The sequence below is a fragment of the Zingiber officinale genome, chromosome 8B (genome assembly GCF_018446385.1).
Source record: "Zingiber officinale cultivar Zhangliang chromosome 8B, Zo_v1.1, whole genome shotgun sequence".
Classification (NCBI taxonomy): domain Eukaryota; kingdom Viridiplantae; phylum Streptophyta; class Magnoliopsida; order Zingiberales; family Zingiberaceae; genus Zingiber; species Zingiber officinale.
This window is the reverse complement of record NC_056001.1, coordinates 85193562-85337740: the sequence shown is the minus strand read 5'-3', so window position 1 is coordinate 85337740 and position 144179 is coordinate 85193562. Positions and strand designations below refer to the sequence as shown.

The 144179-nt window shown below is 37.1% G+C and overlaps 2 protein-coding genes, 1 long non-coding RNA gene and 1 pseudogene across 6 annotated transcripts in view; 3 read left to right on the top strand and 1 right to left on the bottom strand.

Moving 5' to 3' along the window:
- Nucleotides 1-1898: 1898 nt before the first annotated feature.
- On the bottom strand, nucleotides 1899-3063 carry LOC122015722. Its single transcript, XR_006120950.1, has 2 exons — nucleotides 2942-3063; nucleotides 1899-1977 (listed from the first exon to the last, which is right to left on the bottom strand). It is a non-coding gene; the product is annotated as an uncharacterized LOC122015722 (long non-coding RNA).
- Nucleotides 3064-37125: 34062 nt separating this feature from the next.
- Nucleotides 37126-106907, top strand: LOC122014271 (CSC1-like protein At4g02900). Its single transcript, XM_042570460.1, has 14 exons — nucleotides 37126-37369; nucleotides 37480-37566; nucleotides 37699-37961; nucleotides 53272-53608; nucleotides 58370-58519; nucleotides 85813-85948; nucleotides 92386-92487; nucleotides 102894-103013; nucleotides 103104-103184; nucleotides 103552-103892; nucleotides 104152-104397; nucleotides 105185-105509; nucleotides 105785-106015; nucleotides 106125-106907. The coding sequence occupies exons 4-14, from the start codon at nucleotides 53295-53297 to the stop codon at nucleotides 106356-106358; spliced, it is 2280 nt and encodes a 759-aa protein (XP_042426394.1). The 5' UTR covers nucleotides 37126-37369; nucleotides 37480-37566; nucleotides 37699-37961; nucleotides 53272-53294; the 3' UTR covers nucleotides 106359-106907.
- A 937-nt stretch (nucleotides 106908-107844) lies between these two features.
- LOC122015515 lies at nucleotides 107845-114438 on the top strand (annotated as a pseudogene).
- A 19488-nt stretch (nucleotides 114439-133926) lies between these two features.
- LOC122016887 (DUF21 domain-containing protein At4g14240-like) overlaps nucleotides 133927-144179 on the top strand; it is a 10283-nt gene continuing 30 nt past the window's right edge. Inside the window, exons 1-13 of one of the 4 annotated variants that reach the window (XM_042574313.1) lie at nucleotides 133927-134420; nucleotides 138460-138536; nucleotides 139399-139482; nucleotides 139561-139674; nucleotides 140647-140733; nucleotides 140864-140935; nucleotides 141380-141447; nucleotides 142672-142759; nucleotides 142859-142932; nucleotides 142999-143377; nucleotides 143602-143648; nucleotides 143730-143822; nucleotides 143985-144179. The exon at nucleotides 143985-144179 is cut by the window's right edge and continues 30 nt beyond it. In XM_042574313.1, the coding sequence (XP_042430247.1) occupies nucleotides 134114-134420; nucleotides 138460-138536; nucleotides 139399-139482; nucleotides 139561-139674; nucleotides 140647-140733; nucleotides 140864-140935; nucleotides 141380-141447; nucleotides 142672-142759; nucleotides 142859-142932; nucleotides 142999-143377; nucleotides 143602-143648; nucleotides 143730-143822; nucleotides 143985-143994 (1500 nt within the window). In that variant the 5' untranslated portion in view covers nucleotides 133927-134113 and the 3' untranslated portion in view covers nucleotides 143995-144179. The remainder of the gene's footprint in view (nucleotides 134421-138459; nucleotides 138537-139398; nucleotides 139483-139560; nucleotides 139675-140646; nucleotides 140734-140863; nucleotides 140936-141379; nucleotides 141448-142671; nucleotides 142760-142858; nucleotides 142933-142998; nucleotides 143378-143601; nucleotides 143649-143729; nucleotides 143823-143984) is intronic. The other 3 variants (XM_042574311.1, XM_042574310.1, XM_042574314.1) reach the window with 3 other exon arrangements.

Genomic DNA, 144179 nt, shown 5'->3' with positions numbered 1-144179 from the left:
TATATATTCTCTGCTATATTCTAACTCTGTTTTGCAGGAGAACATTTCTAACAGTTTCTGTGCAGGGTCAGAATTGACCGGGATCGGTCGACCGAACCCCCAAAGCGGCAGATCAGATTTGCAGCGAATGGATCGAGCTCGACCAGGAGATCGGTCGACCGAACAGGGTTTTCGGTTGACCGAACCAGGGATAAGTTTTGACTAGATCGAAGCGGAGCGAGCGGATCAGGCGGGTCGGATAGAAGGAGATTGCTTGATCAGTCGACCGAACGTGGGGATCGGTCGACCGATCCGCCTTGGGTCAAAGTTGATCCTGAACTTTGAGGATCTGGATCAGATCCATAAAGGCTATAAAAGGGGCCTCGGGCTGCAGCTTCAAACACAACGAAAACAGAACTCAAGCAATCTTCTAAAAGCTGTGCACTACTCCGAAGCTCCTCGACACTCCGACAGACAACGAGTAGCTTCTTCATCTTTTAAATTGTCGGTATAAATTCATTATTTAGCACTTGTATTTCAAAATTGTAAAAGACTTACGAATTGATAGTGATTGCCCACCGAAAGCGATCTACGATCGCGGGCCTTGGAGTAGGAGTCGTCCTAGGCTCCGAACCAAGTAAATCTTAGTCTTCTTATGTGTATTTGTTTATTTATTTCCACTGCGTTACTTGAATTTTCGAATACGAAACACGTGAAAGTCACGAGCGCTATTCACCCCCCTCCCTCTAGCGCTTCTCGATCCAACAACCCTGACCACCCACGAGACTCATTCATGATCACATATTGTTGTGCTAGTCAGGACTAGTTATATGTCTTACTATATGGCGGTTAAGTATTTGTTCGTGCAGATTTGGATATACTATATGTACTCCCGGTCTATTAGTTATACCTGATTGAGCAGGTTAATGCAAAAAGTGATGTATAGCTCAAGTTGATAATACGTTTCTATTTTTGTGCATGGTGTCATTGGTGTGCATTCCATCATGTTTTAATTCAACCAAGTATAAATTTTCTCTCTTCTATGACAAATGATGTGATCTAGATTTTGCTTATTAGTTATTTATGGGTTTGATCTTACTCTTTTCAGCATAATTCTAGAAAACTTAGATTATATGTTGTTGGTTGTTTATGGTTACTGGAAAATTTGGTAAAATTGTTATTGTTTGTTCCTTCGTTAGTAACACTATGGATTGGTAAGTCAGTTCTGTAGGTGTCATGACCTAAATGGCTCCCAACCCCGACCAGTGAGGTGAAATTCACTTGTCATCAAGACAATTCCATCGACATCTTTTGTGCCATAAGTCGATCTGTGTGACAGTACATCATAGGCTGCATTCACATGATACAACCCAAAGCTAAGTACCAATTATTAAGTATGTAGAAGCAAGTATAATGAAAATGATTTAACAGGAACCAATAAATAAAGGTACTCGTCAATAAATTTGAGTAAAAAAATACAAGCAAGCCATAAACACTCACCAAGAAGCGAATAAATCTATGAAAAAGTCAACAACATAACCTTTTTGAGAGCAATGTAATGCAATCTAATGATCCAGTTTGACACTCCTAAGGTTGCAATGTTGCCTTAGGTAAATCTAGAGCAACAGAACCTTTCTGAAAGTAATGTAATACAATTTGATGGTCTAGTTTGACACTCCTAAGGTTGTAAAGTTGCCCTAGGTAAATCTAGAGGCAGGACAATAAAATATGGCAATTAAGGAAATAGATGGTAGGAGTACAATAGTATCCCATGAGGCCATGATGATAGCAGGAAGATAAAATGTATAAAATGATAATAAAGAAATATGGAATGATGGCTTTAAGCTAATAGCATCATGAAACATTCGTATAGCAAGTTTGCTATCTTTATAGCAAAGTTGAGTGTGTTGCCTTTTTTAGTTTTCTCTTGCTCGGCAAGGGAGAGGTATTTCACGTTACTCATCGAAGGTATGACTGCCCTTCTCGACAACCTACAAACTAATGATCAACAAGTGTAAGTGTGACATAAGCACTCGAGACCATCTGTGGACTAACAAGAGAAAATAAATAGCATTTATTGTGTTTAATTTCAGTTAGCATACATGTTGGGTATGAATTGATAGTGATAATAACAACGATAACAACAAAAGCAAGTTATATCATGATGATGAGTTTAAGCAAGCTAAATATGCAGCATGTGATAGTAGCATATCATTAAGCAATTAGTTTGTCTAATTTTAACAAGTAGTGAATAGGAAATGAACTATATCAAGTATGATGCTTTCAATCAAAGGTAATAATAACATAAGTGTTTAAAGGTTAACAAAACAACTCATGTGGATAAGAATAAATAAGGTTAAAAGATGCTTCATCAATGAGAGTTCTTAACTGAGGCTCACTAGCATCTCCATAGTACCCAGAGGTAAACACCGCCTATCCCAATGCCAATGGAATGATCTACCCTTTGAGTCGCCATTTAGTGGCTAGCTTCAATAACAAAGTTAGGAAGATAACTCCACTTGGTGGATATAATACCTTAGTAGACACTATAATAGCTACCAATATCAAGGATAAAACTCTTAAGTTCTATTGTTGATTTCAAGATATATAACAGTTGTTCAAAGTAAAACATAGGTTCATAATATCTTGAAATTTCATATTTTAAAGTTTAGCCACACACACACCCTTAACCAATTCCCTCATAACACAAATACCGCCACTAACGGAAATTTATATGAAAATTGAGTTTAAAAGGGGTAAAATCCTTCTCCGTTTCTACACACCCAAGATCAAGGAAGAAAGCCATTCACTTATCTACACACTACAAGATTGTAAAATTACCAAGTCTTTCTTTCTCCTTTAAAAGCTTTAAACACTAATAAGCTTTAACAACTTAGCAATTAAGCAACTCATTCTCTAGGACAGCTCAACAATAATTCTAATTTGATGGAGAAAACCTTACACGATAGAGATCGTGATCCTATTTAATGAAGACCAGAAGTAAAACCGACTTGATCCTTGATAAGTACTCCTTTGATGATCCATGATTCGCTTTACGTACTCCTTAAGAAGCAATATCCTCCCAACATCGATATAGTGGTGGTTGAACAAAGATGATGGGATCGTGGCCACGTGCACAGTTTCTCCATGTGACACTTTATCAATTACACTAACATTTAGAGAGTGGAAAGCTAATTGGGTGGGCTTAGATCTATGGGGGTCTTATAGAGTGGGAGGGAGATAAGAAAGACAACAAAAAAAGTGTGGTTGTTAGCTTCAAATTGGCAAAAGGAGGCGGTGGAGGTCAATGGTCGATCCTTAAAGGGGGGCGATGGAGGTTAGTGATCGATTCATAACGGTTGATGGTGAGGGGTAGCGAGGTGGCAAGGAGGGAGATAATGACTCCCTATCAGCAGGCCCGGTTGAAGGCATAGGCTAATAAGACCTATGCCTAGGGTCTCCATATAATTGGGGCCCATTAATATTATATTTTTAAAAATATATTTAATAATTACAATTTAATTTTAATAAGAACAAACGTTTTATTTCAAAAAATGTTGCTTCGGCGTTTCGATTTCCATGCAGGCGTGCACCGCTACCGCTTCGATTTTTTACTGTGCACAAAAGCTGCCGCTTCGTTTTGACGTTTTTCATTTTCCATGCACAGTAATACGATGTACAGATAGTGCATTACTGTACAGCCAATGATGAAAGCTGCCGTTTCGTTTTCCATTTTCTATGTACAGTAATATACTGTATAGCCACCTATTCCAGCCACCTATTCCAACGAAAAATAAAATTTCAATTAATTATATAAAATAATTCCTCTAGAATTCTATATAAAACCACTATAGTCTACAGAATTAGATTTACTCATATTTTCATCCTCTAAGTCTCATTCATCCTGCTCATATTTTCATCCTCTAAGTTTCATCCACTGTAATTTGTATTTTTTGTTCCTCATCATCTCGACGGTGATTCTTTTAATCTCATAACACTGAATACGACAAAACGTCTTTCGCATTCCTTAATTGTCAGGTAATATTTTTTTAATTTTTTTTTCATTCTTGAAATGTTCTTTATTTATTATTCTGTATAAATAATAAATTATTGATGAAATGGACTGAAATATGATTGAAAAAATAGATTATTAGCAGTTGTATGAAAAAAAATTTCTCATTTTTCCTCTCTCGCAAAGAAATTACTACCATCGTAAACTTGATTTATGCACTTATCTCACTTATTATATATTTGTTAAGTATAGTTTATTATAAAATATAAACTGCTTAAATTAACAGATTCAAATCAAATTTAATATTTTATATTTTATATTTTTTATTATATTTGTGCAGGTAATACTCAGTAATCAATTTGAAATATCAACAAATTAAAACTACACGGCGTAAATCAAGTTTTATTGTTCATTTAATTCTAAGTAATTTTATTTTAATAAAATAATAGAGACTTATATTTTGATTATTTTCTTTTCTAATATTATTTTAATATAAATATGTGAAAAAATATGAGTCTGGATATATGAAACGTATGAAAAAAAAGAAAAATAGAAGAATTAATTCAATCTCAAAAAGGCGCACTCGATAGATTTATTATTAATAATCAAAATCAAAACTCATAAAATAATATAATTGAAAATTTAAATGAAAAACTAATTGAATTTTCACCGAAAGATAAAATACTATAGGACAAAAAGAAATCTATCAAGAACTTTCTAATGATTACAAAACAAATTCATCAAATATTAATATTAATGAAGAAAATAATTATAATTTAGAAGAAGTAAAAGACAACTTAATAAATCATGAAATATTTTTTTTAATAATATTGATGAAACTATTATTCAAAATATATATGACCCAGCACAATGGAAAAATATAAATACAAATTTAATAGATTTATTAGTTGAAAAGGGTCCAATTAGAGAAATCAATATTTCTTTTCCAAATAATGAAAATTTTAGACATTTTTCTATGATTCATTACATTCGAAAATTACCAAATGGAAAAAAACATGATAGAAAATGGTTAATATATTCAAAAGAATTAGATAAAGTATTTTGTTTTTGTTGTAAATTATTTAGTCAAAAATTAATTACAATTCAATTAGCAAACGAAGGGTGTCGTGATTGGAAAAATCTTAGTGTCAAGCTTAAAAGTCATGAAACAAGCAGTGAATATATTATAAATATGAATATTTGGTTTGATATTGAAATGAGATTGCTTAAAAATAAAACCATTGATCAAAATTTACAGGAAAAAATAAATAAGGAAAAAGAATATTGGAAGAATGTATTAATAAGAATTATTACTATAGTTAAAAATCTTGCAAAAAATAATTTGGCATTCCGTGGCACAAATGATAGCAGAATTTGTTATCAAGATAACAATGGAAATTTTTTAGGTTTAATTGAAATGATAGCAGAATTTGATCATATAATACAAGAACACCTTAAACGTATTCAAAATGGTAAAATTCATAATCATTATCTTGGTCATAATATACAAAATGAGTTAATAAATATATTAGGAAAAGAAGTAAATAATATTATAATTAAAAAAATAAAAGAAGAAAAATACTTTTCAGTTATACTTGATTGTACTCCGATGTAAGTCATCAAGAACAAATGTCTCTTATATTAAGATGTGTAGATATTTCAACAAGTCCAATCAAAATAGAAGAATATTTTATAGAATTTTTAAAAGTAGATGATACATCAGGAAAAGGTCTTTTTGATACACTTATTAATATACTAAAGAAAATTGAACTGGATGTGAATGACATAAGAGGACAAGGATATGATAATGGAGCTAATATGAAAGGTAAACAACAAGGTGTGCAAAAGAGATTGTTAGATATAAATTCTAGGGCTTTTTATACACCATGTGGTTGTCATAGTCTTAATTTAGTACTATGTGATATGACTAATTCTTGTCCTAGTGCTATAACATTTTTTGGTATGGTACAACATATTTACTCATTATTTTCTTCTTCTACAAAAAGATGGAAAATTTTACAAGACTTTCTAATTTAACTCTTAAACCATTATCACAAACACGTTGGGAAAGTCATCTTGAAAGCGTTAAAGCAATAAAATATCAAGCTCCATAGATAAAAGAAGCTTTATATAAAGTTGCATAAATTAGTGATGATCCTAAAACAAAAAGTGAAGCAAATTCTTTAGCAACATATGAGTTTGAAAATTTTGAATTTTTATTAGGTATGATTATTTGGTATGATATATTATTTGCAGTTAACACTGTTAGTAAATTTTTACAATATAAAGATATGAACATTGCTATTGCATTAGATCAGTTAAAAGGTCTTGTTTCTTTTTTTAATGATTATAGAGAAAATGGATTTATATCTGTTGTGATTTCTGCTAAAGAGATTGCAAATGAAATGAATATAGAACCAAAATTTCGTGATGTGTAATTAGAAGAAATAAACGATTTGATGAGAATAAAATTAATGAAGTGAAGTTTTCACATGAAGAATCTTTTAAAATTAATTACTTTAATTATATTATTGACCATGTCATTTCTTCACTGGTAGATTTGAATAATTTAAAATATATGAAGATAATTTTAATTTTTTATATGATGTAGAAAAGTTAAAATTGCTTGATGATGAGTTTTTAAAAATAAAATGTTTAAATCTTGAAAACTTTTTAACATATGACATGTTATCCGATATTGATGGTTTAGATTTATTTTTAGAATTAAAAGTTTTAAGAGAAATAATAAATCCATAATTAAAAACCGCACTTGAGGTATTGAACCTTATAAAAAAATTAAATTCTTTTTCTAATGCATGGATAGCTTATAGAATATTATTAACTATACTTGTTAGTGTAGCTTCAGCAGAAAGAAGTTTTTCAAAATTAAAATTAATGAAGTCTTATTTACGTTCAATAATGTCTCAAGAAAGATTAAATAATCTAGCAATTTTATCAATTGAAAAAAAAAATATTATCAGAACTCGAATATAAAAATTTAATTAATAATTTTGCATCTCAAAAAGTTAGAAAACTAAATTTTACATAAAAAATTATTTTAAGTTAATATTTTATTTTTAAAAAAAAATAAATCCACCATTATCAGTCCCAAGTCCGAATGAAAAAGGGTGAGAGAAAATTTTTTTAAAAAACATATTAAAGGTCTAAATATATTTTTTTTTTACCTAGGGCTTCATAGAACCTTGAGACGGTCCTGCCAATCAGATGAGAAAGCTGATGGTTACAACTTTGATTTTGCTAGACGTTTGTTTTGGGGGATGGCGGTGGAGATGTGGCTTGCATGCAGGAAGTTAGAAGTAATGAAGAAGGGGAGAAGAAAAATTTTAATTTGTTGTATTGCAAAACCCTTAAAATTAAGGAAATTGAAATTTGTTCCCTCTTTTAATTATAGTTATGATGGTAGGGTTGTTAGACAGAGCGGTTGGAAGAGGATTAACGCCCTGTTACTTGCTCTCCTTTGACTATTGGTACTAATAAATTAAACAAATTTCTAGTTGAATCTATGCCCTCCTCTTTCATTCAATGTAGGGTTTTATAAATTTCCACAATGTTGCTTTCAATCTCCAAAATGTTTAGACCCGCAATCACGACACCACCCTAGCAATTTGCAGCTCTTTTGAGCCTATTGGGCCTGTATTATCATGATAGAGGAAGTAAATGGCAAAAAGTTTTGGGTTGCTGCAGCCAAGATGTGGTTTATGCATTAAGTTCATTGGAGCATTTAACAACATTGATTACAAATACTCCTGAAATAAAGGTGCTAGATAATGCTCATTGGGATTATTGATGCATATTATTTTCTCTCTTTCGTAAGGTAGCACATTTCTAGCAGATTCAGTGCATTCATCGGCCAGTTGTTGGGTTCCATAACTTTTCATAGAGCTGCCTTTAGTCGCCCAAATATTAGGATCCTTATCAATTTGACCATCCTTTCAATCTACAACTCCTTTGTGCCTTTTAGGGACATACTATCTGTAGGAAATGAGGAGAATGGGGGCGTGGGAACATGCCCACGTTCCCCACTACTTTTAAATAGAAAAGTTCATTTTGCCCCTAGGTCATCAGGTATGCAAAATATTAGAGTGCAACACAGAGAGAGGAAGGAGAATATCTGAGGCGGTGGTATTTGGTTCGTGGAATTGTAGAGAGCTTTCCGAATTTGTGATCGCTCTTCCGATAACGAGTTTCGTCATTGTCGATTGCGGATCTGCGGGAAATCGCTGTAAGTTTTTACCGCTTTAATTAATTCGTCTTTTATGTATTTAGAATAATCCACATTGGTATCAGAGTAAAATTATTTATAAATGCTTAGAGATGAATTATGAAATCTCTGTTTAAAAATTTTCTGTATCGCTTCATCTTTTCTCGTCGCTATTTTGCACGACTAATGTATCGTAGCATACACGCTATGCCAAATTTGTAAAATCAAGATCGCTGGATTTGCCGATGACGGCAGACTGTGGCCATCGATGGAGTCTTGGTTGGCCGGCTATATGTTGGTAGCTAGGACGGGCAGAACTACCGTCGGCAATCTCGTCAAGCCTAAAGATGACTAGTTTATGGTAGCGAAAAGGATCGACTGCCACCGGCAGAAGGCTGGCATGACCGGTGACCGTGTTCATCGCGGCGTGTGCGGTTTGCGCGGTGTGTACGGTGTGATTGAAGAAGGTGGCGTGGCAGCGTGTGCGGCGTGCGCAATGTGCACGACGTGCGGACGTGGGTGCGGCGGAGAAAACGGAGGCATGATGTTCGTTTTTTTTTTTAATAGGATAAGTGCTATTTAAAAAAACGAAAACGGAATTTGTTTATTTAGAACAGAACATAGAATCGGTTTCATGCATATATTTTAAAGCTTACGTGTTTAAAAAAAAAAGTAAATTATTTATATATATTAATATAAAATTATGATTATTGGTATAATTTTAATTAATTAAGTGGGTTTAGACTGATTAATCTAATTAGACTCAATTTAGATTAAATCATTAGTTGGTTTAATCAAAATAATTTGATTCAAACCTGAATCAATTTGGGTTGATTAATTGGACTTGGATCAAATATGATCAAATGATTAGATTTGTTCTAATGGGTCAGATTTGATCAAAATGATTTGATTTATTCTAATCAGCCAAACTTAAACCAATGGACATTGGTATGATCAAACGAACCTGAATTTAATCAATAAATCCGAAATTGGTAGAAATGGACTTAGATCAAACAGTAGCAGAACATACAAAAATCCCTGTCCAATTAGATTAGTTCTAATTGAGGACAATGGACCAAGCTTAGGATCTGGATTCCTAATCAACCGATCCAATGGGTCTAACCAATTATATCAGTTCTAATTGTCGACTTGAACTCCTGAAAATCGAAAAGATTTATTTTTCTTGATTTATTATGTTGGTACTATGCCTATATAAATTGAAATAAACCAGTTTTGTACTGGTTAGTCGGTTTTGTACTGACTTATTTTAATTCCAATTTTCAGATGGCTAGTCGTGATTTACGACAACATGAGCTTTGGGAGGAGATCAAGGAGCTTGATTTCGACCCGGTTCAGGGACTCGGATGACTTATTGGTAGGCTTGATCGGTTGTTCTGGAAACTCGAGCGAGAAGAGTTTCCAGTCCAAGACATACACAGAAGATGGGCTCTAGTCTATTCACTGCCGAAAAATTTTAGGCAGATAACATTCCAAATTTGGGATGATTATGATGGGCACATCTCGTATTCAGAGATGTGCAGACAGTTACTTCATCTCTATTGGGATCCTGAAGATCCAGAGGAGGATCCAAATGAATCTGAGGAGGATTCTGAAGATTCTAAAGAGGATTCAGAAGATCATGAAGAGGATTCAGAAGACCCTGAAGATCCAAAGGAGGATCCAGATGAATCTGAAGAGGATCTGGGAGAGTGTGTGTGGGATCCAATTGAGGATCCTATAGAGAATCTTGAAGCTGTCCTGCCTGAAATTATCCTAAATGAGTACAGGCTGAAAGGGATAATATTGGCCACTGCACTAGTATCTATCCTAGTGAGAGTGGTAGTAGTTTATCTAGTTACTAGAGTTCTGTTATTGCTATTGTCATTATGTATGAACAATATTTAGTCCATTTTCATTCATGTCAGTTAATTATATGTTAACATTATGCAGCGTAATTTTATGATATGTTCATTTATTTATGTTGTTTACTTGACATGATGCATGATTAGTTCATGATGTATTAAATGATTAGTTCATTTAATTAAAGAAATCATGATATATTAAACGATTAGTTCATTTAATTAAATAATTCATGATATTAAAAATGATTAGTTAATTTGTTGGGATGTATGTAATAGAATTGATTAATATTAATTTGATTGGTCATACGAATGATGAGTGAAAATATAATTGTCACTTGATTTTGTAAAACAACTCAAAGTAATATTGAGTCAATCATAAATTACATGCATATGATTTACACTAAATAATAAATAATGTGTTTATTTATAATAGATTATGGCAACCAAAAACATAATAGCTGAACTCAACAAAGGTGAAAAACTTAATGGGGATAACTATAAGATCTGACACCTCAGGATACAATATGTACTTGAGGAACAAGAAGTTCTAGAGACTGTAAATCAGGTTATGGAAGAACCTGTAGATGGTCCTACTGCACAACACAGACGAGATCTTGATACCTTATCGATCTTGATGCCTATAATGCATGGAAGAAAAAGGACTCCACTGCAAAGGGCATATTGATTAGTTCAATTGTAGATGACCTAGCTTTTGAGTATGAGTCATATCTTACGGCTCATGCAGTCTGGGTAGCCCTTAAAGAAAGATACAGTGGAGTAAGTCTGAGCAAGCTTCGACAGCTGACAATCAAGTTTGACAGCTACAAAAAGCGTCCGAATGTATCAATGGTTCAACACCTCAGGGAGATGTCGAACATGATTCGAGAGTTGAAAACTGCTAGTCATGAGTTGACTGATGAACAACAGGTGCAAGCAGTTATTCGTTCACTTCTAGATTCTTGGGAGACCATGAAGCAGACCTTAACTCACAGTGAGAGTATTAATACTTTCACAGACGTCTCACGCCATGTAGAATTGGAGGCGGAGAGAGTTGAATCCGCAAGGATTTCTGGACAAGCCTATGTGGCTGTAGCTTCTGCTGGATCATCTAGATCCAAGAAAAAGAAATGGTTCAAGAAAGGGAAGGGAAAGAAGAAAGAAGCTGCTACTGTGGGACAGGGCCCAATCAAGAAAATAATAAAGAAGACTGGAAAGAAACCTAAAAACAAGTTGACTTATTTTAACTGCGGCAAGAAGGGTCACTTCGCTCGGGAGTTCACTGAGCCAAAAAAAGTAAATCCAAGTGTGTCTTCTTTTCAAGAGCATTTTATTGCTAGCTCAGTGTTGTTAGCTGATTCTTATCCTTTGTGGATTATAGATTCGGGAGTAACCAACCATGTAGCTCGAGAGCGAGTTACATTTGTTGAGTACCGTCGGGTACCAGCTGGCAACAAGTGGATCTATGTGGGAAACAATGCAAGAGTTGAAGTCAAAGGAGTCGACACTTGCAAACTCAACCTCCGTGGTGGTAGAGTTTTGTTTCTACATGATGTCCTGTATGCTCCTGAAATTCAAGGAAATCTTGTTTCCGTTATGTGTCTTCTTGATTTAGGGTATTGTATTAATTTTTACAGTCGGTCTGTTGAACTTAAGATTGACTCAGTGTCAATCAGACATGATTTTTTAACAAATGATTTTATGGTTCTTGATGTAGAACCAGATGTCAATTATGCTATTGATGGTTGTTTTTCAAACATTGCTCTAACTAGTGATGCAGATATAACTGATGAGGTTTGACATGCTAGATTAGGACACATAGGACAAGAACGTATGAATCGGTTGGCTAGAGAGGGTCTATTAGGCACTCGGGCTAAGATTTAATTGTCTATATGTAAGCATTGTCTTGCTAGAAAAGCAACTAGAAAATCATTTGGTAAGGCTATTAGATCTAAATCAACATTGTAGTTAATTCATTCGGATATTTGTGGTCCAATGAATGTGAAGGCTAGACATGGAGCTTCCTATTTCATTACATTTATTGATGATTTCTCTAAGTCCGGTCATGTGTATTTGATTTCTCACAAATCTGAAGCATTAGATTGCTTCATTCATTATATGAATGAAGTTAAGAATCAAACGGAATGTAAAGTTAAGACTTTACACACTGACCATGGAGGGGAGTATTTGTCTGATATGTTCAAGACAATATGTAATGATAGAGGAATTATTAGACAGCTGACAATCTCTGGAACTCCACAGTAAAATGGGGTAGCTGAAAGAAAAAATAGGACTCTTCTTGAAATGGTTAGGTCTATGATGGCACAAGCTAATTTGCCAATCTACTATTGGGAGATGCATTATTAACTGCAACCTATATACTTAACAAAGTGTCTTCAAAGTCAGTTCTATCTACCCCATATGAACGTTGGACAGGCAGAAAACCATATTTAAGTAATCTGAGGTCCTGGGGGTCAGCTGCTTATGTTCATGATAGTTCTCATAAGTATGGAAAACTGGGACCTACGGGTAATAAATGTATTTTATAAGATATCATAAGACCTCCAAAGGTTATGTTTTCATATGTGAGCAAATAGATGGAACCATCTTCTAAATAGACTCGAGAGATACGATTTTTCTCGAAACAGAGTTCTCAATCAGAGGTGATGTTGATAAAAATGTTCTCTATTTGAGGAGGATGAGATATTATCAACAAGAGAGGTGTCAAAAGGAACACCTGAGTCTAATCAACCAAGTGGGAGTGATATGTCGAGTCATGAGTTGACTTCTCAACAGCACAACTTACGGAGAAGTGTTCGTAAGATCAAACCTAAGAAGAGGTTTGATATTGAGAATGAGACATTGGTTACACTTCCAATTGACGACAACGAACCTCAATCCATTGAGGAAGCATTGGGATGTAGAGTTAGAGAAAAATGGAAAACTACAATGGTTGAAGAGATGAAGTCCATGATTCATAATCATGTTTGAGACTTAGTCGATCTTCCTCCGGGCCGAAGGGCTATTGGGAATAAGTGGATTCTCAAAATAAAGAGGAAAGCTGATGGATCGATTAACAAATACAAAGCTCATTTAGTTGTAAAAGGATATACCCAAATGGAGGGTATTGACTTTGAAGAGACATTTTCTCCCGTAGTGAAATTTGTGTCAATACAAGTTATTTTGGCCTTTGTGGCACATTATGACTTGGAATTACATCAAATGGATGTAAAAATTGCTTTCCTTAATGGTGATCTTGACGAAGAAATCTATATGGTTCAACCAGAAGGTTTCATTGCTGAAGGCCAAGAGCAGAAAGTATGTAGACTTAGAAAGTCTATATATGGGCTAAAGCAAGTGTCAAGACAATGGAACATAAGATTTAACGAAGTCATTTTATCTTATGATTTCGAGATGATCAATGAGGATCATTGTGTTTTCCTGAAAAGGGAAAAAGGAGAGTATGTCATTTTATCATTATATGTTGATGATATGCGGATAGCTGGAAATGACATAGGATATGTGAATGAAGTCAAGAAGTGGCTGTCATCACAATTTGATACAACAGATATGGAGAAGTTGAATACATCTTAGGAGTTAAGATCATAAGAGATCGTCCTAAAAGTCTTTTGGGTCTGTCACAAGAGTCTTATAAAAATAAGATGTTACATCATTTCAGCATGTCTAATTGAAACATAGAACATACACCTATTGTGAAAGGTATTGTTTTGAGCAAGAGTATGTGTCCTAAAACTCGAGGTAGAATGGTGGCGCCATCTCCTGGAACAGCAAGAAACAAGCTTGTGTAACTTTGTCGACTATGGAAGCTGAATATGTGGCATGTTCAACTGCTGTGCAAGAAGCGGTCTGGTTGAGAAAGTTCCTGAAGCATCTGAAAATTACTGAAGATAGTGGGAGTCCAGTAACTGTCTACTGTGACAGTCAAGCTGCAATAGTTTTTTCTAAGGATCCCAAATATCATAACAAAGACAAGCATATAGAAATCAAATATAATTTTGTGAAGGATATTATGGCTGAAAGAAAAGTAATTCTTGAGTATGCCCCTACACGTGTTATGCTTGCAGATCCTTTTACTAAGTCAATGACTAAAGAGTCATTTAAAGAACATGTAAAGTCTTTGGGACTTCGTAAATGTAACAATATTGAAATAACAATCAGACTCTGTGTTATGATTGTGTCATTTGCCATAATTTATTCAGTATATATGTTTTATTTGTTACATTCATATAAGATCTCGGTGAGTATGTTTGCAGGTGGAGATTGGTCCACTCACATGGACAATCATCTCTGTTTGTTAAGTACAAATAGAGGTAAAACTCTTACTTATGGAACAACTTATGTAGCTGAAATTAGAGATAGATCCATAAGTTGAGGTCGCTTTGATAATTGTGTCAAGATGAGATCATTTATGTGTTAATAATGATCGAAGTAAATGAACCCACCATTTACTGAATCTTTTGAAAGCTAGATTAGAATTCATATGTTGAATTCAGGATTAGACATTAGGTATGTCTAGATCAAAATTTGTACGATGTTAAATTTGAAGACAACATGCACTCTTTTTAATAAAGAGAATAATATCGTAGCATGTGATTCATACCACATGTGCTATTGTGACAATAAAAGTAGTAGGAGAATGAATCTCTGTTTCTCTACTATGTGAGGCATTTGAGATTATATGTTAATCTCAGTTTTTGTCTTAGTGACTATTTAGCTGTTTACTTGAAATTTTAATCAGTGTCTGCTACTTTAGAGTGCATCCTATGGCTATGTATGATTCGGTTTATGGAGCATAACTAGGAAAGTGACTGATTAAAATAAATAGATTCTAGCTAAAGAGAAAGATTAAATATATTTACATCTTTTAATGTTATTCACTGGTCGACCCATTTCTGTTATGTATAGAAATGAATGTGAATATTAGATATGGAACATGCTCTCGACATAATGGTCATTATAAGGGATTAGAGATGTTCATATTGATGTAAATAAAAATTATTTAATCTGGGTAAATAGCAAGACATGGATATCTCCAAGATAATGGTTGTGTGTTACTAGAAGATTGGATGGATCCTGGATAAAGACTATGTGCCACCAGAAAAGAGGCTATTGTTGGGACAATTTCCCTTGGTCAAGTTTGACCAGTTTGACTAAACTTGAGTTGAGTCAAGCTTTTGAGTTTTGATGTTTGACAATATATGGAGATTGCTAGGGCAATCGTCTGATTCTAGAGATGGTCAAAGGGTTGACTAGGTAGATGAGAATACAAGTCAAGTAGGTCAAGGTTGACAGGAGACTTGACTGGGAAAGTCCTAACTGGAGATTAGGCATATGGAAGTCCTAACTGAAGGTTAGGCGTACGGAAGTCCTAACTAGAATTTAGGCAGTGGAGAAAGTCCTGGTGAGGAGCCAGGCAGTTGGAAAGTCCAAGTGTGATCTTGGCAAAGGAGAAAGTCCTGGTGAGGAGCCAGGCAGTTGGAAAGTCCAAGTGTGATCTTGGCAAGTGAGAAAGTCCTGGTGAGGAGCCAGGTAATTGGAAAGTCCAAGTGTGATCTTGGCATAGGTTGTAAGTCCAAGCATGTGGTCTTGGCAAAGTAAGTCTTAGTGTGACTTGGCAAGGAGAACTCGATAACTAGGATGAGGCCGAAGGAAGCTCTTGAAGGCAAGGCGTGAAGGATGGGGAGATATCCGAGGGACGCAAGGTTGATGGAGGAGGCTAGAAGGCTAGTTCAAGGTTAGTCAAGTGTGGTGGTATAATCTGACAACTAGGATAAGGCCGAAGGAAGCTCCTGAAGGCAAGGCGTGAAGGATGAGAGATATCCGAGGGACGCAAGGCTAATGAAGGAGGCTAGAAGGCTAGTTCGAGATTGGTCGGGTGTGGCCAAATACTAGGCACGGAGACCCAACAGGTCACGGTGGACCGGGAGTTGGGTTGGAAGCTTTGGACTTGAGTTTGAGTCAAGTCCAGGCTGGTCAATCGATCGGACGATCGATTAAACCAGGGTCCAATCGATCAGTCGATTGATTGGTGTGTGCTGCGATTGTGGGAAGGCCCAATCGATCGGTCAATCGATTGGGATGTGAAATCGCGAGCACAGAAGCTTTCCCAATCGATCGAGCAATCGATTGGGAGCTGCCCAATCGATTGGTCGATCGATTGGGCAAGGGAGTTCTCGCGCGATCACGAGAACACAGAACGCTTCTGAATCGATCCGATCCATCGATCGATTCAAATGTTCCCAATTGATCGGTCGATCGATTGGGATTCGACCGTTGGGCAGGATACAGGTGATGGACGGCTGAGATGGAGCAGTGATGATGTGGCAATCGATTGGAGATGAATTGGATCGATTGGGAGCACTGTTTAAAGTCCGGGCGGAGCGTTTTCTCCATAAATTTTTGCGATCTGTTTTCTGCAATTTTCAGCGATTCTTCACGAGCTTTCTCCTATCTACTCACGCCAATTCTTGAAGGCACTTGGGGAGTTTCTCCAAGGTTCAAGAGGCGACGACAAGCACAAGTAAGTAAGAAGAAGGGTGTATCACATTGTATTTTTGTTTCTTCTTCTTGTGTTCGTGTTTGTGCTTGTGTGTGAGTACTGTACGAGGCTTCTCCGCCTCCGACTGCAACCGAGAAGGAGGTTTTCATTAGTGGAGTGAGCGTGTCGTGTGGATCCTTAGATTAGTCACCTCTTATTGAGGTGGATACCAAGTAAATCTGTAGTGTTAGCGTTGTGTGTGTCTTGTGTTTATTTCCGCTGCACATTATCAAGATGAAGCAACCGACAAGCACGATGAAATGCTATTCACCCCCCCCCCCTCTAGCGGACATCACGGTCCCTACAGCTATGTGTCATGAAAAGTATGTCTCTAATTTATTTGAGCAGCTAAGTAAAGTATAACAATTTTATTAACATTGATTGCTCAAAGAGCGGCTAGGTAAAGGTGTAACAATCTTCTTAGCAATTATCGCTCAGTGTGCTTGCTGTCGCACGAACCATTTTCTCTAAGTATGGATTAGATGCTCTTATATGGTCTTTGTGACTATACTCTCAAATAGTCTATGTGACTTATATGGTTTATGTGACCAAACTCTCTAATAGTCTATGTGACTTATTAAATCTTTGTGACTTACCTGAATGAATTAGTCTCAGTGACTTACCTTAGACGAGTGGGAGATCTAGGAAATTGGGAGAATGGGGACGTGGGAACATGCCCACGTTCCCCACTACTTTTAAATGGAAAAGTCCATTTTGCCCCTAGGTCATTTCCCTTTATAAATAATACGTCCAAGGATCATCAAGTATGCGAAATATTAGAGTGCAACACAGAGAGAGGAAGGAGAATATTTGAGGTGGTGAGATTTGGTTCGTGGAATTGTAGAGAGCTTTCCGAACCTGTGATCGTTCTTCCGACAGCAAGTTTCGCCATTGTCGATTGCGGATCTGCGGGAGATCGCTGTAAATTTTTACCGCTTTAATTAATTCATCTTTTATGCATTTAGAATAACCTACACTATCACCACATAGAAATTAATTGGTAAAAGTTATGCTTCTTGAGTTGTAGTGAAGGTGTAATTTATGGATCATGGACAATTGGAGCATTTAACAAGGGTTACAAATATTCTTGAACTAGACACTCATGTCAAAGAGGATTGTGAAGTGATTCATACTTACTCTTTTAGTAAGCTATCGATCCTAATGTCATAAGCATCTTTAAATGTTTCTTATCTTGGTATGAGACATGGACACAAGCATGAGATCTTTACTCTAGCAACCTCTCGTGCTTACGAGACGATTGCGAATTTCTTTAGTTGTGCCAATATAACAAAGAGATGATTTCACGTATTTAATATCAACTTTAATGACTTGCTTTAGGTGTCCCCCACTGTGCCATGTGGGAGAACATTGATGCATAGTTGCTCTATTTTAGTAAGTTATTGGTCCTAATCTTTTGAGCATCTTTCAATGTTTCTCTTCTTTCTAGGAAACATTGACACAAGCATGAGATCTTTACACTAGAAATATCTCTTGTGCTCATGAGATGGTTGGGAATCTCTTTTAGTTATGCTAATCTAATATGCTAATCTAACAAAGATATGAGTTCAAGTATTTGTTATTGATTTTAGTAACTTAGGAAGTGCTTGGTTGGAGGGAATGGAAGTGAGGAATGGAAATATGATTGAAAGTTAGTGTTTAGTTTGGAGTATTGATGATGGATCCCACGGATTCAAACCCCTAAATATGGGATTGAGCCATTACCAAGTAAAATGAGGGGAATGAAAATGGTGGGTCCCATGGATTCAAAATTCCCCATTCCCATTCTTTACTTCAATGAATCTCATTTCTATTCTCATTCCTTTCCGTAAACCAAGCGGCCCCTTATGGTGTCCACATTGTGCCATTGTGCCAATCAAGTGCCTGCTTGATTTATGCGAGATCACATTGACAAACTATTTACTATTATCTTTCTTCGCGTAGTATATCTTGAACTTGAGCTAGAGAAGATTTAGGGTCTTGGAGGCATACCCATTCTCCCCTTATCAAATACTAGTCCAATGGTTTAGACCCTCATGGCTTGCTTGACCCAACATGATTTGAGTCATGCCTGAATACAAATGGGTTGGATCATACCCAACACTAGGAGTGGGTCTGCAGACTCGCGCCAACGCAATCTTGAATTGCACTCATGCGATCAGGCTTAGCACGGGCTTAGGTAATGCAAGGCTTGGCCAAACTCCAATCACAAGCTCAAGCAAAACTAGGTGCAAATCCCTACCTAAATGGGTTGTATCTGACACAACACAAATTGGCCTTGACCGATTTCGACACAACTTCTCATGGGTCTTGCCATGCCGGCCCAAACATGATTAGTTGACACCTTTGAGCCTATGGCTTTTCACTTTGGTTTATTGGTCTAACCAAAGTTAGGAGGGTGGCATAGAGGTTATGAAAACTATCAATGGAGATATGCACGGTAGACCTAAGTGCATCTAATATGAAGTATACATGCTATAATTTACATGGAATTCTACATGATCATCACTTATATACCACTCTTATGGCTTAGGTTAAACGTCTCTGGATCCTTTGGCAGTAAGAGTGGTATATCACAAAAAGTATGGTTCTGAGATGATAGTTTTACGTTCAAATGATAATTCTTGGGAGTTCGTTCCTTTTGCTCTTAGCATACTCACAATTAGTTAAATGGGTGATGCTGTGAAGATATTTTCTGAAGATGGATTGGTTGAAGATTTGGTTGGTAGCCATGAACATCTTCAAGTTTATGTTTTTTTTAATATCGACATTTTTTCTCTTGTTGTTAAGCTTTCTTTAGTTCAATTCTTCCTAACTTTAATATCAATGTTCCGAAGATCACTTTATTTGTTTGTTATCAAGAATGTTTTCCTTCATGACACGCTAACCAAGGAGCTTGTGGAATTTTTTTTGCATAAAGGAAGTTAAAAAAAAAATTAGTCTCCGGGTCCCTGGTGCCGCGGCAGGATATCCAGGTTATCTCCCAGGCACCCGCGGTTCGAACCTCAGCTATGGCGTATTTACAGGAATTTTTCCTCCAAATGGGGGGTGCAATCAAAGGATGCTGGGCTTCTGGGCTGGCCGCCGCGTGCGCTTCCCGATTTACCCAGGTGGCCGGTGGGAAACTTCCGTGGGACTGGGCTGATCACCCCAGAAATAGTCAATGAGGCAAACTGAGATTATCATTTTTTTTTTTGGAATTTTTTTGCATAAAGGAAGTCTATGTGTAAACTAAAAAGGTACTTGCATGGGCTAAAGTAATTTCCTTGAGCATGGTTAAATAGCGTAGTGCTCTTGACTTTGGTTTGATTATAATACGTCAGATCATTTAGGGTGCGTTCGGTAGGGATGATAGAATTAGGATTGGGTTCATTATAATAGTATTGGGGGTAGGATTAATAATCACTCCTCATGCCTAGGTATTGTGAATCCTGTAGGAACTTTCGAGTCGCAAAAACTGCTTTTTGCATTGTGGAAAACCTCGAAGTTCTTGACACGAATCCGTGCGAAGATAAAAATTTACATATACATAGTTTTCTCCTAGATCTACATGATAGAAGTTATACCTTTGTAGCGATGCCCTTCGCTTATCCCGCTCGTCCAAACGGTAGCCGGATCTCGTAGAGTGTCAAGCGTAAACTCCTCTATACGTATCCACATGGACAAGAGATGGAGAAAAACCACTTAGAGTGTGCTAGCACTCTTGGATGGTCACGACAATGGAGGAGAGGGAGAGAGGAGTAGAGAGGAAGAAGAAGAGAGAATTAAAGTTAGCACACACTTGCACTTATTCCCCTTTTAAGTGGTCGACCACTCATGGAATACCAAGAGTCATGGCTCTTGGTCTTTCTCATGAGGTGGCACACACTTGATGTAGCCTTGATGATGTAGAACATCATCATTGGCCGGCCCCATGCCAAGTCACAAATGATGTGGCATTTGGTCAAGTCAAACTTGACCCTTCATCTTCCCTCTCAAGTCAAGTCAAACTTGACCTCTTATCTTCCATGGTTGATCAAATCTAACATTTGATTCAAGTCAATTTAATTTAATGAATCTCTATTCATTGAATTAAATTGACTCAATGAATCCAAGTCTAAATTAGACTCATTTGATACATGAATCAAATTGAGTCCAACTCAATTAGTTTAATTTGGATTACTCTTAATCCAATTTGGTTCATCACATGAACCTAATCCTCTTGGTTCATTATATGAACCTAATCTCCATCTAATTGTCCTTTGTGTGTGACTCTATAGGTTCTTGTAACGTTGGTAATACTCCTAAACCCATTTAGAAACATAAGTAATGAGCGGTATCTAACAACACATCATTACTACCCAAGTTACAAGAATGTTGTGATTCAACATCACCTTTGTGACTACTAATTGTGACTCTCACAATATGTGACAATGTCCTTCTATCTTTGACATCTAGATTAATCAATTGAGACATAGACCGTGTCATCCTCTAATCAATCTATATCTTGAACTCCAAGTAGACTCACTCTAAACAAATGAGCTTAATATCTCATATTGACTCATTTGGGCATGATCATGTACTTAGTGGTCTCACTCTATCAAGAATCATGATGTCACTCCCGTCATATAGGGATAGATCTCATCTACATCACTCACATCCCTCCGCATAATTTTTTACATATCCAGTAATCGCCTTTATAGTCTACCCAGTTACGGGTGACGTTTGACGAAGCCAAAGTATGCAACTCCTTATGTAGGAAATCATGGTGACTTCAGGTCCAAGGACTGATAGTCATACTAATAGTCACATGAGAAAGTATATGACACTCATATAACGATCCATGATACTTTCTCATGGAGGGTCATTCAGTATACATTCTCTAATGCATACCCATGTGCCAACTTGATATCTCTATATCCATGACTTGTGAGATCAAGTCATCGAGTTGACCTACATGCTAGTTTCATCGCTTTAACATTGTCCCTGAATGTTAATACTTGACTAGAAATGATTAAGAGTAGTGTTATCTATATCATCTTACTATCAATTCAACCAATCAATTGATATATATAAGAACCTTCTATTCAAGGACGCTATTATACTTAGTTATTTGGCACCAATACAAGTAAGTATAATAACCATAAGGAAATGCCTTTATAAGTATATAGGAATATGATACATCGAGTCCATACAACAATCATCATATGATTGTCTCTAGGGCTTTAACTAACAATCTCTCACTAGCACTAGTGCCAATCAGTGTAGGCTCTAAGGCCTAATGACCTAGTGTGACGATCATGCTTTCTCTGTGTTAAAGCCTTGGTCAAGAGATCAGCGACGTTAGCCTCTGTGGGTACTCTACAAATCTTCACATCTCCTCTATCGAGGATCTCTCGAATGAGATAGAAGCGCCGTAGTATGTGTTTGGTCCGCTGGTGTGAGCGAAGTTCCTTAGCCTGTGCAATTGCTCCATTGTTGTCACAATAGAGCCCTATAGGATCCGCTATGCTAGGAACCAGCCCAAGCTCAGTAATGAACTTGCGGATCCAAACTACCTCCTTTGCTGCATCTGATGCAGCAATATACTCGGCCTCTGTTGTAGAATCAGCAACTGTGTCCTGCTTCGAACTCTTCCAGCTCACAGCACCACCATTCAAGCAAAACACGAACCCAGATTGCGATCTATAATCATCCTAGTCAGTTTGGAAGCTGGCATCATTGTAACCCTTTACAACAAGCTCACCATCGGCTCCAAATATCAAGAAATATTCTTTAGATCTTCTCAAGTACTTAAGAATATTCTTGACTGCTATCCAGTGATGCTCACCTGGATCTGACTGGTACCTGCTCGTCATGCTCAAAGCATACGAAACATCAGGACTAGTACATAACATGACGTACATGATAGATCCTATGGCTGAAGCATAAGGGATCTTATCCATGCGGTCTCTCTCCTCTATCGAAGAGGGACTTTGAGTCTTCGAAAGACTCACACCATGTGACATCGATAGAAATCCTTTCTTGGAATTCTGCATGGCAAACCGTAGTAATATCGTGTCAATATATATACTTTAACTTAGGCCAAGCAATCTCTTAGATCTATCTCTATAGATCTTTATGCCTAGAATACAGGCGGCTTCACATAAGTCCTTCATTGAGAAACAATTCCCCAGTCAAGTCTTTACAGACTGCAGCAAAGGGATGTCATTTCCAATGAGTAGTATGTCATCCACATACAATACAAGGAAGACAACTGTTTCCCAACAACCTTCTTGTAGAAACAGGGTTCATCTTCATTCTTGATGAAACCAAACTGTTTGATCGCATCATTGAATCAAAGATTCTAGCTCCGAGAAGCTTGCTTTAGTCCATAAATGGACCTATGCAGCTTGCATACTCTGCCAGAATGCAATGGATCTACAAAACCCTCAGGTTGTGTCATGTACACATCCTCGAGCAAGTTTCCATTCAGAAACGCGGTTTTGACATCCATCTACCAGATCTCATAATCGTGGTATGCTGCAATAGCAAGCAAGATTTGAATGGACTTAAACATCGCTACAGGAGAAAACGTTTCATCATAGTCAATACCATGAATTTGTTTGAAACCTTTAGCCACCAAGCGACCCTTATAGGTAATAAGTCCATCCATGCCAGTCTTTCTCCTAAAGACCCACTTACACCCAATGGGTTTGACGCCTTCAGGTGGATCAACCAAAGTCTATACTTGGTTGGTGTACATGGATTCCATCTCGGATCTCATGGCCTCTAGCCATTTCTCAGAATCTGGTCTCATCACAACTTCCTGATAGGAGGTAGGCTCATTCTCAACGAGCATAACGTCATCATGGTCAGACAAGAGAAATGAGTATTTCTCAGGCTGATGACGTACCCTATCAGACCTGCGAAGAGGTAGGTCTACTTGAATTGGTTGTTGTTCCTCAACTCCTTGTGGAACAATCTCATCATCCACAACATTTGGTGGTTCCAGTTCAACTTCCATCAAGGCTTCAGTGTTATGGTCCATATCTTGAACTTCTTCAAGATCGAACGTACTCCCACTAGTTTTTCTAGAAACAAAGTCCTTTTCTAGAAATACCTCAGTCTTAGCCACAAACACTTTGTGCTGACTGGGAATGTAGAAGTAATATCCCTTCGTTTCCTTGGGATATCCAATAAAATAGCACTTATCGGATTTGGGTCCCAGTTTGTCCGAGACTTGACGTCAAACGTAAGTCTCACAACCCCAAATCCTCATAAAAGACATCTGGGTATCTTTCCTAGTCCATATCTTATATGGTGTCTTTATCACAGCTTTGGATGGAACACGGTTAAGTGTGAAGGCTGTTGTGTCTAGAGCATATCCCCAAAAAGATATAGGAAGATCTGTGTGACTCATCATAGACCGTACCATATCTAATAGGGTACGATACCTCCTTTCGAATACACCATTCCACTGTGGTGTTCCAGGAGGAGTGAGTTGGGATAGAATTCCACACTCAGCTAGATAGTCACGAAACTCATGGCTAAGATATTCACCACCTCGATCTGATCGAAGTATCTTAATATTCTTGCCTAGCTGGTTTTGTACTTCATTCTTGAATTCTTTGAACTTTTCAAAGGATTGTGACTTATGTGTCATCAGATACACATAACCATATCTACTGAAATCATCAGTAAATGTAATGAAGTACCTATAACCACCTCTGACAACGACATTGAAAGGGTCACATACATCACTATGTATAAGTCCTAACAAGTCAGTTGCTCTTTCTCTGTGTCCACTAAAGGGAGTCTTGGTCATCTTGCCCAGTAGGTATGACTCGCATGTCTCATATGATTCGAAATCAAATGAGTCCAGCAAACCATCTTTATGGAGCTGGGATAAGCGATTCTCATTTATATGACCTAAGCGACAATGCCAGAGATAGGTTTGGTTCATATCATTTGACTTGAACTTTTTGGTAATTATATTATAGATGAGGTTCTCTAAGTCTAGAATATAGAGTCCATTCATCAGAGGTGCACTACAATAGAACATATCTTTTAAATAAACGGAACAATATTTGTTCTTTATTATAAAAGGAAAACCTTTCTTGTCTAAACAAGAAACTGAAATGATGTTCTTTGTGAGAGCAGACACATAACAACATTCATCTAATTCCAGTACAAGCCCAGAGGGCAGAGATAGAAAGTAAGTTCCTACAACAACAATAGCAACCCGTGCTCCATTGCCTACTCGTAGGTCCACCTCGCCCTTCGTCAATGCCCTGCTATTTATTAACACCCGCACATTAGTACAAATGTGAGAAACACATCCGGTATCCAATACCCATGATGCAGAAATAGATAGATTGACTTCTATAACATATATACCTGAAGTAGAAGTCTCACTTCTCTTCTTCTTAAGATCTTCCAGGTATCCTTTGCAATTCCTCTTCCAGTGCCCGGTCTGACCGCAGTGGAAGCAGGTAGCATCCTTGGCAACCCCTTCTTTAGGTTTCATTATCTTGCCTTTACCCTTGGCTTGGGACTTTCCCTTACCTTTATGCCTGCCCTTGCTTTTATACTTTTGCACCATCAAAATGGAGTTGGGTTTTACCTTCTTAAGGTTGAGCTCAGCAGTTCTCAACATACTTAGCAGCTCAGGCAGTGGCTTGTCAATTTCAGTCATGTTGTAATTCATGACAAATTGACTGTAGTTCTCTGGCAAGGATTGCAAGATCAAGTCAGTGGCCAGTTCTTGGCCAAGTGGGAATCTCAACCTCTGTAGGATTTCTATGTACCCAATCATCTTGAGCACATATGGACCTACGAGAGTCCCATCTTGCATCTTGCACTGAAACAGTGCCTTGGAGATCTCGAATCTCTCGTGCCTCGCTTGTCCTTGATATAGTTAACGAAGATGTTCAACCATATCATAAGCAGGCATCAACTCGTGTTGCTTCTGAAGCTCAGAGTTCATGGTCGCGAGCATGAGGCATGACACATCTAATGCATCATCTTGATGCTTCTTATAAGCATCTCGGCCGGCTTACGTGGTAGTTGCAGGAGGTGCCTCCGGAATGGACTGCTCTAGGACGTACAGTTTTCTTTCTTTTGTGAGAACAATTCTCAGATTCTTGTACCAGTTCAGGAAATTAGCTCCATTGAGTTTGTCCTTGTCAAGGACAGAACGCAAGGAGAAAGTGTTCGTGTTTGTCGACATGGCAATCTACAACAGAAATAATGTAGAAAGTAAATATCATATTCCATTTATCATTTAATTATGCCTTTAACTAAATGATGCTCCCACTGAATTATAGGACTTTTGTAGAATCAAGTCATGGATGTGGTCAAACCACACTACTAGATTCATACCAATTAGCTATAATTCTCGCGGGACAAGATCCACATCATACTACGCCTTGAGTTAGCTTTGGTTAAATCGCCCAAGACTTGGTATAATCGGTAGATAACTCATTATCAATTACATCTCTATGCAACTCTTGTTTATAGGATCAAGATCCTCATTTATACTAAAACTTGAGTTAGCTTTGGCTAAATCGCCCAAGACTTAGTATAATTGGTAGATAACTCATTATCAATTACATCTCTATGCAACTCTTGTTTATATGATCAAGATCCTCATTTATACTAAAACTTGAGTTAGCTTTGGCTAAATCGCCCAAGATTTAGTATAAATGTGATTTGTATCCTATCTTCCAACCATTGGAAAATGCCTATAGTTATTCCCGATCCAATTGAGTTAACTAGTTATACTCAATCTAATTGAGTTTGTACTCACCCAAGCTTTGATAGGCGGGACCAAGATTGTCCCTCCGCACCCTACCAAGATAAAATGTGTTGCTCTGCTTTGGCAGATTCAACAACAACAAATGATTGAGGTAGTGATGGGTATCAAAACATGGTAGACATTTCGAGTTGACTTGATTAAAATCTAATCTAATCATTAATGTGTATCATATACGCATCAAGGCACTAATTACCCTACAATAGCATGTATCACATACACACAAAGAATATAACAATATTCAAAGATAATGTGACATGATTATGGCCCTACTACGATCCTCTCTAGCCAAAGAGAAGATCGAATGGTCAACCTAGGGATAGCACCTTCTCTAAGGTCTTCATTTGACCACCTTGTGTTGTCGGCTTCCTTCTTGTAACTCCATCTTCAATTGTACATTACAAAAGTGAAAATCGAGTTACATTCGAATCTAAAACTATTTTATAACAGGAATATTAAAAGAAGGAGGGCACGACACATAGGTCGTATAACAAAATACAACACTCACAACCAAATGACGGCTCGCAGACCGTATTATGAATTACAACACATAATTTCCAATTATATTGGGTCTTTTGGGCCATAACCATGAACACATCACACACATAATCAAAATATGCATTTTTTCATAAATTTTCATAAATTTACTACTATTCTAACAACCCTTTATGAGCCGCAACTTCGCGGTGGTCTAGTTTGTTGATTTTTCGGCCGAGGTCAAGTAACAACTCCCCTTGCGGGGTTAGGGGCAGCACCCCAACTCACAAAATTAATTTTGTGAGTGTTACATAGACCTTACAACACCTAAAATCATTTAGATCACCGATTTGGCTAAGACCAACTTGTTTGCGGAAAATTTTCTCTTAGTGGCCGAAGCCTCCAAGTGACTATACACTTGTTGTTTTGCCCCCAAGAGAAATATACTCATAAAGATGTTAAAATTTAGTAAATTTATAGAAATTTACAAATTTGCAAATTTTATATAAAAATGCAAATAAAACTAGTATATGCTTCGCACGTGGCTCTGATACCACTGTTGGAACTTTCGAGCTGCAAAAATCACTTTTTACGTTGTGAAAAATCTCGAAGTTCTTGCCACGAATCCGTGTGAAGATAAAAATTTACATATACATAGTTTTCTCCTAGATCTACACTAGATCTACATGATAGAAGTTATACCTTTGTAGCGATGCCCTTCGGTTATCCCGCTCATCCAAACGGTAGCCGGATCTCGTAGAGTGTCAAGCGTACACTCCTCTACACGTATCCACACAGACAAGAGATGGAGAAAAACCACTTAGAGTGTGCTAGCACTCTTGGATGGTCACGACAATGGAGGAGAGGGAGAGAGGAGTAGAGAGGAAGAAGAAGAGAGAATTAAAGTTAGCACACACTTACACTTATTCCCCTTTTAAGTGGTCGGCCACTCATGGAATACCAAGAGTCATGGCTCTTGGTCTTTCTCATGAGGTGGCACACACTTGATGTAGCCTTGATGATATAGAACATCATCATTGGCCGACCCCATGCCAAGTCACAAATGATGTGACATTTAGTCAAGTTAAACTTGACCCTTCATCTTCTCTCTCAAGTCAAGTCAAACTTGACCTCTTATCTCCCATGGTTGATCAAATCTAACATTTGATTCAAGTCAATTTAATTTAATGAATCTCTATTCATTGAATTAAATTGACTCAATGAATCCAAGTCTAAATTAGACTCATTTGATACATGAATCAAATTGAGTCCAACTCAATTAGTTTAATTTGGATTACTCTTAATCCAATTTGGTTCATCACATGAACCTAATCCTCTTGGTTTATCATATGAACCTAATCTCCATCTAATTGTCCTTTGTGTGTGACTCTATAGGTTCTTGTAACGTTGGCAATACTCCTAAACCCATTTAGAAACATAAGTAATGAGCGGTATCTAACAAGACATCATTACTACCCAAGTTACAAGAATATTGTGATTCAACATCACCTTTGTGACTATTAATTGTGACTCTCACAATATGTGACAATGTCCTTCTATCCTTGACATCTAGATTGATCAATTGAGACATAGACCGTGTCATCCTCTAATCAATCTATATCTTGAACTCCAAGTAGACTCACTCTAAACAAATGAGCTTAATATCTCATATTGACTCATTTGGGCATGACCATGTACTTAGTGGTCTCACTCTATCAAGAATCATGATGTCACTCCCGTCATATAGGGATAGATCTCATCTACATCACTTACATCCCTCCGCATAATTTGTTACATATCCAGTAATCGCCTTTATAATCCATCCAGTTAGGGGTGACGTTTGACAAAGCCAAAGTATGCAACTTCTTATGTAGGGAACTATGGTGACTTCAGGTCCAAGGACTGATAGTCATACTAATAGTCACATGAGAAAGTATATGACACTCATATAACGATCATGATACTTTCTCATGGCGGGTCATTCAGAATACATTCTCCAATGCATACTTATGTGTCAATTTGATATCTCTACATCCATGACTTGTGAGATCAAGTCATCGAGTTGACCTACATGCTAGTCTCATCGCATTAACATTGTCCTGAATGTTAATACTTGATTAGGAATGATTAAGAGTAGTGTTCTCTATATCATCTCACTATCAATTCAACCAATCGATTGATATAGATAAGAACCTTCTACTCAAGGACGCTATTATACTTAGTTATTTGACACCAATACAAGTAAGTATAATAACCATAAGGAAATGCCTTTATAAGTATATAGGAATATGATACATCGAGTCCATATAACAATCATCATATGATTGACTTTAGGGCTCTAACTAACAAATCCTACCCCTAATCAACTCTACCAAACGACATATTAATAATTTTTTAAAAATATAATCCTAATATTATCACTCCTATCAAACTGAACCTTAGTGTTCATTTTACCTCCTAATCAGGGCACATGCTCTCATTATCGATGTAGATGACTATATTACCGTGTTGGCATTGTAGGAATCATAAGAGGCTGAAAGCAGACCTTTATTAACACTTCTAAAACAAAGATTTGGCAATTTGAAGTAACCTTTTTGGACACAGGGATTGTTCCCTTTGGGGAGATATATCACAGGAAGTATATACTTAACATTCTTGAAAAAGTCAGTAGGGGCTAGACCTATTAACACTCCCATGGAGCGTAGTAATGTCAAGCTGATACTCGGACAGGAAGAGTTATTATTGACCTGGGGAGCCATGGGAAATTAGTTAGAAATTTGAATTATTTTATTGTTATTAGACCTGATGCAATTAGTCAATTTCTCAAGGCTCTATGTCATAATTCTTGCGAGATGATTCTAAAAAATGTGTGGACCCTCAAGAATACTGGAAAAGGTCTCTGATATCAAAATCATGGCTATTTATAAAGTTAAGGGTGCACAGATGCAATCCAAGCAGACTCTTCTCTAGGTAGATGTTGATATTTTGATGGGCAACCTGATATTATGAAGAACTAAAAGCAAATTAAAATGAAAGCAAACTACTTGGCCAAGTCAAGTTCAAAACATAGTTCAGCCACATACCACATGAGAGAATGTTTGGCTCAAACAGTTATGATTGAGTTAAATGATGCTCTTACTAAGTTGAGGAAACTATATTGTAACGATGAACATTAATTAGGAAAACAGTGTAAACTAATAAGATTAACATTCATTTAATTTGTTTTTTCTAATGATTATTAAGAAAATTTCTAGCTAATTCACGTGAGGTTCTCAAATGGAATATTTTTGTAATAAGCTGAGATTTTATGATATTTTTTAATCAACTCGTGGGAAGTTCTAGGGACCATATTGCAACCAATCGGGTTTCTATTTGTAAATATCATAGGGATATATATGTAAAATGATATAATTTAAAATAGAAGGAACTATCTAAGGAAATTAACCCCAATCATTCTTTACAAAGCAACTGTATCACAAGTCATTTTATTAAAATTGAATCCCCACGGGATGGTGCGGTGGTTAGAGCATGAGGTGTTGCCACATGAGGTCTTATGGTCGAAATTTGACGTGTTCGAGCATGTCTTCCCCCATGCTCGGCCACCTGCACTAATGGCTTGTAGCCACCCGTGATTTACCTTCTCTTGACCTAGGGGCGGATTGGCGAGAGTGCTGGGGCAAGCAAATCGTCTTTTTTTGCCACATTTTGTTAAAATTTTGAACGGTGAAATCTATTGATTCGGGACTTTATCATTATTCATAACCCCAGGATCAAATGAGTTTTATTTAATTAAAGGTAAGATTATTAGATTGAGGTTTGCATCATTAAAATCATTTTGATGAAATTTTGAATTGTATTAAATCTGGGCTTATAATTGGATATATAGATTTCAACGACCAAAACAGATTTATTATCTTACAAGTGTTTCATCAAGGGGTTAAACTGGTCTTTGAACTGCTAGTAATATTAAATAGAAGTATCAACATTCCTGGTAACCAACCCATTGTTCATTCTTAAATTGTTTAATATATTCTGAACATTGTTAACCCTTTGCCCAAGCATGTCTCATGTTCCTTATCCTATTGCAGTTATCTGTTCGCAACTGTTTCATCAGAGGATGATCAGTTGTACGGTATGCCCAACTCCCTCCCGATGGGGTGGACATCGACATTCTACATGACGCAACAAGGAGAGAGGCCCGGGGAGGTTGATTTCTGGAATATGATCGATGTTGTTTCCAGTCCACTCCTGTGGCTGGCCTTTGCTTATGCAGATTTTTGCATACGTTGGCTTTTGTAAATGTTGATTAGTCGATGCCTCGTACATTATGTGCTGAGCTTTCTGAAATGTTCCTTTTTGTTTTTAGTTTCTCTTTGCTATACTGGAATGTGCTTTGCTATTGAGCCGCATGGTATATTATTTGGGTTCTCTGGTTGAAATTCGTTGGCAAATATGTAGCTTGGAAAAAATATTACTATCTGTTTATGCAGGCATATTACTGAAATCTATGTTGTGGGAAATAGAACATTTTATGCCAATACTTTGCTTGGTCTTGGGTTTAACTTAATTATTCATCATCACAAGTCTTTTTTTTCCCTGATAATCTGTCACTGGAGTGGAGGCCCTTAAACCCTCTAAACGGTTTTAAATCCAAGACCTTGGCAACATTTTCTAAGACCCTTACCAGTTGAGCTAGATGACATCTTCCATCACAAGTCATGCTACTTTCAAGTGTCCGGGATCAGTCTAGTTTTAACTTATTATTGGCTGTGATTTTTGCGAAACGCTTGATGTTATGCCTGTCTATCCTAAGTTCATCTTGAAATTTGCCAGACTGAGATTCAGTTCATATAGTGTAGCTATCATTCCTCTTATCTGCAAAAATTTTTTCATCTAAGTGACATCAAATTATCTTGAAATTGGTCAGATTGAGATAAGCTGTGCTTATGAAGAACCTGTACGTCTGCAAGTTAAGAACCCCATTTTTAGCTTGTAGTTGTCTAATGATCAAACCTGAATTTAGCTCTTGTATTTTGAGAATTGCCCACTAAGAGCTGGATCGACCATTTCCACAATCTTCTCTGGGTTGGCAAGTCTTGGAAGAGCCTGCAATAGTCATCAACTAAGAATGTGTAGAAGTCTTGATGATGCATATGCTTGCTCACCAGCAGATTAGTTTAGCAGTTATAACAAATGGATGGAGATGAGAGAATTAATCAGGTGGATATTCTGAGTAGTATAAGGACACTCAAGTGCAAGCATAACCGATAGTTCCTAAAAATCTAATGAGAATCTGCCCATTTATTTAGAAAGAAGAGGACAAATGGTTTGATAATTTTACCATTTGAATGAGGACTGGAGTAATCAAAAGGGGTTGAATACTTGTTTGCCTTTATCAATAATTAGGAGCATCAAAGTCGCATAGGAAATAAAATAAAGTAAAAAACATAAGTTGGAGTGATATTAATAAGAATTTAACGTGTCCCCATCTTAAAACATTTGCGGGCAAACTTCTTCTCAAAGCAACTTCTTTTTAAAGTCATTTTTTTCCCTTTGAAAAACTCATGTGCAATAGGCAAATGATTGTTAAGATGTATACTAAAAACCTAATTTTTTGTATAAATATTTATAAGAATCACATTGGTCAAATAACTACATTTATGCTAAGTATAGTTATCCATTTAATTTATATTGTAGATAACATGGTATGAGGGGACACACAGAAGATCATGTTATCAGTTCCTTATAAATTATAAATAGTAGCTCACAACCAAGATGAAATGAGACAAACCATTGGAGTGGTTGTAGTGTAATCTGGTATTAGTTCATCTTGACTATAAAATTACACTAGTACACTATGAGTGTATTGAGCAGGACCATTTGAGGTAGTTTATTTTTATACTGACTACATAAAAGAACAAAACCTCTGTTATTATGGAAGTGTGTACTCTTAATCATGATATAATAACAAGCACGTATACTTAATATTTATTTCTTTAATTTATCAAAGGGTGCGATTCAGTTCGTTAAATCAATAGGCCCGATAAGTTGGGAAATGATATTATTTATATGGTGTGTTGTTGATTATAGAATGAAACTATGTCCTAGTAATCTAGGTTGATGATGTCCCCTTGAGGAGCTCATAAAGATTGTCATGTAAACCCTGCAAGTGGACTTAGTTGGACATGACAATAAGGTTGAGTGGTACTACTCTTGGAGCTAGATATTAATTAAGTGAGTTGTCAGTAACTCATTTAATTAGTGGGTATTCGATTCAATATCTTAAACACAGGGAGACTAACACACTCATGATAAGAAGGAGCCCATATTATAATATGGGATTGGTGCGGTAGTGCAATAATAACTCTTTAGTGGTATGAGTTATTATTGATGAACTTGAGTTGGGTGTTCGGGGCGAACATGAGAAGCTCAAGCTCATCGGGAGACCAAAACTAATTCCTTCTCTCGGTCCCTGTTGTAGCCTCTTATTTATAAAACCTTATATCCACTTAAAGCCAAGCTTCTTACCCATCTTGTTGTGGTCGACCAAGCTAAGCTTGGAGCCCAAGCTAGGGCCAGGCAAGCCCTTCATGGAGCCCAAGTAGGGGCCGGCCAAGCCATTCTTAGTGACCAAGCATGTGACTGACCAAAGTAAAATAAAAGAAAATTTTGTAAACAAAATTTTGTTAAATCTTTCCTTATTTATAGTAATCTACAATAGTTAAAAGAGAGATTTTATTTTGTTAAAATCTTTCCTTTTTTGTAGTTATCTACCATGGTTAAAAAAAGATTTTAATTTTGTTAAAAACTTCCCTTTTATAGCCATCCTCATGGTTTTGAAAGAGAGTTTTAAAATTTTAAAATATTTCCTTTTATAACTATCTACAAAGGATTAAAGAGAGATTTTAATTTTGTTAAAATCTTTCCTTATTTGTAGTTATCTATAATGTTTAAAAGAGAGATTTTAATTTTTGATAAACTTTCTTTTTTGTAACCATGATTTAAAAAGAGAAGTTTTAATTAATCTTTCCTTTTTGTAGTTGTCTACATGTTTTAAAAGCGAGAGATTAATTTTAAAACTTTCCTTTATTGCCATGAACAATAGGAAATTTAGAAAAGAGAGATTTTAATTGTTGTTAAAATTTCCTTTTTTAAAAGGGAGGCATCAAATAAGGAAGTTTTAATTAGATTTATAACTTTCCTTTTTTACCTTGACCAAGGATTATAAAAGAGAAGGAGAGGGGTGCTTCATGAGAGAACACAACCCTATTATCTCCTCTCTTTTCTTTGGTGTGGCCGGCCCTTCCTCCCTCCCTCTTCTTTAGGCAGGCGACACACCTTCCTTCTTCTCTTCTTGTCTTCTTTCTAAGGTAGGCATCCATATTCCTTGGTGGCCGAAACTTGAAGGAAAAAGGAGAAGACTCTACATAGGTGGTCGGTTACTATAAGGAGAAGAAGAAGGAGAAGAAAGGAAGAAAGTTTCCTATTTTGGCATCCCTTGGTGGCTCAAGAGTCTTGGATGAAAAAAAGGAGCTTGGGTGGATTTCATCTTGGTAGATCGTCGTCCACACGACGTCCAAGAGAAGGAGAGGAATACAACAGAAGATCAAGAGGTTTATAAGCTACAAAGAAAGGTATAACTAGTTATTTGTTTCCGTATCATAACTAGTTCATGTTCTTTGTATAGATCTTGAAAAAACAAACACAAGAGGCTATCGATTTTAAGTTATCGTTTTTGTTATCGATTTTATTTTTTGATTTCATGTTTCGATAATGTGCTTTTATTGAGGTCTCTATAGTTAAACCCAGTTTACTGTAATAAGTTAAATATCCGATTTCTTTGTGAGGCTTTGTCTAGGAAGTGGTGAATAATCTCATACCCAAGAAGGTCTAGTGCCTCGTCATGTTTAACCTGGAAGCCGATCTTTGAAATAGATATTTGATTAACTTCTGTAATATGGTTTAACTTAGGAAGATCATATCGGTTAAACTTGGAGTAAAAATATTAAGTATCGCTTCCAATCCAAGTTTAACTTCTTAAGGACAATTTAGATTAATAATGTTAAGTATCGTTTGCAATCCAAATTTAACTTCAGTAGAGCACATGGGTAACTAGGATAGTTCTATGCTTGTACAAATTTTTGTACAGGGGAACTAGGACGATATTCCGAGTAGCAACCAACAATGACAACATTTATTAGCTCCACCTTCCTCATTTCCATCTCCTCCTTATGCCAAATGGAGTAGGATTTAAAGCACATCTAGAATGTTGAATCAAATGCACATCTTTTTAAAGAAGTTCTAAATTGTCTTTTGCAAACTAGAAAGCAATATTTCCTGAGAATTGGATGTAGAACTATGCCTGGCATCCTACAATTTTTAGGAAGGGATGTCAAACTTTCCTTCTTTAAAGAGACTTTAATAAATAGTAATAGTCCAACTTCAGCTCTAGCATTCTGAATTCGATCTCTGAGAATAGCTCTTGAGACCAAAAGAGATTGTTTTTGCATTTGAAGGCTAGCTACCTCTGTCCTGAAGTCCCTCTCCCCTTGCTTCCCTTTGAATGCCATGGCTGCAATGGTCCCTGAGCTATTTCCTTTCATTTTGGTGTAGAAAGAATAAGGACAAGATCATCAGAATGTATGCTTGAACATGCTGGTGAAGTAGGGTGACTAGGAAGCAAATCCAAGGTATGCATGGGTGGCTTCTTAGTGTTCATGTGCGATCCATAGTCAAAGACTCATTCTACCAATCGATGGGACAAATTGAGTATCCAAATCCGTAAGTACCTAATTTATAGGCGAGCCCTTGAGTCACCGTGATTACGGTCATCTCTAAATTCTTACCACTAATTAAGACTTCATGACATAATTCACCTACTAGTGAGGGAGTACCAATTTGCATTCCTCAACACATTGAGCTATCTATGGAAACATTGAACTGTTGTTGCTGGAAAAACCAAGAAGACATGGCTCTGAACAAAGTTGGATTTTGAACATAGTTTCCACTGTAAAATGAGACATGCTTGTCAATAGTAAAGAGGGATGCCGGTCCAAATGGAAGAGGGGGCCTTCCACAAAGTAAACCCCTCTTGCCTTGTTCACTCTGCTAGTTGATGCATCGCAGCATATAGTTTTGAACAGAGCTTGTATTCCAACTGGGCTTCAAGTTCTGCAATTTGCGGATGACACTGTTGTCCACACTAGCCAGCAAAGAGAATGTTTGCAACCTGAAGATTATTACAGCAGCTTTCTCAGTTTTCAGCGGGCTGAAAATCTACTATCAAAGTTTCATCCTTTTCCTATGTAAGCAATGATATTGACAAAGGACAACCTTTGGCTCAGACATTTGGGTTGCTCTTAGGAAGCTCTGCCTATTAAGTATCTCGGTTCCCAATTAGGTTTGAGAAAGCAAAGGAATTCTGGGACACAACCTTAATAACAAGGATGCAGAGCAAGCTTGCTCCATAACAGAAAGCTCTCTTGTTTTTTTATCTAGCCATGGTTTATGTGCTTCCATCATCCAACCAGGCCAATTTCCTGAGATTTATCTGTTGGTATGGAACTCTTTTAACCCAAAGAAAGTGATGATCCTAACTTGGTCGATCTTGATGAACAAGTTAAAGACACCCTGAAATTGTTGCTCGTCTCTTTTTTCAGCTGCGCCACAGCAGAATCGAGTTGGAACATCAAGAGCTTCTCCTATTCCTTCTTCATATGCTTGATATTTCTCTCAAGTTGAAGAATTTTTAAGCTGAGATCTTATTTCTTTTGATTGCAAAAAAATTATTCTTAAAATTCCAAAATCAAAATTCATGATTCCTAAAATCTATTAGTTAATTTGATGGTTAGATTCAATCCAGATTAGGAAACCTCTTTGCTCATTCTATACATTGGACAATATTATTAACCATAATGAAAAAGATTGCTTTTGCTCTTTCATCCGAGTATCCGACCTTTCATATCCGCCACCCTCAGATGGACGGTTACGATCCCATGCGGTGAAAACAATTTCCGCGGAATTGGAGAGGATCGCAATGATACTGGCCATTTTGGATCGTCTTCAACACTTGCACTAGACACAGACAAAATCATCCGTCATATTCCATACACGTGTTCCATATGGTCAAGCTAGAAAGCTTGCATGTGAAGATTTACAACTTAATTTGCGTAGGACTAAACATCTCCTTCGACTAAACATCTCAACGAAATAAAAGGCGGGAAGAGAGAGGAGAGAGACGAAGCCTCGAATTTGAAGGAGAAAACCTCGTGGTGGTGGCGAAGGGAAACGCCTCCGCCACCGCAAATGGCGGATGATGACACCGAGGTATTCATTAATTTTCCCCCTATTTTTATCCATATAAAAAAATCAAGGATCTTCTCCTTCCAAAAAAGAGAGAGAGAAAAGAGCCATGAATTGAATGTATTCGCCACGTCGATTATCCAGACCAACCCTATTTGAGCAACGAGTTTGATGATCAAATTATATGGTACTCGCCACACATCTCTTCCTTTTGTTTAAAGGTTGAATCTAGAATACGATATTTGAAGATTTCCAACATTTTTGGTTTACATTTTATATCTGTTAATTTTTTTTCAGGGAAAGAGTGTGTGCGCGCCAACGCCCTCGCAAACAAGGAAAAGGGCAAGCAATCTTTAAGGCGCTCGTTCTTTCATTGTTTGCAAGGTTGGATCTTGATTCCGATTCTTGACATTCTTCCATTTTTTCCGTTAATGGAAATTTCGTATCTAGTTCCTTCATTCTTGCATTCCAGTAGAATTCTGATTAAATTATTTTTAAATTCATCAATGTGAAAAGGAAACCATGCAATCCCTGTTTGAGTAACAGGCAGGCTTGTTTGAGGTAGTCCTTTCACCTCCTTATATTGAGTTGAGTGGTTACATTTCGGCTCAAACCATTTGATGAATTTCTATTGGATTCTGAGCTGATCTTCCATGTCTTAATTGGTTCCAACAAACACGGAGTAATTTTGATGTTCAGTCCGAAAAGGAGCGTTCAAATCTTGAGAAGAAAAGGGCGATAAATCCTGTTCTAAGTGAGAGAGCTAGTGTTTCTTTGAGGTAATACTCTACATCTTTTCTCCTTAGATTTGAAGTTAATAAAACATCTTGGTACAAATTATTGACAGAGTTTGTGAATTTTAGTTTCATTATTTTACTAGTACTTCATATGTTTGAAAACAAAAATATTATTTGAATAGGATTTACACAAACCAAAATCCAAAGTGATAAAATTCAACCACAATTAGTTACATTGCATTTGAGACATCCTTGAAAAACGTGAGACCAAAGGAATGTAGAAGTAATGGAAAAGATATTTTGGATTAAATATCCTAGATAGGCCCTGTCTCTCCCATGCTTGATTTCTTTTTTCTTTTCAATTTCTAAATCTTTTGGAAAAAACAAACTAAAAATATAAAATATTTGCAAATCAAACAAAACATGACCAAATGTCTATCCTAAACTAGCCAAGTGGACAAAGTATGCCAGCATTCTTAGAAATCTTGTGCAAGGGCACGTTAGAGAGAAGGATAGGGATAGAAGCAATGGCGGAGCCAGCCCGGGTGATCTACTCAGGCTATGGGCCACGAGCGTTGACATCGACGTTGTCACGCTGGGCTAGCCTCCTCCTCCTCTTTCTTTGTTCCCTTTCTTCTACAGTAAATTTGAGTTTTTTCCTTTCTCACTGTCGTTGGGCCTCGGGCTACAACCCGGGTGGGCCTGTACATGGCACCACCATTGTATAGAAGGATTGAGAAAGGTGGTTGGAAGGAAGATGACAGGGATAAATTCACTGTTTACTAAATTCATATTTTCTTTCTTCATAAGTAAATAACTTTTTGAGGTTTTATTCCATTCCTAATTTCTTTCTTTCCTACATGATGTATCTTGCATAAGATTCAATGAATTGATGAACTATACATTGTACATCATATCAAAATCCAAAAGAATTGTGTTTTTCTTTATTTTTTTTTAAATGTTAATACTTTCTTACGTACTTTTAATATTATTAGAATGTTTTCTTAACTTTTTAAATTCTATTATTTTCTCTCCTAAAATATTAATATTATTAAGTATTTTTCCAAATTTGTAAATTCTTTATATTGATACGTAATCCTTATTTCCTTCATATTTTGATAAGAAAAATTGATAGAATTTATTGCGTAACTTTATAATATTATGATTTTGGATATGACAAAAATTTGGAAAGGATTCAAAACATATTCTAATTCTAGTATATTTGACCAAAAAATAAATTTTTGTGTGACAAAATAGTTTTTAATAATAATGCAAGGTTTGGTAATACAAATAATTACTTAATTTAAATGAAATGATAAAATATGATTAACAACATAACTATATACAAAATTAAATAAAAAATAAAAGATGAAAACTTATACAAATATTTTTTTTAAAAAATATTGCACTATAATATGTTATGTTAGTCATTATATTATATGATATTTACAGTAGGTCTCCATTATAGCCCTTTAAGTTGGCTTAGAGATATCATGAAAATCAACTTGTGATACTAGAACCTCTAAAGCATTTGGTTAGTAAATTTCTAGCTAATTATTAGAGTTGACAAATGACATCATATTCTTGGATTGCATCTTTTTGACAAAGCGACGATTAATTTCTAAGTATTTAGTTCTCTCGCAAACTATGAATTAGAGGTTATATGCGTGACAATTTAGTTATCACATCATTGTTTCATAGGTTCTATGAGAGTATATATCAACTCGATCAATAGCTGGTTAAATAAATATATCCTAATTGATTGGTTGACTACTTGTTCTAAAAGCTTGAGATGGTAGGATAAGTGATAACCAATTATCTTTAACATGGTATCACAACCATTGATGGTGGTAACACCTGCTCATTAACAAATCCCTCTTCCTCTCACTTGTTTTTTGTGTAACACAGTCATGATGTTGTATCTTATCATGCGGTAGACTTTTCTCTACATTCCGTTCTAAGGAAACCAAACCTTGTGATCCTTAGCAAGGTGAGCACAAGTGATTTTTTTTTTTGAACATCGTTTGCATTGACTAGTTGCCTGCATCATCACGTCATTGTTCACAACATCTCATGTGCCTAGGTCTGTAAATGAACTAATCACGAGCAAACTTGGTGTTTTCCTTGGTAAGAGCTTCTTTGTGTTCATTTAACATGCACAAAATCAATTAAATGAACAAGCTTGAATAACTTTTAAACTAGATGAACAAGCTTGAACTGCCCATAAATAATGTCCATGAATAAAGCTTGTGAACCATGTTTATCAAAAGTCTTATTAAACTTATAAATAAATAAAGAAGCTCTTGAAACAAACAAGCTTGGAGCTCAATAACCAACAAAACAAAAAAAAAGTTTAAAAATGTAAAAATTTCAAGAATCAAACATGCTTGAATCAAGTGTTTGATAGAATCTAAACAAACCAAACTCAAGTCAAACTCTAATCAATTTGAAGCTCAAAAAGAGAGAAAAAATGAACCAAGAATGAACAGTTGTACCAGTAGCTTGGTTAATTTTAGGCTAGATTTTAATTGGCTTTGTTACCTTATTAAATAATTTTGAACAACACAAAGTTTGGTTTGACTTGATTTGTTTATAGGTCTATATGTGCTTTCTCTATGCAGTGGACCATGTGTATGAGTTCAGTGCCCACATCTCTCCCAACTGCAAATTTGTGTGTCAATTATGTTGTGTTGATATCAACTCCATTGCTTGGCACTGATGTGTTGTTGTCTGTAACATTTTCTGCAGCAGTTCATTCATCAAGCCCACTCACCTTTAGGTCAACACCAGTGCCCAATCTACCTTAGGCCTCAATCCTGAAGCCAGCAACCCCCCATTTTTGGACCAGCAGCAAAGCCCAAATCAGAACTTATTTGACCTAGCCATTCATTATCCGACATAAAAACAGTAATCTCTTTGTTTGATCTGACGCTTTCATGTCACTGTCAGCAGCTCATTTTTATTTTCAGAATGTCAGATTCTTGAATAGGTGGACAACAAAGTTGTAAGATTCACTCTAGTTGCCAGGTAGGCCTAGATGCTCACATTGTAGAAGATTTGGATATGTTTTGGCATGTTGTGTCCCTAACACCACTTAGTTCTACTATATTAATATTCTAGAGGAGTACTCGAACCTCCTGATTCCAGACTTTTGTCAATGTTTTACCCAGCTTGGCACCTTATTTGCTCATGGAGGTAGATAAATTGAGTGTTTATTCTGTATTTTTAGGCCATCCCCTAGATTCAATATCTATCATAACATTTTTGGGTCCACTTTCTTTTTATGCTAATGTTACAATAGCTAATGAGTCTCACTCAACAATTAAATGCACTAGAGATGTTTCCATCTCACCTATGCTATATTTGTTTTGTGTGTTTTATAACTAGACTTTCCACTTTTGTCAATAAATTTACTAAATCATTGAGTTCTATCACCTTTGGTTCTACTTTGTTTCTATTCAAGATTCATGGACAAACAAAGTAATTAGTGTGGGGAAAGAGTATCATAGGTTTTACCAATTGGAAGTGTTTCCATTCTTTTTGGCTCTACTGGCCACCCTTCATCCCTTTAGATATATAGTCGTCTCAGTCTACATACATTTTAAAATTTGAGGCAAATGGTTCCTAGGCTATATAATTTTCAATCTCTTGAAAATCAATTATGTACCATAAGCAAAGAGTATCATAAGTAAATATACCAGGTCCTCCTTCCCTAGCAGTGTTCATAGGTGTGCTTCTGTACCATCTACTTCAGTTCATTCAAATTGTTTACAGTCCAAGCTGTTTTAATTATGCCTTTTGATTCAGATACTTTATTACCTTTATTGATGGCTAACTAGAATAACATGATCTTTTCTAATAATAAAAAGAATATTTTAAAATATTTTCTATTTTCTCTTTTGATGCTGAAATTAAAACCATTTTGACATCTCTTCTACATAGTGATAACTCTAGATAATGTTTATCTCACACTTTTTAATTATTTTTTATTGAGTCTTAGTGTTTTTCACTAGTTCACTTTGCCTACATACACTTTATTAAAATAATATAAAAGAATTAAAGTATCAACATCTTGTTGGGACTACTTGGACTTTACTTCTACATATGCATGTTCTGCATTCTTTTTGGGGTGATACCATCTCACTGTATGTAATTATACGTGATCTCCACTCTCTAGTGTTAAATTTCCTTTACTCATTGCTACTAGTGCTCTTTGGATGCACTTGCTTTGTTCTCTTAGTATCTCCTAGCCACTATAAATTATTTTTTATAGGCCATTAAGTGCATTTGTCTCAAATATTATCGTCTCCAAACATATTGTATCTTTAACTCTATTGATATAATCCTTTTCGATGCAACTCATTGCTTTCCTTTGTCACCATCTCACCTGTATCCCAGTAGGAAGTTTTCCCTGTATCTATGTATCTACAGTAGCATTATCTTGAACCCTACATGTGGACCTCCCCCACCATTTGTAATTGTTGACCTACAACTTGAGGTACCTCCATCATGGGTGTACAATTGACAACCATATCTGAAAGACACGCCAACAACTTTTGGAGACTCTCTCTCTTTCCTGTCATTAGCTGTTGTCCTAGATCCCGGTTCTAATTTGAACTTTTCTATTTGCTTCTTACATAGGTACTCATAAATATTTAACTTCACATTCATTTTCACATTTTATATCCTATGCAGCTATGCCACCACAATACTATGGCTTCATGTCTTCAACCTTAAAAATTCATCCTAAGTCTTTGAGGCACTTTGGGATCCAACGTGGCAGCACATTATAATCGATGAGATAAATTCTCTTCACTCTAATGACACTTGGGATTATATTTTTCTGTTAAGTTTTTAAATGTTCTTTGGATGATACTAATGATTGCGTTAAAGTTTGTCGATATTGATACATTTCCCAAGTGGTTAAGTTTACTTCAATTCATCTCTTCCTTTCTCGGGTTGTTATTCCCCTTTATCATCTTGGTAATAAAAAAAAAGATAAACCTAGTTAGCTTCATTGACTAGCCCTGGGTGACCAGCTCGGCCCCACAGAATGTTTCCACCAACCACCAGGGTAAATCGGGAAGCAGGCGTGGCGAGCAGTCAAGAAGCCCAGCATCCATTGGTTGCACGCCTCATTTGGAGAAAAAATTCCTGCAAATATGCCATAGCTGGGAATCAAACCGTGGGTGCTGGTGACAACCTGGATGTCCTACCGTGGCACCATAACCTTGGCGAGATTAGCTTGGTAATCAAGAATCTCTTTATGGTGATCTCTTTAGGGTTTGATCCTGAAGGGGAGATTACTCTGGTGCTTAAGTTGAAGAAGTCATTGTATGCATTGAAACTATCTTGAAGAGTTTAGTTTGGGAAGTTTAGCTTAACTCCGCATTACAACAAGAACATTAAGTATTATAGATCACTCACTTTTCTACGTCGTTTCATAGTCAGGAAGACTTATTCTTCTTTTTGTTTATATGGATGACATTATCATCACTTACAATTGCTCTATCACAATTGTAAATTGAAAGATTATTTTCATCAGCATTTCCAGACTAAAAACTTGGATAACCTCAAATACTTCCTAGGTATAAAGGTTGCTTTCTTTGAAGAAGGTATTTATATCTTATAGCACATGTATGTATTAAATATACTCGAGGAGGAGGTTAGCATTATAATGACTAAATCAAACATATGGATCAATGTCAAATTAATACCAAAACGAGGGAGTCATTGATTGATAAAAAAAATACAAATTAGACTGATAGGAAACTGAACTATCTCACAATCACTAGACTGTCTTTTGTTGTTAGTGTGGTAAATAGTTTCTAGAGAATCCATGCCATGGCCATTGGGCATTAACCTTAAAAATTCTATGATATTCCCAAAATGCTCCAAGGAAAGGTATTTTGTTCTATGATGGAGGTTATTTTCAGATTGTAGTTATTTTGAAGCAGATTGGTAGATTCTCTTACTACCAGACAATCTGCATCCAAATAGTGAATATTGTATTTTTGGTAGGCAATATGGTTTATTGGAAGAGCAAGAAATAGACCTTGTAGCTAGATGAAGGGCAGAGACAAATGTAGAGCCATATCCTTATCAACATGTGAACTCATTTAGGTTAAACAATTGATGACTGAGCTAGGGTACACACCTCTAGAACTGATGAAGGTTTATTGTAACAATCAAATTGCTTTGTACATAGCTTTGAAAATGTTTTATGATGGGAAAATCAAATGGAGGTTAATTTTTAGTTTATCAGGGAGAACAATCTAAAGAAATCATCACCTCCTTTGTCAATTCTAATGGCCAACATATTAATACACACATATCTAAGGATTTATATATAAAGTACCTAATTATCAATAATACATAGCTTGAGAGCTGCCTAGGGTATTTGGTAGGAATGATTCTTCTCATAACAAAATTCATATGCAACTAAAGTAACAGTCTCATAATCCAACTTTGCACTTGATCTAACTACACTTATCTTCTTCTTGCTCTTCCAAGAAATAAATTTCCTCTCATAAGTACTTTAGTAGTCTGAGTTGATCTTCATTAAGTGTGACTGTGTGAGAGCTTGTTAATGTACTCTACAATTTGAAGTACCACATTATTAATTGAAGAGATACTTTCTGAAGCAATCTTCAAGTTTCATAGGCTCCTTAAGTCTGCCTCTAAACGATCACAACATAGAGCTTTAAGACTAATGGATCTTGCTCATTGCTTATGATATGCTCTGTCCTCTAAGAGGAAGGTTGACTTTTAATATTTAGATCCATTATGGGTACCGACTGACTTAACTCCCATTATACTAGTTTCCTAAAGTGCATATTTTTCTTGAGATATATAAATGTTTCCTCTTAGTGAACCACTTTCATGCCAAAAAATACCTAGAATGTAAACTTTGCAGTAATTACCCGTTATAATGATATCATCCACATACACAATATAGAGAATGCATTTCTTAAATAGAGAGGTAAGATAAAATAGTGAGTGGTTTGACACACTTTTGATCATATAAATTCAAGGCGCGCTGAATTGAATTTACCAAACTATGCTTTAGGAGCTTGCTTCAAACCATATAGGGAAATTCTTTTGTATGGATATCTGACACTACCTTTTGGGTTGTTCTATGCATATTTCTTTCATGAAGCCACTGTGTAGAAAAACATTCTTGATATTAAAATAATAAATGGCCATTGAAATATGTTGCCAAAGTGAGGAACAATGGATTAAAGCAATCTTAAAAGATGAGAAGGTATAAAGGGAATTAACTTCATAAACTTGAGTGGATCCCTTGGCTACCAATCAAGCCTTCATTGATCCATGATGCCAATAACTGATGTCTTAATTGTAATATCATTTTCAAGCTATTCTGGACTAAAAAATAGAGGTATACATACCCATGTGACATCAGAATGTAAATCATTTTCTTTCTCAACCATAGTCTATCTTCAGCCTAGGAATAAAAGTACCTCCAAAACAACCTTAGGAATAAAGCGCGAAGTTCATGAAGAAAGAAAGAAAGAAAAACAGCTAGGTCAATGCAACAAAAAATAGAAAAGGAGAAATGAGATGAGATGCACAAACCACTAGTACTTTTTTGGGAGTTCAACAGGAAGATAAGATCTAGATTAGGTAGGATCTAGAACAAGAGGTGGTGCTAGGTGAATAGTAGAATCTCGTTGTTGTTTATTGGTCCTCAATTAATAGGTCTGCTACTCCCAATTTTTGTTCTTCTAATTCTTCTATTTAATTAATTAGGTATCTGACCTACTAAATACCCACATAAACTCCAAAGATTAAGATATGTACTTACCCATTTGATTAAATGGATACTTGTCATACACTCATACCCACCGATAACGATTTATAGATATCTATATAAATGGGTACATGACATATTTAATTTTTAAACTTTTAATATTATAACAAAATTAGCAAGATTTTATCATTGTGGTTAAATTATTTTACTATTGGTAAATTATCACATTAGTGTATTACCACAATTTTAATATTTATTATATATTTTATTTGAGAGTAGTTGCATATGCCTAAATTTGTTTAAATATCCACCATGGTTTGAAATTACCAAGCGAAACAATCAAAATATATCATTTTGATAAATTAGCTAAACTCAATACTACTTAGCATCAGGACAATGTCTCCTTTGTCACTGTTTTATTCACATGGATGAGTATCATTTTATGTCAACACTTAATACCCCTTGACATGTTAAAATTAAGATAATGTTGTTATTTTTTATTTTGTCTCCATATAAGGTAAGGTAAAAATCATAGCATTCTAGATGGGAAGTAAATATTAGAAAATTATCTAGTTCATTTTCTTCTTCATCTCTTTCCTCCTTCCATCTTTAATTTCCCATAAACACCGTACATCGAAATGTGTGCATGATACTAAAATAGTATCGTTCTAGTCAATGATGGAAACATCAGCACGACTCGAGATTTCAAACCTTGATATCCACATACACATTTTCAGTGCTTTACACATCGATATGCAAATTCAATCCGTTATGATAAATAGGTGCCCGACATTTATTTTAGATACCTGATCAAATGGATACACATTTCCATCTCTAATGGAGACTTTAGTGTTGATGACCTTATATGATAAATTAACAAAATGAACAAAAGTGTAACAATTGGAAGCACTTCAATCACATGTTAAGGAGTCTAAAGGAAAAAAAGGATTTGACCTAAAGAAGATTACATTTATAGATATAAACATGTGTTGTATTTGAAGATAGAAGATAGTGATAATGATACCATATTACAACCAAGAATAACCAAGCAAGACATGCTTAACTCTTCCAAGTGAAATTATCTTGATTATGGTTGATAAAAGATGGAAAATACAAGTGCATTCAAAATTATAGTAAATTAACCCTAACTATAGTGAATATTTGAAGACATTGTTGATAAGATAAGATAACATATGGTAAGAACAACATCATACTCAAGTGAAACTCCTTATAAATGAAAATCTTATGAGTAAGCCCAATCATGTGGTGATTCTTCCTTTCAGCTACACTATTTTGTTGGGTGAACGAAAACCAGATGATTAATAAAAATGCATTGCCTAGAGATAAAGCATTGAGAGTGGCAAAAAAACATATTAGTATAAAAGCAAGAAAAAATTATTTCATAACATCTTAATACAGCAACAACCAAACCTTATCCCATTAGGTGGGATTGAATATTTCATAACATCTTAATAAATAAACTAAATTAGTTTCCTATCTGTTAAAACTTTCGAGCCGCAAAAACCGCTTTTTGCGTTGCGGAAATCCCGAAGTTCTTAGCCATTGGATCCGTGCGAAGATAAAATTTTTCATGTACTTAGTTTTTCTACTCTAGATCTACTCTAGATCTACATGTCAAGGGATATACCTTTGAAGCGAAGCCCTTCGCAAATCCCGCTCGTCCAAAGTTCTTCGGATCTCAAGTGTGTTCAAGCGGACACACGTCTAGAAGTATCCACACGAACAAGAGATGGAGAGAATAAACTAAGAGTGTGCTAGCACCCTTAGAAGTCACGGCAAGGATGAGAGGGAGAGGGAGGAAGAGAGGAGGAGGAAGATCACTTGAGTGAGCACACCAAAAATAAATATTATTCACACACTTGTAACTCCTCTCCTCTTTAAGTGGCCGGCCACTCATGGAAGACCAAGAGTCATGGCTCTTGGTTTTCCTCATGAGGTGGCACACACTTGAGCTAGCTTTGATGATGTGGAACACCATCATTGGCCGGCCCCATGCCATGTCATAAATGAGGTGGCAAATGGTCAAGTCAAACTTGACCCTTCATCTTTCCTCTCAAGTCAAGTCAAACTTGACCTCTTATCTCCCATGGTTAAACAAATCTAACCTTTGATTCAAGTCAATTTTGATTTAATGAATCTCTATTTATTGAATTAAATTGACTCAATGAATCATAATCTAAATTAGACTCATTGGACACATGAATCAAATTGAGTCCAACTTAATTAGTTTAATTTGTATTACTCTTAATCCAATTTGGTTCATCACATGAACCTAATCCTCTAGGTTCATCAAATGAACCTAATCTCCATCTAATTGCCCTTTGTGTGTGACCCTATAGGTTTTTGTAACGTTGACAATGTTCCTAAACCCATTTAGAAACATAAGTAATGAGCGATATCTAGCAACACATCATTACTACCCAAGTTACAAGAATGTTGAGATCCAACATCACCTTGTGACTACTAATTGTGACTCTCACAATATATGACAATGTCCTTATATTCTTGACATCTAGATTGATCAATTGAGGCATATCATCCTCTAATCAATCTATATCTTGAACTCCAAGTAGACTCACTCTAATCAAATGAGCTCAATATCTCATATTGACTCACTTGGGCATGACCATGCACTTAGTGGTCTCACTCTATCAAGAATCATGATGTCTCTCCCGTCATATAGGAGGTATAGATCCCATCTACATCACTCACATTCCTCCGCATAATTTGTTACATACCCAGTAATCGCCTTTATAGTCCACCCAATTACGGGTGATGTTTGACGAAGCCAAAATATGCAACTCCTTATGTAGGGAACTATGGTGACTTCAGGTCCAAGGACTAATAGTTATACTAATAGTCACATGAGAAAGTATATGCCACTCATATAACGATCCATGATACTTTCTCATGGCGGGTCATTCAATATACATTCTCCAATGCATACCCATGTGTCAACTTGATATCTCTATATCCATGACTTGTGAGATCAAGTCATCGAGTTGACCTACATGCTAGTCTTAGCGCATTAACATTGTCCCTGAATGTTAATACTTGACTAGGAATGATTAAAAGTAGTGTTCTCTATATCATCTCACTAGCGATTCAACCAATCGATTGATATAGATAAGAACCTTCTACTCAAGGACGATATTATACTTAGTTATTTGACACCAATACAAGTAAGTATAATAACTATAAATAAATGCCTTTATAAACATATAGGAATATGATACATCAAGTCCATACAACAATCATCACATGATTGGTTTTAGGGCTCTAACTAACACTATCTTAGTATAAAAGCAAGAAAAAAAGAGTAATTTTTAGAATATTTTTTAATTAATAAAATCCCAAGTCACTCTTAATAGTCATTAATAGAAGTAATAAATTATTTAGAACATACTTGACTAGAATTCAAAATCATGGTTTGTAGTCTCATATCGTGTCGAGCAAAACCGTTGTAGCATATTGTTCCTGTAGATTACCAAAAATCAATCTTTGCATTGAAACAATATCTCCTATGTCATCGTGTTAATCATGTCAAAGAGTATCATATCATGTCAACATTGGATACACCTTGACATACTAAAATTGAGATAATATTTGTTACTTTTTAAATTTATCTCCATACAATATAGTGTTCTAATTTTTGGGCTAGGCGGCCACCTAGGCATTAGGCAACCGCCAACCGCACTAAAAAGGTGTTGGGTGCCCAGCCTAGGCGGCCTAGTTGCCTGGCGGCCTATGCGTCGCTAGGCGGCTTCGGCGCTGCTTCGCTTTTGCGTGAACCACTGAAATTTCCTTATTTTTTTTGTTTAAAACACTAAATCCTATCATTAAGTTAATTAATCTATTTCTCATCGCTGGTTCAAATACCTCTCACCTCTGGAAGCTTTTGCCCGATCGATAAGAATTTTTTTGTTAATTTATTTTATGCAATTCATTTTTTTGGCCTCCCATGATGCTTTCGATGTCGCGAGATGTGTCAGCTCCAGCGTCATGGGATGCGTCCGATGCTAGCGTCGCGGGATGCTTTCAACGGTGTCGAAGGTGTCCCGCGATGCCAGCGACATCGCCGATGTTTTTTCAATTTATTTAATTTAAACAATTTTTCACTTAAATGAGATAGTTCGAATAGACTTTTATAAATCCTAATTAAATTATCTCAGTAAAATATATAAAAATATACTTAAAATTATTTTTTTTATAAAAGTAAAAAAATTCTAATAAATTTTATTAATTCATATAAAGTAGGTTTATATTCATATTTTTATATTTAAAATTAAAACAATTCTAATAAATATTATTAATACATATAAATCATATTTATATTCTAATAATTTTATACTTAAAATTTAAAAATTCTAATAAATTTTATTAATCCATATAAATTAAGTTTATATTCATAATTTTATATTTAAAATATAAAAAATTCTAATAAATACTATTAATTAATTTATATTATGATAATTTTATATTTAAAATTTTAAAAATTCTAATAAATATTATTAATTCATATAAATCATATTTATATTCATAATTTTATATGTAAAATTATTTTTTAAATATATTTTATTAATTCATATAAATTAGATTTATATTATGATAATTTTGTTTTACTGATTTATATTGTTTTATTTATTGATTTCAGTAGTCTTAAATCTTAATCATGTAAAATACAACAATTCCATCAACTTGAAAGGATATTGCTTAAAGTTATGCAACATGTTCAGATCTTAAAAATCCAAATATTATATATATAATTATATATATATAATCTTATAATTTTTTGTTAGACTTGTTAATGATTCTAAAGTTTCTAAATTTATTCTTAAGTCACTTTTCATGTTATCACAATTGATTATTTTCATGTTAAATAATTTTCAATATAATGTATTGAACGACTTAAAAATTATTTAATATAATATTGAAAATGAAAAAAAAACCTTATCAATAGAGTGTAAGTATTCTAGTTTCTTATATGAGAACATATACAAAATTGTACAAACTATAGGGGTATTAAATTAATAAGTCATACTATGAAACTTTGTAAAAGAGTAATAGAAAAAAGATTAAGGAAGGAGACCCGGTGACTGAAAATCAATTTGGGTTTATGCTTGGAAGGTCGACAATATAAGCTATATATCTTCTTAGACAACTAATTGAAAAATATCGAAAACAAAAACAAGATCTACACATGGTATTCATTAACTTAGAAAAGTTTATAATAGAGTTTTAAGAGAAATTATATGGAGAATTATAGAAAAGAGATGTGTTAATGTAACATATATTGAACTAATTAAGGATATGTATGAGGATGTAACGATCATAGTAAAAGATTCAGGCGGAGTAACTGAAACTTTCCAATAAAGAGAGGGTTACATCAAGGATCATCTTTAAGTCCCTAATTATAAACGAATTCATTGCACACATTCAAGACACAGTACCGTAGTGCATGTTGTTTGCAGATGATATTGTTTTGGTAGATGAAACACGTAAAGGTGTAAATGTTAAACTAAAATCTTGGCGGGAAATACAGGGAAATATTCTTGTCTTAGTAGAATAAAGACAGAATATATGAAATCTAAGTTTAGCAATATTAGACGTAATAAGACAATTGTTAAGATATGAGATGATAAGTTGCCTGAACTGAGAGCTTTAAATATTCAAGATTATTTTTTAAAAATGATGGAGGGATTGAGAGAGATGTCTTACTTGGAATACAAGCAGGATGGTTGAAATGGAGGAGAGTGCCGAGTGTTATGTGATCGTAAAATACCTCTAAAATTTGAAGGAAAGTTCTATAAAATTGCAGTTAGACCTACTATGTTATATGAAGTTGAATGTTAGGATACGACTCGAGCACATGTGAGAGTTGCAGAAATGAGGGTGTAATGATGTATGTATGGACATACGAGGATAGACCGGATAATAAATAAGAGCATTAGAGAGATGAGAGTTACATCTATTGAGGGAAAACTTCGTGACACACGTTTAAAATGGTACGGATATCTACTTAGACGACCTAAATACTCTAGTTAGGGATATGAAACTATGACAAACACAGACATGAAACAAGGAAGAGGAAGATAAAAACAACTTGGTTAGTAATAATAAAACAAGATAAAATTTATTTAAGTATAGATGATGATATAGTAGGGGATAAAGCCCAACGACGTAAAAGGATCCGTATAGCTGACCTCACCTAGCGGAATAAGGTTTTGTCGTTGTTGTAGAAGATGACATACAATCGATGAGATAACATGTAGTGAGAATAACATTATCCCAATCTCCCCAAAAAGAAAAGGGAGCATACATGTGTAGAAGTAATGCTCGTGAAGTCTCTATCCTCGGGGCTACAATGCAGTGGTTAGGTCCTCCAAGCGATTAATCAGATATCTAAAGTTTGAATCCTAGTTGCGGTGCACTATATGGATTTTCATCTAGTGGGACTACAAATCTAAGAACGTTGGCCGTTCTGCGAGCGTTTCTCGATTTAACCTGGCTGGTGGGAAACTTTTGTGGGGCCGATCCAGTCACCTCTATAATTAGTCTTCTTGAAGAGTTGGATACGTGGAATATAAAAAAAAATGTCCGAGAAATCTCAATATGATGTTGGATTTATTTTTGGTATAAATATATGTGGACTAATAAAAAATAACCATGACTCATTGGAAATGACTAAAGGGTGAGATAAGTATTTCCTAGAATTATCATAGCGTAGAGCATTGATAGAATGTAAAATTGGTTTCTAATTTTAGTATAAAAGGAAAAAAAGAAAATAGTTTAGAATATTATTTAATTAGAAGACACCAAATCATTCAAATATGTTGACAGGTGGACTAATAAAAAAATCATGACTCATTGGAAATGACTGAAAAGGGTGAAATAAGTATTTCCTAGAATTATTATGTTGAGTGTTGATAGAATGTCAAATTGGTTTTTTGATTTTAGTATAAAAGGAAAAAAAGGAGAATAGTTTAGAATATTATTTGATCAGAAAACACTAAATCATTCAAATATATCTTTAATGAAAATAACAAAATATCTAAAACCAAAATAGAACTAACGCTACTTGGATCTGAAATAATGTGAATGAACTAAAGATATAGAAGTACATTTATGAACACTCCTAGGCAAAGATGACCTAGTATATTTACTCAACTGACATGATTCATTCTCAAGAGATTGAAGATTAGATGACTAGGCTTTTACTTTTTATAGTTTTAGGTTTAATAATTTTGTGCTTAACTTGACATTGCATTTTTTTAAATGTTGTATAATGTTGTTTAAGTTTTTCTACACGAATAAGTTCAATATTTTTTAGATCTTGTTATAAATGCCAAGTCTAGTAAGTAAAATTTGGGTGAGAATTTATGAATGTAGTAATTTCTTCATTTCTAAATTGAATGGCAGTTTGCCTCCTCTGATTTCTAGTTATGCTTTAATAGCCTAGGGAGTATCTGTGTTGTCGAGAAGAGTATATATGTTGGTAGTGCTGAAGACTTTATCTCTTTTACATGACAATTATTTGTTTTCTTTCTCCTGCATTTCCAGGGATCACTTGATTCTGTTAAAACATGGCGTCTCTTCAGGATATTGGAATGTCTGCTGCTGTGAACATTATAACAGCTCTTATATTTTTGATGGTTTTTGCTATGCTTCGGCTTCAACCATTCAATGATAGAGTGTATTTTCCGAAGTGGTACTTGAAGGGAATAAGAAGCAGCCCAACCCATTCAGGGAACATTATGAGAAAGTTTGTCAACTTGGACTGCAGAACATATTTGAGATTTTTGAATTGGATGCCTGCTGCATTAAGAATGCCAGAACCTGAATTAATCGACCATGCAGGCCTTGATTCTTCTGTATATGTCCGGATATATCTTCTTGGGTGAGTCCAAAAGTCACATTGTTTCAATTATCTCTTGCTGAAATGATAACTGCAAAATAATCCATAAGTGATAGCTATATTTTTAACTTTTAAAGTGTCAGTTAGCTTTCCAGGTTGTGATCCATTATCAGTTTACCCTCCATCACAAGAAATATGTTAATATTCACAACCACATTTACTAAATCACACCATGACAAATTTATTAAGTAAAATCCAGACAGCTTAAAAACATCCACAACTAAGTTCTTAGACATTGAGAGAAGCATTAGTATTGAACAAACTATAACTTCAATTACATAAGCAATAGGACAAGGTAAAGGTGAAACGACCCTAACTCTCACTTTACTTAAATTATACTCGATTTTTTTTATAATTTATATGGCTGCAACCTATACTTATAAAATCAATATTTAAAAACTATTTTACTAATATTTTTGAAATAAAATCTCAACTGTATTAAAACCTAAATTTGTTAGTCACACAAACATTAGTCTAAACAAACTATCTAAAACCATTCAAAATCAAATCTTTAAATAAAAATTCAACATTTTAACTTTCAAGAATATTCAACTCTCTCAATTTAAAAATCCTCAAATAACAATTCATTTAACATAGTTTTGTGGAAATGCAAGGTCCTCGGGAGTGTACTATCATGCTTGGTCTAATCAAGAGTTAGAGCCTCCTGCCTCTATTGTAACCATTCAACCCTAGTGAGTCTAATGACTTAGCATATTCCAACCCTAATAGCAAATACATAAATATACAATCACATGCATTTAAAAATACTTTTAATAAATACATTTAACTTTTAAATCATTTGCATTTACATTCACATAAATATTTAAAATATTTTAAGCATCATATACTTTTTTCTCATCATTAATCCTAGACATTTTAGGTGAAGTTTGATAATTGAAAGTGACTCCTCTATCCTCTATTCGATTGATCGATCTATAAACCATGGTACCAAGCGACGGAGTTCAGAGACCCCCCTTCGTCGCATTCCTTTGGCCTATATATGAGAATTTGATACTAGGCTTTCTCTAGGGCCTTTTCCCGTAACCAAGCTCCCTCTGGGACCTTTTCCCTCGCGGTATTCCCATTAATCATTTTGTAAGGTCATTTGAGTTCAGCGATCACTTCATTGCATCCCTTGGGCTATATATGATAATCCAATACTGGCCCCTCTGGGGCCTTTTCCCATAATTGGACTCTCTTTGGGGCATTTTCCCTCTCGATATTCCCATTAATCATTTTTTTATAAGTTCACCGCTCAATTTCGACGGATTCCTCACACATCCCCTTTGTCACAGTCAATCACATTCCTCAAAAATATTTTTCCTTTCCTTTCTAAAAAGAAATAACCTTTTTCATCATTTACATAAAATAAGCATGCATTGGTACATTTCATACCGTTAACACATGACTTTGAAACTTTTAAAACTTTTCATATAACCTTTCAAACACTTATTATGGTTACTCGGGACATCACCATGACTTCTAACCTTTCCTCACGACATAACTTTACTTAGTCACTTCGCAACTTACTCGTTTTAGACTCTTACTGACTCAAACTTTAATAACTTTTTCCCTGACTTGAACTAAGACACAACCAGACCTTTACTAACATCCTAAGAATGATTCAGACACTAGGAATCCAGTCCCAAGCTGTTGCAACCCACTTGGATCGAAAAAGTCCTTGGCCGAGCCCTAGTGTCCATGGCTCCTCTTAGTCCTGAACTCCTCTAATGGCAGCAACGTCCCATGCAATCATAAACTTCATCAAACAATCAAGAAAACTCAAGAATCTTTCAAGAAAACTCAAGAACTTCAAGAAACATAATCTTTATTCAACAAAAACGTGATTCCACATATTTTCATGCATAAACACGATAAACATACATACTATGATTTGAATGGTGCAAAAAGAAGGGTTTAAAATGTGCCTTTCGGTTTAAAATGCTCGAAATTCGAATACTGGCGCGATGAGACGAAGAGGATGAACAGGGATCGACTTGGCTTTACTTTCTCCTCTCAAAGCATATGATTTTTCCCTTTGAAATCTGCAGCAAGGATCATGACGGTTGCCTCCCTTTAAGAACCCTAGATTCTCTTTTCTATTTTTTTTCCAAAAATATCGTCATCTAAGTTAGGGTTTAAGTCTTTTATGTTTAATGCAAGTCTAGACCCACTAACCCATGTAAACTTAAGTTAATTAGGCCCATTTTTAATATGATATATGTTTAATATATATAAATTTCGAAATTATGGGTAATTAAAAAGTTAAAGTCCTCTATTTTATCAAAATTCGGCTTCTCAAACTCAAAAACTCGTGGTTTGTAAATATATATAAAATCTATAAATTTTAGAAAGTTTCAACCTTAATCATATTCTCGGTCCTAAAAAAGAAATATTTTAAAAATATATATTTTTATCTTAATCATCCCTGATCTTCTTTCCTCGGCCAAGCATCAAATATTTGCGTGAAAATCCTCGACTTTGAAATCATGCAGAATTACACAATTAATCATATAATCATTTTCAAATATCATCATTTATTAAAATCATTTAATTAAATCAATTTAGCATATTTAATATTTTTTATGCATGTGGTTTACGGGGACTTTTAAATTTTGGGGTGTTACAAAAGGATTCTCATTATTTGCAATTCTCAGTGCGTACCATCACTAAATCATGTTATACTTCGGAACTACTTATCCTAATTACTTACATAAAAGGCACACAGAATGATATCAACATATAAGACTATCATGTTAAACAACACATGTAATTTGAATGTACTCCACATGCATAACAACTAATATGATGTATGAACAAAGGAAAACTACCAAAAACAGTAAAATTAAGGCAAGCAAAAGAGTCAACAGGGTATTGGGGTTCTCCATAAGAATCAGTAGGTATAACTCAACTCCTATCCTCACTCAAGCTACCTTAAGCCAATATAATCCCTCAACTCAACAACCAAGATACAGCCATAAGACTAGCAACTCTTGGTGACTCATTGGCAACATAGAACCATCATCTTCTTATTTCCATAACTCACACACCAATCATTACCCAAATCTTCCTTTTTAAGCTCGCACAACTCAGATCTCGGCTTCACCTCTTAGTGCATACCATCCTTCCCTAACATACCCATTTCATCATGCCTCAATGCAATAGCTTGTAAACACTGCAAGAATCCTCAAATAAGGATTATAACAACATTGGCAAAGATTTGTCCACTCCACCCGTATAGATTTTGCCCACAAATTATCCTACTATGTTCTCGTGCATAAACTCCTTACTCCCTTCAACAAATTCCTTTAACTGTTTCACTCATTCCAAAGGGAAGGGAAGATGAACCTACTGATACAAGATGCAATTAGTTGGAATAACATCCAATAGACTACAATAGGTGGAAGAGCTCTTCGATTAGCTAGTGATGCTGGAAAAGAATGACAACAACAAAATTAACAGGTTGAAGCTACAATTGATGCGAACATAGCTACTCCCATTTGAATGGTTTTGGTATTGCTTTTAGATCTTCAAATGGAGAGTTGTTATCTTTTGATCTTGCATGATCTCCACATGTTTGAGAGCATCCAAAGACGAGCACCTCACATGACAAGGAAGGATAAAATAAAGGTGAGGTTGGATCTCCTAGTTTCTATTAGGAGTAGGAGGGCTCTGTGATAGCTTCCATATGTAGTGGAGGCGCAAGCATCGGATGAGACATGCTCACTTAGGTGGAGGTAGCAAGCAATTATGTACAAAGGGTATTGGTAGCCGGTTGCATGGATGGAATCTTGAATGGAGATTGCTTTCTTTTTCTGCTACTCATATGCATAAGGGAAGGTCCATGGGAGAGAAGATTGATCTAGAATAGGCAAAGCCTTCAAAAAAAATGTAGATCTGCTACATTAACGACCCTCCTAGTGCCGGCTCCACGGATATGGAGGGAGGTACATGCAGGTACACAGGCGTCAGACTTCTGAGAATCGACCATGACCATTACGCCAGAGATGCCATGCACCCACCGTCTGTGCTACGCCCTGGGGGCATAGGCAAGGCCCATGTATGATGTTCAAGATGGATAAATACCATAGACTAGGAGGGAAGTCTATTGGTCCAGTGAATTCACACATCTGGGTTGTGTTAAACTTGTGTCGCAGAGAGAGAGAGAGAGAAGAAGATAAAGGATGGAGAGATAAGGGAGTGACTATCAGCCTTCCCCCATAGGGGAATATCTCTTTGGAAAATTCTAACTTTAGAAAGGGCTATGATATCATCTAGAATTTGAAAAAAAAAGAAGAAATGTTTACTTTTTTAATGAGGTAATTGTTACATGGCTATTCGCAGGCTCATGGTCAAATTAAATCTAGAACTAATGTGACAACTTAGAGCAATAGCCCTATTAATCTAATGCCTCTATTAGATACTAAATTGAGCGAGAGGAGATTTTATATTATTTAATAAGAGACACCTATTACCTGCTATATTACCTTTTACATATAAGCCTCAACATGGTACTCTACAGCCATAATACTAGATGTGAAATTAATCCTAAAACACATATAACTAATATCTCTAGTCACATAAAACTCTAACAATATGTTGCTTTCTAGTGCATTTTAATTTAGGATTTTATGTTGCTCTAGGTATTATGTTAAAGTTAGAATTCTTTTTCTTATTTAACTACAACATATCCTCTTTTATGGCTTCTCACCAATATTTATCTATAGTTTTATTCTTCTGCAGGTTGAAAATATTTGCGCCTATAACTGTTCTTGCTTTTGGTATCTTGGTTCCTGTCAATTGGACTGGTGGAACACTAGAGAAGAACAAAGACTTGACATTTAGTGACTTAGATAAACTCTCTATATCAAATATTGAACTTGGTTCACAAAGGTTCTTCCTCTCTTTCCCTTTTTTACTTAGTAGAGATCTAACTACTAATAAATAAATAATTGGCTCTAGAACAAGGACTAAATGTTGCAGCATATTCCAAGTATTTGTAAGAGTTGTTATTCTAGCCTACCTAAAAAATGACTCATAACTCACATAATACATAAATTCCATGCTTTTTTTGGTCATTTGGTAATTAATATATGCCACATTTGCCTCTTGTAACATTAAGGTCAAATAATTATTTCAAGGCTCTTACATAGTTGAGTGGGAAGACACTCAATAGAAACACCAATAATAAGCTTGCAACATGCTAATTGCCGATAAGTCAACTAGTACTATTTATTCTTATATATTAATAATCCTTTAAAATTCTGTAACTATGTTTGCTCCTATAATGCTAATACTGCCTATATATCCCAATAAATATATTAGTTTCAAACTTATGCCACCTTCATTTGAATGTAAGTTAGTAATTAACTAAGCTTTTGGATATATCAAAGCTTACAATTGCTAAAACTTTTCTTATTTTTATGGAGCTAAATCAAATGTTATGTTGTACTTTAAAATTTATTAACTTGAAGTTAATTCTAACAATTAACTAAACAATAATTACTCAATATTTTATATAGTAAAGGAACAATTTAGAAATTGCCAATGCTGGTCTCAAGTCTGGATGAAAAAAGGTTGCTAGCCAAAGTTAGGTGAATGTTCTATGAAAAGATCCATCAAATTATTATGCTAATGTTAAGTCCTTCCCAAGAAAGAATGGATTGTAGGGTCTGATTGCAATGTCTCGACAAGGACTGCTATATTATAGGTTGGATAAAAATAAATATTATAGGAATACCGATAGTCTTAGTTTTGGAACATAAAACATATGAACGGTCACTAGTAAAGAAGGAGATAGTAGATATGATGGTTAAGAGAATGATTAATATTTTGTGTTTATAAGAGACAAAATGGGTAGAAGGTAAAGATGATAGAGAGCTCACATTATAAGCCATGGTGCATAGTAAAGAGTAAAATAAGAAATTGAGATAGTTATTGTTGTAAATAGTTCGTTTAAGGATGAAATAATAAGAGTAGTGATTGATAATTTATATGGTCTTTACTGGTCTTTCATGTGGTCCATCAAACATCCATCGATCTCTTGGGCGACAATATGTCTACTGAAAGATGAAGGCGACTATGGGCTTTGGGATCTACATGCTTGGAACAATGCATTATCGTGTCGAACGCTATGGAACATCGAAAGTAAGATAGACTCATTATGGGTAAGATGGGTGCAACACCACTACGGTGCAGATTTTTGGCAATGGTGCAGTAAGGCATTAGATTCTCCATTGATTAAGAGGTTATCACATATGAGAGACGATCTATTGTAAAGATTGGGGAGTCTAGGTGATGTGAACATGAAGTTAATTGATTGGTTTGTAAAAGCACTAAAAATAGGATGAAACTCAGAACTAAACTATATATCTTATTATCTAATGAAATACAGGAACATATATTTATAGTTATATGTTTACAAGAGATAAAGATAAGCTAGAGATAAAATAGGAGATGAAATAGGAAGATAAGCTAAAGATATAATAGGAGATAAAATAAGAAGATAGGATAAGATATTCTACACTCCCTACAAGCTGGATGGTATATGTTATACATCCCAAGTTTGTCTATTAACCGGTCAAACATAGACTTAAAGAGAGCCTTTGTAAGAATGTCTGCAGCCTGCTATGTGGTAGGTACGCAGGAGACTTTGATAATGCCTTCATCAATCTTCTCCTTAATGAAATGTCGGTCAATCTCAACATGCTTCGTTCTATTATGATGAACGGGGTTGTGTGAAATTGAGACCACAGTTTTGTTATCGCACCAAATAATTATGGAACTTTGCTTCGGTATATGTAGTTCTTCAAGGAATTATTTCAGCCAAAGGGCTTCACATATACCAAGAGCAGTGGAATGAAGCTCAGATTTGGCACTACTTCTTGCTATAACAGACTGCTTCCTACTTCGCCAAGTGACTAGATTTTCGAACACAAAAGGATAATAACTCGAAGAGGATCTCCAATCATTCAGACACCTTGCCCAATTAGCATCAATAAGTACTTCAATATTTCTTGTGACATTTTTTCTAAACATCAACCCTTTGCTATGAGTTCCCTTTAGATACTTCAAAATTCTGTTTGCAGCATTCAAGTAACATTGATATGGTGAGTGCATAAATTGGCTAATACAACTCACTGGAAATGCGATGTCAGGTCTGGTGTGCACAAGATAAATCAATCTGCCAACAAGTCATTGAAACATGCCTTGGTCTACTTGTAAATCTTTTGGGTGAGTCTCAAGTTTTACATTTGGATCCATGGGAGTATTAACAGGTTTACATCCCATTAACCCGGTGTCTCTTAGCAAGCCGAGAATATATTTTCGTTGTGAGACAAATATTCTTTGCTTTGAGCAACTTCCATTCCAAGGAAAAATCGAAGTTTCCCAAGATCCTTCATTTCAAATGTTGTTGCAAGATGTTTCTTGATCCTTTCTATCTCTTCAAGGTTATTATCGATGATTATAATGTCGTGTAAATAAACAATCAGTATGGCAATCTTTCCCTTTATTCTATGGTGCAATAGAGTATGGTCGGTGTGAACTTGCTTGTAATCAAGTTGCTGAACCTTCTTAGCAAACATGTCACACCAAGCCTTAGGAGATTGCTTTAGACCGTAGAGAGCCTTCTTTAGAGGACAAACCGAGGCTTCTTTATTCTTGTTGAACCCAAGTGGCAGATCCATGTACACCTCTTTTGCTATATCACCGTTAAGAAAGGCATTGACATCTAGTTGGTAAGTGGCCAATCTAAGTTTGCTGCAAGAGATAGCAACACAATAGTGTTGATATTTTCCATAGGAGTAAGTCTCTTGGTGGTCAATTTCGTAGGTTTGAGTATACCTCGTGGCCACTATCTTTCAATCGAACCATCATTTTCGCACTTAATTCTGAAGACCCACCTACAGCTAGCCAGGTTCTTTCCTACTAGTCGATTGACTATGTCCCATGTATATTTGTTTTCTAAGGCTTTGATCTCTTCATAGACCGTTGTACACCAATGTTTGTATTTAAGAGCCTTGTCAATATTAGCTTGTACTGTTGTTTTTGAGAGATTTGTTACCAAAGCATGCATATGTCTAGATAGATGAGAGTATCCTAAAAAAAATCTAAGATAGGATATTGAGTACACAAACAAGTACCTTTACGAAGTGCGATTGGCATATCCAATCGTGGCAGCTTAGTATCATCAGGATCAAAACTTGAGCCAACGAGTGAGGCGCTAGAGATATCAGATCAGACTTGACTTCTACGCACTTTCTTCTGCTCTAAGTCATTGGCGAAAATTCAATGGGTCTGGAAAGTTTGGATATTGGAGTGATACAGGGAGATATTTGAGGTGATTGTAGATTCTTCTGACTTGAAATTTTTGGATCTGCAAAAGGAGGGTAATTTTGAATTTATAGGTCTTGTGGAAGTAAGATAAGCGCCTGATTTTGAATTTCTGGGTCTTATGGAAGTAAGATAGGTTCTTGATTTTAAATTTGTGGGTCTTGTGGAAGTAAGATAGGTTCTTGATTTTGTAGAGTTAAGATCTCCCCCGAGCTCGATTAGGAGGTGGATTTGTTTTCCAAAAATATTCCCAATTATTTAGAGAAATATGCGGTAGGGCCAAATTTTTAATCAGAGACTCCCCTTGGGTAGAAGGCTTCGAATTAAAGGATTGATGTTCAAAAAAGTTGACGTTTCTAGAGATAAAATATTTTCTCTTTGAAGGAGAATAACATCTATAATCCTTTTTGGTGGAAGAGTACCTAACAAAAACACACTTGTGATTTCTAGGATCTAACTTAGATCTCAGATGATTATGAATATGAACGAAAACCAAACATCCTGTTTAAAGTAAGACCTAAAATCTCGTGTCATAGGAACCCCACGAATTAGGCCTTTATATAGAGAAGAAGATATACACCAAAAGACACAAATACCCTTTTACTTATTCTAACACTCCCCCTCAAGCTTGAGAATATAGATCATATATACCAAGCTTGTTACATATGTAGTCAATCCGGGGACCTCTAAGTGATTTAGTGAATATATCTGCTAGTTGATCATTTGAGTTGACAAAACTAGTAGATATTTCTCCAGATATGACTTTCTCTCTGACAAAGTGACAGTCAACTTCAATATGCTTTGTTCTCTCATGGAAGACTGGATTTGAGGCAATATGCATAGCGGCTTGGTTGTCACATATGAGTGACATTTGTGTAACCTCTCCAAACCTTAGTTCCTGAAGCAACTGTTTTAACCATATAAGTTCTTGACTAGCAATAGCCATAGCTCGATATTCTGCCTCTGCACTGGATCTTGCCACAACATTTTGTTTTTTGCTTTTCCAAGAAATAAGGTTACCTCCGACAAATATACAAAATCCAGAAGTGGATCTTCTATCAGAGGGAGATCCTGCCCAATCTGCATTAGAATACCCTACGACTTGAGTATGTCCTTTGTCTTCATATAAAAGACCCTTTCCTGGTGCACCCCTGATATATCGAACAATGCGAGTCACTGCATCCCAATGTTCTTTGCATGGAGAGCTAAGAAACTGACTTACTACACTCACTGCAAATGAGATATCCGGACGAGTGACAGTAAGGTAGCTTAGTTTCCCTACCAATCGCTTGTACCGTTCAGGATCTGAAAGAGGCTCTCCCTGATTTGGTAGGAGCTTGACATTAGGATCCATGGGATTGTCGACTTTCTTTGAGTTTAACATTCCTGTTTCTTCCAGAATATCCATTGCATACTTCCTTTGGGATATAATGATCCCATCTTTAGACTGTGCCACTTCTATCCCTAGAAAATATTTGAGTTTGCCGAGATCTTTTGTCTGGAAATGTTTGAAAAGATGTTGTTTTACTTGTGAAATTCCAAGATGATCATCACCTGTGATGACAATATCATCAACATAAACCACTACATAGATGCAACCAGTAGATGAGTGGCGATAAAAAACAAAATGATCAATCTCGCTTTGAGTCATGCCAAACTGTTGAATTATGGTACTAAATCTACTGAACCATGCTCTGGGTGACTGCTTGAGACCATATAAAGATTTCCGCAAGCGACATACAAGACCAGAAGACTCCCCCTGAGCAACAAAACATGGAGGTTGCTCCATATAGACTTCCTCGAGCAGGTCACCATGTAAGAATGCATTTTTGATGTCCAACTATGAAGGGGCCAATGGCGAATTGCAGCAATAGACAGAAAAAGACGCACAGAAGACATCTTGGCAATAGGAGAAAAGGTGTCGCCATAATCCAATCCAAATACCTGAGTATAACCTTTAGCGACAAGACGAGCCTTAAGCCGATCAACCGTGCCGTCTACACCAACTTTCACCGTAAACACCCATCGACAACCAACCACTGACTTCCCAGGAGGTAGAGGAACGAGGTCCCAAGTCCCACTGCTCTGTAGGGCACTCATTTCATCAAGCATAGCCTGTTTCCATCCTGGATGGGCAAAGGCATCACCTGCAGTCTTTGGAACAGAAACAGACGACAGGGAAGACAAACAATAATAATAGGATGGGGAAAGACGATGATAGCTTAAAGAAACATAGTGAGGAGAAGGATTACGAGTGGAACACATACCCTTTCGAAGTGCAATAGGAACATCAGAGTCAGGAGATGGGACCGGAGGAAACGACGAAGGACTTGGCTCCAAAGATGTGCCCACAGCAGTGTCAGTGTTGGTCGGCGGCAAAGCAGAACGAGGACGACGCTGATAAACCTGCAAAGGAGGAGACGAGGCTGGAGGTGATAGAGGCGCCTCCGGAGGATAAAAGATAGTCACTGGTGCAGGTGGAGAGGGAGAAACCTCGGCCTGTGAAGCGGAAGGACCAAAAAAAGAAACCGACTCAAAGAATGTGACATCAGCAGAGATGAAGTACCGACGAAGAGTAGGGGAATAACACTTGTACCCTTTCTGAGACCGTGGGTACCCAAGGAAGACACACTTATGAGACCGAGGAGAGAGTTTGTCAATGCCGGGATCAAGAGCATGAGCAAAACAAATAGAACCAAAGACCCGAGGTGGTAGAGGATGAAGGGACTGATGTGGATAAAGTACCTGATGAGGTATTTTACCCTGGAGAGTGGATGAAGGCATGCGATTGATGAGATAACACGCAGTAAGTACGACATCACCCCAAAACTGATGAGGGACATGAGAATGGAGAAGAAGAGTTCGAGTGGTCTCAAGGAGATGACGATTCTTGCGTTCTGCAACCCCATTCTGTTGAGGGGTATGAGGGCAAGACGTGCGATGCAACACACCATGAGATGTCAAGAAGGTACGAAACTGAGTAGACAAATACTCGCGTGCATTATCACTTTGTAAAGTTCGAAGGGAAGTACCAAATTGAGTTTTTATTTCAAGGAAAAAGGATTCAAAAATAGAAAATAATTCTGAACGATCCTTCATTAGATATAACCATGTACAACGGGAAAAATCGTCTATAAAAGTAACAAAATACCTTGACCCCATTGTAGAAGAAACACGACTCGGACCCCAAACATCAGAATGAACCAAAGCAAAAGGAGACATAGCCCGACTCTCAATACGAGGAGAAAAAGAACTACGAACATGCTTACCTAATTGACACGACGCACAAGATAAAGACTCTAAGTGAGAAAGACTAGGATGTAACTGTTTCAACTTATTAAGACCTGGATGTCTCAACTGAGCATGAATAAGAAGTGGAGATGCCGCCGCTGAACCAACAAAAGAGGTTTGCTGAAGCCGATATAGGCCATGAGATTCACATCCGAAGCCAATCATCCTCCCCGTACTCCGGTCCTGTAAGGAAACAAACGTGTTAGTAAAAGAAATGACACAATCAAGAGATCGAGTAAGTTGACTTATCAACAATAAATTAAAGGGAGCTCCAGGAACATAAAGAACATTATGAATTGAAAGAGATGAAGAAGGATGAACAATACCAATACCCTAGGATTGAGTTTGGGAACCATTGGCCATGGTGACCATTGGTAAATTACCAGAAGTAGTGAGAGAGGAAAAAAGGGATTTATTACCAGTGATATGATCGGTGGCCCCAGAATCAAGAACCCAAGGACCCGAAGAACGAGATATGCCATTTAGAAAGTCATTATAGGAAGGAAGTGGAGTCGGATCCGGTGTTAATTGTGAAGCAGAAGTGCGGAAGCAACAGAACTCTGAACAATCTGAGCAGCACGAGGAGGACGACTATGTATCCCGGTCGGTGGCAATGATCACACCAAGGACGTCCTTTGCCACCCTTGCGAGGTGGAGGTCCTTTGTGTCGAGAGACCAAAGCTGACGAGTCGACAGGAACAGAAGAAGGCATCGTCAAGACTTTGGCTGGACACGGAGAAGAGTCGCCCAGGTATTTTCCATGGTAGCTTCTGTCGGGCTGCCCAGGATCTGGTCACGGACATGAGAATAATCTGTGGGCAGACCATATAAAGCTAAAGACATAAAAAATTTCTTCCGATTTTCAAGCTCTTCAACAGGATCGGCCGCAGGGGGGAGCAGTTCATTGAAGTCACAAAGAAGGCTAGAAACTGAACCCAGATAAGTTGACATTGAATCCTTAATTTGATTGGCGCTGAGGATGGTCATGAGATCTTCACAAACTTGATAGAGTCGGCGAGAGGTGTTTGTAAAGAGTTGTTGAGCTTGTGTCCAAACAGCTTTGCAGGTTTTGTGAGTACGGAAGACATTCCTAAGAGATGAATGGATGGTGGCTCGGATAATACAACATAACTGAGCGTCAACCTTCTTCCACATAGGACGATCGGCGTCTTGAACATCTTCTTCAGTTTGAGTGAGATGTGTCTCATACCAACAAGCCAAAGTTCAATGTGAGATGCCCAGGAGATATAATTTTTACCATCCAACTGCTCGGAAGAAAGGGGTGCAGTAATATGGTTGGTAAAGATTGAGGTATCTGGCTTTGGGGCGCCAGATGTAGACATGAATAGAACTGTGAACCGGACTGCGCTTGCTTCTGCCAGAAGTGCTTCTTCTGGCGTCAGGCTTGTTGGCTGCTGATGACATAGCAGAGGCAGAGGCGAAGGCTGCTGATGACAGGGCAGAAGGTTTTGCGCAACAGAAAACGGCAGAGGCTCCTCTCCCGCGAGGGATCAGGTCGAAGCGCAGCGCAATCGAACGCAGAGACGGGAGAAGGATTGGGGTTCGTGCTCAATCCTTGGTCGCGAGCCTCGAAGAGGAGGGCAAAGAGATCAAGGAAGAAGCGACGAAGATATGGTGGAGATGAGGCGGAGCTCGGCGTCCAAGAAACAGCCCCCCTTCCGGGGAAACCCTCGCGACTCCCCCTTCTCCGAAACGGCCGAAGGACAAAGGAGGAAGCAGAGAAAGGCCGTCGCCGCTGGAGAACTCGCGCGGCAGAAAGAGACGGCGCGACAAAAAGAGACGACGCTCGCTGTCGGAGAACTTGCGGAAGAGAAAGGCCCGTCGCTGGAGGGCTGTCGCCGCTGGAGAATTTGCGGCAGAGAAAGGCGCGCGGTAGAAAGGCCGTCGCCGCTGGAGAACTCGTGCGGCAGAAAGAGACGGCGCGGGGTAGAGGAAAGAAATTAGGGTTTTAACTTGGCTCTGATACCATGTTTAAAGTAAAACCTAAAATCTCGTGTCATAGGAACCCCACGAGTTAGGCCTTTATATAGAGAAGAAGATATACACCAAAAGACACAAATACCCTTTTACTTATTCTAACACATCCAAATATACGTAAAGGAAGATCAGAAAAGATATGAGATTTTGGAAAACATTTTTGAAGAGTGGAAATTGGGGTTTTAAATTTTAACACCCGAGATGGTAACCGATTTATCAAATAGCTAGCAGTTAAAATAACGTCCCAAAAAATGTTTAGGTAGATTGTTAGTAAAAAATAGTGTGCGAGCAACTTCTAGAAGATGATGATTTTTCTTTTCGGATATACCATTTTGTTGTGGCGTATTGATACAGGAGCTTTGATGAATAATACCCCTTTTTGAAGAAAAATCATTTAGTGAGGAATTAAAACATTTGGTTCTATTATCAGTTTGAAGAATTTGGATATGAGAGCTAAATTGCGTGAGAATCATGTTATAAAATTGCTCAAATATATGCGCAACTTCAGATTTTTCACTTAAAAGAAATATCCAACAAACTCGAGAATGATCACCAATAAAGGAAATAAACCACCTTTTATTTGAAATTAAAGAGATTCGTGAAGGACCACATAGGTCACTATGAACAAGGGAAAAAGGTTTCGAAGCATGATATGAATGAATTGAAAAAGGAACCCTAGTGTGTTTAGCTAATTGACAGATTTCACACACAAAGTGATCCGAAGGAAGGAACAACGAAGGAAATAAGCGACACATAAGAGAAGCTAGGATGGCCAAGGCGGTGATGGAGTAGCTTTATTTGGTGGTGGCAGTAAGAAGAGATTGAACTACGCACAACTTGACAACAGCAAGCCTGAGAGTTAGCACATAGAAAGTAGTACAATCCAGCCACCTCAACAACACACCCAATCGTCCTCCTCGAGTTCCGATCCTGAAAAAGACACGTGTTTTTGGAAAAATTAGCCACACAATTTGAATCCCGAGTTAGTTTGTTAATTGAGAGTGAGTTATATGACAACTTGAGAACAAATAAAACTTTATGTAGTAAAAGATTGGGACTAAGAGTCACAGTTCCAATTCCTACTATTGTTGAAATAGATCCATCCGCCAAAGTAATAGTATGAGTATCAGAATATTGACTGTATGAACAAAAATAGTACGAGTACCAGACATATGCTCAGAAGCACCAGAATCAATAATCCAAGACTCACTTGATGTGGTTGACTCATTCATAGTAGAGGAGGAAATACCATGAGCCATCAAGGATGTAGAGGATGAGAACATTTGACCAATCTGATTGAGTTAGGCCTAGGTGAAGGTCAAAGATGATGAGGATGCTGCATTGGATTTGGCTGCAATCAGAGGCTTGGATTCGTCGCTCTTGCGTTGGTTGCATGGGACCCAATCTGTGGGTTTACCATAAAGCTTCCAGTAGGTTTCTTTGGTGTGATGTGGACGGTTACAATGATCACACCAAAGAGGTTTGCGAGTGCCCGAGAATTGGGGTATCGAGCAGCCATCGCAAATGCACCGGAATTAATGCCTGAGAGTTGGGGTATCACTCTTGCGTGGATTGTTTGCTCGCAAGGTTTGAAGACACTTCTGTTTTTAGTTGGTAGGCATCTAGAGTCTGTATTAATTTAATCATTGAGATCTTTATATATATTTACCTTTCCCTTAAAAAAAGATGAAGACATCAAATATAGGTTTTGGGAAGACCGAGATGAGGTAGTATACAAAATTCAATCAAATGAGATGATTTTAATAGATCTAAATGTGCATATAGGAGTAAGAAATGTGGAATATGATATGTTACATAGGAGTAATGATTCTGGAATAAGAAATGAAGAAGAAAACTATATTGAATTTTGCAATAGCATATGAACTTATAATAGCTAATACGTTTAAAAAAAAACACTTGGTTACATTCAAAAGTCAGAACAATAATTCATAAATTTACTTTCTTATGGTCAGGAAATATGAAAAAAGGATTTGTATCACAAGGTCATCTTTAGAGAAAACTCAACTACTCAATATAGGTTAGTAGTATTAAATATGTACTTCAAGCTTAGTATTAATAAAATAAAAATGTGCACGATCCCTAAAATCAAGTGGTGGAAGTTAAAGGAAGGAAAATAAAGTATAATAAGGATAAGGTAGAAGCACAAGTATTTAGAGAAATATATACGACTCGAATACGACATGGGATAAGATGACATTAAATTTAAAAATGGTGGCTAAGAGAGAACTTGGTGATTCAAAATAACTCTCACCACCAAGTAGAGAACCTCAGTGGTGCAACGAGAAAGTACAGGAGAAGGAGAAGGTGAAGGAAAAATAAACTGTGTATAAGTTTTTATATACTTGTAAGAAGGAAGAAATCTTTAAAAAATATATAGTAGCTAAGAAAGAGGCTTAGAAAGTGAGTGAAGCCAAGAATAAAACTTTTGAATGCTTGTTTTGACAGTTAGATACAAAAGAAGGGGAAAAAGATATTTATAAAATAACTAAAGCGAGAGATAGGAAGACAAGAAATCTTACTCAAATCAAATGTATTAAAGATGAATGCAATGTGATACTAGTGATTGATGATGAAATAAAAGAGAGATAGAAGAGGTATTGTCATCAACTTTTTAATGAAGGTTAGGTGACTACTTTGGAGAATTTAAGTAGCTCAGAGGAGTATAAATTTAAATTTTTATCGGAAAATTCAAACTTCAGAAATAGAACAAATTTTAAATGGGATGCAAAATGAAAATGTGGTTGGATCAATTGATATTTTGATAGAAGTATGAAATTGCTTAGTAAGAAATTGATAATTTATGAAGTTATTCAACCTGATATTGAAAATAAAAAAAAATACAAAATCGTGGAGGGTAAGCACTTTAGTCCCCTTATAAAAATAAAGGAGACGTATAAAATTGTGCAAATTATAGGGACATTAAGCTAATGAGTCATATTATGAAATTTTGGGAAAGAGTGATAGAAAAAGACTAAAGAGATGTTCTTTGTGATAGATGAGAGTGTTAGATGTTTTTTGTGATCGTAAACTACCTTTAAAACTTAAAGAGAAGTTCTACAAAATAATATTTAGACTTGCTTTTTTATATGGAGTAGAATGTGGGCAAGGATTCTAGCACACGAATAGAAGATGAAAGTTGTATAGATGAGGATACTAAGGTGGATGTGTAGGGAATGCGAGGGTTGATTGGATAAGAAATGAGAACATTAGTGAAAAAGTTGAGGTTATGCCTATTGAGGGAAAACTTTAAGATTATACAGACATGTATTTAGACGACCAATAAATGTTTCAGTTAGACAATATGAAACTATGATAAATACACATTACATGAGGAAGAGAAAGATTAAAGAAGATTTGGTTAATAACGATAAAATAGGATTAAATTAGATTTAAATAAAAATGATAATATAACCTAATGACGTAGGAGGAATAATATAGCCGACCATACTTAGTGTGATAAGACTTAGTTGTTATTGTCCTTGTAAAGGAACAACTTACTCTAATCTTAGTAGTGAACTCATTTGGTTACAGGCATTAGTATGATCAAGACATATTTAATTAAACTAATCATTTTTTATTTTTAATTTGACACGGTCAAGAAATGTAGTCTTTATTGATATTGTTAATTTTTTCTATGCATATTTAGCATGATGTTTTGTGGATCTTGGAATTATTTTGCTATTGGTGGAGATGTATATATTAAACATGGGACATCAGTCATCAACAACAAATTATAATGATATTTTGTACTACATATTTGTTGTTTTATCATAAGATGTCTAAGAGAATTTGATATCCAAGATTTATTAATCAATAAGATAATATATCAATGATTTTAATTTATAGGATGCCAAGTAGATCAACTCTCGTTTGATCATCATATGCTCTTTAAGCGAAAACAATTATGATGCTAATTTAATCAAATAATAAATTTATTATTAGCACCTCTCCTGAGCTAGCCCGTCAAGGAGCAAGTTTTGCTTGCCACTTGTGGTCCATAATAATATTAGAGTAAAACATAAAAAAATAAGCACATACCTCATTGGAAAACATTTATAACACAATTGCCACATCAACCAACTTGCACCTAAACACCCAAGAACTAAAAAAAGTGATTATAAATTTGTAGAGTAGCTAAATAGGAGAGATTTGTATGAAATTATTATCTTAAATTAAGAAGTGAAAGAATAACAACTATTAAAATTCACATTGAAGCATTTTCATTTTATTTAAACTTTGAGTTATCTTATTATATGTCGTATTTATACTTATTTAACTAGTGATCATAGTATATTTATATTCATATTTATTCATTTTCACCTTTATTTATAGCAAATAAATGTTGGGGAAACAACTCTTGCCTTGTGGTTAGGCTAGACCATGTTATTTTAACGTGTTGACAATATTATCTACATAGATGTTTTCAATGTTTTTAGTTTGTGCATTTAGTGTGCAATGACTTGGATAGTGAACATGAAGCTTGTGTTGCTTTTTGGCTCCATGCGACGAGTTGTAAACTTGGTAAAATTATGGAGAGTTATAATGGAGCTTAGAGGACTAAGAAATGGAAGTAGTTGGACTCAATGTCATTGAGCATTAGAAGAGTGACATAGAGTGAGCTGCAAAAACTCAGCACACTTGATGGTTCAACCTTGATCAAGGAGTTGAAGACCTAGGGATATGAGAGTTGAGACATTATAGACTAACTGTAATCTTTGGTTTTTTTTTTTGTAATTTTGGGCAACATTATGCAAATAATGTGTTTGTTTTCTAGGTAGGTGTAGGCTACCTAGGGCATAATTATGAAGCTTTCAATAGGGGTAGAGGATTGTGTGTCTTAAATTATAGTTTGTTGATGACTCTTTGTGTGGACTTATGGAGATTGTAAACCAAGTCAAGATGCAACCATCAAAGCAATAATGACTTGACCGAAGGTAGGTTCTCAGTGAACATAATGTTTTTTTCAAGCAATAGTTGACTTGACTAAATAATATTCCGATGACTGTAGACTTGATCAGTCAATTGGTAAGTTGTATGATGATATGGTCATTGGTTTCTAATGGTCTTGATGAGGTAAAAATATGCTGCCTCACTAGATGCTGAAGTAGATGCCTTAGTCGGGGTGAAGGCAGTCCGCCGTTGACTGTGATATTCATAGAGGATCCTGCTTCAAAACTTTAAGCCTAAGGTTATTGGGTCCTAGGGATTATGGATTGTGGGTCATGTAAAGGCCATGCCCAATCATAGCCCATAAGTAACTTCATTGTAGCAGGGCCATGTAGGCATGTCCTGCTAACCCAAAGTGGGGTCAATATTAGTGGTATCCTTAGTCCCCGTTGAGGTCGATACGAGACTCGATAGGATGTTTAGGTCAGTAGGATGCAAAGTGGGCCCGAGTAGCTGGACTAAATTAAAAAGGTTGAACTAGAGAGCAATTAGAGAAGAACTTTCCTTGATAGTGGTGTTGGATCAAAAAAGAGCAGAGTTGGCACATGCTGAGCTGAGATCCAAGGTTGAGTTGTAAGCATAGTGTGGATGTCTTGATGAGTTCAAGTACATTTTGGAATGTAAGCTCAAATGAAGATGTGAGGAACTTTTTTAGATGAAGGCAATGCTTAAAGTTAATTTAATGCAACTGAACCATGTGAAGAAGTAATCCTTATAGCCTATTGAGGTTTAGCGGGAAAGAATGATCCTGAGATGAGGTCTAGGAGAGATTCGAAGGTCAATTCCTGAACCATGTGGCTAATAGGGAAAAATATAGAAAGTAAATACCATTATAGCTCATGCCCTTGACTTTAATGACCTAATGAAGTTGAGGAGGGGATAATACGAGAGATAATGTCCTTGTAACTTCATCCCTAGAGTCGGACAACCCAATGAAGTTAAGGAGAGAATAATAGTAGAATACATGGACAACTCGATGCAACGACTCTGACAAACCAATAAAGTTGGGGAGACAATAATAAGAGACCAAGATCGATCCTGTGATTTGGATAGATTGATAAATTTGAGGAGAGGATAATAGAAGACCAAGCTTGATCCCGTGATTCAAATAGATCAACGAAGTTAGGTAGAGGATACTAAAAGATGAGGCTCGATCCCACGACTTAGATAGATAGACGAAGTTGGGAAGAGAATAATAGAAGACTAGGATTGATCTCACAACTTGGATAGATCGACAAAGTCAGGAGAGAACTTGATCTCCAGACTGTGGGTTGGAAGAGTAATTGCCGATTGACCTTAGCATTCGTGTGACCCATTAACGTAAAGGGGAAATATCACGATCCCGTGACTTCTAAATACCCATAGAGTAAGGGAGAGAATAGCTAAGTCAACCCCTTAGCACTTAGGTGAGTCACCAATGCTATGAGGAAATACCTCGATTCTGCGACTTCCGAATATCCACAATATTAGAGAGAGAATAACTGAGTTGACCCTTAATGTTTAGGTGATCCACTAACATTAAGAGGAAGTACCTCAATCCCACAACCCTTGAATATCCGTATCATCGGGGAGAGAAATAAATTAGTCGACCCCTTAAAGTTTAGGTGAAACATTGACGTTAAGTGAGAAATACCTTAATCCCACGGCTTCTAAATACTCATGGAATATGATTAAGAAATAGCCTAGTGATGACCCATTGATACTAAGGGGAAATACCTCCATCACATTACTCTTTAATACCTATAGAGTCTAGGAGAGAATAATCGAATCAATTTCTTAGCATTTAGGTGACCCATTACGTAATAGGGAAATATCTCAATCTCACAATTCTAGAATTCCCATGGAGTCAGGGTGAGAAATAGCCGAGTCAAGCCTTTAGTGTTTAGGTAACACTGGCACTAAGTAGGAAAGCTTAAGCCTGTGATTCTCGAATACCTGTTAGGTCGGAGAGAATAGACGATTCAACTCGTAGCATTTTGGTGACCAATTGAAGCTAATAGGGAAATACCTCGATTTGACAACTCTTGAATCAGGGAGAGAATAGTTGAATCGATCGATTAGAATTTAAGTTACCCACTCATTCTAAAGGGAAAATATCTTGATTTTGCATCTCCCAAATACCCACGGAGTCGAGGAGAGACTGAGTTGGTGACCCATCAACACTAAAAGGGAAATACTTTATTTATCAACTCCTAAATACCCATGAAGTATGAGAGAGAATGGCTGAATTGTCCCCTTAGCATTTATGTGACCCATTGATATTAAGGAGGAAATAATTCTATTCGGTAACTCTCAAATATTCGACTGAGTCAAGGAGAGAATAACCAAATCAATTCGTTAGATTTTAGGTCACCCACTCACACTAATGAGGAAATACCTCGATCCTACAACTCTTGAATACTCGTGGAGTCGGGGATAGAATAATCTAGTTGACCCCTTAGTGTTTAGGTGACCTTTACATTAAGGGGGAAATGCCTCGATCTTGTGACCCTTGAGTACCCAGAGTCTAGGAGAGAATAGATGAATCGTGAATCGTCCCTATAGTGTTTAGGTGATCACTAACACTAAAGAGAAATACCTCAATTCGCAACTCTTGAATATTCGCAGAATCAAGAGAACTACCTAGTTGACCAAATTAGCATTTAGGTGATTCACTGATGCTAAGGGGAAAATACCTTGATCCCACGACTCCTGAGTACTCTTGAAGTTGGTGAAAGAAATATCTGAGTTGACCCCTTAACATTTAGGTGGCCCACTGATATTAAGGGGGGAATATCTCGATCCCAAGACCTGCCTAATTTCGAGAGAGATAAGGCTAATACTGAGACTTGCCAATGTTTAGGGAAGTACTTGGAATTTCCAAAAGTAATCGAAGGAAATAAACACAAGCCTAAAATTAATAATTCAAGAGAAGCAATCATTAAAAAATTTGTAAATCAAGGGTTATAAAAGGAGTTAAGGAAGTTCTCATTATTGCGAAGATGTCCTAGCTCAATCCCGTTATTCTCAATATGCTTGTTGATCTCTTTCTCTTTGTAAAGCCTTTCGACTTGGAGGGGCCAAAATTCCCACCTTCCATGAATGAAATAATGTGAAAGGCATATTTTGTGCATGGCTAAGGGTTGACAATTATAATTCTTCCCTGGGCTCTTTGGAAGATGGCAGGATTAGGGTTGATCTCTAGATTGGCAATATAAAAGCAATATAACCTTAGATGTCATTAAATGTCAAAGAAATTGTTTCTTTCAAAACAATCATGATAAAAAATAATGTTATTGTTGTAAAATTGGTTCTGATAAGCAATAAATTGAATAGGGTCAGAATGATTATTTGGTGAGTAGACCGTCGTAAACCAATTTCATGAGTGAATATAAAATTAATATCTATGATTATTTGAGTAATAAAGGGTTGGTCTGATAGGATCGGACAAAAACATTAGCTTGCACACGATCTAGGGTCATAGATGTGAATACACGAATGTTAACTCGAGTATGCGTAAATGCCAATTCGCGTGGAACCATTAAGGGGTAAAGAAATTGGATTAATGAGATTTATCTGCAAATTAATAGGAATTAATATATTAATTAATTAGTTAATAGATTAATTAAATATTAATTAGTCAATTAATTATATGCAACAATATTGATTAATTAATCAAGCAATTAATTGATAATATGGGCAACAATATTAATTGAATAATTAATCAATTAATTGATATATGGGTTGTATTAATTGGAGGACACGCCCATTACTTTCCACTTTGTAGAAGAAACACTCTATCCTTTGGGAGTAACCTTTCATCCCTATAAGGAACCCCACTCCTCAACTCACTAAAAAAAATTCAATTTAATTCTCAAGTTGTGAAATATTCTCTTGAGCTCTCTTCTCTTTCTTCTCTTAAGAGTTCCAAGACTTCAAAAGTTCATTAAGACCTAAAATTTATAGTGCTTCTATTTCGAGTCGTAGGTTGTTGATAAACCTTAAACACCTAGGCTGACAATATCATTTTAAGGAAAGAAGACGTCATCGTCACTTTGACCTTAAAACTTTTATCCATAGGGATAAGTTTAACTGAATGGATGTGTTGATATTCGAAGAGATAACTCGAAGATCGATAAGATTAAGTCGATAACGATGATACCAAGAAGGACATGTCTATTATTCTAACTAAAAGGTTGTATTGAGAGTATAAATGTGACAAGATCTACATCACCATACCAAGCTCTATTGGTGTGAAATGTCGACTCATCTTTGAATTGATTGATTAAACCTAGCTGTTGGATCATCATCGACAATCTCTAATAACAATCTTAAGACGATATTAGCAATTATGATGATCGTGAATCCCACTCTACAGAAGAGAAATAAGAGAAATTCTTTGTAACCGCCTTCAACGATGACAATAAAAGGTATTACTTGAAGAAATTGTACCTCTCACGGTTACTATCAAAATATGCCCCAACACATCTGAGGATGATCCTTAAGCAAAGGGAGAGTTATTCGCAAGGAAGAATCGAATTTCCTATGCGAGAACCATGCCTTAAAAGGCTAGACGACAAAACTATTCAATGAGTATAATATAACCAATGATGGTTAATGCTTTGTAGGGGTCATTAAGCTAAAATTACAAAGTTAAGGATGGTGACTTTTAATTTTCCCAAAAGAGGGGCAATGAAAGACTTCAGATAGAAGCTTAGGCCCGCTTAGTTGAAAGCTAAACTTGAGTCTAACTCCAGATAATGAGACTTATATGGAGGTCAAAATGGATGAGTTAGAAGGATTGCATTATACGTGTTGCAATTGATCAAGAGATTGAGTCTAATTCTTGTTATGCTGAAGCCAAAAATATTTCTTACTCTGCATTGCTTCAATTGTAATCAAAGGACACATCCTTAGAGTCAGGTTGAATGTGCAATCATGTAACCTTCACTACAAGTAAGCATTCCGATCAAACGACTGCAACTCTTGCTCGTTGAGATCGAAAGACCAAGACATGTATACTCTTTAAGTGTTTCTTGAAAAGTAAACACAATCCTAGTCAACAATCCAATCAGATGACTACAACTTTGTCTTGGTGAGATTGGAAGAGCAAGGGGCGCATACTTCTTGAGTGTTTCTCGAAGAATAAATGCATTCGGAAGACTAAAGTATTCATGTTTTCTAGATTGAGCACTTTTAAAGAACAAGTACAATCTTAATTGTCATTCTGATTAACCAATTGTAATTTTGACTTATTGAAATTGAAAGACCAAGGGATACATGCTCTCTAGATAAAGAATAGATACAATCTTGATCAAACTTTGATTAGACAATTGTAACTTTTGGTTCAACACGATCAACAAGCCCAATGAGGATGAGTGGTTACGAATGAGATTGTGGTCTTATGTCGTGTAAAGGGAATTTTACCAAAGGTGTTACAAGCTTTGCCTTTCCTCGCAAAGGATATCGTTCATCGATTATTGAAGGATTTATTGAGACTTGTTCCTGAGCAAAACTGAGGCCCTTGAAGTATTTAGAAAACACTATAAATGTGGTTGAAAAAAAGATTAACTAAGCAAGATCAATCTATAGTGATCAAGGAAGAGAATGTGAGGTAATGTTCGAGGAATGTTTCTTGGAAAAGAGCAACATTCATTAATCAACTATATCCCACTCACCTTAATTGTATAATGTTGTGGAACACGAGAACTTTACATTAAGGAAGATGATAAAGGCTATGTTGATAAATTTTGAGTTCCCAAAGTTATGGAGGGAAGTTGTCCTCTTGGCAAACCACAAGCTTAGTGAGATACTGATGAAACTATGAGTCATAGAATGGTCAGGAACTTTCCTATGGAGTTCATAAATAAGGTGGTGAACTAATAAAGATGACGATATTTGGCTAAGGTACAAATACTTAATTTAGGGTCAAAAAGAATTGATTGCATAAAATACATCGATATGTGTCAATATATATGATACACTATAGTAGCCAAGAAGTTGCAAGAAGGGCACCATGTGAAATGGTAAGGTTTGAAATAATTATCAAAAACTTAAACACCATTTAAGCAGTATATCTCTAATGGTGAGATTTCCATTGACTATGGAGAATTGTGCGGATTTGCTAATTAAAAATGCTTATCGAGAGATCAAATATATTGTATGTCTAGGGAATAGGTCTAAAATCCAACATTTGAATCGAATAGTGGTAACCCAGCCATGTTGATTGGAGATCCCAAGATCATGATTCAAAAGGGACAACCTACAAGATTCAATGCAATTAGGGGTAATTTCTCCAACTTATTCTCGGAGATGGAAAGGTGTGAATTCTAAAGTGGATAGAGGGTGAGCAAAAACTCTTAATGATTTCTATATTATATCATAGAGGGTATAATAGGGTATTGCAGGATACTTTTAATAGGAGGTCACCTGTATAGGTATGAAGTGAGGGTCATGCTTAAAAAATGTAAGCACTTATGAATTCTTAAGCGTTATCCATGGCCAAAATGAACACGATAGAGAACTGGTAGAAGCTTAAGGTGGCTATTGTGTGGGTATGATTGAATAATTTAGGACATAGTTCATTGACTAGCTAAGTAAATCCTATTGTATTTCACTACGAAAGGGTCAAAGCCACAAGCTACCTCTCCTAATGCAATAGTCTCTTGTTGAAACTCTTGTTTGAGACTTGAAACTTATCCATAATTTCCATTCATGTGGGGAGATTGTTGAAAAATTGATTTTGATAACCAATAAGTTGAATAGGGATAGGGTGACTATTTCGTGAGCAAACCGTCGTAAACTAATTTCTCGAGTTAACGAGAAATTAATGTCTAAAATTATTGAGTAATGAAGGGTTGGTTTCGTATGATCGAACAAAAGCATTGACTTACACACAAACTAGGTTCATGGATGTGAATACACGAACACGGACTTGAGTATGCGTAAATGTCAATTTGTGTGGAACCATTGAAGGGTAAAGAGGAATTGATTTTCAAGATTTGGATGCAAATTAAGAGGAATTAATTAATTAATGGATTAAATAATTAGTTAGTAGATTAATTGATTAATTAAATGTTAATTAGTCAACTAATTATATTCAACAACATTGATTAATTAATTAATTGATTAAGCATAATATGGGCAGAAATATTATATGAATAATTAATCAATTAATTGATATATTAGTTGTATTGATTAAAAGACACACCCATTACTCTTCACCTCTTGGAAGAAATCCTCCCACCCTTTGGGAGTAACCCTTCATCCCTATAAAAGGAATTCCACTCCTCAATTCACTAAAAAAAAATCATCCATGTGAAATCTTGTCTTGAGCTCTCTTCTCTCCCTCTCTTCTTTTAAGAGTTCGAGGGCTCAAAAATTAATCAGGACTCGAAATTTAGAGTGCTCCTATTTCAAATCGTAGATCCTTGTATCTCGAGAGACAATTGTCGATAAAGAGCACTTGGATGGGGCAATATCATTTTAAGGAAAGGAGGCTTTGCCGTCATGTCAACCTTAAGTTGAGATAAATTTACCCAAAGGGGTGTGTCGATATCCAAAGGGATAACTCGACAGCCGACAAAATTAAGTCAATAACGATGATACCAAGAAGAGTATGTCTATTACCTAAAGGGGTGTCTTGATAACTGAAAGGTTGTTTCAATAGTATAAAGGGGACAAGATGCATGTCGTCATATCGAGCTCCATTGGTTCGAGACATCAACTCATCGTCGAGTTAGTTGATCAGACTTAGCTGTTTGATCAACAATGACAATCTCCAACAACATTTATTTCTTCAAATTGGATCCTATAGGCAGCTGGAAATAAGTGTTTGTGCCCATTTGATCTCAAACTCAACCATTCATCTGCTTTCTCTATTGTAGTGAAGCAAATCTTCTGGACATCTCTGTTAATAGACAACATGTTGGCAATGCCGTGGGTCTTCTGTGCAGACATGCCATCCATGTGACCAGCTATTGTTTCTAGCATTGCCTTTGCTTCCTCCACAATTTGGTGCAACTCTTTGAAACCTGGAGTGACATCCAGAAGTAGTCAGCTTAAAAATATTCGATAACAAAGAACATCCACTCAATGAGCATCTTTTGCTACCATAAGTTTGCCTCTTCCAGCATCTCATTATTCCTGATACCTTTCCACATGAAGCACAACAGTAGCTTTCATCAAGCAACATAGACTGTCCCAGCATTGTTCAAATTTTCAAGCATCTCCTTAGCCATAGAGCATCTCCTTAGCCATAGATGCAACAAAAGGTTGTGGATTCTTATATGTAGATGAATACCACACATGTCATTAAAGAAAGCATCTCCTTAGCCATAGATTTACAGTAGGATTCTTGTGGTGGAAACGAAGTCTCTGAACCTTATTACATCCATGTGTTAGTGTGACTTGTTTCAGTTAATTTATTGTGTTGTGATCATATACTTGACGCAAATCATCAGACACGAGCACATTCATATTACAAATCTTGTTTTTGTTTGTTTAAGAAGAAGGTTAGGCTCACCATCTTTTCACTGCTCTACCCAAACCATCTTTAACCCTGCAATGAATTTATTAAGTGACTCACTGTAGCTATGCCTATTGGTTTATATATTAGTGTCATATAACATGTGGGTTGCGATCCTCACTAGCAGATAGTTATATCGCATAGCATGTAAGGAACGTTGTTTGGTAGTTTGTGGGCAACTAGGAGCTCTCATCTTGGCTAAGTTCATAGATAATATTTTTAGCATTTATTCAATATTTAAAATAGTCATTTATTCTCTTTAGTGTTAATTTCACATTTAAGGTATAATTAGTTGAGGAAGCCTTGTCACTATTTTGGAAAAGTTTTTCTATTTTAAGAATGTATTAGAAGTTTGTAGATCTAATTAATAGCATGTAAGACGAAAGTAATATTAGATGTGGAAGTTACATGGAATGTTAACATTATTTAACCAATTAGTTAAAATGTAACAATTTAGTTCATTTAGAATCCACTAATTAAGCATCATTTTAATCTCCTTTAAAGAACAATTGTAGCAACATATTAAACTAAATAGTCTTTCTCATATTTTATTTCAGGCATAAAGAATTGTTAATAAGAGAGAAAAAGTACATTTATCCAACCTCAAAAATGAAGCTTGACATCACATGCAACTATCCCCAAAAGACCTTGAGGATGAAACTTCATGTTACATGCAATTGTCTCAAAAGAACCTTGATACTCTAATAGAAACTAAATATGGAAAATGTGAATGAGAACGACTATTAGTTTTGACTCTACATCATGAATTACTAGTCATAACAAAAATTTTTACCTAGTTCTCGACCCACATTAAGAAGGGGTAAACTAATTGATTTCCCCAATCCTTGCAAATTATGAACCTCAACATCACACATTAAATTACAAAATCGCACAAAAGATCCATCTCAAAAATTAATTACAGACTCAAATGGAGATGCATTCCATGATAGGATTAAGCATCCACAACTCCAAGCTAAAGAAAATACCTTGGTTGCTCCCCTAAATGACATTAGTAAGAAATCCTATTAAAAGATTGATTCTATCACAAATAATTTAAAACATACCAAAAAGATTAAGGATAGGATATAATCTAGATTAAACAACACTTCGACAGCTAACCACAACTCACAATCCAACTAGTATACCACCACTCTATCTATTGCACATCGAATCACCCTATATGCTATTGAGACAATAGTCTCACTTGTGGTTGGTTTTAACCAAAGTGTTTTGATGTTTTGAGAATATAACCTATGCTTTGACAATCCAAATTAAGTTAGATGTCTATTTAATGTCGCGCATCAAGTCTATAGGATTTGTTGTACAAGACTAAAGATTGGAGATCAAGCTTGGAGGATGAATGATTCCTTGGAGCTAGTGAGGAGCTAGAAAGGGCATTAGGCTTGTAGATGGTCCTCAAGCTTGAGGTGAACTCAAAGATTATGTCCATATATTGTGTGTGCAATGCAATCTTGGTTTTGTTATCAGATGTTTTTGTAATGATGTTGTCATTGTTTAGGCAGAGGGTTGATTATGTAGCGCTTGTATGATAAAGCCTCATTACTTTTAGGTGTTTTCAAATCATGTTTGTTCATTAATTCAAGTGTGGGTGTTATGCAACTTTTGATGAGTTGCGTGTAAATTTGAACTTCCCAGATAATACCAATTGACTAGCACAAACAGTCGACTAGATGCAAGTCATTCATATTGTATGAGTTTCGAGTTTCGAAGGGTTGTGGGTTGGGCAAATAGAATATTTTTGTTTAAACAACAATGTACTAAAAGACTTTTCAATCGATTGGAGTTATGAGCATTCAATACAATCATTATTTCATTTAAGTTGATTGAAAATATAGCCATCGGAATCCAAGGTTCATTTTGAAGTGGTCCAATCAACTGAATCAAAATGCTAGTCAACTCGGGTATAAATCAACTATGTGAGTGTTGGAGCATTAGATATGTAAGTTCATAAAGAGCTTGTGGTATAGAACCACCATTTAGTACATTTTCATTTGGTTGTGGTTTATTCATAAAGTGCTCAAAGCAATCCAAGAGCCTTGACAAGACTCAGGCTTTCTCACCTATTGAGCTCTCAATAATCACTTCTTTTCCTATTCTTTCATTGCATTTATTTATGTGAGTATGAGCTTTTTCTTGTTGAGAGCTTTTGTGCTTCTAAAGGGGGTCTAGAAATGGTTGTATTTCCTGTATTGTAATCATTAGCTAGAAGGATTCTTGTGACAACAGGAGCTTGTTTGAGGCGACCTTGGATGGGGTTGCAGGATGTGAGCATGAGTCAATGTTGTGCTTGGGTAGAGGGTTTCTACCCTATGGGTTTCTTGATCTAACAACAAGTTTAGCTCAAGGGTTTGCTCAAGTCGAGGGAATCTAGTTGAGAGTTGCACCAAAGATGATCTAAAGCTTGTCGTTGTGAGGGATTTTAGCAACGTATCATTCATACTAGTAGATGCTTATCCCATTGACTCATTTAAAGATGTGGATTAATTGATCATTGAAAACTGATGCATCAGGCACATCACGGACCGTAATATAGGCGAAGGATTTCTAAACAATTTTATAGTCTTTCAGTTACTTATTTCCTCTTCACTATTATCAATTTGATCGTCACACACCCACTTGCAATTCAACCTTATATTTGAGTTTTGTACTTGCAAGAATTGTCGAAAATCATGTAATTCATTCACCTTTAGTTGAACCATAAATTTCCAGCATATGTATCATTAGAACCCAAGAGTCAAATTAAAAGAAGCTCATCCAAGCAACAAGAAGAGGAACGCAGACATGTTTACTTGAAACATGGAGGATGACAAATTCTGGACCTTATTTGCCACCCCATCATAGGCCGTTGAGTAAAAGCAAGACTCTAAACAATGTTAAATTCTCTTGCTAATGTGCTATGCATTTAGTTTATTTATTTCTGTTGCATCACACATGCAATTTAAACTTGTATCTGTGTTTGAGGTTTGTGCTTGGAAGAATCAACAAAAATTTAATGCTGCCTATTCACCCCTTTTACCTTAGCTGACCATCATATTCCAAAATATACGTCATTAGAACTGAAGATTCAATCATAAGAAACCTATTTGAGCAAGGAGAAGAGAAAACAAGACATCCTTTACCCGAACATGGAGGATGATAGATTATAGGATCTTGTTGTCACTGCATCATAGGAACAATGTCTCTGAACAATGTTATATCCTCTTGTATTATCATCACTTTGATCATCTCGTATGAGACACTCATTTGCAATTTAACCTTGTTTAGTTTTTGATAAAAAAAATTAACGAAAATTGGGTCTCATTTCATGTTGCAAGATATACTTCATTAGAACTCAAGATTCAGATCATAAGGACCTATCCAAACCTAGAGGATGGCAAATTCTTGCGCCTAGCTACCACCCTAATTACAACGATGAGAAAGTTAATATCAACAAAGATCTAAAAAACAAAAAGGATTAAGAGATCTCACCAATTTGGAAAACAAAGGGATTCCAGCAAAGGTTTACAGCTAGCAATGAAAGATGGTCTCTAGTCCCAACAACTCTAAGTGGTCAGATTAGATGGTGAGAGATGAAATCCCAATGCAAATTGTGATCCTTCTCTGTGTTCACCGTCCACCCCAGGCTATAGTTTGGGTCGGGGCGGGTAGTCGGAGGTCGTCCCTCGCTTGGCGCCAGCCAGCCTGGCCACTTGCCCATTGCCGGTAGCCTCCGGCCATTCGCCTCGACCCAAACTATAACCGGGGGGACGGTGAACCCAGGGAGGGATCACAACTAATTGCGGCCGGATCGCGACCACGATCCGGCCTCAATTGCAAGCGATCCTTCTCTTGGTCTACTTTTTTGTGAACCAGGGGATCTGGTCTCTAGGGGGGGGGGGGATTAGGGTTTTAGATTCATTTGCTGCCGTGCTAGGGAAGGGAACTAATGGGCTTGGCGGCAATAGTGGAGTAGTTGAAATCATGTTGGAGAGAAATTGAGAGATGGGACAAGGGATCAACACTGTTATTTGAGGTCGCTGGGAAGGTCCATGCCTTAGTGTTGGGTCATGGCTCATGACAACCACAAAGGCAGAAATCAAGAGAGGGAGGGGAGGTGGAAAGATAGTAAGGGACATAAGGAGCGAGCTATGGGGGTTAATCGTTGAGCCGATTGTGCTCACATTTGGGCATGCTACGGAGGAAGAGGAACTAAATTGATTGGAACAGGTCGGGCTGAGAGAGGCAATTTATATATAATTCCTAACTAAAAAACTCCTCGAACCAAAAAGGATACAAATGAATCAACTAATCTAAACTGATCTATTTTAATCCAAATCAAGTCCACAGAATGTTAGTCACAAGGCCCTCCTTATGGACCCCACTTCTCCAAAATCAAACAGAAAGTGGTTCCCTATTAACTTTAAATTAGTTTAGGTTCAGAATAAACCTAATCGAACTGACTTAGATCCGAGTCCAGCTCAAACCCAACTCATAATCAACCTCTAAACACAGCTAACCTGCTCCAATTAAATGAATGGCTCAATAACAACTATTATAATCACCTGTAGCTATTAATTTTATCAATTTGCTTTTATTTAATTTCTAGGGTTGTAATAAAAACTGTTGGATGGTTAGGAAAGAACACATAGATTATGTTAGCATAATGAATATGAATATATGAGTTTAAGATGATTAACAAGAATATTATGAGAAAAGATTCGAGTATTATGAGAGTTTTGGCCTTACATAGAATTCAATGGTGGGATGATTTGTTTAGGAAAATAAACTCTATCTTTGTCGCCTTTGTTGTATGAAAAATTGGATTAGGTTTAGATTTGCATAGTTTTCAAGGACAAGTGTTCAGAATTCTGATACGACTACTGTTAAATATGTCTGCGACTCTGAAATTTCACATATAAGTCTTCTGTTGATTTTGTAAATCTGTTATTTGAACACTATTTCTTTGGATAGTTGTTCTATTGCCAAAATTCTTCATTTCCAAAATAGTGCATTGGCTTTGATTTTCCCTTCCTTTTTGCACTGAGGGTTGCATGTATAGTGTTTTATAAGTAGGTTTTTCCCTTGTCAGGTTCTGGGCACATGTGGGAATGGCCTATGTATTTACGTTTTGGACATATTATGTACTCTACATGGAATACAAAAAAATACAATCGATGAGGTTGCATTTTCTGGCTACTGCTGGTCGGCGACCAGATCATTTTACAGTAAGTTCTGTCCAATATTCTTCATTCTGTCAAGTTTCTTCAACATCTTGTGTTAGAATTTAAAGTTTACAACATTTTCTTTAGTTCTGCATGGATATTTTATATTAACTGTAATTGCACCGTTTTCTTATCGAAGAAATTTATACTTTTCACTTGGCAACACAACTTTTTGGTTGCTTTGGTTAAGTTTCAGGTTTGAAGAGAGGCCATGATTTAATGTAGTGTGGCAGTCTCCCCCTTCTCCAAAACATGAGTCTGCCTTTAGATGTCTCCTTAATGGGCGTCCTTGCATCTCTATTGGCATCCTTACAAACTCTCTATGGAAGCCTTCTTGTCTAATCACCTCCTGGAGTGTGTTGCTTGCATACTATGTCTCTGTCCATGTGATATGACCATAATTTCATGGCTTCCTTTGTTTCCCGTATTAATATTATATAGAGATGAATGTTAGGTGATGTAGTGAGCACATGAGCAAAAGATGAGAGTCATAGAGATCAGGATATTAAGGTGGATGTGCAGACATACGAGGATGAGAAATGAAACCATTAAAGATAAAAGTCGAGTTTCACCTATTGAGTAAAATTTATGAGTGATGCATTTAAGATGATACAAAATATACTTAGGCCATTAATAAATATTTTCAGGTGATATGAAACCATGACAAATATATATATATTAATCAAGAAAGAAAGACTAAAGAAGATTTGGTTAGAAATAATAAAATAAAATAAAATTTATTTAAATATAAATGAGATATAGTAGGGGGGTTGAACCTAATGACGTAGGAGGATCTATATAACCAATCCCACTTAGTGGGATAAAGGCTTGGTTGTTTGTTATATCAATACTAGAGCCAACAACAAGAAATGGTAGTATATTAATGGGCGAAATCCCCAAGAGCATGATTGTCATCAAGTAATAAAATATCAATCCTACGAGACTTTAAATCGAGTACTAGTTAGAATCATGAAACATGCTATATAAATCAATCAAAGTCGAGAGAATCGTAAGAGAAAGAAAACTAACTAAGAAAACAAGAAGTGTTTGTGGGAGAAAATTAGTTTTGGGAAGCAATTTTAGAATTTTGGTTTCATCATGATGATCATTGACACTCTAAATGCTATTCACTCTTTTACCTGTGTTTGATAATTATGAAGGTAGTTTATACCAAGGTACCGGTATAGACTTTTAGAATTATACTGGTGTGTATGCATACTAAATTTGGATCATAAATCAAACATATTATGTGATAAAAAGAGACGAATAAATACAAAATAGGTGTCAACAATGCATCGGGCTACTCCCTCATCCTAGAATCAAGAGACTATTCCATGGAGATAGAGGAACAAGCAAAAGACATAAAGGAAAGCATTTTACAATTCAAATCAAAGAGAAAAAAGAAGAAAGGCTTAGTCGAGGTGTTCATGTTTGTCTTCGACTTGATCTCCAAGCTATCTGGAAGATGAAATCTCGACAACTCCTTGGAAACAACACTCTCCTAAGATTCCTTGTCATAAGGAAATCCTCTTGATAGGGAGGGCAGAATCCATGGATCCCTAGATGCCTTAAACAAGTGCTCCCTTGGTTCCTTTATAGCCTCTAAGGATACCAAAACTAATAAACTTTCCTAACAAATTGGGGATACTTTCCTAAAATACAAAATTTCAGCAAAAATAGGGGCATTGCCACATGCCCACAAAAATGATGTTTTGGGGCCTAAAACTCGGCTGTTATGGTTTCCACCCTATACCAAACTGTAGATCTCAGAATGAACTTCGATTTGATAGGTTGTGGGCCCTGTGGCTCAACTCGGGTTAAAGTTATGTCTGTTTGAAGTTTGGCGTGCACTTTTCGTCATGGGGCAGCAGAGAACACGACCATGTCGGCCAACACGGCCTAGCTGTGTTATACTCTATAGGCTCCGATTTGATGCTTTTCAGGTGCCTCTTCTTCCTTAATGATCCACGACCGTGTTGGGCAACACGGGATGACCATGGATCATGCTGCAATGAGTATTCCTTTAGCTTTTCGTCTCTAAATTCGCTCCCAACGTCCAGATCTTCATGTTCTGTCAATAAAAAAGTACAAAGAGCAATTCTCGGAACTAAAAGAGTAAAAACAATGCAAAAAAGATGAAAATATGCAAAATGTGCTAATGTATGCAAAACAATACCAAAAACTATGCACGAAACTCACATCAAATACCCTTGGACTTAAACTTTTGACTATCCTCAAGAAAAAACTATAATCTAAACCTATGTGTGTGAATGTTACTTATAATCCCTAGCGAATTTATCAAATCCTATCAAATAGTTTCACTAGTGAGCAAAGGCATACGAATTATCTTAATGTGGCCTAACATGAAAGTTCTACGTGCATAGTGCAATGTGACTCGACTCTCAAGTTTCAATCACCAATTCTAGTTAAGTCATTGTCTAACTGTGTTCCCAATACCTCCGGCGATAGACACTTATCTGCCATACGTAAGATTTGTCCCCCTCAAGGTGCTAACCTAACTCAGTCTCAAAGAGTACCATATCGTTTCCACCCATGACGATTACTTTTTTATCCTTTTTTTTCTTTTTCACACTACACATTTTTTTTTCTTTCTTCACACAAGTTTTTTTCTATTTTTTTTTCTTTTGCTATTTTGATTTTTTCAAATAAGTACCACGACTCGAATGTTTCTCTCGTAACCAAAATGCAATAAGGGGTCATCTAGGAAAACAAAGGTACTAGTCCAACTTTATGAATTATAACTATTCATAGATATATATCAACCTTCAATATCAAGTATTAGTGAAAACAGTATAAAGATACTAGCAAGTAGGCTAACCCCAAAATTTTCCAACTCAACAATGCTTAGGTCGCACTACCATAGATAGGAAAAAAAACTAAATTGCTAAAGATATGAGCATGCTTTTCACAAAAACATAGAGTCCATCATGCTAATGTCATACTATAAAGAATAAACAAACAATGCATGTGACATGTTAAGCATGATTATGCGATAAAATAATTAAAAAAAAATGATGATGCAAAATGAAACATGATGAAACTAACAAAACTAAACTAAAAACTAACAAAACGGACCAACTAACTAACATCCCCAGACTTGAATAAAGCATTGTCTTGAATGATTACTAAATTTATTGAGGAGGTGGAAAAAGAGGAAAGTTAGGGAGGCTACTAAATGATGCATGCCAAGCATATAAGTCGTTCCACTGCCAACGGTACTCCTCCATACTTTGTCTTTACTTAGTTTGCTCCTCTCTATTGGCGGAGAAGGTAGTCATGGTGTCAAAAATTATACGTCGAATACCTTGCTGAAGAACTAGAAAAAGAAAGAAAAGAATGTTTAAGTGGAGAGACTCGTGTGGATGGGTGAAGTGGTGGCTCCGTATCAATAGGCTCACGGGATAGGGTAATTGGTCCTTAAAAATTCGACAATAATAATCATAATCCCTAACAGTCATGCATACCGCTACACAAGCTTCCATATCCATCCTCGAGCTACCTCAAATTTGATCAAATCATAATCAAGGGCTTGGGCTATGTCGATGATCAATTCTCCAACAATATTTCTTGATTCACTCCTTTCCTCACCACAAGGTAGTTCAAATTCAATATCAAATCAAATTCATCTAATGTCACAAAATAATCATTATTTAACAACTGAAAAGTAATTCAACATTCTTGAAATCCTTCACCTTGTAAAATATCAACCTCCACTGAACTCAAAAACTTAAGGGTAATCCTAAGATAAGCAAGATACTTCATACTCATCAATTTATTCAATCCTACTCAACTTATCATCAAATCAATAAAATTCCTAAGGCTAAGCCTAGTCAAAATATGATCGTCTAAATATCGGGTATTAACAATTTTTCTCATAGCAAGTTAACATAACGATCCCAATGCTTAGCACCTCGAAAAATAATATGCCAAAGGGGTTAGAATCATTACCTTGTCGCATGTTTTGTCCTTGCCTTTGTTTTGCGAGCTCAATAATAATGTCAAGGAATGTGCGAATCTCTGGAAAGGCATCCCCTTCCAGATGATGTGCTCTTCCCCTTCACCTGCAAGCTTGAGCCTTTCCTTCTAAAATCTTCAAGTATGTACTAGTCTCAAAAAATGCTTTAAATGATGTTTTTCAGGCCTAAGACGGGGTTATTATTGGTTGATCCCATCATCTTTGTTCAACCACCAATTGTAAATCTTTGAAAGAGCTTCGATTTGATTGGTTGTTTGTCCCGTGGTTCATTCTAGATCAAAAGTTATGGCCGTTTAAAATTTTGTATGCCGGTGTTGAGCAAGCGACACGGTCATGCCTATGGGCACGACCACCCTGTATTGCTAGCTGTTTTTGATGTTTTTATGGCCAGAATGTGGCATGGCCATGTTTCTCATACGACATGCCCGTGTTGATCTCTGGAATGCTCCCCACACCTAGGGCGGTTGCTACGGCCAACTCGTGGACGCAAATGAAAAAGAACTTGAGATGCCTCTCAAGAAGCGCTTATTTTAGGTTATTAACTTGACCCCTATCAGTTCTAATCGAGAGTGTATGGCTTGAGGAAGTTATGCCTCCCTCTTCTTTCAATGGGCTCATTAATGGAGTATCCTTTAAATCTTGCTCGTGCCGGTTCAAGGTATTTGCAAACTCTCCTACTAATGACTCTTGGCCCTTGATTCAATATGCTCCATTTCATAAGCTCGCCATATGTCTTAAACCTTACTCGTGGAGGAACAAGGTACTTGCTTGCTCTGGTTCTCAGTCCCTTATTAAATGCGCTCATCTACTTTGCCTCAATATGTGGCTTGATCGAGGCAAGCCACCTTTCCAAATTTTTGAAGATGTAAGAAAAGGCAAGCTTTGAAGAAAAATAAGAATGAAAGAGATGAATACCAAAAAAAGAGAAGAATGAAAGGGAGAGAGATAAATAGCTGCAATATATTTTAATAAAAAAGAAATCAGAAATTAAAAAAAATTATAATTGTGGAGAAGAGAGAGAGATATATAATAAAGAAAGGTGACTTATTATATTTTTACAATTTTCACAATTTCTTTTCCTCTTGTCATCATAAGTATAATCAGGATTCAATTTCATCTTTTTCTTCCTCTTTCACATGTTTTTTTATGCCTGATTTAAGATGAGATTAATTATTATTTGTTACTTTAAATCCGCTCTCTCTTGGAGTAAAAATTGTGTCCTAGCATTTCTCCCTTCTAAAACTGGATGTTTAAATTTAAGCTCACTTGTTTCCACACTTCTAGTGCAACATGGAGAAAATGGATTCATACTTTTGTCTCTTTTCTAGTATCCTCTTTCTCTAGTAGATATTATAACTTCAAACTTTATAGGAAATTTTGTCTCTTGGAGTAATATTCAGCCTTTACTCGGTCTCTAGTCTCTTCTTTATATTGAATCCTCATTTCAAGAGTAGATGATACAGCATAATCCATCAATTTCATTAAGCAACCTCTCGCATCCTTACAAACTTCACAATCATGTGGTGTCTTCAATTTGAGATAGAGTCAAGGATGTCATATTAAGTAAAATTGTCACCACATTCTAATTGATGAGTTTTGTTGATCAATCAGAGCCCTGCATGTTAATCTAGCTACACTAGTATTTGTAAACTTCCAACTGTCTATACTGTTTTGTTTTTTTCTTTTGTGATACCTTTTTATGGTTTATCTAGCCAGTTAAACATACATAATATTTGTCCAACTTGAGGGAGAGTGTTAGATAAAAATAAGAAACCTTGTCCAAGGCATATCCTAGCTTATGCCTAAATCTAAAACTTATGCCTAACATCTATAAATTCATGACTTGCAACCCATTTTCAAAAGCAATAATATAATTATCCTCTTAACTGATATATAGGTTTCACATTTAAAAATTACTTGCCAAGGATGCTATCATCCATTCAGGTCTATGAAGTGCTTCTAGAGATATTTTTCAGACATCTTATAAGCCTTTTGATACTATAAAAATATCCTGATTACTTCAAAGAATTTTTGGAGAGATACTTTTTCCTAATGATTTATTGTCTATTTCCTTTAAACAGTCATATCGGTACCTTATTACTTAGACAATTTACTAACAACTTTCTGTGCTGAATTTCTATAAGATAATCTGTCTTGCTAAAACTATTTTGGTTTGATTGTTGATCTTACAGAACAGTCATGGCTGTGGACATATTGAAATTATATTTCAAACAAATGACACAAAACTTTGTATGAATTAGGTAACATATTCACATAATCTAATACATAGCTTATAAATGTGTTGACAGTAGAAAATTTTTGCTTTGGTTTCTCAAGTTTTGTCATCTTTGATTAGTTCTGACGAACCACTTGATCGATATATTCTGGTATCCAATTGTAACTTTTATAGCTTGTAGTGCTAACTTTTTCATGGCTTATTTAGGTTCTTGTGAGAAATGTTCCGCCTGATCCTGATGAATCAGTTAGTGAGCATGTTGAGCATTTCTTTTCTGTGAATCATCATGATCATTATCTAACTCACCAGGTTTGTATATGTAAAAGACCTTACCAAATCCATAGTGCTAAAACTTGTTTAAGTTTTTGCTTCTCTACTCTGTTGTCATTCTACTTCACAGTTTGCATGTTATCCTTTCATCTTAAGTCATCTTTGAGAAACCTCAATGTGATTTACCTATTGGTTTCATGAATTTAGATAGGAAGAAAGCATATGGCTCCTTAAACTATTCCTTTTAATTGTATTTGTTCTTCAATGTTTGCCTAAAATGCATCAACTTTATGGATTCTTGGTTTCTCACAGTTGCAAGGGAAATAATTATCCAAATTTGAATAGCATGTAGCTTAATGGAACAGGGATTCAACAGAATTCCTATCATGAGTGAGAGGAAGGATTGTCATTGTAGCTTTCATTCTTATAACTGTGATGGTCCAGGCCATTTGTAAGTTGAAATTAATGCTGCCAGAATCATAGCTTAGCATATATTACAAATACTACAGATCATATTTATTGTATGATATATATCATATCAATGAACATGTTAATTGCTGTGACATGTATAAAATTCTGATTTACGTAAAATTGGTGTTTTGTTCATTGTAGATCTAAAATATTGCTTACGTAAATTTGTACTTTTAATTCATTACAGAATGAATATATTGCACATCGATATATTGCTATTAAACTCATTTTCCTCTTGTGCAATATTAGATGTTTTGTGATTACATTAGCTCTGAACATTTCTTTCTTCTGTTTTTAGAGTTAATATTAAGTGCCTTGCAGTATTGTAAAAAAGATATGCAAGGAATATATGATTGAGCCACCACATAATGCATATGAGCATATGATTGCCTATTTTTTCAAAAGTATATTTAATTCTATTAACAATAACACATAATATCACATTTCACCATGTTTTCATCTATCACATGATATATCAAAATGATCTACCTAAGTAATAAAAAACCACTTCTGTAACCTCACTAATTAAATTAACATCCTAAGCAATACATTATCCTATTTTAAAATTTTATGTATGAATTTACGCATTCTTTATAACAGAAAATACGTAATATGAATTATGAGTAGTTGCATGTTAATCGATAGAAGCAAATCATATAGAAGGAAATCAACTTGTTCTTTTAATGGAGAAATTATTAGGGTTAATTGTCTCCTTGGTAAAAATCCTTTTACCTATTTGTACTATTCATAACTCTTAACATAACACTTTGGTCCCTAGAGTACATAGTATTTAAAATAGAACCTCAGTATGTATACCTTGGTATATATATTTAGGTTTGTAACATTCCCCTCGAGCTTACTCAACAATATCATAAAAATCGATAAAGTCAATCCTATCATATCATTTGAGCTAACAAATGATGTGATAACTTCATTAAATTATATTTTCTTTAAATAACTTTTATCAATATCTGTGTCTTAGGAATACTAAATAGCTCTTTCTATGACATTTGTCATAGTTCAATGTCAAGCTCTATAGTAGCATGTCTCAACTTGGTCATCCATTGTTTATCCCATTTGAAATCTCATATTATGCTCACTGAAATTGCCAAAATATATTGTTTCAATAAATGTCTGAAACTCAACACCCTTGTATTGTTTATGTTAAGTATGTCAATGAGTATCATTTTATGTAACATTCAACACTCTTTTACATGCTAAAATTGAAATAATATTTTTATTATTTTTATTTTGCAGTTCGACAAGATAATGTCAAAATCATAACATAACATTCATGATGGAAAGCAAATATTAAACTTAATTGTTTATCTTTTCTTCTTCATTTCTTTCCTTTCTTCTATGTTCAATTTATCGCCGACGTTATACATCGGAACATCAACATAATACCAAAACTGTTATGCTCCGAAGGAGTCCTTGTCCGACAAACGGACAACATCTCCTTCCTTATGACAACATATGGAACTTGGATACGTAACCACATAGCTGAACATGTATAATAACTACAGCTCACACGTCTGGAGATATACATAATCATGCAAGATAATAAGCAACCCACACTGTTGAAATAAAAACATAGCGGAAGACATAAGGTAGGTCACCCAAACTAAAAACGCCAGAATGCCACGATGCTAAACACCAAGTCTAAGTCAAAATTATTACAATGCCAAACCCATAAAATCCAAGGAAATACAAATAAGCAAAAGATAAAATAAAGTTGTTCTCTGATATGCCGAACGACTCTGCAACATCTACATGTTACCTAAGGAATATAAAACATACAAAGGGTGGTGAGTTCGGGTGACTTAGCGGGTAATAGACATGATAGTGCATGGTCAATGTAGAATATGGGGATCAAAATATACAGTCTCAGTAGGGAAATAAGAATATGATCATATATGACATAATAAATGTGCATACCAGTACCGGTCTAACACACACGGTATGATTAGTAAATCACTAGGGATCAACAACAGATCTGTTCGTAATACCTGAGCAATATATATGACAACATATACATGTATGATAAATGAACATGTATAAATCATGACAACAATATACAACAATCATATCCCAAGCAAATGCAACATATCACATGCATATGCACAATAAGTATTTCCAAGTTATGCAACACGCATCATCTGTGTATATGAACATGTATGTGCCACTCCTACACTCCACTCAAGCTATCACGACATCTGTGTGGCCGAATAGATAGGACTGTGACGATTGCTCACGACTCTGACTACCACTGTTCTGGAGTGGCCGGTTGGGCAGGATGCTGAGTAGCTATCGAGCTACATAACAAGGAGGTCCACTGCATGCAAACAACTCTGCCATCGCTACCCCTGAGTGGCTGAGTGGGCATTAGAAGACAAGCTGCACCCAACTCTAGCTGCCACTACCCCTGAGTGGCCTAGTGGACAGCGAATATGACTGGCGACTCTCACACCACAAGGGAGACAATGGTCGTCAGCATGCAAACAGTGCGTATGATGTATAGGATGCTAGTATCTATGTCTCGAACACAGTCATCATCAATGCAACTAGCATGATAAACATAAGTGTATCAATCACATGTATCTATATATATTAAAAGATCCATCAGGTATCTATTAACATGTGTAATCGAATAGAGTACCTATAGTACATATCATACACTTGTGCACCATACATGCATAAAAGCAATCAACATGGTATCTCCTAGGGTACATACCATACATGTGCATACTCTATAGAGTATAGATATCCAAAGCTAAGATTGTATAAATAATAACTAGATCATTTCAAAGGTCAATCAGGTAAGTATCAGGCATGGATAAATACGAGTAGATTTAAGGTAAAGTGACATAATCCATAAGTTAAAAATCATGCACTAAGTTCAATGAACTATAGAGGCCAAGGAAGAAGTACCTGTCTTAATTATAGTTTGTGCCTAAATAACTCCCACGTCGAGATGCTTGTCCCGTACTCAGAGTCCTGCATAAACATATACAATTTAGCTAAACTGAATATCGGGACCAAATAGAAACCCTATTCCCTTTCTGATCAAAGAACCCCAAATTGAATCAATCTAAAGTGATCATCTAAGCTCCGATTGGATATCCAAACTCAATCTCAACTAATATAATCCACGCTAACCATTCTGCTAAATAAAAACCAATCTTGCATAAGCTCTGCCTCGCGGGATCCATAAGGATCTCCAAACCTTACAATCTGCTTTCAGAATCATAAGGATCGTGTAATCCAATTTCGAACTTGAACCAACAACTTTACCGTTGCGCCAAGGCTCCCCTTCAATTCTCCAAATAAATGATTTACTAATAAATCCAAATATGTAACTCAATACCAAATTAATCCACAACTAAATTATCAACTCCATTCCTTCAATCCTGTCAACGTACAATTAATCAATTAATTACCAGTTTACCCAAATTAATCTAGCTACTATGGATTTATCAGTGCATAACTCGAATTAATTAACCCGTTACCTAATCCGACAGCACTCGACTCCTCCAGCGACGACTAACAGCGACAAGCAATGAGCAAGATGGTGGCAGATCGGGTGGTCTAAACACGGCCTGCTTGCTGCTGGCTTCTAGTACTGGCTATGGGCAGCGTGGTAATAAGGATAAAGGAAGGAGATCGAGGTGATAAACTCACTTGTGGCAGTAGCTGTTGCCCTGCTCGGGTCCGCAAGTGAGAGAGAGAGCGATGACATCTCTCACAATAGCCGGTGGTGGCGCCTCTCGCAACAAGCGGCGATGGATCGGAGATGGGAGAGGGGCAGCGACCGGATTGGGAGAATCTCAGCGAAAAAGGGGCCGATTGTGTTAGCCACGATACTAGCCACTGCTATAGCTGACGACAGTGGCTATGTGGAGGTTGCACTGATGATGGCCGGCTCGTTGTGATGACAACGTCTGTGATTGGCTCGGGAAGCAGGGCGAGAGTGCCAGTGATAAGAGGAGAAAGGGAAATCGACGTAAATAGGAGAGGAAACCTAGGTTTTCGATTAATATAGATAGGTTAATTAATCTTAACTTTAGGTTGATTAAATCAATTAACTTTCAACTTAAATGATATTCCAAACAGTCTTTCTCTACGTTTAATCGATTTATCTCCTTAGATATGTCATACAGACTCTGTTTAAATCCCGAAAAATTTCTAAAATTTCTTAGAAAATTGAAATAATATTTTTATTTTTATTTATTTTGTAGTTTGACATGATAATGTCAAAATCATAGCATAACATTCCTAATGCAAAGTAAATATTAAACTTAATTGTTTATCTTTTTCTTCTTTTATGTTCAATTTACCACCGACGTTATACATCGGAACGTCAACATAATACCAAAATAGTATTGTTCCAGTTAAAGATCAAAACATGAGCCGCACGGCTCGAGATTTCAAACCTTACTTTAATCAAATAAGTTTATACATAGCTAGGGTCATAACCCTATACTTCACTTTGTAGTAGCATGTCTCAACTTGGTCATTCATTGTTGATATTGTCCATGAGAAAGCTTGTCTAGGTAACTTCAGTATATCCCACCATCTAAAAGTGACTTTGGTTATGGTTCAAAAGACATTTTTCTTGGGCATTCTTTTCATCCATCAAGTACTATTGGATTTTCAAGGATATCTTTAAATAATCATGACATGGCTCAGGAAATTATAATCATGCTCACAGCAAAAGAAGTTCGGTATTATAACTACAAGGTAGTCTAGTTTTTCCACCAATCTTTTATACATTTCTAGATTAGTTAATGATGTCTTCTGTCATAAACATCAGTTTCAAATATGTTTCTATGACCATAAGGGTGATATAAATTCTCTCCTTGCCCACCTTTGTACCATGACAATAACTTAGGTCATTCAAATCCTTGATTTGAATGTGTTTAAAAAGTTATTTTTTTTCAGCTGCATATTGCTCATCACTAGAGGTGATAATATCATTTTTTTTGGTTAAATATGACAATATTGTACAAGAGAATAAAACTAGGGCAATAATCAAAAGGACATCCTAAATTATGCAAATCATCAAATGAGTGCCTCTTTTAAAAAAAATCAAAAGGGCGCTGATAATTGTGTCGTATTACGATTTCAAACTCAATTAATTTATCGAACCCTCTCTACACTAATGTAGCATAGGGATGACTCGAGTTGTCTCCTAATGAATGTAATGGCAGAATGATAACCAACGAATAATAAGTAATTAAGGTTATCATTCTCTATCGATTTAATCTCATTGTTCGGTTAACACAAATTTTCTTAGACGGTTTCATTTTTTTCTCGTGTTTCTTGTTTTACACTTACATGCCCTTTTAAATTATATAAGGGCAAATGACTCATAATTTGCTCAATAAAAGATGCCTAATATATAGAGATGAATGACCAAGTGCATCCTAAACATATATAAATATATATAAGCCGACCAACTCGCAATTCACCCGATAGATGTATCGTATATACTTGGGGTGAATGACTCATAATCCACCCAATATAAATTACATCATATATAAATGTAACATAAGGGCGAACAACTTATAAACCAGAGAACGATACATCTTATATAAGAGTGAATGCCCCATAATCCACTTGTATGAAATACATCATGTGTATGCATATATATACAGGTCGAACGATCCTCAATCCACCCGAAATGCACCTCATATAAGAATAGAGTGAATGATCTAAAATCCACCCTGTTAGTGATATCTCCTGTAATATGGTCGAAGCTTAAAAACACGCAAAAGGACTTGAGAGTGCTTGTTGCGTGCGGAGCTAATCCTTTGTAATTATGAGAATTATTATATTTCTATTCTAACATAAATAGTCATGCCCTCTTATAAAGCATTGAGTTGAAGCTCCATGATGCCCAAGTTGCATAATTGACTCCTTTGAAGAGTAGAGTTGATGCTCTCTTATATGATTCATCCGTCATTTGGCTAGTTTAGCATAATTGATTGTTTAATTCAATTTACCATAATTTCCATGGTAGTTCTAATTCTTTAAAGGGACTTCCCTATGTTTCCATAAATTTTCTTATAATTTAGAATTATCTTGTGGTAGTCTAATTGGTAAGTCTCAATAGGGAATAGACTATAATATAAAGTTAAGCAATTTAGGAGAAATTTCTCAGGCATCAAGTGTAATAAGGATCATAACTAATTCATTTATGCTAAACTAAAAATCATAGATAGTCTATATCATCTATTTTATCCAATTAATCATGCATAAGGTAATTTCTATAGTGAATCAAGAAAAAAAAATCCACCTGATTAGTTAAAAGGTTCAAAGTTGTTCTGGTTAAGAGGTCCTCGTTTGAGGATTACCTTTGTTGGGAACTCTAATAGAAAGCGATGTGGAATGGAAATGTCGCAAAACTACAACGTCGTGGGACTATTGCAACAGTGATAATGGTGCGTAGCAACGACCACAACGACAATATGTAGCATTGGTGGCAGTGGCAGTGTGCAGCTTGTTAGTGTGTAGCACATGAATCAATGCCGCAAGCTACGATGGTGATGACACCACATAGCGGCACATGCAATGGCGGTGATTTCGCTGTCGACTGTGGAGGTTCACTTGTTGCTCTTTCTCTCCCTGCTGGGAAGTCCCAACAAAGCCTGGAGCAAAATGGCAACAAGCTAGGTATCTACGTGAAGAGAAGAGAAGTGGGATGGTAGTTATTTAATGGTCAATTTGCAAAAGGTCCAAATTTTCCTATGAATCACAATTAGGGCCCTTGAAAGTTTCAATAATATAAGAGAAAGCCTACCCTAAATGATTGGGTCTAGATCTTGTGTTTCGCCAAGGAAAGAAAGTATCGTTACATATCAACAGCATGATTTGTTTCACATAGATCAATGCCTTATGCACTTGCAGCAACCACCAACAGTGGTTCCAAGGGCCGCTTGGCAACGATGGTAGGGCGGTGGTAGTGACAACTGAGCAATGACACGACACTGTTGTGGTGAGAGACAGAATAAAAATAAAAGGGAAGAAGGCAGTGTTTGCGGTGAAGGGGACAGGAAGAATAAACAAAAACCTGGAAAAAAAAGCTGGCATGCACATAGTGGGGAGGAGAAATAGTGTTCTAGTTTTAATTGGCAACTTTGCAATTTAGTCCATAAATTTTATAAATTTACAATTTGGTCCAAACATTTGACTACTATAATAGAGGGATTAACAAGTGTTCTTAGCATATCTATATTTCTTATAATAAGTATATTTGGGATTTTCCTATCCACCAAATATAACTTCCATGGCTCCACTAGCTACCTCCATCAGTATGAGATCCTTAAAATGTCAACTGTATAACGAAAGTAGATATTTTCACTAATGGTTCAAATGATGGCCCAAATGTGATGAACACCCTCTGCATCTTCATATAAAAACATAATTGAGGTGGAATGTAAGTGCCTCTCAAGATTTTAATTGTTTTTTGGCCTTTCAAGATTTAAATCTTTACAGTCTCCAACTCATGATGAACTATATGAAGTAATATAATAATGTGTTGAAATGTGTATAACCTTAACAACAAATGTAATCAAGAAGATAGCTCAAATATCAGCAATAGCAACTTAGGACTATCCAATATATATGTGTGTGTGTGGTCATCATCTCTATGTCAGATTGCTGCCAATCACATAGATAGTTATCACCCCTGTTTGGAGACCTAGCCCATGTTCAACTCTCCAAGCAAGAGAAGAAATATTGGAAGATGCTTGTGAGGTTTTGATCAATTTGTTGCCAAAGAAGTGAAAGCAATTGAGCATCAATATGCTCCAATGAGGCTTTGGTGGAATTAGAAATCTTGGCAGTCCAGGTGATGACGTGTTCCAATTCAAGTTAGCCTATGAATCAAACTCGAACCACTGTAGCTCATGAAGCATAACTATTCTCACTAAGATTCTCTAGGGTAACAATCATAAAACCTAAAGGGTTGAATGAAGCAATAGACTGAATAAGCTCTGATATTGTTGAGCAATCTGATATTTTGGAATTGAAGGCAACTCAATACAGTTGGTTTCTTAGGTCGTTTGCTGCAATAGACAAAAGCGGTTAGTATGTTCAACTAGATAAAGGATAGATGCATTGCAGGTGGGCTAGAAATCCAAAAATACTTGAAAACTAGTTAACGATCACTGAGAATCTTGGGCAAGTTAGTGAAGATTATCCTTATGCTGGCCAAAAGTGTAGCAACAGTAGCAATAAGATGAAGAATTTATTTGCTCGGTGTTGCTATCTAGCATTGAAAACCACAACCAGAAGCATATCAGAATCCCATGGACTAGAAGGAAGCAGTCTCTTTGAGGAAAAGGCAGAACAGAGAGATTCTGTTTTTGATAGCTAACCATATCAGGAAGAAGTAGATTAGGAAGAAGAATAGTGTCAAGGAGGAAGTGAGATGGTCTAATGGGAGGCTAAGGAGTCGAGGTTGTCGTCTCATGGGCATTTTCTATGCGGGGAAGATGATGCTTGAGATGATGATTGACAAGAAATCTCAATGCTGAGAGAATAAGTTATAAGGATCGATTTGGCTCTAGTACCACGAAATGGTGAAATTATGTGGATTAAATCTCACCCTCAGTAGTCCCCTTTACTTAAACGTAATATTTATGCAATCTATATTTTAGCCTTATTTTGGTAGATGAGGCACGTGAAGGTGTAAATGTTAAACTCAAATCATGGTGGGAAACGCTAGAAGTGAAAGATTTTAGACTTAGTAGAGTAAAGACAAAATATATGAAATTTAAATTTAGTAAAATTAGACGTAATGAGATAATTGATAAAAAAAAGATGACGAGAGCTTTAAGTATTTATGATCATTTTGCAAAAGAATAGGGATTGTGAGAGATGTCTTACATAGAATACAAGCAGGATAGTTGAAATGAAGGAGAGCGTCAGGTGTTCTTTGCGATCGTAAAGTATCTCTAAGACTAAAAGGAAAGTTTTACAAAAGAGTGGTTAGACCTGTTATATTATATGGAGTTGAATGTTAGGCTATGACTTGAGCATATGAGTAGAAGATGAGAGTTATAAAGATGAGGATGTTAAGGTGGATGTATGGATATACAAGGATGGATAAGATAAGAAATGAAAATATTAGAGAGGAAGTCAAAGTTGCACCTATTCAGGAAAAATTCGGGAGACATGTTTAAGATGATATGAATATGTATGTAGACGATCAATAGATGCTCCAATTAGGCGATGTGAAACTGTGATAATTATACATATCAAACGAGGAAGAGGAAGACCAAAGAAGATTTTTAAATATAAATGATGATATAGTAAGGGATAAAGTTCAATGGTGTAAAAGGATCCATATACCTGATCCCACCTAGTGGGATAAGGCTTGTTGTTGTAGTATACTTTGGTCCTTATAATGCATAGTTATTTATAATTAAGCTCTAATGTCTTTATTTAGTTCCCTAACCAATCTAAGCATTTGATAGATTATGCTTGTTTATTTTTAAATGAAACTGGTATAAACTTGGGTATGACTTTAACAAGATAGAGGTTGATTAAGCCAGTGTAACAATTGTGCCAAAATAGGTAGTCTCAAGTTTCCCCAACTGCATAAATGTCTTATGCAATTGCTTTGAAAAATGGTTAGCCTTGATTTCCTAAGTGCCTAATCCTCTACTGCATCCCTTTGTGGACTAATTTGGTGGAGTAGCCTAAAATGTTAAAACATTCATATAATGGAGACATGTTTTCTGTGATTTGAAAAGACCTGCAAAAATGTATGCTTGTTACTCTGGCAATAATTTTCCTTGAGCTAATAATATTCTATTGTGTTTTGAAAATGAAAAGTCCATACATTAAGAAAATCACCAAAGTTATATGTTGGAGCATGGTTCTTTGTTTTTTATACATAATATGCAGAATGAAAGATTTTCATGAATCCATTAACCCCATATGATGCTTCTTTCTAATGGTGATAGGTGGTATACAATACTAATGAACTTGCAAAATTGGTGGAGAATAGGAAAAGCTTGGAGAACTGGTTTGTTTATTATGAAAACAAGTCTATTCGAAATCCCAACAAAAGACCAACTACAAAGGTACATGTAATGATGATGCATGAAGCCTCTCTTCTTAACATGACTGACATTAACAACATTTTATATATTGGCCTGCTATATTTTTCATAGACAGGGCTTTTTGGTATACTGGGAAAGACTGTGGATGCGATTGACTACTATAAGGCTGAGATAGAGAAGCTACGGAAGGAAGTAAGCATTTAGTATTCTTCAGATTTTCTTAAGAAACAATAATCATGATATAAATATTGTTTCTTGCAGTATTCATAATGAAAGTTACATTTTTTTCATATAAGGTTCTTTGACTGTTTTAAGCATCTCTCCAATGTACTATATATATACCCAAAGGTAGCTTTAGTTGAATTCCTTAGTTTGATTTTGTTTCTAGTTTACATGATGGAATCAATTAGTGTCAATTACATAATCTCAAAACAAATCCTGGAAACTAGAAAAAATAATGCTGCATTTGTTACTTGCCCCTTAGAAATGGTTTGCCTAGGGGTTGTTCATTGTTTACTTAAAATTAATTCTTCATAATAGCTACCTTTATTTGATAAAGGAAGCAGCAGAACGAGAAAGGATAATCAGTGATCCTGCCGCTCTAATGCCAGTAGCTTTTGTCTCCTTCAAAAGCAGATGGGGGGCAGCAGTTTGTGCTCAAACACAGCAATCAAGTAATCCAACTTTGTGGTTAACAGATTGGGCTCCTGAGCCACGTGATGTTTATTGGTCCAATCTTTCCATCCCTTTTGTGGAGCTCACAATTAGGAGGTTCCTTATGGCTGTTGCACTTTTCTTTCTTACCTTTTTCTTCATGATCCCAATTGCATTTGTTCAGTCTCTAGCCAATATTGAGGGAATTGAGAAGGTCATGCCGTTTTTAAGGCCTGTAATGGAATGGTAAGTTTGTATTGTTCTCTTCTTTTTAACATTCATCTTTGTAATGAGACATTTCATTTTTTGTCAAAATTATTTGTATAGGAAATTGTGAGGACACAAAAGGACCTCCCCAGAATTACTCTCTTGTACATTTACATGATTCTTAATCTCCTTGCATTTGTAGGCCATTTTTCAAATCTTAAAACAAAGCATAATTAATTTTTGTTTTATATATGTTTGTACACAATGTCTAATCTTGAATTGTCAAATCCCATTGCAGGGAACTCACTAAGTCGTTTATACAAGGTATTCTACCGGGCATTGCATTAAAGATATTTCTTATTCTTCTACCCACAATTCTCATGACGATGTCCAAGATAGAAGGTTATATATCCCTATCATCATTGGACAGGAGATCTGCTTCTAAGTACTATCTTTTCATTCTGGTTAATGTATTTCTTGGGAGTGTTATTACTGGAACAGCATTCCAACAACTAGATAGTTTCCTCCACCAATCAGCTGATGCGTATGTGAAAATTTTGCTTTACTTATTATCTTGTACATGTTTAGATTTTCCTATTTTTAGTTACTTAGAAACAGAAGTGATTTATGCATGTCATGGATGCTCACACAATTAGATCATTAATATAATAGGATTTTTTTTATCTGAAAATTGAATTGTTTCTATATTGTACTTTTCTTCCTTGCCTTGCTTGATGTTAACATATGAGAAACATGGAAACTGTGTCAAATCGATCGAGTATTGTTCTATTTTATATATTACCTGACCACATATACATCTCCTTTCCTAGAATAGGTTGACAAAAAATTCTTTTGTTTTAGACATTTAATGTGGGATCCTTTAAATGACCGTAGATCAGTTAAATAACGGATTTCATTCTGCATGCTAAATTTAAAATATATAGATATTATCTGATGCAAGATCTAAAACATATATATATATATATATATATATATATGGTAGTGATATGGTGCTCACCTCTTGTATCTGACTCCCGTGCCCGACTGAGAGGGTTAGCCCACGCGGGGCGCCCCAAGTGATCTAGGCACTCGGAAGTGCTCAAAGTTACGTATGAATCATGCACAAGGAGGTGAGCACCATATCAAATCTGTATATATATATAATTTAATTTTCTTTTGGCTGAATACATTCTTGAAACCCACTTGGGAAAACAGTTACTTTCTTCCCATTTGTTAGTCTTTGCAAGCTTTACTCAAAATGATTGACGATTTAATTTCTTTTTTCACATTGTAAGTTTGATATATATTTTTTTTTTCATTAAAAAAAACAGAATTCCAAAAACTGTTGGGATGTCCATTCCAATGAAAGCAACATTTTTCATCACATATATAATGGTTGACGGATGGGCTAGTGTTGCTGCAGAAATACTTCGACTCAAACCATTAATTGTTTTTCATCTGAAGAACACATTCATTGTTAAAACTGACCAAGATCGTGAACAGGCTATGGATCCAGGATGTTTAGAATTTGCTTCTTCAGAACCAAGGATACAACTATACTTCTTGCTTGGGTTCGTATATTTTGTTGTGGCTCCAATTTTTCTTCCCTTCCTACTTGTGTTCTTCGGCCTAGCATATGTGGTATTTCGCCATCAGGTATACCGTTCAGTGTCTTATAGTTATCTTCTTTACTTTTATGATGATATTTTGACCAGGATAATTTGAGAACTTTTCACTCATCTACCTGTATTCCATGACATCAGTTTACGAATTCCAGTTAAAGTTTGCCTGTTGCTCCTATTTTCCTTGTATCGACACAATTTTTTTTTTCTGAATCTGGAATTGAGATGCCGTTCATTTTAGAAATATTGTTTACTATATGCATATCACTTGTTCATTTTTTCCTGACGTTCTGTGTGATATGCTCCAAGATCATAAATGTATACAACCAGCAATATGAAAGTGCTGCAGCATTCTGGCCAGATGTCGTTAAACGAGTGATTATTGCAATGATCATCTCACAACTTCTACTTATGGGCTTGATGAGCACCAAGGATGGCTCCCTCACCATTCCTATACTTGTTCTTCCTCTGTTGACAATATGGTTCCACATATATTGCAAGACCCGATTTGAGCCTGCATTTGTCAAGTTTCCTTTGCAGGTTTTTTCAGACATAGCCACTTTGATTGAAAAAAAACAAATAGGAGTTTATTTCTTTTTGAAATGAACCGAAAAAACATTGTCTAATGCAATAATTTATGTGTTTGTAGGATGCAATGGTGAAGGACACACTAGAACGGGCAACAGAACCACTCCTAAATTTGAGAGCTTACCTTCAAGATGCATATGTGCACCCTGATTTTCACAGAGAAGATATTGAACGCCCATTGGCAATTGATGAAGAAGAAAACAATCTACTGGTGCCTACAAAACGGACTTCATATAGGAGCACACCCAAAGACAGCAAATACAATTCGGAGATAGGTTCTGATTGTGATGTCTGACTTGTCATCCTACATATTCTCTCTGCCCAGAGGTCCATATGAGCTTGTTCGGAATCCTTCGGTCCACCGTCTCTATTCAACAATGGCATTGATGCTTAAATTCAAACCCTACATGGAGATTCAGGATGACAGAGAGAAGTTGTACATGTTTGGATAAACTAGCTTTTTATCAAACTTATAGTGCATTTTTGTTTCCTTTGATTTTGGAGAGGTGAATGAAAGTCCAGAAGCATATCATAATAAGGACCCACAGAGCAGTAAAAAGATAGGAGGATAGATATCATGCGTGATGATGGTTCAACTATGGATGGCCTTGGTCTGACGATGGTGGTTACGTTAAGACTGTGATATAGTAGCAGATGATGCTTATTATCAACAGTCATTGGGTCTACTGATAAGCCAGTTAAATTTAAGACTCCGAGTTAAAAGTACTCCAGGTTTGCATTTGTATGACGGTACTGTTAATAGATATTGTTAGTAGAAGTTTAACGTCTAATCCTAAGTGGAAAATACACTGTTATCAAAATAAAAATACGAAATCATACTAAATTTAGAACATTTTTACACTTGGCCACTGTGAAAATCAGCATCCACAAATTTATCTCCGTTATTCATTGTTAAAGCCTAACAAAATATTTCCTTTCAATTTATTTTCAGAAACTACAATATAAGTTATGGTAAGCTGTGCTTATCTGAAACTTTATTAAAAGGAAACAGTAGTGGTTTTTGACTTGTTGGAGTGTAGACTTCCGGAGAGTAATGACTCTTTTTAAAAGCATTCATCTATAAAATTTTTTTAAAAAGTAATTTTTAGAAATTGATAATTTGAAGTTTAGTTCATCATATGTTTGACGTTTATACTTATATATATCTCTCTCTTTATATTCTTTTATATTCGTGGGATCCTTAATATAACAAATCTATATCTTGGACAGTTTACCAAAACATGACTTTACAGATGGATCAAAACATGATTTTACAGATGGATCAAAACGTTATAATTATTGATTTTACAGATGGATCAAAACGTTATAATTATTGTTAATAAAATAATGTCTTTCATACCAAAATATATTTTAATTATTAACAGAAACTCTTGTATATAACAAAATATTATTATTATTTTATTTAGCAAATGTTGTACTTGAAATTTTGATATATGAGGGAGCACAAGATTATTTAGCTATTTTTCAATCTCAATTAGATAGTGCGGGTGAAGGGGAGCCTTTGATGCAGGTCAGAGATTTAAATTTTAAAAATAGTCTTTTCCAGGATCTGGAGCTTTATCCTTTAATGAGATAGAGCCGGTTTTGATGAAAAACAAAAAATTGTTTTGCTAATTGGTGTCTAATGTTACGTCTACATTAACACACTTTCGGTGAAAAAAAAAAGAATTTAAACTTTTAATTTCGTTTTTATTTTAATTTTTTTGATGTTTTGCACAAAAATCCACTACGGAACTACTCGTCCATCAGAGTGCCCGCTTTCTATTTTTGGCATATGCTTTAATTCTTAGCGACGAGGCGAGGAAGAAGGTGAAGTGAGGCCACTACTACTGCCATGGGATGCGCGCAGTCTCGGATCGAGAACGAGGAGGCCGTGGTGCGATGCAACGAGCGCCGGCAATGGATGAAGTCGGCGGTGTCCGCACGAAACGCCTTCGCTGCCGCCCATTCCGCTTACGCCGTCGAACTTAAGAACACCGGCGCAGCCCTCGCAGAGTTCGGACAGGGAGAACCCTACGACCCTAACCTACCTTCTTCCTATTCATCCTCCGTTGGTGTGGAAGCTTCCGCCTACGTCGCGCCGATCCAGCCACCCAGCGATGCCGACTTACTGCCTCCCCCACGGCCTTCAGAATTTTCCGCAGCATCCCTCCAGCGCTCCATAAGCATGCCCGACCTTCCTAATAAGTTCCCTTCCAAGATCAAGCCGGAACCCACCATCAGCGAGGACGACGACGAGGGGGAAGAGGAGGCCGACGAGGAGGAGGAGGACGAAGAAGAAGAGCGTGGTACTCGACTCAAACGGCGTCATCGAGCCACCAGAGCTGATGCTCCATATGAGAAGATTAACACACCAGTTCCACCGCCGCCCACTGTGGATCACCTTGATGGTGATGCTGTGACGTCGGAGAAGGTTGTCATCGAGCCTCCGCTGCCACCAAAGGTTCCAAAAAAGCTGAAGCAGGGCAGAAACGTGCACCATCAGCAGGCTCAATCTGCATCAACGCTGGATGCCAAGAGGGGGAAGATAGTACCGGCAACTCGCCCAAGCGTTAATCTCTCGAAGATTCTTATGGATCTCGATGACCATTTTCTGAAGGCGTCAGAGAGTACACACGATGTGTTAAAGATGCTCGAGGCGACAAGAATGCATTACCACTCTAATTTTGCAGACAGCAGAGGTACTTAATTGCTTTTGTGAATTAACTCTACCCTGTTTGGAAACAACTTAAGTAAAGGAATTGAATTGAATTTCATTAGGAATTGAATTCTGGCAGGAATTGAATTCAATTCCTATGTTTGGAATGGATTAATGAATAATAGAATTGAATTGAACCTCACTTTTTGTGATAGGTTTAGAGATAGAGGACTGGATATTTATGTTAATGTTTTTGTGTTTAAAAATACCGTTTGAGGTCTACAAACTACAAACTGCATATAGTTGTAGAATATTTTGTTTGGCATTGGATGATCAGAGGATATGTTTGGACAGTGTTAACATAATACAATTAAAGATAGAGGTAGTCAGGTAGACCACATATTCTCAGCTAAGGTCTAGTCTCTCCATTGGTATTGTTAAACCTCCTTTGATGCATGATGCCCCTTGAGTGGCATATTGTAGTTCCCTGTTTTTCTGTTGTGATATATGATGGCCAACTGTTTCGTAGGTCACATGGATCATGCTGCCAGGATCATGCGTGTTATCACATGGAATAGATCCTTTAAAGGTGTTTCTTGGACAGAAAGAAATAAGGATGATGATGATGATGATGATGATGATGAATTGGAGACTCATGCAACTGTGTTGGATAAGATTTTGGCATGGGAGAAAAAGTTATATGATGAAGTTAAGGTGCATATATAACTATAATTGAACATTGTGGATTTCATCAAAAGACATGAAGCTAATTTCTTTGTTGTTCAATGACTAGTATTTCAACTAATTCACTATACATCTTGTCTACGTAGATTATGAGTTTAGGTGCTTCAGATCACCCAGTTTCTTTCTCATATTTGATTTATTTTTTTTGTTTTGCCTCAGGGTTTTCATTTTTCGAGAAAGATTAATTGTGCTACAGATTTGGTTGTCTGTTAATTTCAAATGCTGCACTGTCATGAAGATTTCTGAATGCAGGGCATGAGAATTTTATAAAATGATTGTTTTGAAGCTTCTCTGGATGTTGAAATTTGTCCCTTCATGTATGAAAATGATTCATCTACAGACTTCTGGTTGTGATGCACTGCCAAGTTATTTTGATAAAATGCATATACTATTTATAGAGCCAATAAGAAACTTAGTCCACTTAATTTGTTTTATTCCATTTGTCTGAACTTTCTTCATTCTAGAAAAGTATTGTTCTGTTACATCCAGTTAAGAATATTAGGCAATCGGTTATTGGTGCAGTGAGTTTACCCCACATTGATTTTTTAGGTCAAGGTTTTAACTTGAGTTTTACTTGAGTCCATGCTATAATCCCCATACAACATATGCGATGCAACACAGTTCGTTTCCTCAAATTCAAAATGGTACCAGAGCATCCCTGTTAGGATTAGGTTTTTCATTGTGGTATTTCCCTTTGAGGGAGATTGTCGTCACTGTTAGTAGTCTCCCCTAATCTCTCGGTCCTTTTCCTCCCCTTAAACATAGATTCCTCCCTGCTCCACTGCTCTCGCATGAAGCAGCACTGTGGGTATTGCCATCCACGCGACTCCCCCGACTGATATCATGTGCGAGCTCTGACCTATTGTTTTCCACATGATCCACCTCCCTGTAGCCACAAGCTTGTAAGAGGCGTCCACTCCCTACGATTTGCATTCTTCCTAGACCTCTTTGAATTGTTAAATCCAGCGGCCATCAGCCTCACCTTTCTGCTCTTTCAGCCACCAATCTAGCCTGATGTGATTGAGAGGCTGTTTCACCACGTTGTCCTCTTTGTTCAGCATGGAGGGGCCTTGAGAAATCCCCTTTAGTGATAATCTATAGTGCCAGATCAAATGCTCGACGCCAGATCTGCTCCTGCCACTTGGACTTTTGGTATTTATCTTCACCTTTTCTTCCTTGCCACAAAGCTCAGTTGAACAGCAGCTTTTGGTGCTTGCAATCAGATCTTGTTCATGATAAGAAACTGCTGGAGATGAGCTTGCTTTGCCGGCATGAAGACTATAAGTCTACATCTTCTTACAGATGCTAGTTACTGGATCTTTTATTTCCTCGTTGTCTCCTATGTGGGTTATTCCTCTTCTTCACAAAAACACTGAGTTTGTCACATTCATCACTCTAGGGTTACCTTCCTCCTTGCTTATGATTCATCTCCAGCACTATTCCTCTTGAGTCACTGCTTGCTCATGGATCTTTCACAGACTAACTGTTCAATTGCCTGAGCCAAAACAGATATTGCTTCTCTATGGTTGATGCCTTTGGTTTCTGCCCTTTTCCAACTCCAGATCTATGGCTTTCTATTTCAATACCAGCAAACATGACAAGTTTCCTTTCTTCCTTCTTTTAGCGCATCGACATCAATCTCTTCTCCTTCTAAGGTTTTCTTGTCTCTACACCGTCCAGTCTTGCCATCAGTATTTCTTGTCCTATCGCCTTAATCTTTTGATTGTCTGCATAAAGCCCACTGAAGACCTAAAATAAGAAAAATATCTCGTTCTCATTTTGATAAGTTAAGCAATGGGTCGAGCTGTGCTTGCCATTTTCTCTCAAGGATCCTTTAGTATATTATTTTCCCTCGATCAATTGTATATTGCTGTATGGTTGCTTCAGAGACAAGCTCACTCAAGAGACTTGCGTTCAGATCTCACTTCATCCTTTCTCTTTTTATCCTCTCTCCAATCAACGTATTGACTGATCCAAGACCAAAGAATTCATCGCTTGCATGCTCCATCAACTATTCCAAAACGTTGCTATTCCAAGGTTGCATGTTTCGTTAACTCAAATTTTGTTTCACTATATATGAATTTATTTTCTTGTGGCCATGTCTTGGTCTATATTTCTAGTTCATGTGACAAGTTGGGCATACATAATTACTATGCTTCAGCTTGAGAGGGGTAAATAGATTATTGATGTGGTGGGTTTAGTCTCACATTAGTATTTAGGCCTAGGATTTCTGCATTTGAGTCCTATGCATACAGCTAGCTACAGATGCAACACAATATTGCCTTTACTCAAATTCAACAATATCCTTATAGTTTGCTTGAACTATGAAACGTTACCTGTGGCTTCTTTTGAATAGTCAAAAGAATACTAGACATGTAACGTAAAAGATTATACATACATCTATCACTGATCAGATAATCTTCATTTAACAATTAAAATTTTCTCTAGAATCTGTACACTTTGATAGGTCCAGTGTAATTTTTAGGGGAGTCCACAATCCACCACATCCACTTAATCATAATCAAGCAATTTCCACAAACATCTCAAGCACTCAGTGGTTCTTGCAAAATACTGGACGCGACACCATCAATTTAAATTCATGAGTTTATGTCCATGAATTTTGTGATTTCATATTTCCTATATTGCCAATCATCTTATCCATTCAACTTATTTATGATAAATCATATATGGCTTTGTTTGCATTCTGCCATCCTCACACAATAGAATAATGATGACAAAAGAATTTGGGATATGAAATACTGGTAATCAGAGAATCTTCTACTTATTAAGGAACCCTGCCAAAGACTGCACTGTATAAAAATATACTAATTTCTACAACTCATGTTCAATTTCCTTTACTATTATGCAGTCAAGCTTTTTTAATCCTGATTGTTTTCTATTGTCTTTCTGGATTTTAGTTTTTACAATTGTTGCCTTGTTTATACATTAACTAAACTGAGTTCATGTAAGACAGGCAGGTGAGCTTATGAAAATTGAATATCAGAGAAAGGCTGATTTGCTTGATCGGCAAAAGAAACATGGTGCCAGAACAGAAACACTGGAAAGAACTAAAGCAGCAGTTAGCCATTTACAAACTAAACTCATAGTCGACTTGCAGTCGGTGGATTCAACTGTGTCAGAAATCGAGCGTATACGTGATAAACAACTTTACCCAAAACTTGTGGATCTTGTTGATGGGTATGGTTTTTTTGTTTTGTTTTTTAAAGTGTAATTTCCTGAAGCATCATCATCTATTATTCCGTGTATGTCGAACATATGTTCAACTAGATTAATGCTCCATTTAATATCTATTTTCTAACTATTGTTCTTAAGATACTAAAATTCTTCTCTTTGCCTCACGAATGGCATGGTAATGTGAGGTTTTGAAATTTATGATTATGTTTATATTGATTAAAATATACAATGCATGATATTGGAAACTCGCCAGGGTCGGCATGTTTTTTTTTTTTTGGTTTGGCTTTCTTGCGTTAATATGGCTGTGCACAAAAACCAGCCTGGCTCCAAGCAAATGCACACCACTTCAAGCGCCACATAGGCAGCTTGTGTTTAGCCTTTTGAACTTATATAGTAGAGAAATGAGGGACCGGTCTGTCCTATAGAAGTTTTCTGCAAACCATCAGGTAAATCTGAGAAGCATGGGTCCTGACGGATGACACACTATGTGCATATGATATGTCCTGCAAGAGATTTAAACCCCCGTTATATGGAAATTCGTCCAATCTTTTTGCCATTATATGGGACTTCGTCCTATCTCTTACCATCGCACCGTGTCTCGGATGTGTGCCTTTTGAACTTATATGATGCCTGGGTGGTTTCTTGAGGTTTCATGCATCATCACAAGTGCATAATGCTCATCTGTGTTCTAAGAAGCATATAATGTAGAAGGTGATTCAACTCAATGCCCATAAGAACAGTAATATTATTTTATTATTGTTAACGTAGTATGTCCCAGCTACTTTTTTTTATTGGTATATGTTTCTGCTGACATCACTAATTAATATAATACCATCTTTGATTTTCAGGATGGCCAAGATGTGGCAGGCCATGCTGATGCATCACAGTACCCAGATGAAGATAGTTATGGACCTTAAAGCCCTTGACGTTTCAAATGTTCCCAAGGAGTCAAGTGAACAACAATATAGTCGCACATTGCAGCTTCACCAGATCGTCAAAGCGTGGCATAGTAACTTCCGTAAACTTGTTACTCATCAGAAAGAGTATGTGACTGCTCTTAATAGTTGGTTGAAGTTGAGCATCATCCCAATTGAAACTGGCTTGAAAGACAAAGAGTCATCTCCACAGAAACCACCGATTCAGCCTTTCCTGCATGACTGGCATGATCATCTGGAGAAAATCCCGCTTGAGCTCGCCGCCAATGCTATCCAAGGCTTTTCAGCTGTCATAAGCACAATCCTGACCCTTCAGGATGAGGAGATCAAGCAGAAAGAAAAAGCGAGGAGGTTCACAGGGAGTATTTGAGGAAAAATCGAGTTTTTGAAGAGTGGTACCAGAGGTATGCACATAAGATGAGGGTATCATCAGTGGGTGCACCCGAGAGTGCGGCAGGGGCAACCAAGATGGACCAGGTGGAGGAGAGGAGATCAGCTGTTCAGTCTCTCAAAACTACACTTGACGGAGAAGTTGAAGCCCACCGGAAGCTGTTGAAGCAGGTGAGGGAGACGTCTGTTACTAGTCTCAAGACGCATTTGCCTGAGCTATTCAGAGCTTTGTTGGAGTTTGCTGATTTCTGTACCAGGATGTATACTAGTTTGAAGTTGATCGCGGATCAAACTCAAAGACAGACTAACTCACCAGCTTCATAACGTACACAAATCCTGTTTTATGGGTTTTTTTTTCTAAGTATATTCTGTTGGTTATTTGATTGGGGTGCTCATATTGGATTGAGTGGTAATTGTAATTAATTCTGTTTATGATTGATTTTTTAAGCCGATTTGAGTGAGTGCAATTAGCTCATTAAGAAAATAATTTGGTTTCACATTCCACTCCATTTTGTCCTTTTTGATTTTAAAAACAATTTGGATGCAGCAGGAGTCAAATCAAAAAGAATGAAATCTTGATCCATATGTTTTTTTTTTCTCGAGGATTCAATCCTTCATATCAATTAATATTGAGGATGATTAATCTGATTTTATAAAAAATTTTCATCGATTATTATGATAATCCGAAAGTGCTTGTAATAGATGATTTAAGCAGTGTAATATATCAAATTTATCATTCACTAAAAAAAATTCTACAATATCTAAATTCATGTCCCTTACCAAAGTCATAAATTTATTTAAAAATATAGATATGACAACCTACTTTTATTAAAGTTATAGGTTTTTTTAAAAAAAATATTATTTTAATACTATAAAAAATTAAAACCATAGAATACAAAATATAAAATATTAGAAATAAAAAAAATCTCATTGTCAAAATGATGTTAATCGCCAACTACTTTACTTTACATGTTGCCATCGCATTGTGCTACTAGTGCTCAACCCTCGTGGATACAACATCTTTTTTATTGACGCACTCATTAGTCATTATTAATTAGTCCTGTTTTTAGTCGAGTTAATCAACATCATAAATTTATAGAAATAGGTAAGGTTCAATTTTCAGTAAAGTTAGAAGAAAATATTCTCTCATGGCATTTCCATTTAGGTTTGTAAAATTAGAAAATCGCAATAAAAAAAAATGAATCATTAGAAAAGGAGGATTGAGATTTGTAATTCACGAACAGTATTAAAAATTTAAATCTATTTTTCCTTTTGAAAATGAAATTTGTAATTAATGATAGAGTAGTAGAGAGTTATATGATTTATAATATAAGATCATAAAAGAATTATAGGAAATTTTTATTATAAAAAGAATAGTAAAATTTCCATTTTTCATATTAATCCGGAGGTGAAGGAGAGGGTCCGGCCGTACAGTGGTCAATGGTACGTGGAAGTCAAAGTCAAGATGGTCAGCCTAATGATCTTGCCGAGCGGGAAGGTCACCTCGTCGATCGGCCGCGATAGCGCCCAGGCCGCCGCGAAGACAGTTCGATCACAGGTCGGGTTTATGATGCTCAGGGGTTCTCGTATAAAAGAGCCAATGCGTCGAGCGACATGTCTGCTCGGCCGAGCTACCGAACAACTAGGGCTGCATGCCCGCCCGAGTATGCGACCGAGCGGCTCTCCCGCTCGGTCTAGTAACGGGCAAGAGAGAAGATGACAAAATGGACAGCTGGCGATATCCTTCTCGAGACATGCGCCGCCGACAGATGGCATGGTCGGCGATCAGACCGGACAGAAGATCATACGGTGGAAGTTTCTACTGTCATGTCGGAGATATGCTCGGACGGTTGCGGTATGGCGTCAAACACACTTTTCTGACACGTCCATTTTGAGGCATGCTTTGGGAAGCGTGCAAACCTCGACGAGCGTGCACGCGCCTCCCCGGGATCCTATATAAGGAACCCTAGACTTCAACGGAGGTATGCGCGATTCTTCACTGTAGCTACAGTCTCGTTACTCTGCTTCTACTTCATTTCGTCGTTGCCTGACTTGAACGTCGGAGGGTCGTCGCCGGGAACCCCTTCCCAGCTCGGCTTTGCTGCAGGTTTGCCGGAGGTCCACGTCATCTTGGAGGTCATCCGAAGACAGCATAGAGCGCCACGTCCCCAGCGTCCGTCGACTCGACTCTTGGACAGGATCAAATTGGCGCCGTATGTGGGAACACACCTGAATCCGAGCGGTGAAGATGGAAGGAGCTGGACGAACGCACGTCGTGACGCTCTCTCAAGAGGAGCTCGATGCTCTTATCGAGGCAAGAGCAGCAAAAATAGTGGAGCAGCAACAGCAAAAAGTGTTAGCCGAGCGGATGGCGCAGCAGGCGACCTCGGCATTGGGCGGCCGAGCGACCCAAGAAGATCGACCGGTGCAATACTCCACTTGGGCACAGAATAAAGGCCAGACTGGCACACCAGGAGATGCGCCGCCCACCCCTATTCCGTTCCATCGGGCCCTGTCCCAAACTCCGTCCGAGTTAGCTCAAGCCAACCAAGGGTCATCTGATGAAGCCCTCGCCCGGGTTGTTAAAAAGGGCAAGGCACCTCAGACCGAGTCATCTCCTGAGCGGATTAATCGCCAATTTTCCGAAGCAATCTTGCAGGACCCGCTCCCGAGGCACTACGCCCCACTAGCTATCGGGGAGTACAACGGCGTAACCGACCCGGACGACCATCTCGGTAAGTTCGACAATGTCGTTACTCTCCACCAATATACTAACGGGGTTAAGTGCCGAGTCTTCCTTACCACGCTGTCCGGCTCGCCCTAGTGTTGGTTTTGAAGACTGCCGGACGGGCCAATTCGGAGATTCAAAGATTTCCAAACGACATTCCTCCACCACTTCGCCAGCAGTCGACGCTATCAGAAGACCAGTGTCAGCTTATTTTCTATGAAGCAAGGGTCGAGAGAGACCCTCTGAGCCTACATCTAGCGTTTCAACCAAGCAGCCATGGATATCCCTACGATCTCATCCGAGACAATGATGCATGCCTTCACTCAGGGCTTAGTCGACGGGGATTTCTTCCGCTCGCTCATCTGAAAGCTGCCCCACGACTACGACCACATGCTGAGGAAGGCAAACGAATATATCAACGTGGAAGAAGCTCAGGCGGCCAGGAGGAAAGAAGCCCCGCCCGAGCCTTCAGCTCCGGCTGAGCGGAGGTTGCCGGCCAGCCATCAACCGCCAAGAGGACCTCGCGCTGAGGGAACGCGCCCTCATCAGGAAACAAGGTCGCACGCTGTCCAACATGTGGCAGCCGATCGACCCAAGCAAAAAGGAAAGATATGGACTCTCATGTTTTGTTCGCTTCACCAATCAGCAACCCACAACACCCGCGATTGTCGGAGTCTCGGCCCGATTGTTCACCCGGCGTCGAGAAGCTATCGACGCCGATCACCTTCGCTTGATCGACGCCATCGACACCAGAGTACCGGGCGACTGATGGCTAGGGAGTCCCCCGAACGACAACATCATCATCAGCAGAGAGTCAATCCCCGAGTCTCGCAGGAGTGAATGAGACCGTCCGCTCGGGAGGAAGAAAACAGGAGCAACACTGCTTGGGGCGAGATTAGCATCATTGCTGGTGGACCAATAGGCGGTGACTCAAACCGGGCCAGAAAGTCACACACTCGGCAGCTAAGGATCCATGCAGTAGGCTGCAGTCAGGAGCGGGCATAGGGCCTTGAGATCGGCTTCGGGCCCAGAGACCTTGAAGGAGTTGAAGTACCGCATGATGACGCACTCATCATCCGAGCGGTAATAGCAAATTATACTATTCACCGCATATTCATTGATACAGGTAGCTCGGTCAACATTATTTTTAAGAATGCGTTTGATCAACTGTAAATTGATCGAGTCGAGTTGCTGCACATGACAACCTCACTGTACGGATTTACTAGCAATGAGGTTCTGCCGGTCGGGCAAACCAGGTTGGCCATCTCGCTAGGAGAGGAGCCGCTGCGGAAGACGCGGACCACAAACTTCATTGTGGTCGATGTCCCCTCCGCCTATAATGTGATACTGGGGTGACCGACTCTCAATGAGTTCCGGGCAGTCGTCTCCACTTTTTGTCAAAAGATTAAATTCCCCGTGGAGGACGAGGTGGGAGAAGTCCGGGGAGATCAGCTGGCTGCCTCGCGATGCTATGCGGAGATGATCCGAGCAGAATCGAGGTCCGCTCGGAAAGCGCCGCACCTAGAGGTAAACACCATAAATGAAAAGCCTCCGACTTTAGTTTATGAAGAAAAAGAGGAGGTGCAGATCCAGATGAGCCGACCGAGGCCACCACATTCATTGCATCCGACCTGAAAGCGGGCCGGAAGGAAGAGCTTGTTGGTGCGGTTTGCACTAACGATTTAACCCAGGTTTTGATGAATGACAAATCATGTTAAGTTGGCTTGTTGTTGTCTAAACACTCTGATCGAGTGTGCAGGAAAAGTCCAGACAGGTCGACGGGCTGACCAGATGTCTGGCACGAAGCCCAGCTAGGTCGAAGGGCTGACCGGATAGCTGGCGAGAAGTCCAAGCGGGTCGACGGGTTGACCGGACGCTTGGCGAGAAGTCCAGCTAGGTCGATGGGCTGACCGGATAGCTGGCGAGAAGTCCAGACGGGTCGAAGGGCTGACCGGACGTCTGGCAGGTAAGTAAGGTAAGTCACTGGAGGGGAGTGACTGCGAGGACGCGTTCCCGGGAAGGGAACATTAGGCGTCGATCCGGCTTAGATCCATTTCGGATATCTAAGTCGAGATCGTGACTAGATTCCGGTCTCGGAAAGACGGAATCTAGGTCATACTCTGTTTTGCTAAGTCATACTTCTTATACTAAACTCATAAACTGTGCCAACACTTTATTTCACAGGATCTATTTGTCTCGGACTAACCTTGTTTTGCAGGAAAGTTGTTCGCTGGAAAAAGGTGGTCCGGGCGCCCAGAGGGGATCCGGGCGCCCGGGAGGCACCCAGGCGCCCTGGAGGCACCCAGGCGCCCTGGAGGCAAAAATTATCCTGACCGTGCGTCGCCACTTGGAGCTCGCTGGTTGGACTTGCCACGTCTCACCAGGGCGCCTGGAAGGGATCCAGGGTGCCCCAAGCTTCATATAAAAGATGGGGCGGAGGCAGAGATCAGAATCAACTCAGAACTCTTAGACTGCTTGCTCTACTGCTCTGCGCTCCTGCGACGCTAACGAAGATCCGACAATACGCTCTTTTCCTCGTCTTTAATTCTTATCGGTATTTGTTTTAGTTTCATTAGCATTTCTGTACTTTAAATTGTAATAATATTTGAACTGCTAGTGATTGCCTAACGAAAGTACTCAAGGAGTACGGGCCTTCGAGTAGGAGTCGTCACAGGCTTCGAACGAAGTAAAAAACATCGTGTTCATCTGTCTAAGCTGTTTTATTTCCGCTGCACTTAACTCTTTTATACTCGTTATTTTTCGAATCGATATTCACCCCCCCCCTCTATCGACGTTTCACGATCCAACAAGTGGTATCAGAGCAGGTACCGCCCTGATTTGGTGCAGCCACCAATCAGACAGGGGGTGAAAATATTTTTTTTCCCTTTTTTTCACGCTTAATTCTAATATGATATTATTATTATTAATTTGGGAATTTTTTTATCGTCGCAATTAAATCTATATTGGTGCAACACTAATTTAGATACTGCTATAATCTTTTTCCGCACTGCTAATCCAAGACCAAGTCTTGGAATATTTTTTCCTTGTTTACTTGTGTGCAGAATGTCTCAACTAGAAGGCTTTAGCACAGTACGTCCTCCCCTATTCAACAGGGATGACTTCTCGTACTGGAAGAAAAGAATGGAGGTGTACCTAAAGATAGACTACGATCAATGGTTCAGCGTTATAAAGGCGTACCGAACTCCAGTCGACAACTCCGGAAATCCACTAGACCCAGAACAGTGGACTCCGGACATGAGGAAAAAGACATCAACAGAAAACAAGGCAATCAACACGCTACATTGCGGCCTAACACGAGAAGAGCTGAATCGCGTCGGACCACATCAGAATGCTAAAGAATTGTGGGACAAACTGATCGAGTTACACGAAGGAACAAGCGACGCGAAGGTAACAAAAAGAGACCTACTTTTAAATAAAATATTTAATATAAAAATGCAGGAAGGGGAAACGGCAAGTCAACTGCATGCAAGAATCAAGGACGTCCTCAACGGACTCCACGCAATAGGCCACCAGATGGAAAACAGAGATTTAATAAGGTACGCACTAAATGCTTTTCCTCGTAATAGCTTATGGGCATCAATCGTAGATGCCTACAAAATTTTGAAAAATTTATCTAAGTTAAAATTAGACGAGCTTTTTTGTGAGTTAGAATTACATGAACAAACTAATGCTGGAGCCGAGAAAGGTATTGCTTTATTTGCAGGCTTATCCAAAGAAAAGAAGAACAAGCCTGAACCTGAAGAAGATTCTGATCAAGATACCGAAGACGAAGAACACCTGGTGAACCTGGTAAGAAAAATGTTCACCAGGAGAAAAAGAAGCTTCAGCAAGAAGGACCTTCAAAAGATCAGTTCTCCCTCGGAACAAAAGAACGTGACGTGCTTCAGATGCAACAAAAAGAGGCACTACAAGAACGAATGCCCAAGACTGAAGTTCGACAAACCGAAGCCAACCAAAAAGAAGGCCCTCAAAGCAACGTGGGACGACTCCTCGGACGAATCAGAGGCAGAAGAGCAGAAACACCAGAGCCATCTCGCGCTGATGGCCCGCGAAGCTGAAACGGAAGACGAGTCGGAAGATGAAGACGGGTCTGAACCCGAATCAAGCCACGAGTCCAGACTCGTTTCCGAAGGCCCGGATGAGGTATATTCTAATTTAAATAAATTTTTTTAAAAATTATTTCCTGCTTAAATAGTAAGTTAATTAAAATAGAAAATGAAAACAAATCACTCCTTGAGGAAAATCAAGGCCTCAAGGAACAAATAAAATTTTTTAATCCAACTCAAGATCTAATACTTGAAGAGAATTCATCATTAAAATAAAAAATTAATAACTTAAAAGAAATACTAGAGAAATTCACTACAAGATCAAAAAATCTAGACTTAATCCGGAACAATCAAAAAGCATGTTATAATAAAACCGGACTTGGATACAAGTCGAACTCAAATAAAACCTTTAAGTCATTAATAACCCAATACAAATCAACTAATCAAGCTTGGGTTCCGAAAGCGTGTTTGACCATGCAAGTAGGAATTAATCAATATTACATACCTAAAGAAAAAATATATTATATAAACTCGAATAAACTAAATCAAAAACCAAAACACAAATCAAAGAAATCAAAATTTAAAAATATTAAAACTCAACAAAATATAAATTATCACCAAGTTAATTATAACTATAAAAGGAATCGACACAAACCTAAAACGAAAATTTAAATTAAAGACCAATAATTCAGGGGAGGCTCCAGAATAGCTGGCACATCCAAAACTAATTTATCCGACAGGGTAACCTAAACAAACTTACCCGACAGGGTAACCTAAAACAAACTAACCCGGCAGGGTAATTAGGATCAGTTAAAAAGAGATCAAGTTTAACTTGAATCATGGTACTGGTGAAATTTTTGGATGATAGTACGTTAGGGAAGCTTGGGCATCGCATGTCTAGAAAGATATGGTTTCGATCTGGTGCATTTGGCCAAGTGGAACTGACCGAAGCTACCCTTAAATGGATCCTAACCAGTTAGACCAAGGTTTTGTACTAAGTCCAATAGATAGGACTATTTGGAAAACTTTGAAGGCATGGTTACTTTAATGATGTCCAAGTGACTCACCATAGCCCAGAAGTTTATCCAAAGAACGCCTATTTGTTGAACCCAAAGCTAAACCTGAATCTAACACAAGTTAAAAACATACCCTAAAATTGAACCTAATTCATCTCACAAAATTATAGGATTCCCTGATTGAAAATATAGATTGGGTGAGATGACTAAGGACTTAAATGAAATTAATTAAATTGATTAAATTAGAGTAAATTAAATTAAATCAATTAAATTAAATTAACATTTTAAAATTAAAATTAAAATTCTTTTTAACTTAAAAATTTTACTTTAAAATTAATTTAACTTAAAAATTTTACTTTAATTTTTTTTTAACTTAAAAATTTATTTTAAAAATTAAACTTAATCTTTTTTAACTCTTTTAAAAAGTCTTTTAAAAATTCTTTAAAAACTATTTTAAAAAATTCTTTAAAAACTATTTTAAAAATTCTTTTAAAACTATTTTAAAAATTCTTTAAAAAAAATATTTTAAAAATTCTTTAGAAACTATTTTAAAAATTATTTAAAAACTATTTTGAAAATTCTTTAAAAAATATTTAAAAAAAAATCTTTAAAAACTATTTTAAAAAATATTTAAAAACTATTTTGAAAATTCTTTAAAAACTATTTTAAAAATTCTTTAGAAACTATTTTAAAAATTCTTTAAAAACTATTTTGAAAATTCTTTAAAAAACTATTTTGAAAATTCTTTAAAAACTATTTTATAAAAATTCTTTAAAAAACTATTCTAAAAATTCTTTAAAAACTATTTTAAAAATTCTATAAAAACTATTTTAAAAATTCTTTAAATATTTTAAAAATTCTTTAAAAACTATTTTCAAAAATCTTTAAAGACTATTTTAAAAATTCTTTAAAAACTATTTTAAAAATTGTTTAAAAACTATTTTAAAAATTCTCTAAAAAGTTATAAAAATTCTTTTAAAAACTTAAATTTTTTTTTTTTTTAAATTCTTTAAAAATTATTTTAAAAAATTATTTAAAAATTCTTTAAAAATTATTTTAAAAATTCTTTAAATTTGTTTTAAAAATTCTTTAAAAATTCATTTTAAAAAATTCTTTAAAAATTCATTTTAAAAATTCTTTAAAAACTCTTTAAAAATTTATTTTAAAAATTACATTTAAAATTCTTTAATAAATTATTTTAAAAATTCTTTAAAAACTATTTAAAAAATTCTCTAAAAACTTTTAAAAATTATTTTAAAAACTTTAAAAAAATCATTTTACATTTTAAAAATTCTTTTAAAAAACTTTTAAAAATTTATTTTAAAAAATATTTTAAAATAAAATCATTTTAAAAATTCTTTTAAAAAATATTTTAAAAATCATTTTAAAAATTCTTTTAAAAACTTTTAAAAATAATTTTAATAATTCTTTTAAAAATTATTTTAAAAACTTAAAAAAAATCATTTTAAAAATTCTTTTAAATTTTTTTTTTTAAAAAAATCATTTAAAAAAAATCTTTTAAAAATTATTTTAAAAACTTTAAAAAATCATTTTAGAAATTATTTTATAAACCTAAAAAAATCTTTTTAAAAATTCTTTTAAAAATCATTTTAAAAATTCTTTTAAAAATTATTTTTAAAGCTTAAAAAAATCATTTTAAAAATTCTTTTAAAAACTTTAAAAAAATCATTTTAAAATTATTTTAAAAATTCTTTTAAAAATTCTTAAAAATCATTTAAAAAAATTATTTTAAATATTATTTTTCACTTTAATAAAATGTTGTTAACTTTTAAAAATAATAATAAAATCTTATCTTATTTAACTTTAAACTAAAGCTTAAACGCCTGAATCTAAAATTAATTATTAATCAAACTCAAATAAACAATTTTACCAAGGATACAGAGATAATTATGTGTTACTAAATCCCCTAGAACACTTTGTTAGAAAAATGTGTTAGGGCTTTAAAATTTAACGCACCCAAACCTTAGCATTATGTTAAGGGAGAGTAATAAATTAAAGGAGTATCAAATTCAGGGGGAGGTTTATTTTTTTTAATCTCCTTAAGTATTATTTTTTTCTTTAAAGTCTCTTTAGAAAATTCTACCTCAATTTAATTTTAAAAAAAATACTTTGAAAATCTTATATTAAAAATTCTTAGCAAATATTTTCAAAAGCTTTATTTTAAATGTCAGGTTTAGGGGGAGGAATAAAATCAAAATCTTTAAAGTTCAAAATTACTTAGGTTTTGGAAAATAATATCTTCTCAGTTTTTGAAAATTCGATTCTACTTAGTATTTGAAAACTGAGCTTTTCAAATATTTTAAATCATGGTTTTGAAATTAGTATGTTAAACTTTGAAAATTTAATTTTGGAAAAAAGAATCTTACAAAATTATTTTAAAAACTCCTACTACTTCATTTTGAAACATTATTTTGATTTTAATTCCAAAAATGTGATCTTACTTTACCAAAATTAGTTGTGACAAACTTTGAAAACTAAAAGTAAAGTTCAAAATCGTTTTTCTTAATATTTGAATTCGATTTAACTTCACTTCGTTTTGAAAATAACCCTGAATCAAGTTCTGAAAAATTGGTCGTACTTAATTTTGACAATTTGATTTGACAAAATTAGTTTTGAAAATTGCTATCAACTTAGTTTTGAAAATTATTTTAGAAAGTGATTTTTTTTAAAAAAACTTATGTTTGAAAACTTGAATTTTTAACTTTGACCTTAAAAACTATACTTGAAAAATTAGCTATCTTTCAAAATTACAAAGTTATAAATCAGCTATCTTTCAAGACTTAATTTTTTTTTCAAAGATTTAAGAAATAAAAGCAAAATAATCTATGTTTTAAACTCCCCTAGATTAACTTGACATTATTTCTTACTTTGTCTGAAGTCTGTATTTATGCTTACTTAATCCATGCTTACTTTTGATGAATGTCAAAGGGGGAGGTTAGGTGGTTAAGTTAGCTAAACCAAACTGAAAATACAAACTAACTTAAAAACCACATTAAATGCATGTTGTTTTATGCATATGTTTACACTAACTTAACCAGGTTGTCATTCCATCAAAAAGGGGGAGATTGTTGGTGCGGTTTGCACTAACGATTTAACCCAGGTTTTGATGAATGACAAATCAGGTTAAGTTAGCTTGTTCTTGTCTAAACACTCTGATCGAGTGTGCAGGAAAAGTCCAGACAGGTCGACGGGCTGACCAGATGTCTGGCACGAAGCCCAGCTAGGTCGAAGGGCTGACGAGAAGTCCAAGCGGGTTGACGGGCTGACCGGACACTTGGCGAGAAGTCCAGCTAGGTCGACGGGTTGACCGGATAGCTGGCGAGAAGTCCAGACGGGTCGAAGGGCTGACCAGACGTCTGGCAGGTAAGTAAGGTAAGTCACTGGAGGGGAGTGACTGCGAGGACGCATTCCCGGGAAGGGAACATTAGGCGTCGATCCGGCTTAGATCCATTTCGGATATCTAAGTCGAGATCGTGACTAGATTCCGGTCTCGGAAAGACGGAATCTAGGTCATACTCTGTTTTGCTAAGTCATACTTCTTATACTAAACTCATAAACTGTGCCAACACTTTATTTCGCAGGATCTATTTGTCTCGGACTAACCTTGTTTTGCAGGAAAGTTGTTCGCTGGAAAAAGGTGGTCCGAGCGCCCGGGAGGCACCCGGGCGCCCTGGAGGCAAAAATTATCCTGACCGCGCGTCGCCACTTGGAGCTCGCTGGTTGCACTTGCCACGTCTCACCAGGGCGCCTGGAAGGGATCCAGGGCGGCCCAAGCTTCATATAAAAGATGGGGCGGAGGCAGAGATCAGAATAAACTCATAACTCTTATACTGCTTGCTCTACTGCTCTGCACTCCTGCGACGCTAACGAAGATCCGACAATACGCTCTTTTCCTCGTCTTTAATTCTTGTCGGTATTTGTTTTAGTTTCATTAGCATTTCTGTACTTTAAATTGTAATAATATTCGAACTGCTAGTGATTGCCCAACGAAAGTACTCAAGGAGTACGGGCCTTCGAGTAGGAGTCGTCACAGGCTCCGAACGAAGTAAAAACATCGTGTTCATCTGTCTAAGTTGTTTTATTTCCGCTGCGCTTAACTCTTTTATACTCGTTGTTTTTCGAATTGATATTCACCCCCCCTCTATCGACGTTTCACGATCCAACAGAGCTGATCAAGTGCTTGCGGCGCAACCACAACGTCTCTGCGTGGTTGACACACGAGCTACTGGGCATCTCGCCTAGCATCGCGCAGCATGAGCTCCATGTCCGGCCAGATGCATGGCCCGTGAAGCAGAGGAAGAGGGACTTCAGTGCCGAGCAGAACATCATCATCCGAGCGGAAGTCGAGAAGCTTCTAGAGGCCGACCATATACGGGAGGTGCAATTCCCGAGCTGGCTTGCGAATGTGGTGCTAGTCTCCAAGCCAGGTAACAAGTGGAGGGTCTGCATCGACTTCCGGGATTTGAGCAAGGCGTGCCCAAAAGACTTTTATCCTTTGCCCCGAATCGACCAAATGGTGGACTCCACCGCTGGGTGCGAGCTGATATGCATGCTGGATGCCTATCAGGGATACCACCAAGTCCCGCTCGCTAGAGGTGATCAGGAGAAGGTAAGATTCATCACGACGGACGACATCTACTGCTACAATGTGATGTCATTTGGACTGAAGAACGCCGGGGCTAAATATCAGCGGCTCATGAACAAGGTGTTCCAGAAGTAGATCGGGCGGAACTTGGAGGTATATGTTGATGACATACTTATTAAATCACTTAGAGCGGCTGACCTTTCTGCATATATAGAGGAAACCTTCCAGACACTGAGGACGTACGGAATCAGGCTAAATCCCCAGAAGTATCTGTTCGGAGCGAAGAGCGGTCACTTTTGGGCTATATCGTCACCGAGCGGGGCATAGAGGCGAATCCCAGCAAAGTTAAGGCACTGCAAGACATGCTGCCTCCCAGAAATATGAAGGAAGTACAAAGCCTTACCGGTCGGATAACGACCCTTTTGCGGTTCATATCCAAAACTGCCGATCGGAGCTTGCCCTCTTTCAAGATTCTGCGCCGAGCCACCAAGTTCCATGGGGATGAAGAATGTGACCGGACGTTCGAAGAATTGAAGGTTTATCTGAACTCTTTACCTGTATTAGCTAAGCCGACTATCGGCGAGCCGCTCCGCATCTACTTATCCTCGACCAAACATGTTGTTGGCTCGGCGTTAGTGCGACCGGACGGCGAAGAACAGCCAATGTACTTTCTGAGTCACATTTTAAAGGATGTTGAATCCCGCTACACTGGCCTCGAGAAGCTTGCTTTCGCGTTGGGCCTCGCCGCCCGTAGACTCCGACCCTACTTTTTCGCACACACAATTGTCTTCATGATGAACAGCCCTTTGGGAAGAATACTTCTTAATCCTGAGGCGTCCGGACGATTGATCAAGTGGACAATGGAGCTCAGTGAGTTCGACATACAGTACCAACCCCGGATGACCATTAAAGCCCAATCATTGGCATACTTCGTCATCGAGGTGCAAAACCCCGAGCCCGGAGCCACTTGGAAGGTGTATGTGGACGGGTCATCCACGCGGCAGGGAAGTGACATTGGCATTCTGTTAATTTCACCACAAGAAGAGCGTATGCATCTGGTCGTTCGGGTGGATTACCGCATAACTAACAATGAGGTGGAGTATGAGACCCTCATAGCTGGTTTGCAGGCCGCTCGACACGTAGGAGCCAGTAAGGTTCTAATTTATTTAGACTCACAGTTGGCCGCTCAGCAGCTCTTGGGAGTCTTCGAGATAAACAACGCAAGGCTGAACCTGTACGCAGAGGCCTTCGAAAAGCTCAAGGCCAACTTCGACGAAGTCAGTCTGCAGAAACTTCCCCGAGCGGATAACCAGGCGGCGGATGAATTGGCTAAACTTGCGAGTTCGATATCACCGATCGTCATCCAACAACCAATTGAGCAGGTATCCTTAGTGGCTCACATTGACAGGATGGAGGGCCTCGCGTTCCCGAGCGACTGGAGGACGACCATAGTGGAATTTTTACGATCGGGAGCTACACCATCCGATCGGGAGCTACACCATCCGATCGGGAAGAAGCTCAGTTGCTGAGGAGGAGAGCTGGTCGGTTCACCCTCATCGGGGATCAACTTTACAAAAAGGCTTTCTCCAGACCGCTGCTAAAATGTGTCAGCTCGGAAAATGCGGAGTACATTTTACAGGAAGTGCATCGAGGATCCTGCGGAGGGCAACAGGGCGGTCACTCGCTGGCAAGGAAGATTCTACTGGCTGGGTACTTTTGGCCGACTCTCTAGGAAGATGCTGTTCGGACCATCACTACCTGCCTGTCTTGTCAAAAATATCACAATTTCTCCCATCGGCCAACGGAGGAAATGAATGCATCTACAGTATCCTGCCCGTTCGACCAGTGGGGCATGAACATTGTGGGACCGTTCCCTATAGCGACCGGGCAGCAGAAGTTTTTACTCGTGGCGGCAGAATATTTCTCCAAATGGGCCGAGGCTGAGCCACTGGCAAAAATAACCGAGCAGATGGTCAAGAAGTTCATCTGGCAGCACATAATATGTCGATTCGACATTCCACGTCGGCTCGTGTCCGACAATGGGTGACAGTTTGTCGGCCAGCATCTCCGAGAATGGTGCGAGGGGTATGACATTCAGCAGCACTTCACCTCCGTGGCCTACCCGCAAAGCAACGGACAAGCCGAAGTTGCTAATCGGGAGATCCTTCAGATTCTTCGAGTTCGGCTCGTCCATGTCGGAGGCAGCTGGGTGGACGAGCTCTCAGGCGTATTATGGGTGATCCGCAAGACCCCTAAGGAGGGAACGGGGGTCACTCCTTTCCACTTGGTGTACGGAGGGGAAGCTGTCGTTCCCATGGAGGTCGGAATAGAATCTGATCAGGTGCAACAGTACGACGCGGATAACGACGAGCGGAGGCAGCTGGAGCTGGACTTGATAGACGAGGCACGAGCTAAAGCAGCCGTCCGGTTATTGGCGTACCGGCAAAGAATGAAACAGAATTACAACAGGCGAGTAATTCCCAGAGTGTTCCAGGTCGGCGACCTAGTATGGAAGAAGGTGAGGCCGATCGGCGACGTAAGCAAGCTGGAGGCTCCCTGGGCTGGGCCCTTCAAGATCATCAAGAAGCTCCGATCGGGCGCCTATTACCTTGAAGATGAAGACGGACGACAGCTAGAATGACCATGGAGCGCTAACCATCTCCAGCCATACCTAGCTGGGTGAAAGGTGCGTCAATGTAATTCATTATGTGTATTTCCGTTCTTTGGTACCCTTTGACTGCAGGAATGAAATCATGAAACACAAGGGTATAACAAATTTGCGCCGAACGGCTACGCTCTATCAAACTGTCGAGCGGCGACGTTAAACTCTAGAGTCGAACCGACGACTATAAATCCTCGGGCCTGAAGACTGTCGAGCGGCGACGTTAAACTCTAGAGTCGAACTAGCAACTATAAACCCCCCGGCCTGAAGACCGTCAAGCGGCGACGTTAAACTCTAGAGTCGAACCGGCGACTATAAACCCTCCGGTCTGAAGACCGTCGAGCGGCGACGTTAAACGACAGAGTCGAGCGGCGACTATAAAGCTCAGCCTTGGCATAGATTCAACCTGACAGGTCCTACGGAAAAGAGGTGGTCTTGTACTCGATTGTCGAGCAGCAGCTCGGAGGTATAAAGAAGAGGCTCTCACGAATTCAGTAGCGATTTAGGGAATAGGTAACTCGCTCAGATATACACAACGATTGAACAGGAAAACAATGGAAGGCCAAAAGAGTGCATTAATCAAAATAGGCCGAACGACCAGTACATATCAACAACTTTACTCTAGATAAGCAAAAATTTCATCAGGGATCATGGTAAGAAGCTCGGCATGGTCACGGATAGGAATGATGAAATCCTCAGGAAGGCGGCCCTTTGTCTTCAGATAGTCAGCCGTGGCAGTGATGGCCAGCTCGAACGCATGGACAAGTCGAGCGCAGGCTTTCTCTACGAACTTCTCCGAACGGATATAGTTTTGCTGCGTGACAGCGAATCGGCCCAGCTCGGCCTCCTGATATTCTTTTAGGGCGGCTCGGGAGGCCTCAAGTGCATCCTGAAAGGTCTTCAGGTCGCCCTGGAGAGTGATCACCTCCGCTGAGCGACACACTTTCTCGGCAGTGAGCATCTTAACTCCTTGACCTTCTGCTCGAGCGCTCGGGCCTCGACATTCTTTGCCTCCAGGTCGGTGATGGCCTGCTCGATCTTTTTGTCATAGGTCTTAACCTCGGTCTGGAGCCGATCCACCATAGTCTACAGGCCAGAGGATTTGTGCTGCTCGGCCTCCAGCAGTTTCTTGGTCTTGTCAAGCTCCGCCTTTAACATGGCGTAAGGGGGGCCTTGAGGGGGAGCCCCACCAGAGACCTTGAGTTTTTTGAACTCCTCTTCTAGGAGCGCCAGGCGGTTGCTTACCGCAATGCTTTCCACCCAATACTGCAACCAGATTGGAAGGGAAAGGGTCAGTGCCGAACCGAAAGGAAAAAGAGAGGGTTATAATAACAGTTACCCCCGTGGCCTATTGTTTGTGGCTGTTGTCGAGCAGCCCCGGGGGCATCAGAGCCACGCGGGCTCGAACGTCCTCCTAGACTTTCGCGAGGGGTCCCCGGATGGTTATTTGGTGTTCGGGGCTCATCGACTGTTCGAGCGCCTGCAGATATTCCTCTGTCGGTAGGTGGAGTAAGGCCTTGATAGTCCTGCGCCGGCCCGGGGTAGACTGAGCAGACATTGAAGGGGCAGAGGACTGGCCGACCGGATCGGAACGGACGAAAGATCGCCTGATCGTCCGTCGAGCAGGAGGAAGTGAGCTGAGGGGCTGAGCAGCGATGGGGTTGGAAGGCCAATCGCCTTGAGATGAGGTCTAGTCGGAAGATAGCGCTTCCACAGTCGCTGGAGCCAATGGAGGAGGATCGTCCATCTGCTCGGACACGTGTACTGCTGAGGTGGCTGAGCGGGTTGGTGTGCTCGTTTGGCGGCATTTGCGTCTAACCAACGGAAGTTCGTCACCGGAAGACCCAACTTCCTCGGGCCGAGTGGGCGGTTGAGTACCCAATGGAGCGGTCTCTCCTGCTGCATCGGTAGTGACGGTTCGAGCGGCAGACACATCGCCCCCCGTCTGTGCCTCTTCGCTCTCGCCTTCATGAGAGCCGACCGGGACGATGCCGAGTCTCTCTGCCACCTGCGCTGCAGCCGCCTCTATCTCGGCAGTCTTGCGTTTTAGCATGCCGAGCACCACCGATTTCATCATGGTCGCAGCTACAAGAAAGAGAAAAGAAATCAGTTAGACCCAAAGAAAAGGAGAGAAAGTTATTTCTTACCAGGGCCGTTCGGAAGCCGCGTTCGGATGGGCTTAAGCCAAACAGATACAGCATCCCTTCGGGCAGCAGCTTGTGGATGTCCAGCTTCAGCCCGACCATTGGATGGTAGAGCGGGCTCGGTCCTATACCTTTTCAGGTCGGGGAGAGGTGGTAGAGCAGTTTGCCATTGGGTTCGGAAAGGTGGTGACTCGGGAAGACTTAAAAAGAAAAAAATAGTCTTTCTAGTGCTTGTTGGAGGTAGACATCTTATAAAAGAAAACCAAGCTGATCCGAGATTGAAACAAGAATGCGTCTATCTTGGACTGCTTGGGATATTAAAAATAATGAAAAATCTGAGGCTTGAGGGGAATGTTGTGCATCGGAAGAGCACAACTATGCCACACAGTAGCCTAAAGGAGTTGGACACAAGCTGACCGAGCGGAATACGAAAGTAGTTACACACTTCTATGATGAATGGGTGGATGAGAAACCTAAGGCCAGCTACGAATTGGTCGCGGAAGAAAGTAACAGTGCCGACCGGCGGGTCATGGGGTCGATCGGACGGCTCGGGCAGGGTAAGCTTGTGGTCAGCAGGGATATCATAAGCATTAATCAGATTAGAGGCATCTCCCGAGTCAAACCGACTCTCCATGGCTTGGTACCAGAGGCCAGGAGAGGGGTCGAAAGAACTGGCCATGATCGAAAAATAAAAACACAGAAGGTTCGTTGAAAAGAATGACGGAAAGAGCAGCGAGAGAGGCGAGGCCAAGGAAAGCAAAGGGAAGCAAACGTGAAAACAAGAGAGGATCAGAGAGCTTACAAAAGGAGACCTAGGAGAGGAAGGTAGAAGATCGCCGGAACGCTGGAGGCCGAGGAAGTCGATGAAGCACGCAGAGGCAGCAACGATGGAACAGAAGTCGGCGCTGGTGCTTTATAAAGATCGGGCTCGGTCAACCCTAGCCGTCCGATCTAGGTCGCGGAGATCGAAGTCGACATCCGACCGTTGAATTCAAACCGCTGCATGTCCCATTGGAGCCGACGCCCCTGCCACACGATGATGTCGACGGCTCCACGTGGCGGCAGTTTACAGGGCAACATTTAATGAACTCCATTGCGCCGGCGTGGTCGCGTGCTAGACCTTAATGGCAAGAATTTGCACGAATTTCGAGGAGCTCCTAAAGACGTCAGCATTAATCGCCCTCGGGTCGGCAAGGCAATCAACGACAAGCAAAACGTTCCAAGGCCCAGCAGGTGGGCCGCCGAGCGGTTGCATGGCACCCTCACAGTGCCCGAGCAGAGAAGCACTCACATCAGTGGCTGAGCGGCCATTGCACCACCAAACTAATAGTCTAGTCAGTCGGACTTTCAGCCTCCTTCGACTAGACTTGAGGGGAAGACATGTGATCCGGTGGTGAAGGAGGGGGCTCGGCCGTACAGTGGTCAACGACACGTGGAAGTCAAAGTCAAGATGGTCAGCCCAATGGTCTTGCCGAGCGGGAAGGTCACCTCGCCGATCGGCCGCGATAGCGCCCAGGCCGGCGCGAAGACAGCTCGATCGCAGGTCGGGTTTCCGATGCTCAGGGGGTCTCGTATAAAAGAGCCGATGCGCCGAGCGGCATGTCCGCTCGGCCGAGCTACCGAGCAATTAGGGCTGCATGCCCGTCCGAGTATGCGACCAAGCGGCTCTCCCGCTCGGTCTAGTAACGGGCAAGAGAGAAGAGGACAAAATGGACAGTTGGTGATATCCTTCTCGAGACATGTGCCGCCGACAAACGACATGGTCGGCGACCAGACCGGACAGAAGATCGTATGATGGAAGTTTCCACTGTCATGTCGGAGATATGCTTGGACGGTTGCGGTATGGCGTCAGACACACTTTTCTGACACGTCCATTTTGAGGTATGCTTTGGGAAGCGTGCAAGCCTCGACGAGCGTGCACGTGTCCCCCCGGGATCCTATATAAGGACCCCTAGACTTCAACGGAGGCATGCGCGATTCTTCACTGTAGCTACAGTCTCGTTACTCTGCTTCTACTTCATCTCGCCGTTGTCTGACTTGAGCGTCGGAGGATCGTCGCTGGGAACCCCTTCCCGGCTCGGTTTTGCTGCAGGTTCGTCGGAGGTCCACGTCATCTTAGAGGTCATCCGAAGATAGCATAAAACGTCACGTTCTCAGTATTCGTCGACTTGACTCTCAGACAGAATCACATATGATATTGATATCATATATTGGGAGATATAAAAAAAAATCTAATATAAAGATGTAATCATTAAAGATACCTGAGACCTGCTGGATTTTCTAATTTTCATTTCGACTATGAGGGCCCGACCGTAGAAAAAAAAACAAAAAGAAAATTGACGTACAATAAATTAATGACGATGCTTTTCACGTTGTTTATTTTAAACTATGCAAAATCATTGCTCTCGTCCGTTGTTCCCCGCACCATCCGCATGCGACTAACTCGCGTCCTTTCCCGAGCGGATGGTGAAGTCCAATCTCGACTGCTGGTATGTGGGTCGGACTCGAATCGAAGGAGGAGTTAAATTCGACCCAATTTCGATCTGGAAAAGGTTTCGGGGACGTCCAGGTGTCGTGCATCCGGCGACCGAGCTCAACACGTCATCACGAGGGAGTTTCCCACCGCAACTGTACTCGAGCCGTGCCGCTTTCCCGTGCCTTTTTTGGGCCACACCGCTTGGTTGCTTTCACCAAATAAGAAATAAAATTAAATCCGTTTCTTTGGTTTTTTCCTCCCTCGCCGGGCGTCGATCGCGCACTTGACCATCTTAGTTGCAGAACTCGTCGCCTTCGGCAACCGTTTCCGTTCCCAAATTGAGAGGCGAAGGTGGTGTTCGCCTGAGGAAGAGCGAGTGAGCCTAAGCGAATTGGAGGAGCGGAGGAGGTGTGAGGAAGAGGAGTGAGATGGGTGCGGCCAACGCGTTGGCGGTGGGGAGGGGGATGGTGATGTTAGTGGCGGCGGCTGCGGCTGCGGCTGCGGATGCCGGAGGAGGAGCGACTGAGGGAGGAGGGAAAACAGTGGCGGTTCTGCAGGAGGCGGAGGACATTCCGTTCGGGACGCCTTGGTGGTACGTCGACGCGGGGGTATCCTGCTTGCTGGTGCTATTCGCCGGGATAATGTCTGGACTCACTCTAGGGCTCATGTCGCTTGGTCTTGTCGACCTGGAGATCCTCCAGCGGAGCGGGACGTTGACCGAGAAGAAACAGGCAGGTCTGACCTTTCACCTTCAGAGGCATCCTTCTTGACTTTTTTCTAACAAATCATTTTGAAAGGTATTTACCCTATGAACGTGCATGATTCATTGATTCTCTACCTCCAGTTCGTTGTCCCAATATCGAAAAATTTTCAATTATGTACTTGTTAGTATTTATTTATACGTCTATTATCAGCTAAAATAGAACAAGGAACTTGACTATTTTTTTTTAAAAGAATATGTCAGGACTTGCTCTCAAGATTTCTCTACGACAGATTGATATTCCTTTTCCAAGCACTTCCCGCGTTACATAGTCTGCCAGTTCATTCGTTGACTTTTTCTTAACGATGCTTTCATAAACGCCTAAACACAGTTTACTTTTATACTGGAAGTACCATAGTAGTTAACTGCTTTGGTCAATAGTACTAATGATTATAGCTCTTAGGAGCAACCTTATTTTGATTGCCTTACATATATGAGTGCTTCTTGATGATAAAGCAGTGAAAAGCGATTTCTATAGCGTATGCTGTAGATGAAATTTTGAACAATAACTTTGCAATCTGTGACTTCTCATAAGATATTATATTAGATTTCCAAAGTTTCATAAAACAAAGAGTTTTTCCTTAAATACAGCTTACCTGATTTGAGCCCATGAATTCAGTTCTATTCAGGGGCGGAGCCAGAAATTGACTAGAGGGGTGGCTAAAAATTTTCTCAAGCTCTGTCCTTACATCTATGCTCCAACTCCTCAAAACCCTTCGGTTTTTTAATGTATCTCTAATGAGTCGTGACTCATATGAAATGAAATAAATGATCATTCAATTACTTTTAATGTTTGGGAGGAATGAGGAAAATGAAAATTAGATTTTGGACTAGGCTAAATTAAATTTGTACATTGGGCATATTAATTTTTTTTTTACTATCCTACTTAATAGTTGAGAGAATAGTCCAAAGCAAGCCTGGGCTACAGCCCAGGCCTGCCACCGCTTAAATCCGCCCATGGTTCTATTAACCTTTCATTGTTTACTTAAACAGTGTAGAAGCAATATATTTTGAGCAAAAATAAAAAGGCCACCTTTTTTTTTATAATCATTTTAAGGGGTGCATTTTGATTTAGGATAAAGGGTATCATCAATATGGTGATCCACTTGATTTTTCTGCCAAATTTATACTGCTAAACTCACCAATCTAAATTGTTTTGGTCAACGCCAATGAGCTGCCTAATCTGTCTAATTTACACACACACACCTAAGCATACTCATATGTTAGCTTTGGTTAAAATGGAGGTCAAAATTGCTACATAAATTTAAATTTGACAAATTATCAAAAAACATATATATTTTTTTTTTGAAAAAAAATAAAGAGTATGTAGCTATAATTCTTCCATAAAATTTTAAACACTGCTACTTGAGTTATAGATTTTATAAAAATATCAAAATATGTAAATATTTAAAAAGTTACTAATTTCAAAAATTATTATAAATATATGTATATTTAAAATAATAGTGATTAAAGTGGTACAAATTTTATAACTTTTGAAGCAAATTAAATTTTTTGAAATAATAATTTTGATTAAAATTATTCATGTAGCTATTGTGGCCAAAATTACTACATGACTATCTTATCATATACTCTAATTTTAAAATTGAATTTATATTTAAATAAGTTGAAATGTTTTAAATAAACAACTATTATATCATGTTTCCTCACAATATAGCCAAATAAAGTAGTTATTAAGGATATGAATGTATCTTAAGTAGATGAGATGAACAAATTTGAATTCATGAATATAATAGAAAATTTTACTGTATCATTATGCACTTTATAATAATGATTACTTACAATTTCATTTCATTTATCAATAGATATAATTCTTATATGCAACGTGGAGCTCCCAATTTTTGGTTAGAAGTATATAAAACCATAAAAATATACATTCAATTAAACAAAATGATATCGTTAACATTAAAAACTTCTAGATCTTTAAATTTAAGATATTTAAAATATTGCAAAATTCGAAAGAAAAAAATGTCCTAGTTTCATTTTTTTGTTGCTTATTCCAACATTTTACCTACAAAAATTGAATAAATTATGTCTAAATCATTATAAAATTTAAGAAGCATACAATTTACAAATCTCTAAAGCTAAAACTAAAACTTAATTTAGTTGTAAGCATATTTAACTCTAAAGATCAAATTAAGGTGATTAAATTAATTAATAATATAAATAGGAGTATTAGCAATCTAATTATTTATCAAGTTGTTAATTGCAACAAAAATTTGATTCTTATTATTAATAATTCTATTAAATAAGTAATGTAACTATGCTAGTGCGATATGGTATCAAAATCGTATTATTTCGATCAGAGATTGAAACTTTGATAAGGCTTAAAATTTTAAACATTTGCATAAACTCAAAAATAAAGACGATTTCAATTGATTCAAGCCTATGTCATGGAGAGAAAGAAAATCTATATAACACGAGAGAGAGAAAAAAAAACAATTATAGGTGGCAAATGGACTAGAGGGTTTCACCGCCTCTGCAAACTCTCGCCTAGACACTTGCCACTTGGGCTTCCCCGCTTTACCTCCCTCCTAATGGTAGTGACCGGCCCGGGGGGCGCTAATGAGGCGGATCCATATTTTTTTACATGTGTAAATGCTACACTACTCGTAGTGGTGGTCTTATTACCCACCATAAGATGACAATGGCGAGACAATAATTGCTTCTTCCTCCATCATCTCTAAGCATTCCCTTTGATATTTGATGAGTTGCCATTTCTCTCTGTTAAATAAAGTATCTCGCAGACCCTGATGCATCTATCATAAGAGAAATTACTCTTATCGAACCATTGAGTGGATAATCCTTCATTACTCATTGAAGTCCTTGTCATCCTTATCCAATATGTTTACCTTTCATGTTCACTAGATACACCACTTTAAGGTATGAGAATCTTGACTTTTTCATACCACTTGTAGGGATCAAAATTACCGTTTACATTATTCAATGTGATTAGAAGCCACTCTAGCACAATTTTCTAAAATTTTTTGTCTCAAAAGCATATGCTTATATATTAGAATCCATTGTTTCTAAAGTGTGGATAACCAACCATAGGGCCACATAAAAACAATAGTCATCTCCTTTAGTAGAATAACACAAATACACAAGGAAGACAAGAGCTATTTATGTGGTTCAACATGAGTCTACATCAAAGACTCCAAATCTATGCAATAAGAAAGACAATGTATGAAAAACTGAGAAAAAGTCATTGAATATACCATGTATAAATTTTCTATCAATGTCAATGGAGAAAAAAGTGGCCTCTAGCATGCTCCAAATAGCAAAATCTCTTGTTGAGAAGAAAATCCTCCTCTCTACAAGCAATTTGGTTCCACATAATCTCTAAATACATCCTAAGGCGTATCCTAGGCTTTGGGATACCTCATCATTGAGAAAACGCGTATTAGGGTTTGAAATTTCATAGTCTATTAGATAACACATTTCAAACATATTCTTTGTTTTGATAGTGTCGACAAGTAGAATGTCATGCCGACACTTAACTTGTTTCAATGCGTCAAGAGTATTTTTTTTTTTTTTAAATTCTTAATTCAATTGATTATCTAATTCCTAGAATTTTATTTTTATAAGTAAATAAGTTAAGCGAAATCCTACTTTAAACTTTGCCCCCAAGCATGTGACATCCGTGTTTTCTTCTTCTTTATCTCCTTCCTCCCTCCACCTTCAATTTACTTACGACACCATGCATCAACACTTCAGCATGGTATCAAAATTGTACCATTCCAGTCAAAGTACAAAACTCCAGCTAGCTTGATATTTTAAACATTGCTTGTAACTGCTGGAAAAGCAGTTTAAATTAGCCAAAAATCAGAAAAATTTCTCAGGGTGAGATTTATAGCAGGCATACTCATCAGTTTTATGTCTGTTGTATGAAACAAAACAAATATTTTATGTAATATCTCCTACCAAGTTTACACAAATGGTTTTTCTGGTTCTCTCTGAAAAGTAAATTACTAAATTTTCTATTTGTTGTTGCAGCCAAAATTATTCCTGTTGTTCAAAAGCAACATCAACTTCTTGTGACTTTACTTTTATGCAATGCAGCTTCCATGGAGGTGATGTCTTGTACTTCTTAGTCTTTCTAATGATTTATATTTTTAGGTTTCTGGCTTTGCAATAAATCCATCTGCTACATGATATATGCATATGTAGTTCATAAATAAGTTAGACCAATTTTAGAGTTCAATGGAGAGATAACTGCTATGCAATTGACCTCACATAGTTGGAACCAACACTAGATCTATGAAGATGATAGAACAAAGTTCTATAGTTAGTTTCAATGCTTTCTTATCAGTCATTTTGGTTAAGTAAGATCCTTGAAATTAGAATTGTCAAGAAAAAACCAAAGACATACGAGATAAATGATGTCCAATCATAATAAGAATGTGCATTATGTTTTGTTAAATGTAAAATTATTAATAACACATCATATAATTTATTATTAATATGTTGGAGGTGGGTTTTAATACTACTCTTGATTGAGAGAGGTATTATATTTGCTCTCGATAAATGATAACCTCTTGATCAATATTCAGAGAGACAAATAGATGAGGAGCTTGATCTACTTAGTGGCAGATTGTAAGTAACAGTCGTGTTGGCATATCAGATTTTTTGTATGTTAGAATTCTCAACCATATCTATCCTAAATATAACTAGTGGTGAATCAGGATTCAGTTTATAATACTTTTGAATGTAAACTAATGCATGAGGGAACATATGATGAACTTTTCTTAATGACTTATCAATATGAATGAGGCTATACCAATCACGTAAAGATGCCATTTCTCATAGGGTTTTAAATGCAATTCAAATTGGAAAATTATCTCTTTTTTTGTTTGGTGAGATTTTGTAACTTCTTTTATTCACTATCATTGCTTGAACACTGTTGATGCTGAGCTTTCAATTGTTTATATGCAGGCCCTTCCTATATATCTTGATAAAATTTTTCATCCTTTTGTGGCTGTTGTCTTGTCTGTGACATTTGTTCTGGCTTTTGGGGAGGTAAATCTGATGTTTGGAAGGTAAATAGAGATCACATGTACAAGAAATACTTTTGATCGTCTTGTATTATTTTTCCAGGTTATTCCTCAAGCCATATGCTCAAGATATGGACTAGCTGTAGGTGCTAATTTTGTATGGCTAGTATGCATCTTGATGGTCATATGCTACCCAATTTCTTATCCTATTGGCAAGGTATTTGATATTGATCTATGTACCTTAGTGAGATTAATTTAATTAGGGCTGTAAATGAACCTGCGTGAACTAGCTTGGTGTGGTGTTTAGTCAAATAAAACTCATTTATATTCGCTCAAAAGTAAAAGAACATATAAAATAAACATGCTTGAACATTAGTAAGCTTGGTTCGTTAATGTTAATGAACAATTTATAATTAAACTTAATGATTAACTTGTGTTGATTTTAATTGTAAATTTACTTCTTTTTTATTCAAATACATAAAAATATAGTAATTATAAATTTTTATAATATTAAATTATTTAAGAAAATAATATAAGTTTCATGGATTAGATAAAGGTTTTACCTAATTTATAAGGACAATGACATTATTAGTTAAGCTCCATAAAAAGGTTGAGATTTTTAAAAACAAGCTTGAACAAAGCTCTAAATAAATAAGTTGAACACGGCTAAGCTTGGTTTGACTCTACTTGTTTACACCCCTAAATTTAATCAAGTAGATTGCCCACAAAACGACGTCTAGGAAGGTGCACTTGCACTTTTTTTAGAGCACCCGTCAATTACCCTATACCCCGAGTAGTTCTTAGCAAATAGTTCCATATAATAAACAATCTTTTTAGGTTCAAATTTTGGAGACTTTGCGGATGTTCTAAGCATGTTGGCATGAATGGCTGAAGGATGTTGCTTCATTTTCCATTCTTTTGACTTGGTTAACTGGAATGAGCATGACCCCATGCCATTATCATGCATGCACATGTTTGCACAGGTTTTTTTTTCTCTGTCAATGGCTATTCCTGCACTTATAGCAACTGCTATTCATGAGAGGTGTAAGGTTATTTACAGTTTTTGTCAACAGGTTGTGAATTGTGATATTACTAAAACTTTCCTTTAAAATGCTGTGTGCTGGTATAAAAAGATATTCTTTGTTCTTGTGTTGGTTTAATTTTTTTTCCAATAAAATTTTCATTCCAGATCCTTGATTGTGCACTTGGGCACAATGAGTCTGCACTATTTAGGCGTGCTCAGTTAAAAGCTCTAGTATCTATTCATAGTCTAGAGGTAAAAGAGCCTTTTTTTCAATCTCTGGGTCTGCTGATTTGCACGTTAGTTATCATAGTACTAATTTGTTATGTGCTGGAGTTGATTCAAAAACTTACTGTTCTCATAAGGCTTTTGTCCAATACTCTAGGCTGGTAAAGGTGGGGAGCTCACACACGATGAGACAACAATCATTAGTGGAGCCCTTGATTTGACCGAAAAGGTATACCTACAAGTTTCCTGCTGTTTATTCTCTTTTATATCAAAACACCTCTTGATTTGGACATAATGATAAATGATCCGATGAGCAATTGTTTCTGATCCTTATGTTAGTTCAAAAAATACTGAATACTATGCAGAACACATCAAATTGTCTTGAATGATTGAGCTTCTTTGAGTTGAAACATGTTAATGTAGGTTTACTGATCGCTAGAAGACTTCTCACCCTCGTACTGTGACACTTAATAAATGTTGGTGCATTCAAAACTTTGCTAGAGTCACAATTTTTGGACATTTGGGGATATGCTATGCTTCTCAGGTTATTGGTAGTTTGTTTTCTTAGTTTCTGACCCAATTGCATCCTGCTAAACTAGTTTTGTTCCTAGCATACAAATGTAAGATTGTAAGGCAATGGTTTTGGCATTGCTAGTCATATTTTCTTGTGCAGACAGCTGAGGCGGCTATGACTCCCATTGAATCAACCTTCTCATTAGAAGTCAACTCAAAATTAGACTGGTGAGGATCACATTTTGAGATTCTCTTTAACCACTAGTAGTGGTTAAATGCCAGCTGATAAATATTGTTTTTTTTTTCAAATTCTTAAATGTGTTACTCTTCCTTCTTATAGTTCTTATTCTGCATAATGGCATTTGTATCTATGTTAAGGCCATGCAATAATCAACTAGAGTACCCTCATCATTTAGACTTAGTGACACATTATCCATAGCCCTTATAATCTAGGTAAAGTTGGATACGGATGAGGTGCTATCATGCTATCTTGGAACAGCTGTCAGCTCTTTTATCCCAATGCAACTTGATTCAATTAAATAGTTAAATTTGTTGCATTATTATCTCTAGTACATGTTCCAAATTTAAAATTAATGATAAAGTACATCATAAGGAAAAAAAAAAGAAAAATCAGATCTTAATATTGCCTTACTTTAAATTCAGAGATACATATCAGACATGGACAAAATAGCCAATGTATTATGATCCAATAGCCACTTAAGTGTTGTGGGATAAATTTTATTTCTCAAAAACACTAGGTAGCTCTCCCTATCTTTGCATATTATTGACAAATAGGGTAATTGCAAATAAGCCCTTATTCATTACATATTTCTAACACTACATATTTGTAAGCTCCTCTCAAGTTAATTTGAATATACTGCAAAGGCCAATTTGTTACAAGTGTATTCATTTGTTATGTCTACGGAATGACACATGTTGGGATGTTCATTGATTGACACATGGAGAGAAGAAGACCTATTTGTTTTGGGGTCTTCGAATTGAGGCACATGGAGAGTGTACTAATTCATCTTGAGATCTTTGTAGAATGACACATGTGAAGGGGGAGTGTTAGAAAGGGAGGAAGCTTGCTTGAAAGCATGTTTATTCATCCTGGAGAGTGGTTAGGTAAGGCAGGAGGTGATGGCTCTGATACCATGTTGAAGGAAAAGTTAAGTTTCATTCTTTTTCAAAACCTTAAGTAGCTCTCTCTACCTTTATATTTTGTTGATGGATAGAGGGTATTACAAATAATCCTTTACCCTCTTACATATTTACACATGGCTCCCTAACAATAAGCATGACCCAATCAGTGATCTATCCATGTATCTCAAGGCAAGTTAGTCTTTCCTTTCAGTTTAAAGTAATCTCTGATAACCATTCTGAAAACAACATTTAAATCAGGAATTCTATTTGTTTAAATTCATTTTCCCCATATCCTACAAATTGGTTCAGGGAAGCAATTGGCAAGATTCTTGCCAGAGGTCATAGCCGTGTTCCTGTTTATTCCGGGAGTCCAAGAAATATCATTGGCCTTCTGCTGGTGGGTTTTAATCTTTTTGTATTACTTTTAGTTTAAATGCACTCGATAATCCTCTTGTCTAAAAGTAACTCAGGTTCATTTGATGTAATCTTGAATCAGGTGAAAAGTCTTCTTAGTGTTCGTGCCGAGACAGAGACACCAGTTAGCTCTGTTTCTATCAGACGAATTCCAAGGTTTATATGCCTATTAAGCTTTAGTCCAATTTGTTGTAGTTGCATTCATATGTTAAATTCTGTCAGGGTTCCAGCAGATATGCCATTGTATGACATACTTAATGAATTTCAAAAGGGAAGCAGCCATATGGCTGCTGTTGTTAAAGCTAAAGGCAGAAGTGAGTCTCTCCTGCCCGCAAAAGGGGAGAAATCGGAGGAAGAAAACGAAGAATCTTCTGGAATCTCTGAATTGAAGGTTCCTTTGTTATCAAAAGAAGGCGAAAACTCGGATAGTGTTATTGTTGACGTTGACAAACAGTATCAAAAGCAGGCTAATGGAGATAAACCAGCCTTGCAACAGAATGATGCTGCAGCAACTGTGGTCACTCGGTTAGCAGAAGATGTAGAAGAAGGGGAAGTCATTGGCATCATCACCCTTGAGGATGTTTTTGAGGAACTCCTTCAAGTAAATATAACTCTAACTTACCAACAACATCAATTTCCATGTTTCACTTATCACCAGTTTATTTTGCACTTGACAAAATGCAAACATGTTAGTATCAATAACATGCAAATGTGGTGAATGCCAATTACATGTCAATCTCAGAAGTTGATAAAATGGGATAATGGTGTTGTTTTTTTGGTGTTGTTAATGCTATTCAATAAGAGGGAATCTCATGTTTCACGCAGGAGGAGATAGTGGATGAGACGGATGAGTATGTTGATGTTCATAAAAGGTATGTTTCATTTTTACACGCTTTGGTTTGTTATCCGTCGTACTTCATCTAAGTTGTGCAACTCTGATAACCTTGTCTCAGGATAAGGGTAGCTGCTGCTGCTGCAGCTGCTTTTTCAGTTGCTAGGACTCCATCTGTAAGAAGGTTGACCGGACATAAGGCAGTAGTAAGTAGGTGATTTTTCTTTGTGCTGGCATGATTATTAAAACTAAACAGTGTCCTTATTGTAAAAATAACTCCATAAGCAGTTTGCCCATTGTTGGGTTCCACTTGCATTTCTGAACTCATATCATTTTCTGTAGTTGCAATAACTTCTGCATTTTTGAACTCATATAGGAGAAAGTGAAGCAGTGAAGCTGAATACTTCCAAGGCATGAAATGAATCTTGTGGAACCAGTGATGCAAAACGAGATAGGAGAAAGTGGGATATTATTTCCTGAGCTACTTGTGTCACGTTTGTTGTTTATATTGTTCTTCAAAGTGTGGATATTTACCTTTCGGTAAGTTGGAACTGGGTTTATTTTTTAATTT

Coding starts and splice junctions, on each gene's coding strand:
- LOC122014271 (XM_042570460.1), top strand. CDS start 53,295: ATGGCGTCTCTTCAGGATATTGGAATGTCTGCTGCTGTGAACATTATA. Junction 58,520..85,812: donor ATTGAACTTGGTTCACAAAG/GTTCTTCCTCTC, acceptor TTCCCTTGTCAG/GTTCTGGGCACATGTGGGAA. Junction 105,510..105,784: donor ATGTGGTATTTCGCCATCAG/GTATACCGTTCA, acceptor ATATGCTCCAAG/ATCATAAATGTATACAACCA.